Source organism: Jaculus jaculus, chromosome 5 (genome assembly GCF_020740685.1).
Source record: "Jaculus jaculus isolate mJacJac1 chromosome 5, mJacJac1.mat.Y.cur, whole genome shotgun sequence".
NCBI classification, from domain to species: domain Eukaryota; kingdom Metazoa; phylum Chordata; class Mammalia; order Rodentia; family Dipodidae; genus Jaculus; species Jaculus jaculus.
Window position 1 is genome coordinate 175572663 of NC_059106.1, and position 121896 is coordinate 175694558.

The following is a 121896-nucleotide window of genomic DNA, read 5'->3' on the forward strand; positions in this document are numbered from 1 at the left end:
GGGGTGGAGGGGGTTCAAGGTAGGGTCTTACTGTAGCCCAGACTGACCTGGAACTTATTCTGTAGTTCCAAGATGACCTCAAACTCACAGTGATCCTTCTACCTATGCCTCAGGAATGCTAGGGTTAAAGGCAAGTGCCACCACGCCAAGCTTATGCCAGTAACTTTAAACTTGCATTAATTTTTCCTGTGATAAATCATACATCTTTCAGTTGTATACCTTTTACCAAGTATACTATCCCATTACTTTTAAATTTAACCTTGACCAAACTCTCTGGGCATCAGCAGAATGCAACCAGTTTAAATTTTCTGCTGTGTTCCCTTCAAAAGTTCATAAGCCAATACAATTCTCTCTGCATTTAGCATTTTCAAACTCTCACAAGAATAGCCAGTAAAAATTGGCCTACTGTAATGTGAGGCTTCTGCAGTCCCAAGTACCAAGTCCATTCACATTTCTCCAACACACAAAATCCAAAAGACCAAAATTCACATAGTCAGATTCATCCACAGCAGCTCTCCACTATCAATTCCAAATTCTGTTGTAGTCAGCTCCACATTGTTGGAATTAACATCCAACCAGACACAGTTTATGGGAGGAAAGGGTTTATTTCAGCTTATAAATCCAGGGAAAACTCCATCAATGGCAGAAAAAGCTACTTACTTCCATAGAGCCAAGAGAGAAAACTGTAGCAAGCAAACACCAACACCAGCAACACCAGCAAACAAAAACCACCAGAGCTCAAGCTGCTTTCTCCACACCTTTGGGCTCAAATTCAGATCCACCCCCAAACATACCTTAGGGCTTGACTCTAGGATCTGCTCCTAATGACACCTCCTCCAGTCAAAGGGCAGGAGACCCAAGTTACAAGTTTGATTTTAGTAAAACACCCATCTATGGGCCCATGCATTTACAATATCACATTCAAACTACCACATTTACAAATACAAGATCACTCAATCAGTGAATCAAACTAGACTCAGATTCTAGATCTCTGGGTTACACATGAACATCTCTCTCCACTGAACAAAACTTCCTTTTAGCTTCTGAACTAGTGTATATTGTCCTACCCTGACAATAAGGCTGCTATACAGTGCATAGGGAAGGGGATAGCTATGGGAGAGTCCACCATGCATACTTCCCAGAAGAGATCATTTAAGAGAATACTATCCACCCTACCTGCTGAAGCAGTTACAAATACGAGTCATTGACATTTTGTCAACAGCAAACATGGAAGAGCCTATCTTCCCTCAACAGATCCTTGGGTCTCTGGGGTCAACAGAGTAGTGGGATTAATGGATAAGGGGTGTACTTAGCTGCATAATTGTTTCTATGGACCATTTTATTCCTTCTTTCCTTCCCTCCTTTCCTCTTATCTTCCCCCTCTTTCCCTTCTTCCCTTCTCCCTTTATTCCTTTGACTTCCTCCTAACTTTTTTTTTCCTAGATAGCTCTCCTCGGGCTATTGGAACCTACTTTGCTGCAAGTTCCAGAAATACCTGGAAATATCTACTTGTGGGTACATCTTAGCCAGTAACTGAGAGCATGGGAACAGCAATCTTGTAGTATCTTAGAGGATCTAGCTGAAGTCTTGCTCTGTAGGCTTATAAATGGATCCTTGCTTGGGTTTTTTGTTATCCCTTCCCAACTCCTCGGCCTCTTTCATACCTTCTGGGAGCATTTCTTTACATGTTTCTATCTCTGCAACTGTTCTTGGGGAGCACAGCCCAAAATACCTGCTTTACTATTTTTCATCCATCCACCACTACTTGGCATGGTGGTTAATTATATTCTCTATTCCCACTATAATAACAAACTCATAAGGGCAGATGTAGGGAGATGAATCTGGCCCATAGTATATACCCAGAAGGTATTTGGTTGGAGGAACTTTCTCAATTCATTCTCATAGTGACCCTGTGAAGAACTCCCATTTTACATATAAGTATGTACTTTCTTTTTAAAAAAAATTGTATGTGTCATTGTGTGTGTGTGTGCGTGTGTACCAGAGATGAGTGTAAGGGTCAGAGGCAACCTCTGGTGTTGGTACTCACCCTTTATCTCTTTTGAGGCTGGGTCTCTTTGTTTGCTACTATATATGCCAGGCTAGCTGGCCTAAGAGCTTCTCGGGAGTCTCCCATCTAGCTGTAGGAACATTGCAATTACAGATGCTTATTCTAGCATCCAGCTTTATGTGGGCTCTGGGGATCTGAACCCATATCCTCATGCTTGTGTGGCAAACACTTTATCTACTGAGCCACCACTATAACCCAAAGGGAACATTTTCAATGAAGTTTAATAACTTGTCCATGGTGACACAGACTACATTTAGAAGTATATCCATCTCTGAAAATCAAAGATCAGGCTTGAAAATTCAACCCCATATTTGTAATTTTCAGAACATTTCAGGCTTTTCCTTACTTATTCACTGTTGCTAAAGCTGCTTCTTTTGTGAAAAAAAAATCCTGCTCTATCATTATCCATAAATGAACACCACAATGCCTGCTGGTCTCCAGATTCCTGATGGTTTTCTCTCATGTTTGTTTTCTCTTTTTTTTTCCCTAAAATCCTTATGGGAAAGACTTTGTCTTATCCATCTTTTCTTCCCTAGCACCCAGTCTGGGCCTGGAAAAAGCTAACAATCTGTAAATGTTTGTTGAGTGAAAGAAAGAAAGGAAAGGAGGGAGGGAGAGAGGAGGTAAGGGAAGAGGGAAGAGGGGATGAAGAGGAAGACATTCTGTACTGGGGGACAGAGAAGGTAAACTCCCTTGTGCATGTGGAAGGCACTATGGGGGGGATACTGCTGAAGACAGAGGGTAAGCCATAGCATTAGGCCCTGTTGTCATGTGGTAGTACTGGGTCAGATCTGATCAATTGCCTCCTTAGCTCTGGACCATGTTCTGGGGCAGAAGCAGAATGTATCCTGGTGCCCAGAAGTCAGCCTTGTATCTAGTGACAGTTTGATAAAGGGTGAATAAATGAATGAATAAGTGAATGGCAATGAGGTCTGAAAAGCAAATGTTTTTTGGGGATTCTAGTTTTATTGACCTTTTGTCAGCCATTCCCTTGCTTTCCTTGGCAGCTATCTTGGTTCAAACATTACAGGTTTTCCCAAGCATCACCTGTCATGAAACTGACACTTGAATTATCCTCCTACTTCTACCTCCGAGGTCCTGGGATTATTAGGCATGTGTTACCATGCCCAGTTTATTCAGTACTAGGAATTGAACCTACTTCATGCATGCTAGGTAAGTATTCTACCAACTGAGATTCATCCCTAGGCCTTTTGAATGAGCTTCTGATAAAAAGAATCTCCATGTCTGTTCTCTCTGCTTTAATAAATCTTGTTTATAGGGTAAACTCAAGTGTCCATAGATTCTTATAGGAAGCCGAGAGTTCAGAGAGATAATAAGATGGATGGTTCCTGGGGCCCAGATTCCCTCTGCTTGAGATCTATCTATTTTACTCTTTAGCCATTTGGTTAAAAGTTCACTTAACCTCCCTTAACTGTGATATCTTACTTATAAAATAGGGGTCATCGTAATAGTGGTTACATTTTGGGGAGATTGTAAAGATTCAGTGAGTTAGTTCCTAGAACAGTCCTGGGTCCACAGATATTATCAATCAAATGAATACCCATGTAGATGAATCCATCAACATTTCTACAAACTCCCTCCCACTCATGACCTCTCATGCCTGTATACCTTTGTCCATGCTATCCCTTTCTTTTTCTTTTCTTTTTTTTTTTGTTTTTTCGAGGTAGGGTCTCATTCTAGCTCAGGCTGACCTGGAATTCACTATGGAGTCTCAGGGTGGCCTCAAACTCACGGTGATCCTCCAACCTCTGCCTCCCGAGTGCTGGGATTAAAGGCATGCGCCACTATGCCTGGCCATGCTATCCCTTTCTGAAATACACCGTCTCTGGCAAACTTTTAGTAATCCTTCAAGTTTCAGCTTGAATGCTGTTTCTTTCTCTGTGAAGACTGTTTGGGCTTTCTCAGGATATCCTGGGGTCTCTCTCCTGAAGCTTCTGTATTGAATATGGAGGCAATAATCTTCTTGGTTAGAATTGCCTGTGCCTTCAAGTTTCAGGCATCTTCCAAAGTCATTTAGCTAACCCCCAATACAGATGGGTCTTGGTAAAGATCCAATATTATAGAGACATAAATTTTTCTAAAATTAATTTATAAATTCAGTGAAATTCCAATAAAAATTTAACAAGAGTTCTAAAAATACAATTTTACAATCTAATTCTAAAAGTCATCTTGAAGAAAAAAATGGACAAGAATAGCCAAGTAAATTTTGACACAGAACAATGAGAAAGTAGCTCTTTTATAAACATTTCTAAAAAGTGATCAATACAGAGTGGTATTTGTATGCAAATAGATAATGTAATTAATGGAGTAGAGTTAAAATAAAAAGATCCAAGTAAATCCAGTGCATGTAAAGAGACATTTTTGTTTTGTCAATTTAAAAAAAAATTTCTTTTGTTTATTTTTTTCACTTATTTATTTGAGAGCAACAGAGAGAGAGAGAGAAAGAGGCAGAGAGACAGAGAGAGAGAATGGGCATGCCAGGGTTTCCAGCCACTGCAAATGAACTCCAGATGCATGTGCCCCCTTGTGCATCTGTCTAACGTGGGTCCTGGGGAATTGAGCCTCAAACTGGGGTCCTTAGGCTTCACAGGGAAGTGCTTAACCGTTAAACCATCTCTCCAGCCCCATTGTCAATTTTTTTTTTTTTTATTAAGTAGAAACTTTGTTTGGACACATCATATGTTGGTACCATCATTTCCCTCCTTCATGTCCCTATTCCACTGAGGGTCCTCCTTTGTGGGATTGCTGGTATTTGCCATGTAGTTATAGGTTATGAGTTGTGAGTGCAACAATCTTTCATTGTGGGAAGGGCTAACCCTTTTACATTCTTATGTTCTTTCTGGCCCCTTTTCCACAAACTTCCCTGAGCCTTGGTGGGTATGCTTTAGGTCTACTTTACTGTTGAGCTCTCAGCAGCTTCTGGATTTCTGCTTTTGTGCACTTTGAGAATCTGCAGTGTTTGTCTGTGTCGAGTCTTTTGGGTCACTTAATGTATAGGATCATGTCATATGTAAATAGGGCTAGTTTGACTTCTTCCTTTCCAAATTTGTATCCCTTTTATATCTTTCTCTTGTCTTATTGCTAAAGCTAGGACTTCTAGCACTATGTTGAAGAGCAGTGGTGAGAGTGAGCAGCCCTGTCTTGTTCCTGATCTCAATGGGAACTCCTTGAGTCTTTCCCCATTAAGTATGATTTGGGCTTTAGGTGCTTTGCATATAGCCTTTATTAAGTTGAAATATAAACCCTCCATGCCCAGTCTCTCTAGCATTTTAATCATGAAATGATGTCATCTTTTGTCAAAGGCCATCTCTACATCTACTGAAATGATCACATTCTTGTGCTTAAGATTATTTATTTGGTGTATGATGTTAATCAATTTCCATAGGTTGAACCATCCCTGCATCCCTGAGATGAAACCTGCTTGGTCAAGGTGGATGATGCTTTTGATATGTTGTTGCATTTGGTTTGTGAGTATTTTGCTCATGACTTTTGTGTCTAAGTTTATCAGGGATATAGGTCTGTAGTTTGCTTTTCTTGTTGTATCTCTGTCAAGTTTTGGTATTAGAGTGATGATAATTTCATACAAAGAGTTGGGGAGCATTCCTTGTTCTCCAATTATGTAAAAGTGCTTGAGGTGGTTTACATTCTCCAGTGAAGATTTGGTAGAATTCCCATCAGGTCCCAGACTTTTCCTTTTGGGAAGGTTTTTAAAAATTATTTATTTATTGAGCAGCAATAAACATGGTTGAGCACGTACTTCTAAGGAAATGAGATGATTCCTTCGGATATATGCCTAGGAGTGCTATAGCAGGGTCATATGGTAAATCAATCTCTAGTTGTTTTAGGAACCTCCACACTGATTTACACAATGGCTGGACCAGATTGCATTCCCACCAGCAGTGTAGAAGGGTTCCTCTTTTTCCACATCCCCACCAACATTTATGGTCATTTGTTTTCATGATGGTGGCCAATCTGACAGGAGTGAGATGGAATCTCAATGTAGTTTTAATCTGCATTTCCCTGATGGCTAGTGATGTAGAACATTTTTTTAGATGCTTATATGCCATTCATATTTCTTCCTTTGAGAATGCTCTATTTAGCTCCATAGCCCATTTTTTGATTGGCTTGTTTGATTCCTTATTATTTAACTTTTTGAGTTCTTTGTATATTCTAGATATTAATCCTCTATCAGATATATAGCTGGCGAAGATTTTTTCCCATTCTGTAGGTTGCCTCTTTGCTTTTTTCACTGTGTCCTTTGCGGTGCAAAATCTTTGTAATTTCATTAGGTCCCAGTGGTTAATCTGTGGTTTTATTGCCTGAGCAATTGGGGTTGTATTTAGAAAGTCTTTGCCAAGACCAATATGTTGGAGGGTTTCCCCTACTTTTTCCTCTAGCAGTTTCAAAGTTTCCGGTCTGATGTTAAGGTCTTTAATCCATTTGGACTTAATTCTTGTGCATGGCGAGAGAGAAGAATCTATTTTCATCCTTCTGCAGATATTTATCCAGTTTTCAAAACACCATTTGTTGAAGAGGCTGTCTCTTCTCCAATGAGTATTTTTGGCATTTTTATCGAATATCAGGTGGCTATAGCTACTTGGACTTACATCTGGGTCCTCTATTCTGTTCCACTGATCTACATGTCTGTTTTTGTGCCAGTACCATGCTGTTTTTGTTACTATGGCTCTGTAGTATAGGTTAAAATCAGGTCTTGTGATACCACCAGCCTTATTTTTCTAAGTATTGCTCAGTATTATTTTAGATATTTGAGGTTTTTTGTGATTTCAAATGAATTTTTGGGTTGTTTTTTTCTATTTCCATGAAGAATGCTTTTGGAATTTTGATAGGGATTGCATTAAATGTGTAGATTGCTTTTGGTAAGATTGCCCTTTTCACAATATTGATTCTTCCAATCCAGGAACAGGGGATGTTTCTCCACTTTCTAGTGTCTTCTTCAATTTCTCGCTTGAGTGTTTTAAAGTTCTCATTGTAGAGATTCTTTACTTCCTTGGTTAGGTTTATTCCAAGGCACTTTATTTTTTTTGATGCAATTGTGAATGGGAGTGATTCTGATTTCATCCTCTGTGTGTTGTTAGCATATATGAAGGCTACTGATTTCTGTGTATTTATTTTGTATCCTGCTACATGGCTGTAGGTTTTTATCAGCTCTAACAGTTTGCTAGTAGAGTTTATTGCTACTCAATTTATAATAGCTTGGAAATGGAACCAGCCTAGATGTCCCTCAACTGGTGAGTGGATAATGAAGATGTGGCACATTTATACAATGGAGTTCTACTCAGCAGCAAAGAAAAATGAAGTTATGAAATTTGCAGAAAAATGGATGGACCTGGAAAGGATTATACTAAGTGAGGTAACCCAGGCCTAGAAAGCCAAGTGCCACATGTTCTCTCTCATATGTGGACCCTAGCTACAGATGATTGGGCTTCTGCGTGAGAAGGAAAATACTTAGTAGCAGAGGCCAGTAAGTTAAAAAGGAGACATAAAGGGAAGAGAAAGGAAGGGAGGAGGGTACTTAATAGGTTGATATTGTATATATGTAAGTACAATGATTGTGATGGGGAGGTAATATGATGGAGAATGGAATTTCAAAGGGGAAAGTGTGGGGGGGGGGAGGGAGGGAATTACCATGGGATTTTTTTTATAATCATGGAAAATGCTAATAAAAATTTAAAAAGCTAAAAAAATTAAAAAGAAATTATTTATTTATGAGAGAGAGACAGAGAAAGAGAGACAAAGGGGGAGAGAAAGAGAGAGAGAGAGAGAATGGCCATGCCAGGGCCTCCAGCCACTGCAAAAAAAAAAAAAAATCCAGATGCACAGAACACCTTGTGCATCTGGCTTATGTGGGTACTGGGGAATTGAATCTGGATTCTTAAGTTTTTCAGGAAAGTGCCTCAACTACTAAGCCATCTCTCCAGCCCCTGGGGAGGTTTTTGATTGCATTTTAAATCTTGATGGATGTAATAGATTTGTTTAGGAGATTTATCTGTTCTGAATTTAGTTTTGGTAGGTGGTATTTATCTATTTCTTCCAGATTATCCAATTTTGTGAAGTAGAGTTTTTAGAAATATGTCCTGTTGATTCTTCCAATTTCACTGATGTCTTCCATGACTTCTCCCTTTTCATTTCTAATTTTTTTTTTTTTTTTTTTTTTTTTTTTTTAATTTTTATTAACATTTTCCATGATTATAAAATATATCCCATGGTAATTCCCTCCCTCCCCACCCCCACACTTTCCCGTTTGAAATTCCATTCTCAATCATATTACCTCCCCATTACAATCATTGTAATTACATATATACAATATCAACCTATTAAGTATCCTCCTCCCTTCCTTTCTCCACCCTTTATGTCTCCTTTTCAACTTACTGGCCTCTGCTACTAAGTATTTTCATTCTCACACAGAAGCCCAGTCATCTGTAGCTAGGATCCCCATATGAGGGAGAACATGTGGCGCTTGGCTTTCTGGGCCTGGGTTACCTGACTTAGTATAATACTTTCCAGGTCCATCCATTTTTCTGCAAATTTCATAACTTCATTTTTCTTTACCGCTGAGTAGAACTCCATTGTATAAATGTACCACATCTTCATTATCCACTCATCTGTTGAGGGACATCTAGGCTGGTTCCATTTCCCAGCTATTATAAATTGAGCAGCAATAAACATGGTTGAGCATGTACTTCTAAGGAAATGAGATGAGTCCTTTGGATATATGCCTAGGAGTGCTATAGCTGGGTCATATGGTAGATCAATCTCTAGCTGCTTTAGGAACCTCCACACTGTTTTCCACAATGGCTGGACCAGATTGCATTCCCACCAGCAGTGCAGAAGGGTTCCTTTTTTTCCACATCCCCGCCAACATTTATGATCATTTGTTTTCATGATGGTGGCCAATCTGACAGGAGTGAGATGGAATCTCAATGTAATTTTAATCTGCATTTCCCTGATGACTAGTGACGTAGAACATTTTTTTAGGTGCTTATATGCCATTCGTATTTCTTCCTTTGAGAACTCTCTATTTAGCTCCTTAGCCCATTTTTTGATTGGCCTGTTTGATTCCTTATTAGTTAACTTTTTGAGTTCTTTATATATCCTAGATATTAATCCTTTATCAGATATATAGCTGGCGAAGATTTTTTCCCATTCTGTAGGTTGCCTCTTTGCTTTTTTCACTGTGTCCTTTGCGGTGCAAAATCTTTGTAATTTCATTAGGTCCCAGTGGTTAATCTGTGGTTTTATTGCCTGAGCAATTGGGGTTGTATTTAGAAAGTCTTTGCCAAGACCAATATGTTGGAGGGTTTCCCCTACTTTTTCCTCTAGCAGTTTCAAAGTTTCCGGTCTGATGTTAAGGTCTTTAATCCATTTGGACTTAATTCTTGTGCATGGCGAGAGAGAAGAATCTATTTTCATCCTTCTGCAGATATTTATCCAGTTTTCAAAACACCATTTGTTGAAGAGGCTGTCTCTTCTCCAATGAGTATTTTTGGCATTTTTATCGAATATCAGGTGGCTATAGCTACTTGGACTTACATCTGGGTCCTCTATTCTGTTCCACTGATCTACATGTCTGTTTTTGTGCCAGTACCATGCTGTTTTTGTTACTATGGCTCTGTAGTATAGGTTAAAATCAGGTCTTGTGATACCACCAGCCTTATTTTTCTAAGTATTGCTCAGTATTATTTTAGATATTTGAGGTTTTTTGTGATTTCAAATGAATTTTTGGGTTGTTTTTTTCTATTTCCATGAAGAATGCTTTTGGAATTTTGATAGGGATTGCATTAAATGTGTAGATTGCTTTTGGTAAGATTGCCCTTTTCACAATATTGATTCTTCCAATCCAGGAACAGGGGATGTTTCTCCACTTTCTAGTGTCTTCTTCAATTTCTCGCTTGAGTGTTTTAAAGTTCTCATTGTAGAGATTCTTTACTTCCTTGGTTAGGTTTATTCCAAGGCACTTTATTTTTTTTGATGCAATTGTGAATGGGAGTGATTCTGATTTCATCCTCTGTGTGTTGTTAGCATATATGAAGGCTACTGATTTCTGTGTATTTATTTTGTATCCTGCTACATGGCTGTAGGTTTTTATCAGCTCTAACAGTTTGCTAGTAGAGTTTATTGCTACTCAATTTATAATAGCTTGGAAATGGAACCAGCCTAGATGTCCCTCAACTGGTGAGTGGATAATGAAGATGTGGCACATTTATACAATGGAGTTCTACTCAGCAGCAAAGAAAAATGAAGTTATGAAATTTGCAGAAAAATGGATGGACCTGGAAAGGATTATACTAAGTGAGGTAACCCAGGCCTAGAAAGCCAAGTGCCACATGTTCTCTCTCATATGTGGACCCTAGCTACAGATGATTGGGCTTCTGCGTGAGAAGGAAAATACTTAGTAGCAGAGGCCAGTAAGTTAAAAAGGAGACATAAAGGGAAGAGAAAGGAAGGGAGGAGGGTACTTAATAGGTTGATATTGTATATATGTAAGTACAATGATTGTGATGGGGAGGTAATATGATGGAGAATGGAATTTCAAAGGGGAAAGTGTGGGGGGGGGAGGGAGGGAATTACCATGGGATTTTTTTTATAATCATGGAAAATGCTAATAAAAATTTAAAAAGCTAAAAAAATTAAAAAGAAATTATTTATTTATGAGAGAGAGACAGAGAAAGAGAGACAAAGGGGGAGAGAAAGAGAGAGAGAGAGAGAATGGCCATGCCAGGGCCTCCAGCCACTGCAAAAAAAAAAAAAAATCCAGATGCACAGAACACCTTGTGCATCTGGCTTATGTGGGTACTGGGGAATTGAATCTGGATTCTTAAGTTTTTCAGGAAAGTGCCTCAACTACTAAGCCATCTCTCCAGCCCCTGGGGAGGTTTTTGATTGCATTTTAAATCTTGATGGATGTAATAGATTTGTTTAGGAGATTTATCTGTTCTGAATTTAGTTTTGGTAGGTGGTATTTATCTATTTCTTCCAGATTATCCAATTTTGTGAAGTAGAGTTTTTAGAAATATGTCCTGTTGATTCTTCCAATTTCACTGATGTCTTCCATGACTTCTCCCTTTTCATTTCTAATTTTATTAATTTGAGACATCTTATTTTCATTTGATCAAATTGACTAGGATTTATAAATATTGTTTAGTTTTTCAAAAAGGCAGGTCTTTGTTTCATCAATTTTCTTAATTGTTTTCTTAATTTCCAATTTATGAATTTCTGCTCTAATCTTAATTATTTCTTTCTGCCTGGGACTCTTATGGTTGGATTGTTTTTCCAGTACCTTTATGTGAATTGTTAGGTTATTAATTTGAGATCTCTCTGTCTTTGTTATAAAGGCATTTGGTGCTATGGATTTTTCCCTTAGGACTGCCTTCATTGTGTCTCATAAGTTTTGGTATGTTGTATTTTCATTGTCATTCACTTCTAGAAATTTTACAATTTAACTTTTAATTTCTTTCATGGCCCATTAATTATTTAAAGGTGTGTTATTCAGTCTCTAGGAGCAGGTATAATTTATGGTGTTTCTCTTGTTAATTTCTAGCTTTAACACATTGTGGTCCAATATGATGCAGGAAGTAACATTAATGTTGCTGAATTTATGGAGGCATGCTTTATACTCTAATATATGATATATTTTGGAGAAGGTTCTGTGACCTGTTGAGAAGAACATGTCTTGTGTAGAACTTGGATGGAATGTTTGGTAGATGTTTGTTAGGTCTAGTTGACCCATGATATTGTTAAGCTCCATTATTTTCCTATTGATTTTCTGCCTGGATGATCTGTCTATTGATAATAGCAGGGTATTGAAGTCCCCTACTATGATATATTGGGATTTATTCTGGTTTTCTGTTGAGTAGGTTTGTTTTATAAACTGTGGTACACCTGTGTTTAGTGCATATAAATTTATGAGTGTTAAGTTCTTTTGTTTGTTTGAAGTCTAATTTGTCAGATATTAATATAGCCATACCTGCTTGTTTCTTATTTCCAGTTGCTTGGAAAATAATTTTCCATCCTTTTATCCTGAGGAAGTGTCTATCCTTAGTGGTGAATTAGGTTTCTCGAAGACAGCAGACAGAAAGGTCCATTTTTCTGATCCACCCTGTTAACTTGTGTCTTTTGAAGGGTGGGTTAAAACCATTAATATTTAAGATTATAATTGTGAGGTTTGATTTAATCCCTGCCATGTTGGGGGTTGGGCTTTGTACATTTTCATGCCTGCTCTAGTTTTGGTTATTGTGTTCTTCTTGATGGCTCTTGAGGTTGATTGTATGACTCTTCTGTGTAGAGTATTCCCTGAAGTATTCTCTGTAGGTTTGGCTTTGTGTTCATATATTCATAGAGCTGCTGGCTTTTATCATGGAAGGTTTTATTTTCACTGTCTATTATGAGGGATACTTTCACTGAGTATGGTAGTTTGGGTTAGAAACCTTAGGTTTTTTGGACTCTGAAGTGTTCCATTCCAATCTTTTCTGGCTTTTAGGGTTTCTATTGAAAAGTCTAAGGTAATTTTGATGGGATTGTCTTTGTATGTGATAAGTTGTTTCTTTCATGCTACTTTTACCACTCTCTCTTTGTTTTCATTGTTTAGGGTTTTAACTATGATGTACTTCGGAGAGTTTCTTCTTTGTCCAGACTATTTCGCATGAGTTTTTTGTATCTGGATGGGTCTTTATTTTGAGAGAGTGGGAAAGTTTTCTTCAATAAGTTTGTGGAATATGTTCACCATGCCTTTAGCCTGAACTTCTTCCCCTTCTGGTATACCCATGATGTTTGGCTGTTTTAGGGTATCCCACATGCCCCTCATATTCTCTTCACATGATTTTTTGAACTTGTCAAAATTTTTGGGCTCCTGATCAATTTCATCCATCTTGTCTTTCAGATCAGAGGTTTTGCCCTCCAAATGTTTGACTCGTTTACTGAGGACTTCTATTGAGGGTTTTGAAATCTCTGTTTGACTTTTGTTATCTGTTGTGTTTTTCAGCACCATATCCATCTCTTTTATGAGGTCCAATTTCAGGTCAAGATTTGATTTTCTTAATGCTTTCTGGAGTTCATTCTTGCATTTGGTCACATCTTCATTCAGCTTTTGCAGCTGGTTATTGAACTCCTCTATTTTTTGGCTCACCTTCAATTCATTTATCTCTCTTTTGAGGTCTTTCTGGGTTTCCTCCATTAAGTTAAACCTAGTGATGAAAGCTGTGTGCATTTCATTTATGTGGTTGTTGGTTTTTCAATGGTTTGCTTGCAGTTCAGCAATTCGCTTGATCAGGGTCACATAGCTAATTGTGTTTTCACTTTGGGGTTCTATTTCGGTTGTCTCCTCTCTGTTTTCATTGGAGACTACCGTTATGGGACTAGGCAATCTTGGTGGAGATCTCTCAGTTTGTTGTTGTGCATTCTTTTTGCCTTGTGGTCTACCCATCTCTGTGGTAAAAGTCTTGTTTCTTTTTTATTTTTTTTTTGAGGAGGAAGTAAGAATTTGCCTTTGTAGGACCTTCAGTGAGTGTACTGTTTGGGGTTTGAAATGGCTTGGAGGGAGAATGGCATTGTATCCACAGATTTGCAGGCTCTGGAAGTTGCAAGTGCACCTGCAGCTCTGGACTGGTGGCTGATACAGGAGCTGTGGTTGGAAGTCTGGATTCTCTTCAGCATACTTTCCCAGCAGTGCCTTGCCTGTGGTGCTCAGGAACAGTAGAACTTGCTTCTGTTTTCCTACTGTGCCCCAGCTAAGCAGGTTGTGGAGGATGCACTGATACTTTCTGGAGAATAGTTGCCAGATATTCCTGTGTTCCCTGTCTGGGGTGCTGGTAGGTGGATGCTGGTGGCCAGAAAGTGGAAGGGGATGGGGAGGTGGGTGGGCCTCCAGGACCTAGGAAGTAGGCCTGTAGGTGGTCTGAGGACGTGGCTGTTGAGGGGGCTTATGTATGTGGATGTGGTCAGTGGTGTGGCATGCAGTGATCAGAGGAGGAGACAGAGGCAGAGAAAGATTTTCTGAGGCTGGCATTGTGGGATCACTCAAGGGTGAAAGGTCAGTGCCACTGGGAGGACTGGAAGCAATGTGGGTATGGTGGGGTGCCTAGCCTTGGCAGTGTAGGGACCCCAGAGACCAGTGGCACAGAGACCAGTGAAGCAGAGTCAGCTCAGCCCAGACTCACCATGGCATGCAGTGTGGTCCTGCTCCTAGCCTCTCTTGTGCTGACCTTTCCCTCCCAGGCAGTAGCTAAATGATGGCTCTACCCTTGGGGTGTAACCCCCAGCTCAGCCTAGGCTCACAATAGTGTGTGGTGCAGCCCTGCTCCTAGCTTATCTTTCTCTGACCCTGCCTTCTCAGGCAGAAACCCAGGGATGGATCTACCCTTGTTGTGTCACTCCCAGCTCAGCTTGGATTCCTGTTTTGTCATTTTTGAGATAAGTTCTCACTATATAGCCCTGGCTGACTTTGATCTAGTAGTGATTCTCCTGCCTGGTATTACAGGTGTGAACCACCATGCCTGGCCTAATGAGGTATTTTAAATCACTATGAAGAAAAAAAAAAAAAACCTAACTGAGCAAGAAACATTTGGAACAATGGTTTGGGTGCAATATAATTCTAACTTGGAAAAAATAAGTTATTTATATTGGTGATAGTTTTACTTCCTGAAAGGAGAATTCATTCTAGCTATTTTAATTAGAAAAACATTTATAGACGCTGTAATCTGTGGTTTGAATATGGTTTGCCATCCCTTCTTGAAACTTGTGCTAAAATTTAATTGCCAGTGTAGTAGAGTTGGGTGGTGAAGCTTTTGAAAGATGATGAGGTTGGGGCTGGGACAATGGCTCAGCAGGTTAAGAATGCTTGCTGTGTAAGCATAGTGGCTGGAGACAGCCTGAGATCCTGAAGTTTGATTGCCAGAACCCATGAAGCCACACCTCTAACCCCAGTCCTATGGGGAACAGAGACAGGAGAATCAATGGAGCTTGATAGTCAGCCATTTTGGCCAAAAATGGAAGATACAGGCTCAATGAAAAACTCAGTCTTGAAAAAACAAATGAAAGAGCAATACACAGAGGACAACATCTATTTTCCTCTGGCTTCCACAGTGTGGCACATCTGCACAAACATGTGCATATACTTACTACACATGCATGTACCATACCACAATATCACAAATACACACACACACCAAAACAAATGAGGATTAATGCTTTTCTTCCTATCTCAAGGGAGTAGGTTCTTATTCTTAAGGGACTGGCCAAGTCATCAAAAGAGAGGACTTTTACAAAGCAAAGCCTCCCCATGTGTTTTCTCTCCTCTGCATGTACTTGGTCCCTTTCAGACTTCTACTGTGGAGTGAAGCATGAAGTATTATGAGGATCTCACTTGGAACCAAGTAGACGCTGACACCATGTTCTGGGATTTTCCAGTCTCCAGAACTATGAACTGAAGAGTTATTATTTTAAAAATAAGTTACCATGTCAGGTATTCTGTTATAGCAACAGAAAATAGACTAAGGCATACATAGCAAGCAGAATTGCAGGAAGTGTTAAAAAGCAAGTATTTAGGTTGAGCTTACAGAACAACTTCCAAAGCCACAGTGCAGAGCTGAGTAGGACATGATGATGTATGTCTCTGTCACAGTCTGGAAGGTGCCAGATAGTAGGAAGTTCTACCATACATCCATGTTGTACAGTTGCATCCTCTCTGTCAGGATCTGTGCTAGGAAATGGATTTTGTACTGCTTTTGTCTTTGAACAACCTAAAGCCTCCTGTGAGTTCTATCTTCCTGAGTATTGCAGGAAGTGGGCATCCAAGTGGAGTCAGGAGAGCAAGATGTTTGTTGGACAATGTTTGTGAGAAACAAAGAGATGAGTAAGCAAGGAAAGCTTTTTGGTGTTGATGTAGTTCTGACACTGGAGAAAGGTAAAGGAGAAGGGAAGAGAATCCCTTAAAAAGAAGCCCCAGACTTTGGCACAGCTCAGAAAAGTCCTGGCCACTGCAAAGATTGCTCATAGAAGAATATCAGGGCAGGAAAAAATGGCCATACCCTAGTTCCCTGTCCTTCCATATTCAGGCATTGGCTTAAAGCTGTGATGGATCCTCAGACATTCAACTAAGAGAACCTTTGTTACAATTGGAACTCTAGCTTCAAGGGTATTTTTGCAATATAGGAAGAAACACTAGAAAGACACAGATATACATTTTGGGCCAGCCAACATATAGACTCTAATTGCCACAGATCCCCTATCTCATATCATATTCAAAAGGAACTTCAGATAGATTAAGAGAGATACAGGTTAAAATCATATGCAATTATTAAAGAAAATATAGGGATACATTTCTATAACACTGGAGAAGTGAAAACATTTTTAAGAAAGATAAAAATATCTTGAAAATTTAGACAGACTTTAATTAAGTTTTTTAAATTTCCATGTTTATTGACTTCCATGTTTGAGTTAAGTAATGCTAACATACTTAACTTTGAGAAATCAGATGTTTTCCCTTGCAAGATCAAGTACAAGACAAAGATGTCTCTTCCAAGTCCTGTAACAGCATTGTCTGGAAAGAATTGGTCATTGCAGTGGGTAAAAAATATCGATATTGAGTAAGAAAAAAAAACCCAAGCTGTTTTTGTTTGTAGATAATATAATTATTTATATAGAAAATATCAAAGAATAAACAAAACACCCAGAGGTAATAAATAATTATAGCAAGATGCATGTCATAAGGCTAATATATGAAATTCAATTTCTTTTTAAACACTAATAATAAATAATTGGAATTTGACATTAAAGAAAAGGAAGAAAGGAAGAAAGAAACAAAGGAAGGAAGGAAGGAAGGAAGGAAGGAAGGAAGGAAGGAAGGAAGGAAGGAAAGAAGGGACAGGAAGGCTGGCTTAGGTATAAATTTATAAAACAGGCATAGGATTTATGAAAAAAATTGTAACAGTCAATGAAGAAAACCTGATGAATAAAATAAAATATTCTATGATTGTGGATAAGGAAGACTTAATATAGTTAAGATGTCAGTTTTCATGCCAACTAGATGTATAGATTGAACACAATTCCAATCAAAATTCTAGGAAATTATTTTGTGGACTTCAACAAACTGACTTCAAATTTATGTGGAACAACAAAAGACTCAGAATAAGATGATATTAAAGACAAATGAAGTCAGGGGACTGACAGTACTTGTTTTCAAGACTTACTGTAAAGCTACTATAATAAAAACAATAGTGTGGCATTGGTGAAAAAATAGACAAATAGGTCAATAAATAGAATACAAAGCCTAGAAAGAGACCCTTAAAAACAAACTCAAGTAGTCTGACAAAAGAACCAAAGGTTCTTTACAATACTCAATAGAGGAAAGATCATTTTCAACAATTGTTGCTGGAACAATTGGACATATATATGTAAAATCAACAAATCTATACACAGATCTGATAATCTTCACAAAATTTATCTCAAAATGGATTATAGACTTAAATGTAAAATGTCTAAAAAAAAAAAAAAGGATGGAAGCCAGAAGTGGTGGTGCAAGCCTTTAATCCCAGCTCTTGGGAGGCAGAGGTTGGAGGATCGCTGTGAGTTAGAGGCCACCCTGAGACTTTGAGACTACATAGTGAATTCCAGGTCAGCCTGAGCTAGAGAGAACTTACCTTGAAAAATCACCCCCCCCCCCAAAAGATACAACAGTAAAAATATGGTCCATGAAAGAAAACATTGCTAACTTGAACTCCATTAAAATTAAACATTTCCCAGGCTGGGAAAATGTTAGTGGTTAAGGCATTTGCCTGCAAACCCTAAGGATCCCTGTTCGATTCCCCAGGACCCACGTAAGCCAGATGCATAAGGGGGCACATGTGTTTGGAGTCTGTGCAGTGACTGGAGGCCCTGGCACACCTGTTCTCTCTCCCTCTTTGCCTCTTCCTTTCTTTCTCAAATAAAAATAAATAAATAAATAAATAAATAAATAAATAAATAAATAAATAAAAATTTAAATTATTAAACATTTCTGGTCTGTGAGGGCACTATTATAAGAATGAAAAGGCAAAAACCATTGTGCTCATTACTAAATGAGACATCTCTCTCATGCCATCTAAAGCTCAGGGAGCATTATAAAAAATGAAGAAAGTGTAAGAGTCAGAGGAAGTGAAGTGCTTTGGAATGCTGTCTTCTGGACATGAAGTGGTCATTACATTCATGACTTCATAGTTGCAGCTGTTACCTGAACAATATTGGGCTTGTAACATTTCATCATAGGTGGTGGAGGAGGGAAAAAAGACAATCATAATAGAAAATTAACTAGCTTTAAAGAAGGTGTTCAATAGAAGGGGAATGGAGGAAAGGGGACAAAAAAAGGTAATGGGAAGTAATTATTATGAAAATACATTATGAACATGTATGAAAACTGCCAATAAAACAGTTAAAATGGGGCTGGAGAGATGGCTTAGCTGTTAAGGAGCTTGACTGTAAAGCCTAAGGACCCATGTTCGACTCTCTAGACCCCATGTAAGCCAGATGCACAAAGGTGAGGCAAGCACAAGGTCTCACATGCTCACTAGGTGGCACAAGCATCTGGTGTTCAATTGCAGTGACTGACACCCTGGTATGCAAGTTCTCTCTCTCTCTCTCTTTCTCTGTCTCTTTGTCCCTCTTTAAAATAATATTAATAAAAAAATTAAGTTGAAAAAGTAAAGGAAAAGTGGAGGGAGGGCTAATCAAAATCTGAGAAGATATAAATAAGTCATATGGAAACCTACCTTTTTGGACAATGGAATACACAGGAGCCATAGATTGTTACTAGAAAATTTTCAGTGCTAGGGATGGGATATCTTCCAGTGAGTTGTTGGCCAAGGAAGTCCCTGATGCCCCCAAAACATTACAGGCCATTGCTGAGGCCCTTGGTTTCCCACCAGGAAGAGATGGTAAGACCCTATTGCTAAAGTCTCCACATACTTGGTCTGCAAGATCACTGAGAAATCCTGCTGGAACTGAGCTGATAACCTCCTCCATGTAGACCAGCTGACAGAAAGCTGGAAAAAGCCATTCTGCATGTAGTTCAATGGTAGAGAGAGAAATCACCAGTGGAGATACTCAACAGTGGACACTGCAAGCCTTATATTTGGCCAGCCAGGCCAAATGAGCTAATGGGTGCAATAGTGACATGTCTGTTATGGGGGAAACCAGCCACTCTCTAATTTGACTGGAGGCCTGCTTCATGGGAGGGAATAATCTCTGACACTGAAAACCTACAACAGGTGAGTCATGAACCCTAGGGGTGTAACATCTGCTGGTATCTGGCTAAATGTATATACTATGCTCACCACACTGCCTAGTAAGCATTTATCTTAATGTTCATACCCATATATTAATGCTACTCTCACTTTTGGTTAGAGAAGCTTCTCTTTTCAGATGGCAGTGACCTTGGGATGACTCAGAAGGCACCATGATGCTGAGAACTGACAGAGGAGTGCCCAGCACTGAAATATCTCAATCACACCTTCCAAGACTCAGGGTCAATTGCAGAAGAAGTGATGGAAAGAATGTAAGAGCCAAAGGAAGGAGTCCTTACAATGTGCTCCTCCAGACACAAAATGGCCTGAATATCCATAACCTCACAGTGCCTGACATTACCTACACAAGAACATCATAATAGGAGGAAAAGATCATGACATCAAAATAAGAGACTGATTGAGAGGGGGAGGGGATATGATGGAGAGTGGAGTTTCAAAGGGGAATGTGGGGAAAGGGAGGGAATTATCATGGAATATTGTTTACAATTATGGAAGTTGTCAATAAAAAATAAAATGTGAAATACCAAACCATAACATTTCTAGAAGATGACATAGGAGAAAATCTAGGTGATCTTGAGTTTTGTGATGACTTCTTAAATACAACCGTCAAAACATGGTCTATAAAAGAGAATGTTGCTAACTTGAACTTCATTAAAATTAAACATTTTGGTCTGTGAAGGCACTATTTTAAGAATGAAAAGGCAAACCACATACTGGGAGGAAAGTCTTTGTAAAGGACATACCTGTTTTAAAACAAACAAACAAACAAACAAAAGCCCTTCCACATAAAATACACACTTGAGTATTAAAATACAATTTAACTACAGTCAAAGGATCTGAATAAACATGCAACCAAAGACAAAATGCAGGTGACAAAAAACACATAAGACAACACATGTGATATCACACTCATTAGCTAGTTGCAAATCAAAACAATGATGGGATAACATTACACACTTAAAATGGCTAAAATCCTAAGCACTGACAATACCACATGTTAGCTAGGATGTGGAACAAGAACTCTCATTCATTTCAGTGGGAATACAAATGGTACAGCTACTTTGCAAGACAGTTTGGCAGTCTCTTACAAAACTAAACATAGTCCTACCATATGATCCAACAATTATGCTTCTAGGTATTTGCCAAAATGAGCTGAAAACTGTCCACATAAAAACCTGCATGTAAATGTTTATGCAGCTTTGTTCATAATTACTAGCAGCTGAAAGTAACCACATTATTCTTCAGTAGGTGAATGGATCAATAAAATGGTACCTAAGACAATAGGATATTATTCATCAATAAAAAAATGAGCTATCAAACCCCATAAGATCATACAGGAAATTTAAGTGTATATTGTTAAATGAAAGAAGCCAGTTTGAAAGTCTGCATGTTATATGATTCCAACTATATGATATTGCAGAAAGGGCAAATTTACAGTGTTAGTAAAAATATTGGTGGCTGCTAGTGGTTCAGCTGACTAGATAAGAACAAGACATTTTTTGAAGCAAGTTCAACAGACTGTCCTTTTTTAATGAGAGAGAGCAAACGAGATAAACAGAGACAGATAGAGAGAGAATTGGTGCACCTAGGCCTCTGGCTGCTGTAATCAAATTCCAGACATGCATGCCACCTTGTGTGCATGTGAAACCTTGCACATGTGTCACCTTGTATATCTGGCTTACGTGGGATCTGGGGAGTAGAACATGGTTTCTTAGGCTTTTCAGGCAAGTACCTTAATCACTAAAACCATTTCTCCAGCTCAGGATAAGACACTTTTAAGGTGACAGAATGATTTTATAATGGAGGTTTTATATATTTGTCAACATCCATAGAATTGTACAACACAGATAATGAGCCCTAATGTAAACTATAGGTTTTACTTAATAATGTATCAATATTGGCTTATATTATAATGTAATAAATGGGGGCTGAAGAGATGGTTCAGCAGTTAAAGGTGCTTGCTTGCAAAGCCTGATTGTCTGGGTTTGATTCCCCAGTATCCATGTGAAACCAGATGTACAAGGTGGCACATGCATCTGGAGTTCGTTTGCAGTGTCAAGAAGCCCTGGTGCACCCATTCTCTCTCTCTCTCCTCTCCTCCCCTCCCTTTATCTCTATCTTTATCTCTCTCTGCTTGAAAATTAATAATAAGATACTTTTTAGGGCTGGAGAGATGGCTTAGTGGTTAAGGTGCTTGCCTGTGAAACCTAAGAACTCAGGTCTAAATCTCCAGGTCCTGTGTTGCCAGATGCACAGTGATGCAAGCATGCAACGTTGTGCATGTGCACAAGGGGTCACCTGTACCTGGAGTTCGTTTGTAGTGGCTGAAGGCCCTGGCACATCCATTCTCTCTCTCTCTCAAAAAAATTTTTTTGGGCTGGAGAGATGGCTTAGTGGTTAAGCGCTTGCCTGTCAAGCCTAAGGACCCCGGTTTGAGGCTCGATTCCCCAGGACCCACGTTAGCCAGATGCACAAGGGGCACATGCATCTGGAGGTCCTTTGCAGTGGCTAGAGGCCCTGGCATGCCCATTCTCTATCTATCTATCTATCTATCTATCTATCTATCTATCTATCTATCTATCTATCTATTTATCTATCTATCTATCTATCTATCTGCCTCTTTCTTTCTCTGTTTGTCACTCTCAAATAAATAAATAAATAATTTTTTAAATGTAACAAATGGGGTTAGGGAGATGGCTCAGTGGTTAAGGCACTTGCCTGCAAAGCCTAATGACCTAAGTTTGATTCCCTAGGACTCATGTAAAGCCAGATGCACCAGGTGGTGCATGTGTCTGGAGTTCATTTGCAGCAGCTGGAGGCCCTGGCATACCCATTCTCTCTCTCCTGGGCATGGTTACACATGCCTTTAAACCCCAGCACTTGGGAGGCAGAGGTAGGAGGATTGCTATGAGTTTGAGGCCAATCTGAGACTACATAGTGAATTCCAGGTCAGCCTGGGCTAAAGCAAGAACCTACCTCACCAAAAAAAAGCACAAAACAAGTAACAAATTTACTATACAAAAGGTAATAAATAGAGGAAAATGTTCAGGGTTGGGGGCTCAGGAGTTAGATGGAAACTCTACTTTCTGTTTTTTTTTTTTTTTTTTTGGAAATTAATGTTGTGCAAATAATGTGTATTAAAATTTTAAGTAATTAGTATACTTGGAAAAAACTTTGAAGCAAATAAAAGAGATAGTAATGCTATCACCTATGTCCTAGCTTTTTCAGGACATTTTTATTCTCTATTTATTTTTCTAACATGCCTTCTGGATTAGATTTGTCACTCTCAAAAGTATAATGAAAACCAGGCATGCTGGCACACACCTTTAATCTCAGCACTTTGGAGGCACCCTGAGACTACATAGTTAATTCCAGGTCAGCCTGGACCAGAGTGAGACCCTCCCTCAAAAAACAAAACAAAACAAAAAAAAGTGTAATGAGTTGGAATTATAACCTATATGGTTAACATTGACAAAGTTTATTATTGCTAAATTATTATTCCTAAAAACAATAGAAAAAAAATAACCCAGGACTAAAATAGGCCACATATAGGAATAAATTGCACTTTAAAATCAATTAATGAGTAGATTTAAAGTAAATTTCTTGTAGGAAGTGTTTAGCTGGACCATAGTTTAAGGACAAAACTCCAATCTGACAATCTATGCCTTTTAATTTAATTAGGGTGCTTAGATCATTTATATTTAATTTGGTTATAGTATTTTGAGTGCCTATGTTAACATATAAAGTAGATTTCAGTGTAAGGGATGTTTCTAAGGTAAAAAGGTCATTTCATAGAATCAATTCATCAAGAGGACATAGTAATACCAAATGTATACATCCTTAATAAGAAAGCTTCTTCTGGCTAGTTAGCTTAGTTGTTAGAGTGTGGTGCTGAGTAAAGTTCCAATTACATGAAAGAAAAAGAGAGGAATTGCTAAGAGAAATATTCAAACTGATGAGTATAGTTTCATATTGTAAATCATCATGTTCTTCTTTCACAACTACCTCATCTTGTTACATGGGAACTTCTTTGACCTCTTTAAATTACCAAACCAAAGGCTCTTTAAGGTTAGTTTCTAGTTTCTCTACTGTGAGTTATTCCATTTTGTTGAAACAGTAGAATGTCTATTTTGGTATTGGACTTCCCATCTATTTTATAATTTTTGTTTGTGAGCTCATCTTCAATGGGGTTATTTTTCATAGGATTCCTATTAAGTGTGCTGTGTTATTGAGGCCTCTTTGTGGAATTTTCCTATTGTTATCTTCTACTCTTTTTGTTTTGGTTTAGCCCCTTCTAAACTTCTATGGTTATTGGCTTTTTCATCAGTTTTTAGTATCTAGACACTTTCTGTTCCCTGCTTTTAAGTGTCACTATGTTTTAAAATAAAAAAAAATACTTATATAACATTTTGTTATTTGGAAGAGTTTTGAAAATTCCCATGTCTGATATGATTTTGGTTTTTATTATATGTCTTAGTAAGTATCCTGACCCCCTAAATCTTGACATCATCCTTTACATGAATTTTCTGCTTGTGGTATTTTATCCTGAAATTATAAAAGAATAGTAAGTTATTATTTTTTAATTGAGGGAAAAATGACATTTTAGTATTAGAAACTTTGTCTGCCTTTCTGGTGGAGACTAGAATTTACTTTGCAGAAGTTGTTTTGGTTTTTTTTTTTTTTTTTTTTTGCTGGGTTGGGTGAGTACGGGAAAGCACTGATGGAACCCAGAGATTTCTAAGATGTGAATCCCCTTTAGTAATAGACATTAGGTAAATTTGTTGAAGTACATACAGCTCTCAGAGTGTATTTATTTAGAACACTACCACCTCCTAATTTGGAGTGACACTAACCTATGCTGGCAATTGATGTGTGTTACTCCTGGACCAGTTGTTTGCACAAGATCAGGAGCTTAGGTTGAGAAGAATGTGGAGAGAAGCACTTCTTTCTGTTGAGGCACAAGCTGCCCAGGGCAGTCAAACCTAGACCTGGGAGTGTGCGTCCTACCCAAGATGCTATTTTAATCTGACCACCAGCTTCAGAGGAATGCCCTGAAGCTATCTTCATTGATATTCCTATTTATCAGGAATTCAGAGAAGAGGCCAGTTCTGGGTCAGGATAAGAGGGTTTGAGAAGCAGATATCGGAAGTGAAAGGAAAATATTTTCTTTTTTTTTTAAATTTATTTATTTATTTATTTATTTGAGAGCGACAGACACAGAGAGAAAGACAGATAGAGGGAGAGAGAGAGAATGGGTGCGCCAGGGCTTCCAGCCTCTGCAAACGAACTCCAGATACGTGCACCTCCTTGTGCATCTGGCTAACGTGGGACCTGGGGAACCGAGCCTCGAACTGGGGTCCTTAGGCTTCACAGGCAAGCGCTTAACCGCCAAGCCATCTCTCCAGCCCAGGAAAATATTTTCTAGGGTGGGATGGGTGTAGGACCACTTAGTTCTGAACTCCAAGGAGGGGGAGGTTGGAATAGCCCTGGTGGTGGAAGAAATTTCACCAGAAGGTGGGATGGGCTTGGGGAGAACTATAAGGTCAGCTCTGGGCCATGTACTTGCAATAGCCACCTCTGAGAACAGTGAATGGATACACAGTGGTGGGTACTTCCTCTGTTCCCTGAAGATTTCAGGAAACTACATTGTTTCTGGCTTGGCTGCAGAGAATTAGGAGAAAGACTGGCTCCTGTTTGAGAGAAGGAATTGAGACCTGAACAGCTCTGGTGGAAAGGAGCCAGCGGAAAGAGTGGGCTGGAATGTTGGTGGGTGAAGCAAGGAATAAGCCAGAGCACAGAGCACTTTGCAAGCCATTGTAAGGAACTTAATCATCTCATGGGCCATGGGGAGCTATGGAAGGATATCAGTAAAAACTGGTGTGGTCAAACTGGTGCTATGTAGAAAGAAAGAAATGGATTCTTTCAGGATTTGAAGATGGCTGCAGGGGATATCTGCTGGCTTCATCTGCCTGGGACCTTTCTCCTCTCCTGTGTTAACAGATTCTCCTTTTATGAGGAACCTAGTCCATGAGATTTGGGTAGAGATTATTAGGATCTTCTCTGAACAAGCAAGTATGCTCATTACCCGGGCCAGACCAACAGAAGCTCCTTTAGGGGAAGAACTGTGACTCCAGTTTAAGCCAACCAGTTTGACCAAAAGAGTGGATAGGCAATACCATCTAGTTTTGAAAGGGTCTCTAAATGGGTAGAACATGAGTCTAAGGTTACTGGTGACTAAGAAGGCTTCCTTCCAAGTGGGGAAAAAATATTTGAGAGACAGCATGAGTCAGAGCCCTAAGGATATAGTTGGAGGCACAAAATCCAGTTATAGGTCATCTAGTGGTGACAGGCTGTTGGAGGATAGAATCCCAGAGACATTGGGGAGCTACTGGATTGAACTACTCCTGAGGCTTACTCAAATCTTCCTTTACTTAATTTTCTCTTTTTCATTTCTATCACTTATGAGAGTCCTCACTAAAACTTGTGTGCTCTCCTTTGTCTTTTTTCCTAGACTCAAGATTCAGTTCATGTTACATGTGAAATGGTTTCTAGATTCCCTCCACTCAGGTCATCCTCCTCTGGATAGAGATACTCACATTAGTTCCCTAGTGAAACCTTCCTAAAGGTATATTACAAGTATAATACAATAAAGTACATGATGAAGAGGGTTGATATTGTGTGGTCTGGTGCTGGTGAGACCTTTGATCAGAACCCCTGTTATGTATGATTTGAAATAGCTACACTTTGGTTCAACCATGGGGAGACCTAAGGTCAGTACTTGGGGCAACTTGTTTCTAAGTGAGAGAGAAAGGAGTTTTTCCTCCTTTCTAGCCAAAAGAATCCCAGGGCTGCCCTGAAATATAGATGAAACCACTCAGTCATCTTTAGTGGCTGTTAATGAGACAATCCATAATTTAAAAGAGGCTTTAAGAAAGGGCAGGAGAAATGAGGCAGGGAAAACACAGATCAGGCCTACTTTTGTGTAAGAAGAGGCCGTGTGTGTGCGTGTGTGTGCATCTGGTGGGGGGGGGGGGATAGGGAATGGCATGCCCTCTTCCTTCATGATCCTGCAAGAAGTTCTATATCTTGGCTAACATGACCTGAGGGCCTTCCTTCAACAGAACAGATCTCATGCTTGTAACTCTAGTAACAAGGGGGAAGAAACAGGGGGACTCACTATTCAGTCAGTTTAACCAAAAACAGTGCAAGCTCCAGGTTCAATGAAAGACCCTGACTCAAGGAAATAAAAGTGGAAAAGCATAGAGAAGGACACCTGACCTTCTTCTCTGGATTCCACACACATGTGCATGAGGGCATGCACATGCCCATTTGAACACATGCATACTACAGAGAAAGAGAGAGAGAGAGAGAGAGAGAGAGAGAGAGAGATGCTTTTCCTTGATTTGTCCCAAGGTAGCTAAAGCAAAAGGCATATGTAACATGTTCCCCTATATATAATTGGGAGAGCCTAATTGCATCTTAGCACCAAAAAGCATGCCAAATACCAGCTATTCTTTTTATCATGGGTCATGTCCCCACCCTTCCGCTAGCCATCTCACCTATTTGAATCCCAGTGTCCTCTAGGTCTCTCTATTCCCTAGACTCCTCTCTGGGTCTCCAGTGGGGTAGCTTAGCCCAATTCCTACCCCAGGCTGCCTTTCAAACTTCTTTTGCCTTATGCAATCAAATTATTAGTCTTCTCTCCTTCTCCTACTAATTCTACAAGCATGTAAAGAGCCACCATTCCTTTAAGTGGAAGGAATAATCAGTCATGGCCTTGAACTATAGGAAGGATATCTTTTTTCCTCCTCCAGCAAGATCTCAGAGCTCTCTGTTCACATAGTCAGTCTCTCATACCACTCTTCTATGTGGCTAAGAGTCTCACAGTGTACAATTCAAACCCAAGGTTTGTAGCCTTAACAGGTCCCCAGCACCTGGTGGAGCACCAACACATGGAAAGCACTGAAGAAATGGTTTGGCTCACCCATAGCTTAATTACACCCTGGGCCCTCAAGGAGTCAGATTGGAGTTTGGTCCCCCTGATGGTGGAGGCATGGTTCCTCTGCTTCTTAGGCAGGTCCTTGACCAGGTAGCTAGGGAAGGGCCTGGAACCTTCACTGTCAGGCAAGAGACAGGTCTAGGCTGGCACTATTCTAAAGTCACTTCAGGTGATGGGTGACCCTTTCCACTATCAGGGTTTCTGTCCTTCATCTGAAGAGTGAGAGGTTGGAATATCTGAGAACTAGAGAGCTAAGCTCAGTTCTGAAAAAGGGATGACCGTAATTACCCTTGCAGGAGTTTAGGATGGTTCCTAAGCCAGACATCCTTTTTTTCTTTTCTTTTTTTTTTTTTTGGGGGGGGGGTTTCGATATAGGGTCTCACTGTAGCCCAGGCTGATCTGGAATTCATTATGTAATCTCAGGGTGGCCTCGAACTCATGGTGATTCTTCTAGTTCTGCCTCCCAAGTGCTGGGATTAAAGGCATGTGCCACCACTCCTGGCTGTAAAACAAATTTTTTGTTTACTTTTGTTATTGATTGATTTGAGAGCAAAAGACAGAGAGAAAGACAGAGAGAGAGAATGGGCACATGCCAGGGCCTCCAGCCGCTGCAAATGAACTCCAGATGCATGCACCACCTTGTGCATCTGGCTTACGTGGGTCCTGGGGAATCGAACGAGGGTCTTTATGCTTCACAAGCAAATGCCTTAGCCACTGAGCAATCCCTCCAGCCCCAGCCAGACATCTTGCAAGGGTAAGAGACTCACCTGCCCCTAACCCCAACTCCTCATAGTACCAGCAGGATTAAGTGCTGCTGGCACTAAAGGTTCAAGAAGTTGATTTCTAAGTAACTGGAGAGACCAGTGAGGCTGGGAAGCAGTGGATGCAGAAGGGTACTCAGGATGAGGTAGGAGAAGTAGGAAGACATCTTTTAAACTGTGGTGAGGCATCTGCATTCTAAGTACAATGGAACATGGAGGAGAGGTCCTTATAGCTGAGAACAGCTCTTCACTGGTCTACCAATCTGGTGTTTGGAACCTTTTCTTCTAGAGATGGTTTCCTTTTAGCATGGCCACTCCAACTCCCAGAGGCCTTTGGGCTGGCTTACTTTTATCAGGGCTCTACTGGCCAGGTCTGGCAGACAGGCAACTCAGTCAATTGCCTGTATGGTGATTAGTGCTCTTTGGAAAGGAGACAGAGATGGGCTCATGTGGGACAGAAAAGGAAAGAAATAGCAAGTAGTGACTTAGTGGAAGTGGGTAGGGGTCTATTTGCTAAATAAAATATGAATCTGTGCCCTGGTAGCTGCCAAGAAGGAAGAAATGGCTGATGAAAACCACATGCCCCTGAGTAAGTGAGATGAGGAGCCCTGCTACTGTGCACATGAAGGTTGAAGACTTCACTGCTGCTCTCCCATGCAGTGGAAAATCTCCTATTTTAAAGAATACAGTATTAAGAGTTATTCTAGGGCTGGAGAGATGGCTTAGCGGTTAAGCGCTTGCTTGTGAAGCCTAAGGACCCCGGTTCAAGGCTTGGTTCCCCAGGTCCCACGTTAGCCAGATGCACAAGGGGGCGCACGTGTCTGGAGTTCGTTTGCAGAGGCTGGAAGCCCTGGCGCGCCCATTCTCTCTCTCTCTCCTTCTAATCTGTCTTTCTCTCTGTGTCTGTCGCTCTCAAATAAATAAATAAAAAGTTAAAAAAAAAGAGTTATTCTAAGACAAACCACATTTCACAATTAAGTAGTTTACAAAATCAGTAAAGGAAGGGTAAAATAAGCGAGCTTAAAAGGGCTTGCCCAATAACAAATTTGTTTAAAAATTCATTGTTACAGACTGATTGAGATGGGGAGGGGATATGATAGACAATGGAGTTTCTAAGGGGAAAGTGGGAAGAGGGAGGAAGGGTATTACCATGGGATTTTATTTATTTATTTATTTATTGGTTTTTCGAGGTAGTGTCTCACTCTGGTCCAGGCTGACCTGGAATTAACTCTGTCATCTCAGGGTGGCCTTGAACTCATGGCAATCCTCCTACCTCTGCCTCCCGAGTGCTGGGATTAAAGGTGTGCGCCACCACGCCCGGCTTATTTATTTTTTTTTTAGGTAGGGTTTCACTCTAGCTCAGGCTGACCTGGAATTCACTATGGAGTCTCAGGGTGGCCTTGAACTCACGGTGATCCTCCTACCTCTACCTCCCGAGTGCTGGGATTAAAGGCGTGTGCCACCACGCCCGGCTGGGATATTTTTTTTTTTATAATCATGGAAGTTGTTAATAAAAATTTGAAAAATAAATAAATAAATAAATTCATTGTTACAGTCTCAAACTGTAACTTTAGCTCATTCTGTAATTTAGTTCTTCTTTTATAAAAAAGACCCCTCCAAATGAACCTCTGCAAGGGAGAAACAGTTAAAAGTATTTGAAGATGTCCCTACCTTATTTCCTGATATTTGAAAATAGAGTGTTTTTGAAAAAATTCACACTATTTTTATTTTCACTTATATGTGGTATATGCATGTGTTTGCATGTTAATCTCTGTGTGTAAGCCAAAGATCTACATTGGGTGTATGCCTCCATTGATTACTCTCCACTTTATTTTTTGAGATAGTTTCTCATTGAACCTAGAGCTTACCAACTGGGCTAGATGAGCTAACCAATAAGCCCCAGAGATGTCCTATTTCTGTCATCTCCCCAACACTGGAATGACAGATACATGCCACTCTCTCTCTCTCTCTCTCTCATCCATCTATCTATCTATCTATCTATCTATCTATCTATCTATCTATCTATCTATCATCTATCTATCTATAGTTTTTTGGTTTTTCAAGGTAGGGTTTCATTCTAGTCCAGACTGACCTGGAATTCACTATGTAGCCTCAGGGTGGCCTCAAACTCACAGTGATCCTCTTACCTCTGCCTCCCAAGTGCTGGGATTAAAGGCATGAGCCATCATGCCTGGCTTATATATATATATATATTTTTTAAATAAAATATTTATTTATTTGAGAGACAGAGAAATACAAAGAGGGAGGAGGAGGAGGATGAAGAAGAGGAGAGAATGAGAGGGAGAAGAGAGAGAGATTGAGAGAGAGAATGGGTGCACCAGAGCCTCCAGCCACTGCAGACAAACTACAGACACACGTGCCACCTTGTACATCTGGCTTACATGAGCACTGGGGAATCGAACCTCAGTCCTTTGGCTTCACGGGCAAGTCCCTCAACTGCCAAGCCATCTCTCCAGCTCCACCATGCCTAGACTTTTACATGGATACTAGGCATCTAACTAAGATCTTCATGAGTGTGCAGAAAGTGCATTACCTGCTGATCCACTCCTCAGCCTTCAAACTATTCTTTTCTTCACATTTTTTATGAATTGATCCTAAAGCAAGCTAAAACCAAACAGACAAACATCACTATTGCTTACTCTTAAGTCTGAAGAACAGAATTGTAATTTCTTCATCCACTACTTAAGCTCCTAGTTTCAACCTGAGTTCTCCTCCATTGAATACTGCTGTTGGTCCTGTTTTCCTTCCACCTTATCTTTTCTCTTTATAAGCTGGACCTGTTGGGCCTCATGCTTACCTACTTCCCTCTGGTATGTCCCTCCTTCTAATAAAAATGTTAGCTTTTTGGGGAAGGGGTGCTGGTGATCAAACCCAGGGCCTTGTGTATGCTGGACAAATGTTCTGCCACTGAGCTACATTCCCAGCCCCTTTAAAAGGATATAAATTTTCTTTAAAAAAATTTTTTTTGGGGGTTTATTTTTATTTATTTATTTGAGAGTGACAGACAGAGAAAGAGGCAGAGAGAGAGAGAGAGAGAGAGAGAGAGAATGGGTGCGCCAGGGCCTCCAGCCACTGCAGACAAATTCCAGACGCGTGTGCCCCCTTGTGCATCTGGCTAACGTGGGTCCTGGGGAATTGAGCCTCGAACCGGGGTCCTTAGGCTTCACAGGCAAGCGCTTAACTGCTAAACCATCTCTCCAGCCCAAGGATATAAATTTTCAAAACTACAATTGCACTCTAATTTCCAGCCACTTCTTTTGATTCCCGCTTTCTGTGAAATTCTCCACTTTGTCATATATTTTCTTTTCTTTTTTTGGTTTTTTGAGGTAGGGTCTCACTCTGGTCCAGGCTGACCTGGAATTAACTCTGTCATCTCAGGGTGGCCTTGAACTCATGGCAATCCTCCTACCTCTGCCTCCCGAGTGCTAGGATTAAAGGTGTGCGCCACCACGCCCCGCAATTTTCTTAACCATGTTAATCACAGCTATTTTGAAGTCTGGATCAGAAAAGTCCAGGATCTGGATCCCCTATGGGGTGTTTCTATTATGGAGATGCTCTGGGCTCTGACTGATGTTACTCTCATCATAGAAATTATTTTTGCTGTCCAGAAAGCAGTCAGAGAAGCAGAGGGTCATCCTAATCTAGCCTGGGATTGGGTTGGTATGATGTTTGTGGTCAGACTGTGAGGGCTGCTCTATTTCTGGCTCACTCTTCCCATTGCCTAACTTCTCTGGGGTTCTAGGTGCAAACTCTTTGTTTTCTAGGGCCTTTCGTCTTTGGTTGGCCTTTAAATCCAAGTTTATCTTCTAAGTCTCAAGAGGCCTAACTCTGCTCAGTTTCTATCACTCAGCCATGCTCCATCACTTGGATGGGTGCTAGAACAAAGGGGCTTCTGTTGTACTGACCAGACATGCTTCTCTCCACTCTCAGATATTCTGGACCTCCTTCTTGCTTAGTAGTTTGAACCCCACACCTATCTTCCAGCTCCAGAAGATGGCTAAAACCTCTCACTTCTTGTACCTCTCTTTCTGTCTAGTCTGTAGCCCTTTGGTCTGTACTTGTTCATGAATCAGCAGATAGTTTAAGGAGCAGAGCAGCATTAGATGCTACTTCCATATAGTTTTCTGGCTTGATCCTTCTAGTCCTGACTGCCTCAAATGGATGGTTTTGGATTCTGTCATATTCATTCCTGGGGAAAGACTGGACTCTGATGGGCTGTTCCACTATTAAAGGTAGTGGGAAACACAAGCTTCCCAATGGCAGGGACCTTGTTTCCTTCATCCTGAGATCCCTGGCTGATCTCACCTGTAGATTTAAATGTCATCTATGTCCAAACATTTCCTAATGTCTATCTATAGCCTGGAGCTCTGTCCTAAGTGTCTCTTGCCATCTCCACACATCTGTCACATAGACATCACATAGTCAGTATGCCCCAAATCTTTTATTTTCCACCCAGCTCTTCATCCCTCCTTCCCTACTGAAGTCCAAGTCAGAATCCTGGGGGTATCCTTCACATCTCATCTTCTAGAGTTGCTTCTTTAGGTGTTCTTTAGATGTCCTATGAAGTCATCTAGTTCTGTCCTCCTAATAGTCACAAACTTGTCTCAGTAGCTCCCATTCTCTTGAGGGTTGGTAGTCTCCTCACGGTTCTCCCCAGCTTCATGGCCTCCTTCCAGCACATTCACAAGCCATCCTATCAGCAGAGTGATCCCTTGGAAACATAAATCGGATTATGTCATTTCTCAGCATAGTGCCCTGCAAAAACTTCTAATTGCTTTGTATGGAAAGCTTTGAAGATAACCCTCAAGGAGCCACAGGCCTTGCCAGATCTGCCCCAGGCCCCTCTTGGCTGCCTCTCTCCTGGCTCTTGCCCTTCATCCATTGCCATCTTCACAGCCTTTCCTGTTCTGCCAACACCTTGTTTCTTTCAGGGGTCCTGTCCTACCAAGAAGCACTCTTTTCTCATATCTGCCTCTGCTTCCTGTCCTCTTAGGTCTAGTTCAGCATCCCCTCAGAGGAGCTTCTCTGACCCTTAGATGGGTCACATGACCCTGTTAGCTCACTGTTTTCTATTACCTGCACTTTGGCTATAGTATAGGTATAACTCCATAGCTAATTGAGTGATAATTGACTTAGTTCTCCCCTACCAAACTCTTTGATTTCCTTGAGGCCAACAATTATCTGTATTGGTCACCATTCTATTTCAAACATTAGACGAGTATCTGAGACACTTCAAAAGAGCAAAAGTAACTTTGTGAATAAACACATACTAGATAAGGACAGCAAATGGTCACTTCCAAGCCCAAACCATCCTATCAAACAGAACGAGGAACACTCAGCAGAGAGGGAGACTATGAAAGGACTTTGGTAGCAAGTGTCTGAGAGTATGACCAAAGAAATAAGAAGTTTTAAATTTTTGGATAAGGCAGTCTTTTGTATATGTATGTGTGTGCATATGTATACACATATTCATATGTGTGTAGGTATGCAGATGTGCATGTGGAGGACAGAGGTAGACTTTGAATGTTTTCCTCAATCACTCTCCATCTTAGTTTTGGGGCCAGGGTCTCTCATAGAACCTGGAGTTCACCGTTTTGGCTCGTCTCACTAGCCAGCAAGCCTCTGGGATGCTCCTGTCTTTGTTTCCCCAGTGCTTACACTGGGATCACAGGTGCGACCCACCATGCCCAGCTTTTGCATGGGTGATGGAGATCGGAACTCTGGTCCTCATGCTTGTGCACCAGGCACTATTCACTGAGCCATCTCCCTAGCAGTCTTCTCATTGCAGGATGTAAAGCACAGAACAGAAGCCCACAGCTCTGAGTTCTAGTTCCAGGCCTGGCACACATTGGGATAAGTAGCATTTTTATAGTGCTTTGTGGTTTATGAGGCATTTCACAGATAGAATCTCATTAGCCCAGTTCTGTGACCTCTAGCAAGCAACCTTTAGAGGTTGATGGAAGGGGGTTGACAGCAGAACTTTCAGAGCCAGCTGGGCTGTATTCTCCACTCTGTTCTCAGGCACATCTTGCCTTGAGCTTCAACAGGTTTGATTTCTAGGGTTTGTCCTTGAAATTTCAGAATTAAATTATAATTGTGCCAATGAAAAGACAGGCTTCTTGAATCCTCTTTCTTGTCAAATAGCTGCTTCCAATTAATTTTCTCAGCACAAGTGGCAAGCAGCATCACCAGTGCCTCCTAGCTATATCAGGACAACCTAGCATGATGTCACATGAAAGTAAACCCTGATATAGCCTTTGTATAGGTCATTTAGGCATTGATTCCAAGATTGGGAGATAGGCAGGAAAGAGAATACCACTGGGCAGCTGTCCAGAGGTGTACAGGTCCCCTCTCACTCAAGGTATTGACCTCCATCTGGACTTGCTGATACCACAAAACTTCTCCAGAACTGTCCCTCAGAAGTCCCACCAGCTCTTACTGGCTAAAGGTCCTTCAGGACTATCACTCTGAGTTTTCTGGCTGTTGCTTAGGAAAAGGCTGAGGAAGTTTCTTTTTAAAAAATATTTTATTTATTTCTTTGACAGAGAGAAAGAGGGAGGGAGAGAGGAAGAGAGAGAGAGAGAGAGAGAGAGAGAGAGAGAGAGAGAGAGAGAGAGAGAGCATGCCAGGGCCAGCAGCCACTGCAAACAAACTCCAAACGCATGCGCCACCTTATGCATCTGGCTAACGTGGGTCTTGGGGAATCGAATCTGAGTCCTTTGGCTTTGCAGGCAAATGCCTTAACAGCTAAGCCATCCCTCCAGCCCTGAGGACATTTCTTAATAGAGAAGATTCTGGGGCAAAATTTGGAGGCTCATGAATCATTGAGGAGTCTGGTCACTGGGAGACTGGGAGATAGATGAAACGCACATGTACCTGTTCACAGCAGTCTCTGAAACCAGGGTGTGACATAGAGCACTGGGGCATCTGATGCAAGTTGGAAAAGGGCAGAGTCACCTCTGTCCAGGGCCCAAGAACATTTTCTTCCACAACCTTCCCTTCAGCCATTCATGTTCTCTGAATGTCAAGGATACTCACCTTCTTTTCTGGGAAGATTTTTTGTATCCCTACATCATTTTTTTTCTGGGGGAGGGTGTCTATTACCAAAGTTTTGGGAAGCAAATAGCTGTCCCTGAGTAATAGTAGGCTGGGGGCTGGGATAGAGTGTCTATACTTCTGGGCTATGGGACACCCTCAAATAGCCTTCCTGATAGAATGATGTTTCCTCTCTGTGTGCATGTGTGTGTGGTGGCCAGAGGTCATCATAGGGTATCCTCAGTCACTTTCACTTAATTTTTTAAACACCTTTAAAAATATACAATTTATTTTATTTATTTGAGAGATAGAAAAGGGGGAAGAGATAATGGGTGTGTCAGAGCCTTTAGCCACTGCAAACAAGCTCCATACACATGTGCTACCTTGTGCATCTACCTTACATGGGTCCTGGGAATGAAATCTGGGTCCTTTGGCTTTTCAGGCAAGTGTCTTAATGGTTAAGCTATCTCTCCAGCCCCACTTTATTTTTGAGACAGTCTCCTACTGAACAACCTGGAGCTCACTAATTCAGCTAGAGGAGCTACCAGAAAGCTCCACATCCTTATCCTCCTTCTTCCATCTCCTCAGTGCTGGGATTACAGATGCACATCATCATACACAGATTTTTACATGGGCACTAGAAATCTAAATCCAGGTCCTCATGCTTGTGCAGAAAGCACTTTACTGACTGAACCATCTCACTAGACTTTATTTCTTCTTCATCCACCTGTTTTATAAACTCTGTGTTCTGCTTCCTTCAGCCTTTCCCTTCCGCTTCTCAAAAGTCTGATTTATTAATGTTAAGAAAAAGGAACATTGGCTGCTTTTTCTTAGCTCCCTTCCCCTAAGTGCAACATCCTACTTTCTACCTACCTTCAGGCAATATGAATGGGAGAGACTAAAGGAAAAAATAATGTCATATAGGAAAGTGAAGGAAAAAAACACTAAGATTTAAAATTTAGCATATAATTTGTCCACATTCTCCATACTTAGCCTTCTGAGTAATGTGTGCATGTATGCACTCTAAGAAATCACTATAGTGGGCTCTGCATTAGTCTATGCCATGGAGCTACTAGGCCCTCTGCATTATGCCCTTGGGGTTTGTGGGAACTTCTATATCCTTGCACAATGCCATTGGGCCAGGGAAGCGAAGATCCCTGCCTTAGCACCTGGGCTCTGCACTATGCTGAACCAGCTGGCAGGAGGAGGCAAGCATAAGTCCAGATTCTAGAGGTCCCTTTGACTTGGGGAATCTGAGCACCAGAGCCAGATTTCCAGTGCTTCTGGGATGTTTCCAAGCATCCTGCCTCATGTCTTTGGTACATCTGTCCCATGATTCAGAGAATAGCCTTACCATTTTTATTCTTCCTGCTTACCCAGGATGTCCTCAGAGAAATCAAGATCTGCTCCCCAAGGCCTGCCTATTTTTTTTTTTAAATTTATCTTTTTCCATCTTGACAGTTTCATATATTATCTAAGATATTTTGATCTTATTCCCCTAATTACCTTCTCTTATCCCTAGGGCTCCCCTTCCAACTAACACCCTTATTCTTCTCTGTTAATTCCCATCTTACTTTCATGCCTTTAAAATTTTCTTTTTAATTTTTTAATTTTTATTTATCAGAGGGAGAGAAAAAGAGAGAGAGACAGATAGAGAGAAAGAGAGAATGGGCACACCAGGACCTCTAGCCACTGCAAATGAACTCCAGACACATGTGCCATGTTGTGTATCTGGCTTTCTGTGGGTCCTGGGGGATTGAGCCTGGGTCCTTTGGCTTTGCAGGCAAGTGCCTTAACAGCTAAGCCATCTCTCTAGCCCTCATGCCTGTTTTTTCAATTTTTTTGTTTTGTTTTTTTCAAGGCAGGGTCTCACTCTAGCCCAGGCTGACCTGGAATTCACTATGTAGTCTCAGGGTGGTATGCTGGGATTAAAGGCGTGCTGGGATTAATGGCTTTGATCTGCTTCATTTTTTGAGGAATTTATCTGTGGCAGTAGGGAAGGTGACACAGCTCCATACTGTTGCCCTCAGCAGCCTCAGGAGTTCTTTAATCTTTTAAGGACTTCAATTCCAGTAAAACCAGGTCCTTGGCTTCATTCAACACAGGAAAGAATTTCAAGATAAGCCAGTATGAAGCAGAATTGGGGTTTGGTAGATTTTAAGCATGAGGGTTAAGAGAAAGAGAGGCATTCAGAAGGGAAGAAAAAATATATCCAAGTATGGGTATGGGCTTCTCAAGAAAGAACTCCAATTAAGTGCCTTAGCATTAGCCATATATACTATTTTGTTGACTCTCAAGTTATATCTCAAAAGGTTGCTAAGTGCTAAGAATTTTTTTGATTTGCTTGTTTAGTTCTTTTGTTTTTCAAGGTAAGGTCTCAATCTAGCCCAAGATGACCTAGAATTCACTATGTAAGTCTCAGGCTGGCCTGGAACTCAAAACAATCCTCCTAACCCTGCTTCCCAAGGGCTGGGATTAAAGGTGTGTGCCACCATAGCTTTTTTGTTTGTGGTGAGGAGGGGGTGGCTAAGAAACTTTGATCTCCTTTTCTCTCCCTTATTGATAAGTAAAATTATAGGGTGATTCCAGAACTTTGTTTTAGGTGGGCTTCTGGGCTTCTTCTTTCTTTTCTTTTCTTTTCTTTCTTTCTTTCTTTCTTTCTTTCTTTCTTTCTTTCTTTCTTTCTTTCTTTCTTTTTTTTTTTGAGGTATGGTCTCACTCTAGCTCAGGCTGACCTGAAATTCACTCTGTAGTCTCAGGGTGGTCTTGAACTCACAGCGATCCTCCTACCTCTGCCTCCCGAGTGCTGGGATTAAAGGTGTATGCCACCATGCCCGGCTCTAGGTGGGTTTCTAACCTGATAAAGTAAAACCAGGATCTACTAGAATTGCATAAGAAGTTTAGGACATTTCTTTTACTGTAAAGAAGGGATTAGTGATATTCTTAAAAGAACTGCAGGTTTACAGCTGAGAAGGGAGAAAGGCCTTAAGCAAATATTAATTGGATTGGAATTTTTGACTCTGAGCTGGTGAGAGGCTCCAACCAGACTCTGGGGTGAGGGAATTCTTTTCCTTTCTATGCCTCTATATTTTCCCTGTCTTCAAACTGACACTCTTACAAGTAGTTGCACCATTTAGCACTTCTGCCAGCAGTGCATGAAGGGTCTCATTTTCTATGCTCTTATCTACATCTGTTATTTTCCTTTTTTGAACTACCCATCCTAGTGGCTATGAAAAGGTTTCTCTGTGCAATTTGGATTTGCAATCTATCTCCCTTGATGGCTAGTGATGCTGAGCTTCTTTTAACATACTCCATAGCTGTTCACATATGTATCTTCTTTGGCAAAGCCTTTATTATGATCCTTGGCCCATTTTTGCGTTTTCTTATTTGTCTTTTTTTTGTTGAGCTGTGAGAGTTCTTTACATATCCTGGATACCAGTTCCTTCCCATTGCTTGCTGAATCTTACAAAACATCTAAATCCTGTCAGGGCCAGGGCTAGAGTTTTAAGAATCTATAGAGTTCACTGCAAGGTGACAGAGACCCATCTCACACAGACCGTACAGAGAAAGGATGTAAAACTGACCCTGGGGTCTACTCACTACTCAATGATAGAGAGAGAGAGAATAGCCACACCAGGGCCTCTAGCCACTGCAAACGAACTCCAGATGCACGTGCTACCTTTTGCATCGGGCTTACATGGGGCCTGAGGAGTTGAACCTGGGACCTTTGGCTTTGCAGGCTAGGTGCCTTAACTGCTAAGCCATCTCTCCAGCCCAACACCCCTTTTGAAAGCATTGTGGCAGAGAAGCCATAGTGGGCTGTGGGGAGGAATGCAGATTAGTTAGTGAGTTGAAGACAGAGTTACATGGAAGGAGTTTTCTTTCTTGCCCTCTCCCCATTAAAAAAAATTTTTTTTGCTTATTTTTATTTATTTGAAAGAGGCAGATAGAGAGAGAGACAGAATGGGTACGCCAGGGCCACCGGCCACTGCAAACGAACTCCAGACGCCTGCGCCCCCTTGTGCATCTGGCTAACATGGGTCCTGGAGAATTGTGCCTCAAACCGGGGTCCTTAGGCTTCACAGGCAAGCGCTTAACTGCTAAGCCATCTCTCCAGCCCTTCCCCCATTTTTTTTTAAAAGAGCAATCTTTTATTCTCTGGGCAAATGAGATGGTACATAAAAAGTATTTTGGAATTATAAAGAGATATACAAATGCAAGGTGACATTCTTATTGATACTGTTGTTATTAATGGGAACCAATGAAAACCCTACCTGGAATGACTCACAGAGCCTGTGGAGATGAGGCAGGGCATGAGCTGGGCATGGGTGACTAGGGAGATGAAAGAGGAAGGAAACAGAGAAGTAGCAGAACTGACAAACAGAGAGACAGAGAGATAGAAATAGAACATGCTTTGTGATTTATGGCACATTCCTCTACTGCCTATAAAATTATTTACTTAATATTTTTCTTTAAAGCTATACTTATACAAAGAACTTGATATCACAGTTGTAAATGATGAACCTGAATCATTTTCAGAAGAGAAGGTACCCTATAAAACATACATGACAACCAAACTGTGTTATTTGGTTCTCACTGGATGCCATTAGTTTCTGAGCCTGGAACACTGTCCCTATCTTCTCAGCATGGATCAATGCTGTCACTCAGGTTTTTGCTCTGGTGGTATCTCCCTTGGAGATCACTGAGGACATCCCACATGACCACCAGCCTGGTCTTTGCTCTCTGCCTCTTAAGGCACTTCGGCTTCTGGGGGGCTTATTTCCTAACATTCCTTGAGCTTCCCTGGCTACATGAGAGCAGGTATCCTCTGTCTTCCTCACTAGCCTCTGTCTAGCTCAGTAGGGGCTGAGTCAGTGGATAAAAGCTCTGAACTGAAGGGCAGTTCTCTCACTTGTTTTTGCTGTCCTTCTTGAAGCCAGTGTTAGTGGGGTGTTAAAAACACAACAGGCTGGTACCAAGATGCTATGCTGCCACTCATATAATTAGAAGGTCAGAGATAGATACGCTGGAGAAGGAGGAAGCCTGCCAGGGTGGCACCTTAAAGAGTTCCTGTTTTCCCTGAGTGTCCTGACCAATATTCTAGGACTCTCCATATCAGCAACTTGCTTTGCCCCAGAGCATGACTTAACCTCAGAAGCTCTGCCTTCTTTATAGAGGAGTAAAACTCCCAGAGGTGCTATGAGCAAACTTACCTGACTTTTGGCAGACACACTTGGTAGATAGAAACTGCTTTACAAATGACAGTTGAAGCTCAAGTGTTTAGTAGAATATAGAGTTTAGTGATAGATTTTGTCTATAAACGTCTCACCCTTCTTTCTAGACTCAACTTTTCTTTAAAAATTTTTTTGTTCATTCTTATTTATTTATTTGAGAGTGACAGAGAAAGAGGTAGAGAGAGAGAGTGAAACAGAGAGAATGGGCGCTCCAGGGCTTCCAGCCACTGTAAACGAACTCCAGACATGTGCGCCCCCTTGTGCATCTGGCTAACGTGGGTCCTGGAGAATCGAGCCTCGAACCGGGGTCCTTAGGCTTCACAGGCAAGTGCTTAACCGCTAGGCCATCTCTCCAGCCCTAGACTCAACTTTTAAAGTAGTATTATTTTCCCTTTATAGAGCACTCAGTATGTACCAGGCATTTTCATAAAAAAGCTTTACTTACATCATTTTATTTTATCCTCTCCACAATAGAAAAGTAGGAAATTATATATTAGTTTTCAATGCTGCAAATGAATACCAGATACATGTGCCACTTTGTGTATCTGGCTTTATGTGGATACTAGGAAATTGAACACTGGCCATCAGGCTTTGCAAGCAAGTTCCTTTAACCACTGAGAAATCTCACCAGCCTGAAAGTATGGATTTATTAGTTCCATTTTAGAGACAGGGAATTAAGGCTTAGAGTTTTCTGTGATTTGCTTAATGCAATGTAGTCAGCCATTTAATATTCTAAAGCCCATGTTTCTAACCACCACACATATAACAGCTCTGAAGTGTCACTAGCAGTGTCTCCTCCTCTAGTACTTATAACTGTACTGTTAACCTCTGATGACACTGAGTTCCAGCTTCTGGAGTTGTATACATGGTGTGTGTGTGTGTGTGTGTGTGTGTGTGTGTGTGTGTGTGTGTTAGGGGGTATATGCACGGAATGTGTATATTGAGGGCTTATACATGGTATGTGTATATGGGGGTGTTTGCATGATGTGGGTGTATGGGGATGTAAGCATGGTATGTATATGGAGGGTATATACATGGTCTGTATATGGGGTGTGCGTATGTATGTGTATGGAGTGTATACATGGTATGTATGTATGACATGTGTGCATGGGGGTGTGTGTATTCATTGGAGTAAGTGCATAGAGGTGTATGCATGGAGTAAGTTCATGGGGAATGTATATTAATGTATGTGTGAATGTGGCAAGAAGACATTTCTTGAGGGCCAAGTCCACACTCAGCTCTCAGTGTCTGTTGGGTAAGTAAAGGGACAAGTACTCAGGCTTTCTTCTGTCAGCCTCTGTGTCTGTGGAGGACAGATAGGAAACAGGGAACAGTTAAATTTTTAGAGAATTTACCACATCAAAGAGTCCCAGGCTCCTTTGCAGGATAAACTGTGACTGGTTATACTGTAGGCCAAAGAAAGTCAGTCAGAGTAGATAATCAGAACACCCTGGAGATGGGGGGTGGGGAGGGATTGACAACTTCTGGGGACTCCTCCAGAGCCATAAAGCTGATGGCTGTGTTATTTGTCTTCATTATCTTTTCAGATTCACTATTTGTCCTGTTCCACCTTACTCTCTGCTCCTTGGAGGATTTCAGAATGTGACCTGGACATGTTCATTCCATATGCCCTTTGCCAGGACAGCTCTCTGGTAAGGATACCTGAATTCTTCACTGTCTGGGTGGTTTCCTCACCTCATGTGAATAGCCCCTTTATTAGAAAGTGTGTCATCCTAATTTAAATATTCCTACCCTCTGTTCTTACAGAGATCCTGACTGATGCTGCAGAGTGCCCTTTTCTGGGCTTTTTTAAGGTCACCTCCTGTAGTCAGGGTCTACACTTATTCATCTGGTTCTAATACTGACTGAGCATGTACTATGTGTCAGGCATAATTACTTGCACCAACTCAATGAGTCTCTACTTAAGTCCCATGGCTATTATATCCACTGAGGACATTTAAGAGTCACAGAGGTTGAGTAGCTTGCCTTCAGGTCACATGGTCAACACACATAGCAGATCTGGGATTTGATCCCAAGCAATATGATTCCTGAGTCAACAATCTCAAGACTGCTTTTGGCCTGCCCTTCCTTTGCTGTTTTTGTGATGATGTTTCTTAGCCAGGGCACCAAAAGAACCTGATTTCCAACTCAGGGGCAGAAGGTGGAATGTAGGTCACCATGGCAACTGAATCAACAGGCTATATCAGTTGGTGAGCCCTTGAGACTGAGGTTCTACTGTTAACAAGAGGAGGCTGGGTTGGTATGGGGCAGTGTTTGAGGTACCAGATGCAGTGGGAGGACCTGGAAGAATACCAGGTGGGTAGCTAGGCCATAAATTTTAGGCAGAGCTAGGAGCTCTTCAGAGCAAGTAAGACAAAAGGGAAAACTCTTGCCCAAGGGCTTAAAGTTTACCAGGTAGGGCTGGGATAGTTCTTGCTTCTGCTTAACCCATACCCACATGATCCAGACTCTCCCATCCCTTTTCCCCACATCTATTACAGAACCTGGGCTTTGGCTCAGATAGGTTTTGTTTTCTTTCTTTTTGTTTTTGTTTATCAAGGTAAGGTTTCATTATAGCTCAGGCTGACCTGGAATTCACTATGTAGCTCTCTCAGGGTGGACTTGAACTCATGGTGATCCTCCTACCTCTGCCTTCCTCCCCCCACCCCAAGTGCTGGGGTTGAAGGCATGTGCCACCATGCTCTGCTTCAAATAGGCTTTCTTGATCTACGATGCTTTGCCTCTTTCCCATGATATGCAGGGAGGGCAGGTGCCCCCATTTCTCTAGATGGGAAATAAGCTTGTTCTTCCCTGCCTAGACGTCCCCCTTTCCTCCAGGGACTAGGGAAGAGATGAATTGAGTGACAGGTCATCTCTCCAATTTGTTGCAGGCCTTGACCTTCCTGACCAGAAATGAAATTCTGTGGTGAGTAGATGTCGATGTCCCCTTTCCCCTCTCTCTGAGAAGGATTTCTTCCTGGTGAGGCTTCACTCTGGTCCTTGCTCAGAGCCATACAACTCAAGGCAGCAGCTAGGATGGTCAGGCAGCCCTGGGGTCCCATGAGTTGAAGGAAATATAGGGGGCAATGCTGTTACTGCCACCTAAAGCAGAGATTCTACATAGAGATGGCAGGGCCTCTGGAACACTGAAGAAAACAAGGGAAGTTTGAGGAAGATAAAACCCATTTTGACCATTGACTGCTAATCTTGGAAGCATCACTCATGTTCAGTCTGCTGGCTGTCCCCTTCATGCTCCCTCTAGGGCCTGTTATGTGCCAGATACCATGAGAACAGAGGGTAAGTGGCCCCAGTCCCTGTTCTCAGATGGGTTCTTGTGGGAAAGATTCTGGGCAAAGACATTATCATCCAGTGTGGAGATGTGATAAATGACTCCACAGGGCTTGGGACAGGATGATGGGAGTAGACATGCTTGGCTGGATCCTGGTGCTCAACAAAACTTCTATATATGTAAATGAGTGCTTCAGGATATTTTGCAGGAAGTCTGGGGAGTGGGGAACCATTTAGATACTTTGGCCGGATCCTTCTTTCTCTCATTGACTTGTCTTGATCTGACCCTTTCCAAGCATCAACTCAGTGTAGAAGTTACAAATATGAAACTCTGCAGGCATAGATCCAGGAGGGCCAGGTGACAAGAAGCTATAGAGACCAGAGATAGTCATAGGGTTGTGTTGTTTTTCTTTTAAAAATACTATTTAAAGCCGGGCGTGGTGGCACACATGTTTAATCCCAGCACTTGGGAGGCAGAGGTAGGAGGATTGCTCTGAGTTCGAGGCCACCCTGAGAATTCAGAGTGAATTCCAGGTCAGCCTGGGCTACATTGAGACCCTACCTCAAAAAACCAAATAAAAATATAAAAATAAATAAATAAAAATACTATTTATTTCTCCCCCCACCATGCTGGGGCTTGAACTCAGGCTTTCATACATACTAGGCAAGTGCTTTACAACTAAGCCATATCCCCAGCTTACATTTCCAATATAGAAAAATGTGTTAAAACCCCAAATGAGGCCTGGAGAGATGGCTTAGTACTTAAGGTGCTTTCCTGCAAAGCCAAAGGACCCATGTTCGACTCCCCAGGTCCCATGTAAGCTAGACACATAAGGTTGCACATGCACACAAGATGGCATACATGTCTGGAGTTCAATTAGAGTGGGTGGAGGCCCTGGCATGACAATTATCTTGCTCTCATAAAAAAACCAAATGACCCATATCCTACTCCCTACCTAATATCTACTAATATTTTCCAAAAATTAATATGTGCATAAAATGAAATGAAATAGGTAAGCATGGCTAGAAAATCCAAATAGGATTCAAATTCTAAACAAAAAGCAAATGTCACCATTCTCTCCTGCTGGTCCTTCTCCCTGACTCAGTCTCTGTGGTAGTTTGAATGGACAGCCCCCCAGTATATTCAGGATTTTATTAAAGATTGTAATTTAAATCTGTAGCCACCTGGCTGGAGGAGGTGTCACTGTGGGTAGATCCTAGCATACAGCTAAGGTGTGGGGGTGGATTTGGAATTCCAGGCCAAAGATATACAAAGTGCTGGAGCTTTGCCTGGAGTTCCTGAAGTGTCCTATGTGGTATGGCTTTTGGCTTTTGGTGGTGGCCTTTTCTCTGTCAGCATGGACCTGTGAATGTGGGCCAGCTTCTTCTGCTATTATGGAACTTCCCCTGGATCTGTAAGCTTCAATAAATATCCCTTCCTCCATAACTGTGCCTGATTTGGAAATTCATCCTAGTGCTCTGTTCACTGTTTATCATCTAGGCCTCAGAAGAATTTCCTGTGCACAGACCTTCACATATCCTTTAGAAATTATACCCATGCATCCTGTGTCCTATGTCTTGTTCACATTGTCTTTGTCTTTTGTTTATGTTGTACTATTGGCCAATTTTACAATCCTTCTTTAATGGCTGTGGATCTTTCCCTCAGGTGGTTAAACCACAATTCATTACCATACCCTGTTACGGGTTTTTAAGTTGTTTATGGTTTTCACTTTTACAAATGATGCTATGTTAAACATTTATGTATAAAATGCTTAGTCAGCAGATGAGAGTAAATTCACTGGGGCAATTACTAACCGCTAAATTGCTGGGCACAGGGAAGGTACGTCGAAAAGGTTGATAGATGTGATGAGATTGTCTTTAAAGGGGTTGTAGCATCTTGTCCTCCTGGCAATGACATATGACCAGGCTGCTCTTCTTTTTTCAAGCCACAGACTCTTGAATTGTATTTTTGGATTCCAGGACTCCTCATATGTGCTGGGAACTAGCTGTGTGGGGTGGTAGTGATGGTGGTAGTAGTGGTGAGTAGCTGGAGAAGAGAGAAGAGGATATAAGGCAGGTGGGTTTTATCTCTTGAACATTGCCCTTCATTTTCTTTTGTTCTCTGTTGGTCTCCTGAGAATAATATACTTGGAATATCAAGCTATCCTTATGGAATCCTCCCATCTGAGCTAACTACAGAAGCCTTGAGGTGCTCCTTATGAAGGTCCTATTTCTAACCCATTTTTATGAGTTCTCCAGGACATTTTATGGGGAGTCAGGGGAGATGGGATTGAGGAGACCATTTAGATGCTCTGGCTTGGACCTTTTTTACCCTCCATGGTGCAGTGATACCGAAGAGGATTCTACTGTTTCACTGAAGGTGAGGTGCTAGCCCCAGAATACCATGGCAAAGACCATGAGGGACATCTGAGGATGAAGCACAGCTATCAGAGCTTGAGGAATAGACAGACAAAGACCCCAAAGTCTGGAGATACTCAAGTACTCAGATTCACAAGGGGGAAAGACTCTTTGATCTGCCAATTCCACTTGTATCAGGATAGCACTGGTGGCATAAGTCCTGATCCATCCATCCGTAGAATGCAGCACTTAGAGTCCACAGCATCTATGGAGGTCCTTAGAAGGAGCATGATGTCTAATATGGAGCCATCTCCAAGGTACATAATGGAATTAGGAAAGGAAAGTATATATGGGGCTCCCAGTTAATGTGCAAAATAGAACATCTTCTATGTTGGTTTTCTTTACTAAAAGGAGAGTAAAAATAAAGAATAAAGAAACCTGTAAGTACAAAAAGAACACACAAGAAAATAGCAGATGAGAAAGGCGAACAAAATGTAAGAAATACAGAGTAGACTGACACACAAGACAGATTTATCTAAAAAGAAAACTGTCTGCAAAGGTTGAAGTGCTAAAATAAAAATTAAAAATCCCCACCAAAATGCTCAGGCATCTCAGAATGCAAGGTGCAGAGTCATATGAAGACAGAAAGATCAAGAGTTTTAGTGATTTCTTCTCTACCTTATGATCCACTTGGCAGCCCTGTTCACCCCAGTGCAAGGCAGGAGCTCACCATCTGGAGAGTTACAGGCTGACCATCTGCTGACTCAGGGACACCAAGCACAATGAAGAGCAGAGGACCTTCCACTCAGCCTTCATAGCCTTACTGTAAGTCTGACTTGAAGGCTAAGGAATTCTACATATTGAGAAGGAATAAAAGAGTATACACATGCTGAGTCATATCATTTTATTTTACTTTTATTATTATTTTATATTGGGAGACTAGGAAAGAAGAATAATACAGAGAGAATAACTTCTCTCTTTTTTATAGGAATATGTCACAAGATGATGTCTACAATGAAAAAGTATTGCCAAATAGGAGCATTAGCACAGTATTTAGAAGTTACTAAGTAAATATTGAGTAAAAGGCCAAGAGAATAGCAAGCTGCCTCTAGAGAATGGGAATGAAGAAGGGGTGTGCAGTACAGGGCATTATTCATTTTAACTGTAAGATGTATGGTATTATTTGTGGAATTTCTGGTTTGTTTTTCAAGGCAGGGTCTCACTGTAGCTCAGGCTAACCTCAAATTCACTATGTATTCTCAGGGTGGCATCAAACTCGTGGCAATCCTTTTACCTCTGCCTCCTGAGTACTGGTATTAAAGGCATGTGCAACCACACTCAGCTTTATTTGTATTTTTAATCTATTTACATATATTGGTTTGGTAACCTAGACTGATAGATACAAGGTGCTTCTGGTGTTGTTAAATAAGAGATGCTTATACATGCACACACAGAAGGAGAATATCTGGAAAAGCACATACACAGGTTGAAAACAGGCCAGCTTCAGAGGCAACGTGGTTCCTGAGCATCTTAAGGTTAGTGTGGGTGTGGGTATTGTCTGTTAATGAAAGAAGCAGCTTTAATTCAGATGCCCAGATGCATAGTGTGAGTTCAGGAAGTACTTGGCACATGGTACTAAGGGAAGAAAAAGGCCATCGTGGACTGCCAAAGCCAAGATTGGCCAGACCAAGCCCTGATCACTTTTGAATAATTTTTCTATGTGGCTCTAATGACAGGTTGTGATTTTCCTATATTTGGCCTTTATTAACCTATATATGGCCTGTCAAGTCTAAATTGGATGACAAGTCTAGTTGGATGGATATAGCTCATTTTTTAAAAGTGACCAAGAGGCCAGTAGAAATAACCTTTGCAGGGGTGGAAGTGATTCTTTCTAATACTTTCCTATGGTCTTATCTATAACATAATTAAGCATATAAAGGCCAGGTCACCAATTCTGCAGATGCCCCTGCTGGAAGAGCAGAGCACATGTGACACAGCCTAGCCCACAAAAAAGATCTTTACACCCTACATTTCTGGCCTATAAAACTTTTCTTTGATGTCCTCTGATCCTTGAAGGGATAAGGTCCTTTTTAGCCTAAGTGTCAGAGAGGCCCCTTCTGACTTCCCCATAATCAGCTGTCCCAGAAGCTCTTGCCTCCTCATACTGCTTTGGGAGCAAGCCTTTCTAGCTGTGGCTACAGTTCTTTAGCCCCAAAGCAAGCACAGGAGATCATGTGGGCAGATACGGCTTTATTCAGTCCAGACCACTGTGGCTGGGGACCAAGTGTCTGAGCTCAGGCTGAGGCTTTGAACAACTTTGTCACTCTGGAATCTCTCCTGCCACCTTCTGGGTGGAGTGTGGGGGACTACTTGGTGGGAACTGGGGCTGAAACTTTGGTCAATCCAGCCACAGGTCCTTCCTTCCTTCTTTTCCTTTTTTCTTCTTTCTTTCTTCTTCTCCTCTTTCTTTTCTTCTATGCTAGCAACCAACACAGGACTTCATACATGCTAGGCAAGTGCTCTGCCACTGAACCATCCCCTCAGCCTGTTATAAGGCTCCCAAATCTTTCTAGTCTCCACTCCTTGTCCTGGCCATTAGTTCCTGGGTCCCCTAGAACTCCTGAAGGTCATTAGGTAGACTGTTAGAGGTTTTCTTTATGGAAGTAAAAAATCATGGGCTTGACGCTCAGCTTTTCCACTTTCTAACCTTGTGACTGATGAGTTTCTTATTATGTGGAGACTCAGTTTCCATAATTTAAAACAGTGTGAGGTAAGTAATAGCATCTAACCTCACAAAGTCATCATTGGGACAATGAGATGATTGAATCTGTGTTATCATATGAGCAATGCCTGGTACATGGTTCCACACTGTGTACATACTCATAGCTATTGTTATCATGCTATTATTACCCCTTTTTGCAAATGAACAAACTGTCTCTGAAAAAGACAATGACTTTCCCAAGGTCACACAGCTTGGAAGTAGCAGATCAGGAGACTTGCATGTTCAGGCTAAAGAAGAGCCATTTATAAAATATCTGTAGTCTGTACCATAGGGCAACAGACTGTTGGGTTGGGGAGAAGCCCAAACAGCTGAGCTTAAGGACCAAAGAGGTGGAACCTAGGATTTGTACTGGTCTTGCTGGTATAGGAGAAGCACTGGGAAGTTTGTAGAACCTGTAGGTGCATGGACCAGGTCTTGGGCTTGAAATGAGAACCTTGGGATTAGAGAGTACAGACTCTTTTACAATCACTATTATAATAGGAGTCTTATTTGAGAACCACTAAACTTGAGGGTCTCAGAGGCAAGGAGGTGAATAAGACTCCAGAGAGGGGTACAGAAACCTAGAGATGCAGATACCTAATTTGGAGGGAGCCAGGTGAGGATTGGTCACTGAGACTGGGAAGAGGTCACTCCAAGGTCATTTTGAGAGTTAGCTAGCAGTAGAGTGGCCTCTAAACCGCAGACAGCCCTTTACTGGTCTGGGAGCCAAGTGTGGAAGGAAGCCTGCTTGGCTGCTGGCAGACTGAACGTGTGAGTTTCTCAAATGACTTTGACTTCTGAGTCCATTAGTGATTAATTCAGAGTTCCATTTGGAGCAGGCTGATCCATATTTGGAGGACGAGAACATTCTGTGGCAGCCGAGATGCAGCTGTGATTCATCTATGGTCAGCCAACCCCCATGGTCACCTGGGAAGGTCCAGAGTCTGGGGTAGGGCCCCCATCTAGCACCCCCTCATCAAGTCTTTGTGGAAGAAGGCAAAGGTCTCTTACTTGGGAGGAGGGTGGACCCTTCAGGGTGGGAAGTATAGTTCAAAGGATGCATTTTAGGGCTCAGCCATTCCCTCTGCCTCTTTTCAGTTGTGTGAACTTGGGAACACTTCATAAATGTTCCATGCCTCAGTATACTTAACCATAGAAATGACCTCTATAAGTGTAGCAGACAGCTTCAGGTTCGCTGAGATGAACTTTCAGACCAGGCACACTTATGGAGGAAGGGATTTATTGAAGCTTACAGATCCAGGGGAAGTTCCATAATGGCAGAAGAAGCTGGCCTGCCTTCACAGGCCCAAGCAGACAGAGAGAAGCACAAGCCTAAAGGTCAAAAGCCACAGCACACTTCAGGAACTCCAGCTAGGCACACTTTACATATCTTTATGAAATTGGAAACCCACCACCAAACCTTAAGACCACCCAGTGACATTGCCTCCAGCCAGGTAGCCAGCAGATGCAAACTACAAACAATAAAGAACTGAATATATTGGGGGCCATCTATTCTATTCAAACCACCACAATAGGTCTCCCATGGACATGATTAAAACATTGTATAGTCAGAAGAAGTGGTGATAGCAGCAGTTTCCTTCTCTTTCTCTGGCTCCTTTCAGCCTCCCTTTCCTGGGCTTCTGGGAGACAGCTTTGGTGTCTGAGCCCTGGTTTTAAGAGCCAAACTATGTGATGTTGGGCAAGTCATTTACCTCCTATTTTCTCTTCTGTAAAAGAGAGTATATAGCAACAGGATGCAGACAACACCCTCAATCAGAGTCCTTTATGGTGATAGAGGGTAGAGGGACTCTTCAGAGGTTACAGTGGGGTGGGGAGGCATCCAAACCCCAGACATCCTGAATCAGGTCCCAAGGAACCCAGAGAGGGATGTAACAGCTGTCATCTTGGCTTTTGACAGAAGGATGTAGATGCAGCCAGAGTCATGCTGATGTTAAAGAGCAGGGCCAATCAACCATGACCACTTTCTCTCATGACCTCCATTTGCCTATTGAGACTTCCCTGGGGGCCAAGACCATATGGAAGTTTGAAGGCCAGAACTGGCTGTGGTGGTTGAGATAAGCCTCCCATGGAGCTGGGAACAGAAGCTCAGCTTTGTATTACTTCCAAGCTCTCATTGCTGTGACCTATAGGATGCTTTTCCAGTCCATGAGCTGTGACAAGATGAGTGGCTGGAAGGGGGACAGAAGAGGTGGCTTTGTGTTCTTTGCTGTTAGGCCCTGGCAAGGCCTCCTTCTCTACTCTTGAATCTCCAGTCATAAAAACATTTCCAAATTCTTCTCTTAGTTACATGATCCCAAATTTCACCCACCAAAGCTTCATCTGATTTATCTATGGATGTTAGTGAAAGGCTACTTTTTTACTCACTCTAGAGTGCAAATTAATTTGATGAGATTATTTACTCCTAGAACTCATCTGAGATAAGAGATTTGATGGGAGGGAAGAGCATAATAGGAAAGGAGTAGAAGAGAGAATTTTGGAGCATAAAGGGACTATAAAAGGAGGCCAGAGAGCAGGCCTAGGCCAGATAAGAGGGCTCCCTCTGTTACAGTCTAACTTTGGGTCACTCATAGCCAAGAGGCAATGGACACCATAATCACATATATAGGAGAGGAAGAGACAGGAGAAGGGGAATTAAGTCTGGTAGGCTATAGACAATGTTTTTTAAAAAATTAATTTATTTATTTGAGAAAAAGGTAGATAAAGAGGAGAGAAGAGAGATAGAGAGACAGAATATAGGTGAGCCAGGGCCTTCTGCTACAACAAACGAACTCAAGATGCATGTGCTACTTTGTGCATCTGGCTTTACATGGGTACTAGGGAATCAAATTCCAAGCTCTCAGACTTTGTAAGCAAGCACCTTTTAACCACCAAGCCATCTCTACAGTGTGAGAATGTGTTTTTAATCAGCTTTATGGCTACCTCCAAACACACACACACACACACACACACACACACACACACACACACCCCTTTTTTCCCTTTCCACTCAACTTGTACCATTGATTAATCAGAGGTATTGATCACCCTTCATTCAGTTGATGACAGAAAACTTCAGAAGTGTTAAGTAAGCTGCCCAAGATCACACAGCCCTGCCAGGCCAGTGCAAGGTCTGCAGTCCATTGTCTCTTCCACCAGTTGCTATTGGCATTGGCCCTACAGGCCTAAGAACCTGCTGGTGGACAGGGATTACTGTCTCGAATAGGATGATATGGACAGGGAGGATGAGGGGGTCATCTTTCCTTGGCCCTGAGCAGGCCTTTGCTCTTTCCTATCTTTTTTCTTTCAGCGATTGTGCAGCCATGTTAACCTCTGTGTATAACTTATAAGTAAAGTCCCCTGGACTGCTGTGGGGACCTACAGACAGAGAACTGGATGATAGGGATGAGAGGAATACTGTCTATCCTATACTGATGCTTCCCTTGCCTTTCTCTTCAGCATCCACGATACCTTTCTGAAGCTCTGCCCAACAGGCAAGTATGACAAGGAGACCACACTGACCATGGAACAGGTCAGCTCCCTGCCTGCCCTGAGGGTGAGTCCAGGAGGGCAGGTGGGGGTGAGACTGAAGATGTGTCAGGGACAGGCAAGGCAGACCCTCCTTGTATAGGGATTTCAGCTACTAGCCTCATTTTGAGGGTCTTAGGTGAGCTCCAGGCAGAGGGCCCAGCAGGACATGGTCCCCAAGTGCTTCTAACTCACTGCTATAAGCTTCCTATCCTTCATCAGATCAGGCAGGACTGGTGGGATGGTCATCAACCATCTCTTTGTCTTTGGTGAGACCAAGGAGTGTGTAAGACTTGCTCTAGGTTTAATTTGGAAGGCAGTGGCTCAGCTGGAGGCTCTCATTGGTTCTGATCATCAAGCTCTACCCTGCTGGTTACTTTTGAGCCGCAGATGTTATCACATCTCTTGCTGCTTGCCATTTACTTGACCCCTCACTTTCCCCAATGGTCTCTGTTCCAGCTTGTTCTTCTGCTATGCTTTGTGCCCCAAATTGGGATGAGTGGGAAGGTAGGGATCCCACACAGACAATCAGGGCACAGGAAAGCCACTGGCAGAGGGCACTTCAGACATTCCTCAACCCTTTTCCTTTTGTCTGCCTTAGTAGACTAGGACTGTTCTAGAGGGAATGAGAGGCTTTTTTGGGTTCTCCTGTGAGAAGCCAGAAGCATAAGACTTGGAGCTGGGGAGTAGTTAGGGACCTGTCCTCTCAACCTAGCTTCTTCCATCTCTAGATATGACTAGAGGGAAGAGGAACACTTGAATTTCAGCTTTTCCATTGTCTCCTCTTCATTCCCTCAATATAGTCAGCCCTCCTCAAGCCAATGGGGCTCTTTTGTTGTTGTTGTTTATTTTTATTTATTTATTTGAGAGTGACAGAAAGAGAGAGAAAGAGAAGCCAGGCGTGGTGGCGCACGCCTTTAATCCCAGCACTTGGGAGGCAGAGGTAGGAGGATTGCCATGAGTTCGAGGCCACCCTGAGACTACAGAGTGAATTCCAGGTCAGCCTGGGCTAGAGTGAGACCCTACTTTGAAAAACCAAAAAAAAAAAAAAAAAAAAAAAAACCAGAAAAAAAAGAAAGAGAAAGAGGCAGATAGATAGAGAATGGGCATGCCAGAGCCTCCAGCCATTGCAAATGAACTCCAGATGCATATGCCCCTTTGTGTATCTGGCTTATGTGGGTCCTGGGGAGCCTTGAACCAGGATCCTTAGGCTTCACAGGCAAGCACTTAACTGCTAAGCCATCTCTCTAGCCCAACCAATGGGTTTCTTTAGACAAAGGGGGTGAACCAGCTGTTCACTCTTCTGGCTTTCCCCACTGCCTCTGGGCAAAATCCTACATTCTATACACCTAGGACACACACACACACACACACTCAACCTGCCTTTACTATGGGTAAGTCCTTTGCAAACCACTTCCTTAGGTCCCCATTTTCTCCCTTGTAAAATGGGGAGGTGGTAGGAATGGTGGGCTCCTGGCATCCAATAGGTCCTTAAGGACAGTGGCTTGAGCCTTTGTCTCTGTTATGAAGAGACCCTGCCCTCCACCAGGACAGCTTGGCAGATCCCAGAGGTACACAATGAAAGGACTCCCCAGCCACTCCTGAGATTTTAATTAAAATTTGCACATCATTGGTGATGTCGGCTTAACAAATTATAGCACTGTCAGACTTCCTGATTTGTCATTGGCATCTTGGTGGAATAGTGATTTGCATTGTCATTGTGCAGTGACAGCCCACCTTCCTTCTGTCTGGAACAAGATAAACTCTAAAGGAAGGTGCCACAAGGATGAGGCACAGAAACTCACAAGGAGGAGATAACTCTTAGGAGGAAGCCTGGAGTGGGAACATAAGTAGTCATTCAACCTCTTAAATGACATACTGTCTCTGGAACAGAGACAGAGGGAAAAAAAATCCCTACAAATATGAGGTTTGAAATACAAGTAAAAATGGAAGTCTAAGAACAAAAGAAGATAGAAAGATGAGGGGAAGGGCAGTCTTGGAGCTGTCCTTGGACAAGGAAAGGCCTCACTCCATGTGGTCCAAGGCCTAACTCAAGGTCCAAAGACTGTGCAGTTTTTTTTTTTTAACAGTAAAAAGAGATACTTTCTAATCATCAAAACTTCACAGAGAGGGAATGAGCTCCCCACCACTAAAGGGAACAAAGCAGAGCCCACCAGACCCTTGGCAGGGGTGTTCTGGCTCCATAGTTGGTATCAAAGGGGGACTAGACTAGATGGCTCCTCTGAGTCTGTGGTTCTGGCCCTGGGGTGAGTCTTGTTCTCCTTGGGATCATCCACCACAGTGTGTCCCAGACTTTTTATTTCAAAACCAAAGTCTATTTTGAGCAGGGAGTAGATACTAACCTTTGATTTTTCCAAGTAAGGACATAAAAAAAAGTCACCCACAATCACCATCAATTCATATTTTAAAAAATGTTAATTTTAGCTGGGTGTGGTAATATATGACTGTAACCCCAGAACTTGGGAGGTGGAGGCTAGGAGGTCAGGAGTTTAAGGCCAACCTTGTCTCCAAAAAAAAAAGCAAAACAATAACAAAAGTTAATATGAAAACAAAAATATAAAAGAATCAAGAACAGCTTTTTTTTTCTTCTCCCAAACACATCACTGTTTGTCCTTATTGTTCTCTCCTTGGTAACCAGTTGTCAATAGCTTTGTCATTGGTTCATTACTGATCTCATATACTTTTAGGAAGAGCTAAACCTACAACTTAGTTCCTCTCTGTATCTTCCCAATCTTGAACAAAATAGAAATCTTGCTTCCCAAAAGGAGCAAGGACAGACTTCCTGGAAGAGGTAGGGTGCCAGTGAGCTCAGTGTCCTCTGCCACCAAGGGTCCTCTGTGGCCTGGAGACAGGGGGCCTTAACTCACACTAGAGAGAACAGGACCCCAAGGACCTCTGGGGACTAGTAGAATTTGTTAAGGGGCTTGAGTGCTCTGGGAAGAAAGTTGTTTTCATAATTTGGGTTCCCTCAGGGAAAAAATTGTCTTTTTTTTTTTTTTTCGAGATAGGGTTTCACTCTAGCTCAGTCTGACCTGGAATTTACTTTGTAATCTCAGGGTGGCCTCGAACTCACTGTGATTCTCTTACCTCTGCCTCCCAAGTACTGGAATTAAAGGTGAAAAGTTGTCTTTTGATATTGGGAAGGGTCTGACTTAAGAGAGAAAGGTTCTAGGTAGCAGAGATAGCAAAAAAGCCTATTGACAAAGATGCCTGCTAAGTTGGGACGCTGTGCCCCTTTTCCATATGGAGTTTCTGTGCTTGCTCTGTTTGTCCGCTGTATTTGATGTCTTTAAAAGGCAATTAGCTCAATGTCTCTGTTCCTGTAAATAATGATTTTGCTTTCTGTAAACAGAATGAGCGTGGAGTGGTGTGACTCAGGTTTCTAGTTTCCTGGCCCAGAGTGCCTTTGTGTCTACCTGGGAGGGCTGGTAGCAGGGAGATGAGGTAGTCTTAGAGTCTGTGAGGAAAAGGTCTGCATTCTAGCCTGACCACTTCATCCTCTTGCCCTTTACCCCAACCCCTCTGGGCAGATGGCCCTGGCATGGACTGGACCCCACTATGCATTACCCCAGACCTTGCACAGAGAAGGAAAGCTTAGGAAAGCTTCACAGGTATAAGGAGATAGGAACAGATTGAGCTCTTTCTCTCTCTCATTTTTAAATTTTATTGCATGCACATGTGTGTGTTATCTGTGTATAAACCATGCACACTTGTGTGTATATAGTTGCCTGTGATCCATGTCCTCAATCACTGTTTTGCATTGTTTTCTTGAAATGGAGCCTCTCACTGAAACTGGAGCTGCTATTTTCAGTCAGACTAGCTGAACAGCAAACTCTAGCAGTTCTCCTGTCTCCAACTCCACAGGAGTGGAGTTATAGGTATATGTATCCATGCCTGGCTTTTACTTGGGTGCTGGGATTAAATTTGGGGCCTTTCTGGCACTCATGCTAATGTGGTGAGAACCCTCTTAACTGCTGAGCCACCTCACTGGCCCTTTCTTTAACTTTTTGAGACAGGGCCTCATGTATTACAAACTAGCCTTGAACTTGATATGTACTGAGAATGACTTTGAAATATTATGAGTATTGGAATTTTAGATGTGCATTACCATGCCAGGATTATGTAGTACTGGGGATGATCCTCATACATGTTAGGCAAGCATTGTACTACCCTGAGCTCTTCCATGTCACTTTCTACTTCCCTCCAGTTTGCCTGGGTCTTTCTGAGCCCTACTTCTGGAATGGGCCTTATTTGTTTAGAATAGCTTCCCAAAGCTGAAACAGCAAAATGTCCTATTTATTCAGCCTTTTAAGAGATTGCCAAAGTAGGAGGTGTGGGATGATAGTAATTTTAGAATTAAAAATTTAATTTCTAAAAAGTTCTTCTTTCTTGGGTTGGAAAGATGGCTCAGCTGAGGGCCCAAGGGGGCCTGAGACCACTAGAGTTTGATTCTCAAGATGACATCTAAACAGCTGGGTATGACCATGTGTGTCTATAATCCCAGTACTACATAGAAGCAAAGACCATAGAATCATCAGAGCCCTGTAAGCTCTGGAACCAGCAGAGATGCTCTGGCTCAAAACAAAAACCAGGTGGAAGAGTGATGGAGCAGGGCACCCAATACTCCACTCTGGCTGTAGATGAGATATGTTGTACCACACCATACCACACACACCAACCAACCATACCACCACACCACACATGACATTACACATACACATGCCAATCCTCTTTTTTCTTTTCTCTGGCTTCAAAACTCCCAATTGTCTCTACCTCTCAAGTGTTGAGATTACAGGTATGCACTACCATGCCTGGGTTTTTTTTTTTTTTTAAAAAAAACTTTTATTGAAAATTTCTATACATATAGGCAATATATCATGATTATAGTCCTGTCCCACAATGCTCCCTTTCCCTACTCTCAAGTCCCCCCTTCACTGAATCCCTTCTTTCCAATATGTCTGTTTCCTATTTAGATGTCATTTTCTTCTCTCTTGTTATGCATGTCTTATGTAGGAGGCATTAGCCCCTATGAAGCCAGGAATATCATGGCCATTTTGTGTTAGAAGACAATATTATAAGCACTCTTCCCCTTCCTTTGGCTCTTACATTATTTATGTCAGCTCGTCAGCAATGGTCCCTGAGCCTTGGAGGGTGAAAAAGTAGCTTTTTAATCAAAATGATTCATGTATGCCAAGAGTTAAGTTGCCCTATGCTGGTTACTCCATTTCCCCCTCTCAAAGGCAACCATTCTGCTCTTACTGAGTCTTTTGGTGTTTATTTCCATATCTCTGAGGAGAGTCTGGACTGTTGTTCTGGAAAATTCAACCCTTGGCTTTTCCTGAGAGAAGGTGTTTTGCTCATTCTCCTTTCCCTGTGCCGATCTCATAAGTTACTCCCCATCCACATACCCTCCAATGTATTTGTGTGATAATTTTGAATAAAAAATATTTGGTGTTGAATTAGTTAGTTTTTTGTTAACTTTTCATATATGTATTCCTGGTATACATGTATGTGTGTGTATGTGAGTGCACATGTATATGGGACTCTGTTTGCATATGGAGGCCAGAGGCAGATAGTGAGTCCCTTGATTCTCTTTATTTACTGAGGTAAGATCTCTGAGTTGAACCCAGAGCTCCTAGATTCAGCTAGTCTCATGAGTCAGCTTGGCCCAGAGATCTCCTGTCTCTGCCTCCTGCATACTGGGGTTATAGGCAATCCCCATATCACAAGGCATTTTCATGGATGTTAGAGGTCTGCCTGAACTCCTGTCTTCACACTTGGCATGGCAAGTGCTTTATCCACTGAGCCTTTGTCCCAGCCCCTTTTGTTAGTTTTAATAAAATACTTGAAGGGGGCTACTTTGTAGGAAAAAAACGGGAGTTTATTTAGTTTAAATAACATGGTGTAGGCTCTAGCAAGGGCCCCTTCCTCAGCTGTACCCCATTACATCAGGCGTGCATAAGTACCTGCACCTGTGTAGTCTCTCTTTCCTTATGAGGCCACCAGGATTTAAGCCTGGGGCTCCACCCTCTTGATTTATCTGATCTAACCACTTTCTGAAAGCCCCATACTTTAACACTATAGTAGGATGACATTTCTATACTCTTAATACAATTAACATAAAACTTTGGGGATTAAACTCCTCCATGAGTGTATATATTGAGGGTATACTCACATTTAAACCATAGCAAGTGTCTCTACTATTATGATTTTACACCCTATTCAGAATTGTTCTGGGAAACAAACTGTGGTAAATTTGCCTATTTGCCTTTTTTGTTTTTTTGGTTTTTCAAGGTAGTCTCTCCCTCTAGCCCAAGCTGATTTGGACTTCAGTATGTAGTCTCAGGCTGGCCTCAAACTCATAGTAATTCTCTTACCTTGGCCTTTCCTAGTGCCGAGATTAAAGGTGAGCAACACCATACCCAGCTCCCTCCCCCACCAGGTATGGTCTCACTCTAGTGTAGGCTGACCTGAAACTCACTCAATAGTCTAAGGCTGGCCTCAAACTCACAGCAATTCTCCTACCTCACAAAGTTTTTTTGATATAAAAATTGTTTTTGCTTAGTTTTCTATCTATATCATTAACTCATCACCAAGCCTCTACCAATTATCTAATTCTCTTCCAAAAACATTCAGAAGTGAAAATTTTATATACATTTTATTTTCTTACAGAAAATTTTTTTGAAGCCTTGTAATTGTTCAAATCAGGATGAGGTTACACTTTGAACTTGCTCCACATTACCAACTTTTCTAATCCTTTCAGACTTTTCACATTCTCCTTTGGATAACACATTTCTCTCTTTACTCCCCTTGTTTTGGTAGGGCATATCCTTTAGTAGATTTCTGACAAAGGAAACAGGGAGGTAAATGTTTTGACCCCTTGCCATATGTGAAAGTGTCTTCATTTTTCCTTCACACTTGATTGAGAGTTTAGATAGAATTGAATTTTGGTTGGATATAATTTTTCTTCAGAGTTTGGAAAGTAGCCCTTTATTGCATTTTAGCTTTGCCCAATGTCAGTGAAAAGTCAAAATCTTATTTTCTTATTTCTCTTTGTGTGTGTGAACTTTTAAAACATTTGTTTGTTTATTTACTTTCTTTCAAGAAACTTGTAGGCTCTTCTCTTTGATTCCAGTATTCTAATTCCTAACAGTACTCTTTGTCATGAGCTTTTTTGCTGTGTACAAGAGAACCTTCCTGTCTGTTCTGGAATGCTTCCTTTAATTACTTACTTCTTTGATAATTTTTCCCCCTGTCTTTTTTTTCCCCTTTGGAACATTCTAATATGCTAATTTTGTACATCCCAAATTGGTTCTTTATTTTTTGTCTATTCTGTCCTATTTTTAAATTTAATAGCTTAAAAAATATTATTATTATTATTAACAACATATATGGATACATTATATGTTGGTACCCTCTTTTCCCTCGTCCCTGTCCCCATTCCGTTGGGGGTGCTCAGTGGGGTTGTAGGTATTCCCTTTGGGGTTGTGGTTTATGTGTTGTGGGAGCAGCAGCCAGTTATTTCTGGGGGGAGGGAATACCTCTGGGCATGATGTTTCAACCTGTGGCTCTTACACTCTTTCCATTCCATCTTCTGCAAAATTCCCTGAGCTGTGGTGGGTGAGTTTTAAGTCTACTTCAGTGATGAGCTCTTAGGAGTCTCTGGTTCTCTGCTTTCGTAGGTGTTGAGTATCCTCAGGGTCTGTCTCCTATACCATGGAACTGATTATCAGGTTCAGCACCGAAGCAGCAATCATGCTCATCTCCCCAATTCCTCCGTGGTTTCAGCTGTGGCTTGGCTGAAGTGCAAGGGGTAGTTTATCTCCTCTGGTCTCTGAAAAAGAAGAATAGATTCTCCAGTGGCAAGTGAACTCAGCACAGTTTAAGTGGGATAAGCATTATTAATTCAGGGAGAATTTGATGTATGTAACCCCTCTTTTAGCCAAGTACTAGTAAGAGCTTGACACTGGAGAGCATAATCATTGTCTCCATAGGATTCTAATCTGGTTCCCAATTCCAGATACTGGTTCCTTTACACTGAAGGATCTTGTAGCCAATCAGAAAGCTACTGGTTACCTATTGAGGCTGTGTGTCACTATTGCACTGGCATCATGGTACATGGTACATCATGTCAGGGTGTTTGCTTCTGAGTAGCTTAGATCTCTGGTTGCTTGGACTTTTGTTGGTCACTTCCCCCCAGTATCTCATGTAGTGCTTCCCAGCACTAGACAGGCTCTGTTTGTGGACTGGCTTTCTTCTAAATTCTAGCCAGGTCGTCCCATGCTCTGTGTTAGTAGTATATGGTATCTTCAGCAATAGGGTTCAATCCTACTTTTATTTTCTTTTCTTATGTCTTCTTCCTGGGAGATTTCCTCAACTTTATCTTTCAACCATAATGGATTTTTCACTCCTGCCATCTTGCATTTAATTTTTAAGGACTCATTTTTGTTCTCTGCCTTTTTTTTTTTTTAAATAGTGTCCTTTTGTTTTTCTTGGATGCAATATTGTCTTGGATATTTTCTTCAAGGCCCTTTTTGCCATTTACTAATTTGGGTTCTTGCCTTTCATGTTTTACTAATTTGGGTTCTTGCCTTTCATGTTAGAGACCATTCTTGGATATCTGGTAATATATCTGGTAATTGTCCATAATAAAGAGTAGGGGTGTTTGCCAAAAAAAAAAAAAAAAAAAAAAAAAACCTGCTCAAATATCAAGCCCATTGGTGGTATGCATCAACTGGAGTGTCACCAGAGAGTGAGCTGAGGGACCATTTCTTGAGAATTTCCTAGAAAAGTCAGGAGTATTCTGTGAGCCAGCATCCTAGAGCCAACGCAAGAAATGGGGCTGGATAACTCTAAATTCAGCAACCACATTTTAATTCAATTTCTAGCCTTCAGAAGTGTCTAATGCTCCCCAGTGAAGAAAGGCACTAATTGGGCTGTCCTTAAAAAAGCTCTCCCATCTTTGATAAGGGAGAGGGTAGTCCTCCAGCATGCAGTGGGGAGAGCTCCAGAATTCTAAGCACTCTGAAACCCTTCACCTCAGCCCACTTGTTAGCTGTGCTCTATTAGTAATACTATAGTGGTATGCAGTCCCAGAGCTATAGAAGATTACAAGATGTGCATCAGATTGATGTCACTTTTCCCCACTCTGGATTACTCAGGTCCTTATTCTCACCTCTGCTGGCCATTCAGTACCTGTTACCTGCTTCCCATGTGCGTCACTGTTGGCTACTGTTTGCCTCTCATGTTCTCTGTTTTTGTACATTAGATCTCTAAGAAATCTTTTTATTTTTATTTCAGTGGGTGCTACAGGGGAGTGAGATTAAGTGCAAGTGTTCATTGTTTCTGGTGTACAGTAAAACATCACAAACCCCTCTCCTTGCTGTTGCATACACTGCAGCTGTCCCAACAACTTTTCTCTTCTGCTCCCTGGTCCCCACCTTCCAAATGCTTCACTTGGGTAGTGTTCTTAAACCCTTGTGCTTATATGGACCTCATTCCCATCCGCATACTGGACATCCAGCAGCCAGGCTCCTGGTAGTCTCCCTTACCCCCAGGAAGGCCCTATTCAGTTTGCTGCTCTTGCCTTTGCTTTCATTCCCAGAGAGAAAGTACCATGAATGAGATGTTTTGTTGAGAAGGTCTGGTGCATAGAGGCATTTGCATCTCCCTCTCCTTTGCACACCTGAGTTATTATAATAACCTGAAGTTATTATTCTCAGTAATTGAATGGGAACTGCATTCAATATTGGGCCATATACAACTTCTTCTTGGGGATCTCTGGGCAAAAAGTAGGGTACTCTCTAACCATGAGCACTTTGCAGAGCTCAGATTCTGGGCCCTAGTGTCAAAAGCCAGTGTCTGGATAGTCTCATCAAGCTCCCTGGTAAGCATAGTTCCTCACAGACAGACCTAACAGGATATACCTTGGACATTATTATTCAGTGTCGTTTTCCCACTTCCTAGAAGGCGAGAGGCTTTCTGTAGGCCACACATCCCCCACCCTTCCCCCCTCTCTACAGGGTCAAGAGGACATCTTTGTATGTCCTGGGAGTGTCTTGGAGCATTGGCACATAGATTCCCAGTGCACACACCCAGCTGAATCTCCACTCCAAGACAAACCAAGATCTCTCTCTGGACCAGTGAAAACTGCTACCAGAAGTGACTTTCCTGCTTCATTCTGCTTCATTCTGGGCTGGAAGGGATTCCTGAGCCCCTTTTCCATGGGAGATACACATCTGGAAGTGGCTTCTCTTGTTCCTCTGGGAAGAGGTGGGTGGGAGAAAATGCCTAAACAGAAGGGTTCATCCCACATGTTTATGGATCAGCCTGGTCACAGCTATGTCCTGGCCACCACCTCATTGTCCTCCTAAGGTGGTCAGGCCTTCACAAAGAAAAAAAGCCAAAGCCAGCAAATGAAAGGGAACCTAGGGTGATTAGCAATCAGAGGCTGAGATTTGAACCTGGCCCCCTCCTTCTGAGCCAGGGATGTGTGTACGCTCCACCTTCAGAACTCCTCCATGTCCTGAGGAAACCTCATGTTAGCCGGTAACCTTAAGAGTAGCTGACAAGACTTCTGAACTCTCAAGACAGCCCTCCAGAGCACTACTGTTATCCAGAGAACCCAGCTTCAGCCAGCAGTCCAGGGAGGGACAGCTGGGCCTGGTGATAATCCTCAGGCTGTATTTAGGCCACTATCTGGAGTCCCCCTCACCCTCAGCTATTCTCTTTAGCATGCTTTTTTTTTAAAGCAGCAGATTGGATGGGCATAGCAATTCCAGTGCCCAGTCTCACATGCCCATTGTCCTAGATCACATGCTTCCTGGCTACAAGTTGTTTTGTATGCTACCTCTTTTGAGTTCAGTCTTTGAGGCACATGGGTGTCTTCCCATCCTTCAGATGAGGAGATTGAGGGTCTGAGAAGCACAACCCAAAGCCACCCAGTCCCTAAAATACACTTGAACCCAAGACTTTTATTTTTTTCCCATCTTCAGTATAAGATGGAATTAAAGTCACTAGGTAGGTAACATGTATGCTCATGTGTGTGGTGGAGGCAGAAGGGATAGAAGGAGATGTTGTCCTAGTGATTGGTCCTGTAGGGTACATCCTCAGGTAGAAGGTCACATACGGGTGTCACTATATTGGCTATTGGCATGGCCTCTGTGTAAGTCCAGCTTTGACTGCATAGTCCCTCTAGCTCCCAGCACCTAGCCTCTCTGGCTCCTGCTGTAGGCCTGGGAATTATCTGATTCTGAAGTCCCCAGGCTGGGCCCCACCCCTAGTGCTCAATCTCAGGAGTGGAATAAATGTTCCACTGAGAAAGAAAAGAGAGAAACAAAAAAAAGAGCCCAGGCTGGGTGCCCAGGCTCCCACCGGAGGCCCCACCTCCAGGGACCTGAGGTCACTCCTAGCCTTTTGCTCATCTGAGACAAGTAGCTGGATATCTCAGATAAATACTGGGGGTCAATTAGTGATCCAATACTTCTCCAAACAGAACCAACAACCTAGGCTCTCTGTTTCCCTAAGGGTTGCAAGGTGGTGGACTACTTAGTAGTTTCCATGCCAGCTGGCTGCCCCACAGTTCCCTGTTCCCAACATACCTGAAACCTACGCTATGCCTGGCACTGTGTAGCCTATACATCATCTCATTTCATCTTCATTAACTGAGAGGAGGATGAAGTTTTTACCCACATCTATAGTGGGGAAGCAGATCAAAGGGGCTAAGCAACTAATCAGTCTATAGTTGATAGACCTCTGTAGCCTCAGCCTCTGGTTCTCCCTCCCCAGCACCCAGCTTTGCTCCATGGGAGGGTCTCAGCTCCCTGATGCAGAGTCAGAGCTGGGAGGGCAATTTGGCAGCTGGCTTACTCCCTGTATTTTCAAGCATCATTAGATCTTTTTTCTGACAACTTCATCAGTTAGCAGGGTTCAGAATTGGCAAAAGTCCTTATTTAGACATTCAGCCAAAGAATTAACGGGTTTGTTTCAGATGATGTAGGAGTGGTCTCTGTTTTGGGCTGAGCAGAAGGGGTCTGGAATAATGGGGTCTGGCCTTTATTTTTGGCCTTGCTACTGGCACCTGGAGGTTTTTAGCTATATCATTATTCTTAGCCAGGCCTCAGTTTCATCATCTTTCAAGTGGATATGATAACACCTCTCACAAGATAGTTAGAAAAGCCTGGGGAGGTGCCCAAAGCTCTGGATTCTAGTTTCAGCTTTTCTGGTCTGAGTTTTAGCTCTAAACTGAGGATGGAGAGCCCATGGACATCATGCTGAGAATTCTGTACCCCATGGCCTCTTGAAGGGGGTGATGGGTAGAACTTCCCACTACTTACCTAGAGCTCAGTCCATCTTTTGTGGTTTTTTTTTTTTCTGAGGTAGGGTCTCACTCTAGCCCAGGCTGACCTGGAATTCACTATGGAGTCTCAGGGTGGCCTCGAACTCCCGGCAATCCTCGTACCTCTACCTCCCAAGTGCTGGGATTAAAGGTGTGCACCACCACGCCCGGCTATCAGTCCATCTTTTACCTTGTTGTCTTGGTGCAATAGTGGAGAAGCTTAACTATTCCCCTGTCTACTCACATGTCATATCTTATGGGACCATTTCATCCTTCCTTGGAATTAGTTGCTGTCTCCAGAGAGGGAAACATTTGGGCATGGGATCACTAAGGGATCTGAGCATGGTTACCCAGGTAGTATCCAGCATGGTTAGAGCTCAATCCAGGATGGATGGGCCAGGGCTTAGCCATCCTTACTTTCCTGGGAGGTTTTTCCACTCATGCCTTTAACTGCTACTTCAATGATTTATGATTGCTCTCAGCTCCCAAAAGCAGAACATATTTTCCCTGTTGTGAAACCCTAAGAGGCAGTTTGGTGTTGCAGAAGAAGCATACTTCTGAGCAAGTCACTGAACTTCTCAGAGCCTTGCTTTCCTTACCATTAAAGTAAGAGCATCATGTCTCCTCTGCAGGGTAATGAAAGGATCCTGTAGCCTGTTCTCTGGTCACACTGTTTGCATTGCTACTTCCTGTGACAGGTTCTGAAGTTAGGGCAGGATAGTTAGCTTCATCAAAAGAGAAAAGGAAGACCTTACAGAGTAAGGGGTCATCTCAGGCATCTAAAGTAACAAGGCCAGCCTATAACTCAGCTGGGACAGGATCTGCTTGTGCACTGGCTAAGAGTCGATAATTGAGTCCAAGCTCGGACCAGAGCAGAAGCCTCCTCCCTCAGGACAAATGACATACTGTTGGGATCCTCTTAACAGTACTGCTTGCGCCCAAATTCCACAGCTGCACAGAGGGAACAGACAGTTGAGGGCTTGGGGAGGTGGCCCATGGGCCTGGGGATATGTTTGTCAAGCACCCTGGTTCTAGTCCTGCACTCAGAGTGCAAGATAAACAAATCCCATCTTGGTTTTTCATGAGCCCTGGTCCCCAGGGCCTTTTCAGCATTCTGACTGGAGGCTCAATCCCACTCATGTCTTTGCTGATAACTTCATTTGTGCCCCCAGAGTCCTCAGACTGGTTTAAAAATAGAAAAATAAACAACATTGTTCCTAAAGCACCCCTTCCCCCTTCAGGCTGCTAACGAGGTGCTGGCTGGGCTGGCCAAGGCTCTGTTCCCAGGGTTTTTGACCCTTTGCTTGCCCCAGGCCTGCTGCTGTTTCTACATGGACTAGAGGCTTTGAAGGGCTTCCAAGGTGGCCTGAGTAGCTATGGGGAGGGGGATGTCACCTGCTGGTGTTGTTGGTCCATATTGCTTCACACAGGTGGGGGTGGGGACACAGCCATAAAGGTATAGGTCTTCTCCACTTTTTAGCTCTAGCCTCAGTCCCCTATAGGATCATAGACCTCTTCTGAGAGCCAGCTATTGGCTAAGACCCACCACAATCCAGCCCCTGAAGGTTCCTAGGCTTATCAGGCTTGTCATTGACCATCCTGCCCTTGAATAGACAGTCTTTATGAAACCTCAGTTTGTCCCATCTGAGAGATGGACCTACTTAGAACAGCTCTGCTCACCTCAGAGGAGTTCTGTCAATTGGATAAGGGGTGAAAGTGGATGCGACTTGGGGACAGAGGAATAGCAAGTGAGAATGGGCATGGATATGCCCTCTGAGTAGCAGGACCATGGTGGGAAGAAGAGTCTATATGTGAATCCCAAGCTCACATTAGAGGGCTGAACAGAAGGGGTGCCCTGGATAGCCAATAGGCTTATGGAGAGAGAAAAAGCCAAATTGAAGGAAAGGTGACAGAGAAACAATGGTATTCTATCTGAAGAAGGCCTTAGGGACATAACCCTTTTTATGTATTTGCTAGTGGGAAAAGAAGGAATTTGATTTGGCTCTAATGGTAACTAAGGTGAGTGGTATAAATGACACTGAGTTCATTTCAATTGGCCCTAAGGGAAAACCTTGAGATAGCAAGTGTCCAAGTGTCCCTCAGAAGACCAGGGACGTGTCCTTACCATTAGAGCAGATACTCAAAACAGGTGATCCCTGCCCTTCCATCTCTGACACTACTGTGTTCCAAGCCCAGCCTCCGAGAAAGAGGTCACCTTCCTTCTCTCTTGGCCTGAGGTGCATACTTTGCACTAGCCCCAGCCTCTATCTGCAGAGAGCCTGCCCTTGTCCTATGCTCTATGAGCACCACGTTTAGAAGGCAGTCAGAGGAACAGTTGGTAGGTTTCTTTGGGGCATGGGCTGAAAAACTTGTTCTTTTCCAGGCAAATGGCCTCTGGGACCAGAAAAATCACCTAGGTATAAGACCAGGGAGCTGGTGCTGGTTTATATTCCTCTCTTGAGTTCCCTCTTCCTTCAAGACACTATGAGTACCACAAAGCCATGGAGAAATGAGGGAGAACCACTTTTTTTTTTTTTTTTTTGGTAAGCAATGTGTGTGGGAAAACAGAACAACATTCAGTAAGGCTCCTAGTATTCTGTGGAAACAGTACCAGAATCTCTCATTGATTCAAATTATGAGAGATGGGTCATATTCCCTTGAATTTCCTTTCTCACTGAGCTCTCTACTTAATGGAACCCCAATTCCTTCCTCCTTTACAGGGTTACTGAAGGTTTTAGGATCAAAGCCTGGCAACCCTATCAAGCTAGGCTCAGCCATATGTCTTCAATATGCCAATTAAAAAGACAAATAACAGTGAAAAGTAGAGAAAGGAAAGTTCAATGTGAGCATATTGGGAAGAGGAACAAAAAAGAGGTCCAGTGACATCCAAATCCATCCTCAGGGACCTAACATGTGGTTTAGGTTTAAATAGAGAGCCAGATGTGTATATATAACTAAGTAGCCCTGGTCAAGGTGGGGTCCCCTTATCACTGACCCATCATTGTCTGGGCTCTAGTCTGTCCTGCAATGTAGTCTGATAAGAAAGTAGTAGGAACAATGTGATATATGTTTCTGGGAGACAAGTTTTTCCTCTGGATATCATTAGACTTCAGCTCTTTCCTTCTTATGAGGCTCCTAGAGAAATTCTAATTCCTTGGGGTCCATTGTTTCAATAGTCTGATGGCCAAAGGGAGAGGCGCAAGTGTCTCTCTTTAGAATATCTTTTTTCCTGCCAGGATGGTTACAAGAGAGTGAACACTAGCCTCTCAGTTGGTTCAGAAGCCAGTAGTCCAGCTTTGCATGGACTAATCCTGGGTGTTAAAGAGAGCAAAGCTGGAAAGAACAAGAAAGATTCCTGCTTCCCAGGCCCTGAGAAAAGAAAAGAAACTGGTTTTCTTGCTTAGTTCACTGCTTCCCTAGAACACTAGCTTTTTGTTTTGTTTTTTGAGGTAGGGTTTCATTCTAGCTCAGGCTGACCTAGAATTGACTATGTAATCTCAGGGTGGCCTTGAACTCATGGTGATCCTCCTACCTCTGTCTCCCAAGTGCTGGGATTAAAGGTGTGCACCACTATGCCTGGCAAAAGCTAGCTTTTTCTTAAAAAAAATTATATGTTTTAAGAGTGTGTGTGTGTGAGAGAGGCAAATAGAGAATGGGTGTGCAAGGGCCTCTAGCCATATGCACCACCTTGTGCATCTGGCTTACATAGGTACTGGGGAATTGAACTTAGGTCCTTCGGCTTCATAGGCGAGCACCTTAACCAGCCCATAGTTGGCTTTTTATTAAAAGTAGTATGTAGCTGGGCTTGGTGAAGCACACCTTTAATCCCAAAACTCGAGAAGCAGAGGTAAGAGGATTGCTGTGAGTTCGAGGCCACACTGAGACTCCATAGTGAATTCCAGGTCAGCCTGGGCTACAGTGAGACTCTACCTTTAAAAACAAACAAACAAAAAAGTAGTATGTTTTCAGAGAAATGCAATTTTAATAAAACAATTCCTTGGCACCCCACTACCCTAGCATTTATTTTGCTATCTTTTCCACTAGTCAAACTTTATTTTACAACACTGTAGGCACATATAGAAACAATTTTATTTTGTGCTTTTTTTCTCCATTAGGCATAGATGCTTTCCTCATGTTGCTACATAGCCTGTGTGATTATTATTTGATGACTGCATAATTGCATTGGCTTCTAATTGACCAAACACTGCCCTCATGGCTGGGCATTAAAACTGTTTCCAGGGGTTATTTTTCTGCTACTATAAATAATGTTGCAATCAAAATCCTCATGAATTTTTTTCAAAATTATTTTCTTAGTCTAGACATCAAGGTTCTCCTTGGAGATAGTGGGTGGACAGGGCTGTCCACTCCAGGAATTAGAATTTTGCAGCTATTAAGGTGATAATTATACTGAGTATGTAGCAACATGGAAAAACATTTATGCCTCATTGTGGGAGGGAATGCACAAAATGAAAAATTGGGGTGTTTAAATACTCTTAATGATAAAAGAGTCCTGTGACATCCCTACAGACCTTCCTCCAAGTTGACATCACTGCAAGGAAGGTCACATTGACACATGGGATTTTCAATCCATTTTCTCTACCATCCCTTGAAGATACTGGACAAGAACATCCCTAGTTGTGCTCCAGCATTGGGGTGGCATACGGGAGGAAGAGATGAACTTTATGTCGCTTCTGCAAATCTAGTCACCACACCCAATATAGAGGCCCACAGAACACTTCTTGGTCTCCCTCTGGTCCTCCATGAGCTCAACTTGACACCTTTCCATTTCTTCTCATTCTTCCTGAATGTACTCCAGAGAAATTCCTGCTTTTCCCCTTATCTTGTGAAGTTGTTTAACCTCTGTGCTCCTTGATTTTCATGCTCTATACATTGGCATTACACACAGCTATTGCTTTGGTTGTGATCAAGTCTTGTTGGGAACACAACTGGGAAAGTGGCTGGCCCAGTGGCACACTAAACTGTTAATGTTCTTTCTTCTTCCTCTCCTTCCTATTCCTATTGTACCAAGGGAACTGTGATGAAGTTGAGGTGCTGAGAAGTCTGATCCATCTAATGTCATGGGCTGAAGCAGTAAAGTGCTTTTGAGTTGTTGTTATACAGAATGGTGCTCAGAGAATCACACACCATGAGAGAGAAATTGGATGTAGTGGGACACCCCTGTAATCCTAGTGCTTGAGAGGTGGAGGCAGGAGAATTAGGAGTTCAAAGTCATCTTGTTCTACATAGTGAGTTAAAGACTAACCTGGGTTATAGGAGACCCTGTCTCCAAATCCAGAGAGAGAGAGAGAGAGAGAGAGAGAGAGAGAGAGAGAGAGAGAGGAGAGAGAGGCAGTTATTTTCCTACAGAGGCTAGGGTACGTGTCGGGCACACAGGTATGAGTTCATTTCCATATAAAAATAACTTTTAAATTTATTTGTGTGTGTGTGTTCATGCCCCCCACGAGCATGTAGGCATGCACACGTGAGTACACACACACACACACACACACACACACACACACACACACACAGGTACATACACATGGGCATACTACCTGGAGTGTGCCTCTTGCAGCTGCCAACAAATTCTAGTCACATGTACCACTTTTTGCACCTAGCTTTACATGGATACTCAGGAATTGAACACAGGCCAGCAAGTTTTGCAAGCAAGCCCCTTTAACAACTAGGCAATCTTTCTAGCCCCCCCTTTTTTTTTCTGTATTTTCATTTTTCTAGACTCTGTAATTCAGTCTGGCCTCAAACTTGAGACAATCCTACTGCCTTATCCTTCCTAATTGCTGGGATGACAGGTGTGAACCACCATGCCCTGGCTCATTTCCATTTTTATCAGCTGACTCAAAGTGAGGGTTAAACAGATCACTTGTCACTTCTTTGATGTACAAGTAAAAGGAAAATTGTTTTCCTGATGCAAAGATCTGTATCCTAGGAAGTTGACAGGAGACATGGTTCACAGGGAACCCTGGGGTAGCTGACCCCAAACAGCTACAAAGCAGTGTCACACCATGTAGAAGTCCTGACTTCATGAACACAGAAAAACTGCTTATAAATGAGGCAGCGATAGGAGGTTGGGGGGGGGGGGGACCTGCCTTCAGCAGTGGGCATGGATTCCTGGATAGTAGGGGGCCTACTTTAGTGGCTTTCTGAGGGTCCAGGGTGTGGACTGGCCTTGGGTGGCTGGTGTTATCAAGCTGGCTAGTCTCCTGCATTGCACCATCTGTAAACCACAGGTGCAAATTGTATCATAAAGGATTTTTTTATTGGTTGTCCAGGGTTTTGTTTGTATTTTCCACAGAAAACCTTAGAAACTGGAATTAAGCTCTTAGCCTGAGCCAAGAGAGCTGTCCCCACTTACTTCACTGTATAGCAGCATTAAAATAGAGAAAGGATCCTTGCTCCCAGTGTCACTTCTGGACTACCTGAGGCCACCTTCTCCAAAAGAGAACTAAAGAGAATTGGAGCCTAAATGGCTCTGAACTGCCTTCCTCCAAGCCAATTCTAAGGCCTAAGGGGGTGTGTACATGGCCTTCCTGACTGTCCTCTATCCCTTTCTCTAGACAGGATGCTAAGGGACAGATAACAGGGTCTTTTGCTTTTTATGTCCCATCTGCCTCCGTTTTACATTCACCCAAAGTCTCGGCCTCTTCACTGAAGTCCACAAGCATTCTCTCCAGCCAGGTACTGAAGGAACACCCTGGTCAGCACCACTTAAGAGAAAGGGAGAGGCTGAGTAGCTGGGAAGTGTCCCATGTTAGAGATTTGCATGCATCCAGCCCTTTCCTCCTCTCTCTCCTCCCAATCCTCCATTTAGCCTCCTCCCCTCTATTCCAGCAGAGCCCATGGGACCTTCCTTCCTCCCTTTTCTCTTGGGCAGCAGATGCTCTCTCCAGGCAAATCCTCCCTTCAGAGTCCTCCCACTCATAGTATCCACCCTCCTGTTGCCAGTGGCTTTAGGATGTCAATAGCAATTGTTTTCCCATTGTCATTGTAAGTAGATAAAATAGAAAAGCTATAGTATTGAACTAGAGACTCATTCCTAGAACCCTAGCACTTTATTGCATGTTCTAGCAGAAGCTGTTTTCATCAGAAGTTAGTCAGCAGAAACATATTTATTTATTTCCTAAACAAATCTGGCAGACATAGGAAGGAAGGGAAGGGGTTGACAGTCAAAGGGCATATTTGTAGGACAGACAGTTTGTTTCAGGTGGAATTATCGATAAGCAGACTGCACAAAAGAGGGAGAGATGGGAAGCAGTGCTTCTCTCTCTTTTACATGGGGCAAAATTAATGTTTTCAGGCTGGGTGTTGGTTGTATGTTTCACTCCTCTTCTCCCCATTTCCAAGCTTTACTCCTGGAGGGAAGATCTGTCCTGGCAGGGGCAGGAGCCACCTTCAGAGCTAGCCCGGGGATGTCCAATAGCTTACCTGATAGTTACTGGCACTATGAGAGTGCCAAAGCACCTTCAGTGTAGCCTGAGCACTGGAAACAGGAAGACTCCCTACCTTCAGGTTAAGATTCAGATTTGTGGCCAACCTTAGGCAGGCCAATTAAAGAATCTTAATTTTGATTGAAGCTCAGACACACTGCCAGAATGTGAGGTATTCTGTGATTCTCTACCCTGACTGAAGCATGAGAAAATGTACAGGCAGGCACAGAGTCCATGAGCTACTCTCCTGGAGAACCCTGGACACCTCATATTGAGGTGATGCCTACCTTAGCCTTCCACATCAGTAATGCCTCTGTCCAAGACCAGTTACTGATCCTGAGGAACCAGGACACACATTTCTGTTATCCCTCAGTAGCATAATGTCCTAGGTAATCTCTCTGCCTGGGAACTTAAAATGTATAACTCTGCCTGTGCCAGAGTGACAGTGACACAGATGGGAGCAAATGTTAGTAAACATTTACTGGAAGCCTGCTAGAACCAGGTGTATCACAGATACAGATGGGGAAATGGGGAAGCCCTGTGATTTATGTAAGGTCACACAGCTTGTTTTTTCTTTGCTGTTGTTGTTGCTGTTATTACCCAAGAATTTAAATACTGTTTAATGTGTTATAATATCTTGTAGAGTTGATCTGAAGCTGTTAAAAATGTCAATGTATGGGGTTAAGAAGATGGTTCAGTGGTTAAAATCATTTATTTGCAAAGCCTGCTGGCCAGGGCTAAATTCCCCAGCACTCACATAGAGCCAGATACAAAAAGTAGTATAAGCATCTGGTGTTCATTTACAGTGATGAGAGACCCTTATCTCTCTCTCTCTCTCTCTCTCTCTCTCTCTCTCTCTCTCTCTCTCTCTCTCTCTCTCACACACACACACACACACACACACATAAATTCCATAAATTCCACAAATAAATAAAATAAAAATGCAAATGTAAGCCAGATGTCATGGTACACAGCTATAATCCCAACATTCAGGAGACTAACCAAGTAGGATTGCAAGTTCCAGGCCAGTTTGGGCTACATAGCTAGACTTTGTCACAAAAAAAAAAAAAAAAAAAAAAAAAAGAAAGAAGAAAGAAAAAGATTGCAGGGGGCTGGAGATATGGCTTAGCCTTTAAGGCATTTGCCAGCAAAGCCAAAGACTCAGGTTCTATTCCCCAGTAGCCATGTAAAGCCAGACGCACAAGGTGGTGCATACGTCTGGAGTTCGTTTGCAGTGGCTGGAGGCCCTGGTGCACCCATTCTCTCTCCCTCCCTCTCTCATCTGTCAAATAAATAAATACATAAAATATTGAAAAAAGAGATTACATACCAATGTGAACAGACATTTACTGATATATATGGAACTTTATTTTGCCTATGCTAGATGTTGATAAACAGATAAGTAGACAATTGGTTTGTTGATTTTCTTTTTCTTTTAGTGTGAAGGTGGCATAAATAAACTATTGAGGGCTGGAGAGATGGCTTAGCAGTTAAAGCACCTGCCTGTGAAACCTAAGGACCCATGGTTCAACTCTCCAGGTCCCAAGTAAGACAGATGCACATGGTGGCACATAATCTGGAGCTCATTTGCAGTGTCTAAAGGCCCGGGTGCCTCCATTCTCTCTCTCTGTGTCTAAAAAGTAAATAAAAATAAAAACTTTAAAAATATTGAGACTGTATAAACCAGTAAAAAGTTATAGCATAGGCTGGAGAAATGGCTTAGCAATTCAGGCGCTTGCCTGCAAAGCCAAAGGACCCAGGTTTGATTCCCCAGGACACATGTAAGCCAGATGCACAAGGTGGTGCCTATGTCTGGAGTTCATTTTCAGTGGCTAAAGGCCCTGGCACCCTTTCTCTCTCTCTCTTTCTCTCTCAAATAAATGAAATATTTTTTTTAAAAAAAATGTGAGCCATCATGTCTGGTTTATAATATTTGTTCATTTTTTTTCTTTTCACAATTTTTATTAACATTTTCCATGACTATAAAAAATATCCCATGGTAATACCCTCCCTCCCCCCACACTTTCCCCTTTGAAATTCCATTCTCCATCATATCACCTCCCCATTTCAACCATTGTACTTACATATATACAATACTAGCCTATTAAGTACCCTCCTCCCTTCCGTTCTCTTCCCTTTATATCTCCTTTTTAACTTGCTGGCTGGTTTACAATATTTTTAAAAACTTGCAGCATAAAATCTTGTAAACAGCAAACTAAAAGTTATTATGTGAACTTATGCTAGGCATGGTGGCAGATGCCTACAATCTCAATACATGTGAGGTAGAGTCAGGAGAACAGGGAGTTTGAAGTTATCCTTAGCTATATAGAAGTTTGAGGCCAGCCTGGACTATGTGAAACTGTCAAGAAACAAAGAAAACAAAAAGTTATTACATTAATGCTTTAGAGCCAGTCTGCCTCTTGAGCTTCTGCTCACTTCACTCTATGCCTCAAGTGTCCCATACCATGCCAGGTCCTTGGACAGCACCTGAAGACTCGGGACTATAGTTTCCCGAATTCTATCTAGGAAATGGATAGGTCAGGTTGTTCTTCTGGAAAGTTCTTTGGGTAGGTGGAGGGGGTGCAGCAGCAGGTACCTGAAGGCCTGGAATCTAGTGAGAGATTAGTCTGATAGAATTGAGCCAGGTTCGGGCCATGTGTGTCTATGGCTGTTTAATAATATTTAACATTTTTATTGCCTTTCTCTCCTATTTGTTCCATTAGCGATCTGTCTCCAGCTGCCGGCAGGACACATCCCCAGCCTATCCCTGCCAGCCCATCTGTCACCAGGAGACAGCTCTCACAGAGGCCTTTCTGTGTTTCAGCCTTTAGGAAGGGTAGACTTCTAAGGCAAAGATTTCCAGGAAAGATGCCTACAGCCTGGTCACAGAGAAAGGTCCTTCACCCCTATAAATTCTTATCTCCCATGCTCCAAGTCCCACTCCCCTTAAATGAGCATCTCAGTTCTCCCTATCTGGTGAGGCTCATAGAGACCAATCAGGACCTTTGAGATGCTACAGGATCCAAGTTCAGCCCCACTGTTGTCCTCTCCTCCTTAAAAGTTTCATCCATCCTAGGGAAGCTAGGCATATGGAAGGAGAGGGAGACAATGAAAGAACATAAAACAGGAAGGAGAGCCTGGCATGGTGGTGCATGCCTTTAATCCCAGCACTTTGTGAAGCAGAGGTAGGAGGATCGCCATGAGTTCGAGGCCACCCTGAGACTACAGAGTGAATTCCAGGTCAGCTCTGAGATAGAGTGAGACCCTACCTCAGAAAATAAAACAACAACAACAAACAGGAAGGAGACTTCACTCCAAATCCTCTTCTGTTGCCTAAAGCTTCTGAGATCCTGCTGCATGACCTCTGTGAACTTGTCTGAGGCCCTGCTCTGTTTGCCTTTTTCCTCGTTTTCCCTTCTAGGCTATTCCACACACACACTGTCCTCTCCCAGCTCTACCTTTCTAGTACAGTAACCCTCCCCCAGTATTTACTATTTCATTTTCTACAGTTTCAGTTACACATGGTCAAGTGTGGCCTGGAACTTTTAAATTAATGGAGAAATTACAGAAGTAAATCCCTTTTATATGGTTCAAATTATGTGCCATTTCTGAATATACTAATGAAATTTCATGCTATTCAACTGGAGACATGAACCATCCCTTTGTCCAGAGTATCCACAATGTGTATGCTACCTGACCGTTACTTGCTTAGTAATCTCAGTTATCTGAGCAACTGTTGTGGTATAATGATGCTTGTGCATAGAGTTCAGTAATATCTGAAGTTTTAGGCAGACATTGTTGGAGAGGTCTTACAATGTGTCCCTTGAGGATAAAGGGGACTGTGACACTTGATTTGAACTCTTCTTTTATTTTGCCTGCTTCTAGAGAGGCTTCAAGAAAGAGCTAGGCTAAGGCTCAAGGAGGCAAAGGTGTCATCTCTATAATATTGAGGGCCTCAGGCCCTAGCTTGGTTATGACACACAATAACTCACACTTCTGCATTTGATACAAGGACTTGAGTTCATATTATGTTCTTTGTGTCTTCTTGCCCAACTGAGGAAGAACGTTTTAACCTCCACTGACTTGTCTTCAGAGCACCTGTCAGCTAGCAAGGGGATAGGACTCATTGATACTTTGAACCCCACATTCTCTGTGTGTAGGAATGTGATTCTGAGAAAAATCTCTTGGAGGAAAAAGTAAATATCCAATGGAGTTGAGAGTAGCTTTCCAGATAGAGCACTGGAGTAGTTGAGACATGACAAGGCTCTTCTGACAGTGGCAGATGGTCAAGAGCCTGGAATCTGGGGAGCCACTTTCCTTTTTGAATATGTTCTCTTATTGTCAAATGGAGTGATCATGTCTGTGTTTCCACCTGCCTGTGAAATGGCACAGTCTTGCCTGTAGCAGGTGCTCACTTGTGTTGGGTTTATGAATTGACTGAATGGCTCTGACCCAACACTGCCACCTTCTGGCAGAGCTGCTCCAGTGCTGAAGGAATGCTCTGGGTTCAGAACTGGGAATTCCTTCTGGGCCTGGGCAGAGATGGGAAGAGGAGCCATGCATGAAGGGCAGCCAACTTAACCATCCCTGGTGAACTCAGCAGCTCCATTCGCCTGTGACTTCCAAGCCACTGCTCCCAGTGACAAGCTCTTCCATTTCTTTTGGGAAAACTACTTCCCAAGTAGCTCAGGAGCATAGTATTGAAATGGATTTTATTATCCACTGGTTGATAGACCTGTCACCTAGTGACCCACTTTCCCAGCGTGTGAATAACTTTTTAAATGCTATTTATTTTTTTCTAGCACAAGCATATATATACTGCCTTCAATAAATAACACAAATTTGGATATGTTGTGATTTTGGTTTCAATTAGTTCAAATATTTTCTAATTTCTTGTAATTTTTTTTTGAGGGTTTCCAAAATATTTTTCCATTACTGATTTCTAATTTAATTTTATTATGGTGAAAGAACATATTTTGGATGTTTTATATCCTCTTAATCTCATTGAGACTTGCTTTATAACCCAAATCTAGTCTATTTTGATCAATATTCCAAATACACTAGGAAAAAATGTATATTCTGCTGGGATAGGTGGATCTTTCTATAAAATGTCAATTACATCCAGCCGGTTGATTGTTTAAGTCTTTTATATATTTATGATTTATTGGTCAGTCTACTTGTTCTATTTAGCTATTGGCAGAGAAACATTGACATTTCCAACTATAACTGTGGGATGTCTCTTTGAGAAAGATATTTTCTCTACATATTTATCATTTCTGGCATTTGTTGTTAGTTTGTGTAGATCCAAGTTCTTTCTGGTATTTCCTACTCTTTGAAGGACTTTCTTTAGTACTTTTTTAAAGCTCTGGTCTGCTGCTGTTGAGTTCTCAGTTTTGTCTGGAAGAAAAAAGTCTTGCACTTTCATGTCTGAAGGGCATTTTTTGCTGGGTATAGAATAAAAGGATGACAATCTTTTTTTTTTTTTTTTTAGATAGTTAAAAATATTATTTTATTGTCAACCTGTCCAAAGTTCTATTGTTTAGCTCCTGGCAAGGAATTTAGTATCAGGGTTAGGATCTTTGTTCCTGTCTAAGAATGTGTCCCTGTTTCACCACACACACACATACACACAAACACACACACACACACACACACACACACACACACACAGAGAGAGAGAGAGAGAGAGAGAGAGAGAGAGAGAGAGAGAGAGAGAGAAAGAGAAATACTATTTTCACCCTTATTATTGCTTTTATTGTTGATTATGCTGTTCCTTGCTGTCATTTTCTCCAAGTTTCTCCTGTGTGCTATCTATAGAACATCTTGAATGTGTGTGGTTACACTATTGAAGATCATTTCTCCTCTATACTTTTAAAAATATTTATTTTATTTTATTTATTTGAGAGAGAGAGGAAGAATCAGAGAGAGAGAGAAAAAGACAGAAAGACAGAGACAGAGGCAGATAGAGAGACAAAGAGAATGGGTGCACTGGGGCCTCCAGCCATTGCAAACAAACTCCAGGTGCATATGCCACCTTGTGCATCTGGCTCATATGGGTCCTGGGGAATTGAACCTGGGTCCTTTTGCTTTGTGGGCAAGCACTTTAACTGCTTAGCCATCCTTCCAGCCCCTATATGTATATATATTTTTTGAGATGAGTATTTAAGCCTTCTCAGTGGCTGAGACTGCAGTGACCACCTCTGTACTTGGCTTCCTCTACCTTCTTGAGAATAGGTAGTGAATTATAACAGATACTTTACTATTTGTGCTTCCTCTGCCATTTGGGTTATGGACTCTTTCCATTAGATGGTTTTCCTATTCATTATGGGTCTTATCTTTTTGCATTTTTCAATGAGCAATTTTTTGTTGGATGATATGTGTTGTAAATTTTCTATCTTTAGGTGCTTAAAGTTGTATTTATTTAGATATTTTTGGTTTTGTTTCTGAATGCAGTTTTATTACTGAAATCATTTGTAAGATTCTGTTTACCTTCAATTCCATTCTTCCCCAATGCCAGGAACTTACACAGTCATGATATACCTATCAAAACTAAGAAATTGAAATTGGAATGGATTTTATTATCCACTGGTTAATAGACCTGTCACCTAGTGACCCACTTTCCCAGTGTGTGAATAACTTTTTAAATGTTTTTTAAAATGCTATGAATTCAATTATAAACGTTAAACTTCACCAGTTTTTTCACTAATGACTTTATCTGTTCCAGGATCCCACCTTGCACTTAATCATCAAGTGTCTTTAATCCTCCTAATCTATGGTAGTTTCTCAGTCTTATCATTCTTATGATTTTTTGGAGAGAACTTGTCAAGTATTTTGTTCAGGACTTCTCTTAATTTGAGTCTATCATATCACAGAGGCAAATGCAGTTCTTGTCATATCAGGGGATTCATGATAACAGCATAGCCTATCACTGGTGATGTTAACCTTGTTCACATGGCTAGGTAGTGTTATAAGGTTTCTCACCATAAAATTACTACTTAGTTAACAGAGCTGGAAAATATAGACATGAATATGAACCAAAGCATGCTACCCAACAGTATTTCGTTTTTGTATCTATCCATCTATTCAAGGCATATCCAACCTGTAGCACATAGGTCCCATACATCCCAATATAGCTATCTACATTTGTAGATAACAATGACCTGTTACAATGTCAAAAGTTTGGACACCCCTAAATAATCTAATGTCCTGACTAACCTGGTATTATGCCCACCCCTCCCCAACTTGCTTATTGGAAGTTATCTGCATTTAACTTACTTACCTGTTATTTACTTATCTGTCTGTTGAACTACGACATACATACAATCTCAGAATTTCTAACTTACACCCCTGTGAGAAACTGACATTCCACGCAGAATATTGTTTTCTTGGTCAGGATCATCCTTTTTTTTTTTTTTTTTCCTCCAAGTTCTTTCAGCAAGGAAGGCTTGGACTTTAACAGTGTCCTGTTGTTACTGCTGTCAATTTGCACTGTGAAAGTACACTGTTGTGCTGTGTGGTTCAGAGTACAGGGACTGGATCTACCACCCCAAATTCACAATACAAAACACTCCCTTCACTAAGGCCCCTTTGAAGTCTGCTTCTTCCCCCTTTCATAACAAATGGCAACCTCCGATATATTTTCCATTTCTATCGTTTTTTTTTTCTCCCCAGAATGGACTCATTATTTCCCTTTCCTTCTTTTTCCTTTTGACTCCCTTCCTTTTCCTTCTTTTTCTTTCCTTTCTTCCTTCCTTCTTTCCTTTTTTCCTTCCTTTCTTCCTTCCTTTTTTCCCCTCCCTCCTTCTTTATTTCATTTTGTTTTCAGAGACAGAATCTTGCTCTGTCAGGCTGGCCTGATTGAACTCTTAATCTTCCTGCCTCCACCTTCTCAGTGCTGGAATTCCAGGCATGCACCATCATGCCTAGATCAATATGTAGCCTTTTGCAAAAGCCTTACTTCCGTCATGCAGCAAAACCCATTGAAGAATCTTTGGCATTGTTGCACACATCAATGGCTTTCCCCTTGTTGCTGAGTAACAATACATTGTGTGATTGAGTCTTGAGTTGTTTATCCATTCATCTCTTGATGCACATATTGATTGTTGTAGCCAGTCTTTTTATTCTCTTAATGATGTCTTTGGAACAATATAATTTTTCAATTTCAGTGTTCTCAAATTTATGAAGGTTTTCTCTGTGGTTAGTACTTTTGTACATTGTTAAACAATCTTTGCCTCAAAGTCATGAAATAGTCTATAGAATATTTTATGGAAGATATGGTATAGATTTTTTCCTATAAATTTTGCTATTATCCCTACATATTGATCCATGTAGAATTTTTTAGTTTATTGTGTGGGGGTAGGAATCAAGATTCATCTTTCTCCTATGTAGATCTGCCCTGAACCCAGCAGTAATTAATGTAGTGCTATCCCTACTGTAAATTAGGTGGGCATATTTCTGGAATCTCTCTTCTGGCATTGGTTTGTTTGTTCTTGCACCAATATTAGTGTCTTATGACTCTGGCCCAGATCTTGGTATTTAGTCACGTGTCTCTCAGCCTCAGAATTGCTTTTGCTATTCTTGACCCTTTGTACTTCCACATAGCAGAGAATTGGCTCATCATTTCCCACAAAAACAGCAGCTAGAAGGCTTTCACCAGAATTTCAATAACTCTATGCATCTATTTGGGAAGAATTTACATCTTATTATGGAGCCTTATAATGCATGGATAGAATATAGGTGGAAATTAAAAAAATATTTACTTTTAATACATTATACTTGGTTACATAAAGCCATTTTATGCAAGGATATAAATGAAGGGGGACTATTTTTCTAAGGACAATTAAGTATTAGAGGTTTGGGCACATCCTTCTTTTAAGGCACATGATCTTCCCATCCAACTTGTAAAACCATGAGGGACCTTATAAATTCTGAATGGTTATGCATCAACTCCTTTCCTGAACAGGGGCTTTATATCCCTTTAAAGTGTTTAAAAATATAGACATTCGCTGGCAGTTTAGATCTGGAATCCTAGCTAGCTACTCAGAAGGTTGAAGTGAGAGGAACTGCCTAGGCTACTGGAAATTTAAGGACAGCCTGGGTTGCTAAGTAAGAACCTGCTTTAATTTTTTTTTTTTTTCCTGAGGTAGGGTCTCACTCTAGCCCAGACTGACCTGGAATTCACTATGTAGTCACAGAGTAGCCTTGAATTCATGGAGATCCTCCTACCTCTGCCTCCTGAGTGCTGGAATTAAATGTGTGCACCACCACAGCTGGCTTAATTTTTTTTTTTAAGTAAAAAGAAGGGTAGACAGATAGCTCAGTTGGTAAAGTACTTTTTGTGTAAACATGAGTACCTGGATTTAATACCTAGCACCCACATAAAGTGCTGGGCATAGTGATAGGTGCCTATCATCCCAGGGCTGGAGAAGCAGAGATAGAAAAACCTCTGTGGTTCACTGGCCTAATCACTGAACTCTAAGCCAATTAGAGATCTTGTCTCAAAAAGTGAGAGTATTCCTGAGAATAACACCAAGGTTATCTGCTGATCTCTACACTCATGGACTACATACACACTAATACTCACATGCACTTTTAAAAAAAAATAAAAAGAGGGCTAAGGAGATTACTCAGTGGTTAAAGGTACTTGTTTATAAAGCCTGCCAACCAAAGTTCAATTCCTTACACCTTCAAAAGTCATATGTTAAAAATGGCACAAGCATCTAGATTTTGTTTTTGCTTCTGCCAACACATGTGCAACTAAATAAATTTTTAAAAAGTAAAAAGTGAGTTGGGGATATAGCTCAGCAGTAAAACACTTACATGAGGTTCTAGGTTTAATCCCTAGTACTGCAAAAAATATACAACAGGTACAGTGAACAAAAACAGAATATTCAACAATGTCAGACACTAAAAATTTTTTAAAAATTAGATAGCAATGAGGAATTTTTTTAAAACATTTATTTTTAAACTTTTAAAAAAAATTTTTATTTATTTATTTGAGAGCGACAGACACAGAGAGAAAGACAGATAGAGGGAGAGAGAGAGAATGGGCGCGCCAGGGCTTCCAGCCTCTGCAAACGAACTCCAGACGCATGCGCCCCCTTGTGCATCTGGCTAACGTGGGACCTGGGGAACTGAGCCTCGAACCGGGGTCCTTAGGCTTCACAGGCAAGCACTTAACCACTAAGCCATCTCTCCAGCCCGCAATGAGGAATTTTAAGTGAAATATTATTTGAGCTCATTCTTAAATAAAATGAGATCTTAAAAATCAAAGCACATTGGTGATGTCATTATTGAGTCACTGGCATATTTTCTGTGTGATTTTTTTCCAGCAATTGTCAAAAGCTCCTTTTCACTAGCCATTAGTTAGAGAAATTGTAAGGAGATATTTTTAAGCTAAGCCCAAACATTTCCTCTTTGACTTTCATCTTCAAATCAAATCTCTTGTTTAATAACTTTGGGAAAATCGTTAAAACAATATTTACTTATTTATTGACAGTGAATGCAATCTTTTTGTCAACAAACTATAGTTTCTGTTTCAAAAAAAAACCACACCTAACATTTGGGGTTTATTTTATCTTTTTTGATTTCATCATGTAAAGATGGAGACTACACTACTGATATACCTGTATGAATTTCTATGCTGACATGTTTATATTCCCCTTGTTCAAAATGCCTTTAAGCTAGGATACATATTATTCATTACTTTGTCAATTGTCACTTCCTTCCTTCTCTGGAGGATTGAAGACTTTTGAATGAGTGTGAAATTTAAAGCAGCTTATAATTCTCTGGATGCATTCCAAATTTATTGGTTCAGATTGTTAAAATTATCACACTAAAAATCTGGAATGTGTTAAATTGAGTCTGTGATGGTTAACGAGTCTTACACATTCTGCTGTTCCTTTTTGGCTCTTTCTGTCTGCCCCAGGGCCTGGTTTGGAGGGATCCCAAGGTAGAAGCTGAACCATCATTTAGTTCTGAATAGAGGCTATTAGAACCACAAGGCTGTGTCCCCCAGGTGCTTAAATACTCTCCTAGCAGCACCATCTCCATAAGAGTCCCTTCCCTGGGAGCTGTGTAGGTTCTAAGTAACACCTCATCACAGGGGCTTTCTATCTGGGGACCTCTCTGAGAAATGACAAGGCAGAGGATCTGGGAGGGAAGGAAAACTGCTCCTTGTTAAAACAGAGGCAGTGTTGGATGCTCTGCTGGCAGGTACTGCCAGATCTCACAGAGAACTAGACTGGAAGTCCTTGGCCTACAGGGCCCAGATGCTGTTCTAGTGACCCAGCTTTACCTCTGCAGCCTGGCATCTGCCTTGCTGTTCTTTTTGGAGCAGTGTCCTCTGCTTAGTGTCTTGTTTCCTCTCCAAATCCCAGCCTGATCAACCATGTCACTTCTTTTCCTGGCTTCTCCCTCCTCCAGCACAGTGACAGTCACCAAAGCCAGCCCCTCAGCACTCATGAGCTATTTCTCTGGTTTCAATCTGGCTTCTATTTTTGCACTTTGTTGACAAAAAGCTTTTATTGAAGTAAGAGGTTTTAGACTGAACCATTTCCAAGATTATCCATATTTCAAAGATCACATGCTCAGCCTCCCACATACATTTCTCTTCTGATGCTTATTTCATCTAAAGTGCCATAGTGACAACAGTATGGAGCAGGCTGAAGAGACCTGGGTCATTCACTTGCTATCCTACTTGCTGGGCAAGAGCTCTCTTCCCTAGGGATTTATTTTTATATCTGTTAACAAGTCAGAAGTCAGTCTGGATTAGCAATCTCAGGTGTTGCTCATGCATCTCTAACAACAACAAAACAATGTGCCATGTGCATATTCTATAAATAAGCTATTTATAAACTATATATGCTTATTACTATGCTACTATGATATAAACATGCAAGATTTTAAAATGTGAAAGAAAAGCTAAAAATCACAAAACATTTAAAAATAAATTTCACATTATTATGTATAACAAAATTTCTTCCTTAAACTATTTTTTAGTATGTGTGTGTAGAATGTGATATGAATGTGTGCATGGGCAGTGGGTGTATTTATAACTTGTTTAGATGTGTGCACACATGTGCAGAGGTTAGAAGAAAACAACAGGTGCCCATCTCTATCATTCTTCTGCATTACTTACTTGAAACAGTCTCTCCCTTAACCTAGAGCTCCAGTTTTTCCACTAGAGTGGTGGACTAGAAATCCCCAGTGATCCTTCTATTTCCATCCTCCTCAACACTGAGAATACAGACATATACAGCCATGCCTGGCTTTTTACGTGAGTGGTAGGGTTTGAATTCAAGTCTTCATGATTATGCAACAAGCACTTTTACCCACTAAGTCATCTCCCCAGTCCCATCGAACAATTTTATTATTTGCATATGACTAATAACAATAATGTAACAGAAAGGTTGTTCATTATTTTAAATCTTTTTGTTTTTAAACTTTTAATTTTTAAAATTTATTTATTTAGTTTGGTGTTTTAGGTAGGGTCTCACTCTGGCCAAGGCTGACCTAGAATTAATTATGTAGTCTTAGGGTGGCCTCGAACTCATGGCAATACTCCTACCTCTGCCTCCCGAGTGCTGGAATTAAAGGTGTGCATCACCATGCCAGGTAAATCTTTTTGTTTTTGAGACAGGGTCTTGCTATGTATCCCAGGTTGACCTAGAACTCACTGTGTAACACAGTCTGGCCGTAAACTGTCTCTCTTCCTATGTCAGCCGCCCTAGTACTTGAATTACAAAATGTAAGCACAATGTTTGGTTTCTGCTTTAAAATTTTGCTTTAATGTTTTGAAATAGAGCTGTGTAGAGGTCTAGGTCTCCCCCCTCCCTTCTCTTACTCAGTCTCTTCCACTGGTCTCACTTAGGCCATTCCACTCCCTGTAATCTGTTCTTCTGCTTACATATATACAATACCATCCCCTAAAGTCCTTCCTTCTCCTCCTTCCCTTATAGCCTTTTTCCAGCTTACTGGCCTCTGCTACCATTTTTTTTTTTTTTTTTTTTTGGTTCCAGCTCACACACAAGTCTAAACATTTGTAGCTAGGATCCACATATGAGAGAGAACATGCGATATTTGGCTTTCTGGGTCTGGGTTACCTCACTTAGTATAATCCTTTCCTGACCCATCCATTTCCCAGAAAGTTTCATAATTTCATTTTTCTTTGCTGCTGAATAGAACTCCATTGTGTACATGTACCACATCCTTATTAGCCATTCATCTGTTGAGGGACATCTAGGCTGGTTCCATTTCCTAGCTATTTGTGAATAGAGCAGCAACAAACATGGTTGTGCAAGTATCTCTAAGGTAGTGAGAAGAGTCATTAGGATGTATGCCTAGTAGTGCTATAGCTGGATCATATGGTAAATCTATTTTAGCTGTTTCAAGAGCCTCCACAATGATTTCCACAATGGCTGTATCAGATTACCTTCCCACCAACAGTGTAGAAGGGTTCCCCTTTTTCCTGCATTCTTGCCAACATTTATTGTCATTTGTTTTCTAGATGGTAGCCATTCTGACAGGGGTGGGATTGAATCTCAAAGTAGTTTTAATTTGCATTTCCCTGATGGCTAAGAATGTAGAACACATTTTAAGATGTTTATATGCCATCTGTATTTCTTCTAATGAGAACTCTCTATTTAGTTCCATAGCACATTTTTTTAACTGGTTGTTTTGTTTCTTATTATTGTGTTTTTTGAGTTCTTTATATATTCTGGATATTAATTCTCTGTCAGTTTGTATAGCTGGCAAAGATTTTTCTCCCATTCTGTAGGTTGTCTCTTTGTTCTGTTCACAGCATCCTTTTCTGTACAAAAGCTCTGTAATTTCATGAGATCACAGTAATTGATTAATGGTTTTATTTCCTGAGCAATTGGGGTTACATTCAGAAAGTCATTCCCTGTACCAATATGTTGAAGGATTTCCTCTAGCAAATTTCAGGGTTTCAGGCCTGATATTAAGGTCCTTGATCCATTTGGACTTGATTCTTGTACATGGAGAAAGACAAGGATCTATATTCATCTTTCTACATATAGATAACCAGTTTTCCCAGCACCACTTGTTGAAGAGGCTGTCTTTTCTCCATTAAATATTTTTGGCACTTTTGTCAAAAAACAGATGGCCTTAGCTGCCTGGATTAACATCTGGGTCCTCTCTGCTGTTCCATTGATCTATGTGTCTGCCTTTGTGCCAGTACCATGCTGGTTTTGTTACTATGGCTTTGTAATATAGCTTAAAATTAGGTATTGTGATACTACCAGCCTTATTTTTGTTGCTCAAAATTGTTTTGGCTATTCGAGATATTTTTGTACTTCCAAATTAACTTTAGTAATTTTTTTCTAATTCTGTGAAGAATGCCATTGGAATTTTAATGAGGATTGCATTAAATGGTAACACCACATGTTTTAGCAACAAAAATATAATTTTCAAAATATTCTTTCCAAATATGAGTTTCTATGAGAGCAGTATGTTAAAATGAGTCACCTAATCTATTTGAAAGAACCAAGTGAATGTGCATTCACCATTATTGAACCACAACTACATTTGTGTTACAAATAATACAAAATGCTAGCAAAATAATAGCTAGAAAACTGCCAACAACTACTACTTGTCACAAAATGATCAGCAAATTTGAAACACTTGGTTTGGTGCAAGAAAAATATTTAATTATGCTTTATATTTATGGCTCTTAGATCACCAGCAAACACCATGTGGTTGAAAAGATGTTCATAGTCATTTCCCTTTTTATTTCAAATCATTATATAGGCTTGGCTACATTTACTCATTTATTTACTTATTTTTGACAAATTCATACAAGCATATATAATGTATTTTTATCACATGCACTGCCCCCATTACCTTCTCTTACATCCCCAATCCCACTAAACCTCTTCTTAACTAATTCCCTTTGTACTTTCATGTCTTTGGTTTTGACACACTAAGTTAAATTAGGGCTGCTGACATGAACATGATAAATGGGGTATTTATTTGTGTATGGCAACTTACCCATGAAGAACATGACTCCCTCTCCCCCAGCAACTATTCAGTGTCGATGACTCTCTGGGAGGAGTGGAGTCTTGCACCATCCTCTCCCATTCATGATAGAATGTCAGTGGGTTCAATTTTGTGTAGGAAATCACAGCTTCTGTGAGTTCATCAGTGTATTGGCCATGTTGTGTCCAGAAGACAATGTTCCACAGAACTCCTTCTTTCTCACTTTACATTCTTTCCACCCTCTTTTTCACCTCCCATGATGTTTCCCTTGAGCTTTGGAGAGGGCAGTATAGATGCATCCTTTAAGGTCAAGCACACAAAAGTCACATTCTCAAACTTTGTTATAGTTTAAGCTATTAAAAAATAACTAATATGAGCTGGAGAGATGGCTTAGCGGTTAAGCGCTTGCCTGGGAAGCCTAAGGACCCCGGTTCGAGGCTCGGTTCCCCAGGTCCCACGTTAGACAGATGCACAAGGGGGCACACGCGTCTGGAGTTCGTTTGCAGTGGCTGGAGGCCCTGGCGCACCCATTCTCTCTCTCTCCCTATATCTGTCTTTCTCTCTGTCTGTCGCTCTCAAATAAATAAATAAAAAATGAACAAAATATATATATATAAAATAACTAATATGGGGCTGAGAAAATGGTTCAGCAATTAAAGGCACTTGCTTGCAAAACATGACAATGTGAGTTCCATCCTCCTCAGCATCCACATAGAGCCAGGACCAAAGTGAAGCATGTGTCTGTGATCTCAATGCACCTACAACAATGGGTGGTAAAACCAGGAGAATCTCAAGCTCATAGGCCAGCTAGTACTGTCTCAAAGAAGCTTAAGGGTACTGACAACTTGAGGTTGTCCTTTAACATCTCACTCATACACATGTGCATGCCCATGCGCATGAGCTCATGACCCCACATACATAATCAAAATATATCTTTTTGGTTTTTTGTTTAGAGCAAGGTAAGATCTCTCTCTAGCCTAGGCTGACCTGGAATTCACTCGGTAGCCTCAGGGTAGCCTTCAACTCACAGCAATCCTCCTACCTCTGCCTCCCAAGTGCTGGAATTAAAGGCATGTGCCACCCGTCTGGCTCAAAATAAATATATTTAAAAAAACTCTAACCATATCAATGCTTCCTGGGAATCAGCATCACCACATGCTGCCATGTCTCTTCATCATGGAGCAGTCTCTCCATCAGTGATTACACCTAACTTTCCCCATAAACAGTGGTAGGTTTTTGAAGCTTTTAAAAGACAGGTCTTGGGGCTGAAGAAATGGCTTAGCACCTGCCTGTGAAACCTAAGGACCCATGTTTGATTCACTAGGACCCATGTAAGCCAGAGGCACAAGGCAGCACATGCTTCCGGAGTTAGTTGCAGTGTCTGGAGGCCCTAGGGTACCCATTACCTCTCTCTTCACTCCCCTCTTGCCTTTTTACCTATCTCTCACAAATAAATTTTTTAAAAAGTAAAAATTATTATTTTTTTTTAAAAAGACAGGTCTTGCTGTGTAGTGCAGGTTGACCTTGAACTCATGATCCTCCTGCCTCCACTTCCCAAGTGCTGGAATTATAAGCATGTACCACCACACTCAACTATAAATGGTGTTTTATTAATGAAGTACTGGGCTCATCATTCCATATCACCCTTTTCCTTAGTGGCTCACAGAAATGTGGTTCTTTATGTATTCACTTATTGAAGCAAAATCTAGGCAGTCTGAATTAGTGATATCTGTGCTTTCACTTAAATACTTAGAAAAGCTTTGGTGGTATGAAACTTTGCCTAATGCTTACTACTTGACATTATCAGTATTTTTTTTCAGCAACTTCCATTGTTGTGGCATGTGTACTATTATTTTTGTTGTTTTATTTTCTTGAGGTAAGGTCTTAACTCTAGCCCAGGTTAATCTAGCCCAGTATGGCCTTGATCCTCTTATTTCAGCCTCCTGAGTGCTGGGATTATAAATTGTAAGCCATCACACCAGGCCAAATATATGCTATTCTTGCCAATTTCTTGGTTTTCAGTCTCTCTAAGACCATGGAATGTATGTGTGCAGTTAGAATTATGTGAGATGGGTCAAAGGGAGAGTGAGCTGGTCTCCAATAACCACCTCTTTCCTGTCACTACCAGCAAAGGCCAGAAGTGGAAAACACCCCAGAGAAAGGAAAATTGGGACCTCATTCACTGACTGTAAATGTGTGGAGACAGAGAGCTTGCTGACCTGCCTTGCACACCTATATGAGCTTAGGCACAGAGAACTGAGGCAGGGACTCCTTGTTATGTCTGATTGGATGCTCATGGTTTTGGTAATTTAGAGAACTGTGTTTCAAGGAGGCCTCAGCAGTGGCACTTCTTTTCTTTCATTTGCATTGCAAATATTATCTTTAATTGTGGTTTCCTTGCAGGAATCTTGTTAAGCCATGTATGCATTTGTGAGAGGAGTTAATGCAGTTAAATTTTGGTCAGGTAATGGATAAAAGCCACTTGCCTAGGTAATTGTAACCTGAGACACATCACAGTAGTCCAAGCTATCAGCATTAATTACAGGCAGCTAACCTAGGCATTTTTGGAGATGTTGAGATAAAAGAATGGAGGACCTTGCCCACGGGTGTCTGTCTGGAAGTTCTGGTGTCTCAACCTCAATTCTCCTACACTATGACAACTCCTAGAATACATACATACACACATACATACACACATACATACATACATACATACATACATACACACACACATACATATGATAAAAATACATATTATATATAGTAGTCTGATAAATATTTATATGCACAAATAATACATGTTATATAATTGTACACAGGTGTCATATGTATACAATTATATAACTGACCACTATGACAAAGCAGATTGCTTTGTGTGTTTGTTTACTAAGGAACACATACTATGGGGCTCAAAGAACAGAATTTCATTGTCTTATAACTCTGGAGGTTAGAACTTTAAGTTCAAGGTGTGGACAGGGTTTGTTCCTTCTGAAGACTGGAAAGAAGGGTCTGTTTCATTGCTTTCCCTGACTTCTGATTTTTTTGGGTAACTTTTGGTGTTCCTTGGATTGTTGAAGCATCACCTTAATATCTGCCTCCAGAGTGTATATCTATGTCCTAATTTTCCTTTTTGTAAGGACATAGTATTGTATCAGATTAGGGTTTAACTTCCTTGTGTGACTTCATTTTCAGCTAGTAAAATATGCTTACAACTCTATTTACAAACATTCTGAGTTATTGAAGTGGGCACAATTCAATCTATAATATTGGCTTGCATTCTAGACTTTTTAATACAGGATCTCTGAAGATAAATGCTGAGATCTTTCTCTCCTCTCTCTCTCTCATCTCTATATTGTATATATCATGCATGCACCACATTCTTCCTTTGAAATTTTATAATAATTATATTTTTTGGAGAGTCTTGCTATATAGCTCTAGTTGGTTTGGTACTTACTATGTAACCCAGACTATCCATGAGGTCATATAACCTTCCTACCTCTGCTTCCCAAGTGCTGGTGTTACAGGTGTTGCACTTGCTGCAAGTTTTGAGAACACTTATCCTGAGAACCCTCTTGAAATATTTTTCAGGTATACAATACAGATTTGGGAATTATATGCACAGTGTTATAAAGCATATATCTGGAACTTACTCTTCTTGCATGACTGAACTCCATCTGCTGACATAAATTCATGTTGTAAAGGACTATATGTAACTTTTATGCTAAGTAAAGTTTGAGAACAACATAGCCACCTGAAGTGATATCTAATGTTATATCTCACCTCAAATGTATAGAAATATTGAATACAATAAAATCATACATTTTAATATGGAGCTGAAATCTAGAGGAATGAAAGAAAATTCACATGCCACAATTGGAGAAATAAACTAGAAAGCTAAACATTGGTTGATTCCAGGTCAGACCAAAGGAGTGTTAGATGGGGTGTGAAAGCCTAAGGGATGGCTGGTGCCAAATGCCCATGCCAGGTAATGGGCCATTGTACACCTGAAGCATAGGAGTTGGGGCAACCCTTTTGCATGAAGCCTGGTGCCTTGAAAATATGCTTTGTTAGAGAAAAGGGGGCTAGAAAAGCCAACCAGAGGGTTGCTTCAAGTAATCAAAAATTTGGAAGGTGGAGAATTTTTGGCCATTCACATTTGCTGTGTGAATTCATAGGGTCAGATAAGAACAAAGGATTTAAGGATGTATTGGGGGTCACTTTGGAACATGAGAGCAGAATTGGGTGCTGATAAGATATATGGAAGGTTGTTCAACCTTAGAAGAAGTAAATGCTAGAACACTAGGCAACTAGAAGGTGGACATAGCAGGGGCACAGAGAATATGCCTAGGTGAGCCAAAGCTGAGCTTGCTACTTTTAAAGATTTCAAGCTCTCTTCCGTGTTATCCTTCTTAAACTCTGTTAATTCAGATTTTTGTTGCTATAACAAAATACTTAAGATAACCAAATTTAAAGGATGAAGGGATTTTTTTGAGGTCAGTTTTATAAGCTTCAGTCATTGTTCCATTGGTCCCGTTTTTTTCGTGTCTGTGGCAAGGCAGCATGTTATGGCAGGAGGGTGTGGCTGAGGAATCTGCTTATCTCAAGCTACCCAGGGAAGCAGAGAGTAATAGGAAGGGGCTGGTCTTCCACTACTTTTAATTTTTTTTTATTAATTAGTTTTGTATTCAGCAAATGCAGTCAGTTTGGTACCATTATTAGGCTCATCCATGACCTACCCTCTCCCCTTGGCCCCTCCTTGTTGAGGTATATGGGGCATGCATTGTAGAGTTAGCCCACAATTATGGGTAGGATAAATGTCTCTGCATATCATGCTTTTTTTTTTTAAAAAAGAAAGATTTTATTTATTTATTTGCAAGCAGAGAGAAATAGAGAGAAGAGGGATTGACAGAGACAATGGGCACACCAGGGTCTCCAGCCACTGCAAATGAACTCCAGATGCATGTACCACTTTGTACATCTGGCTTTATGTGGGTACTGTGGAATCAGGGTTGTTGGGTTTCACAGGCAAACACCTTAACCACTGAGCAATATCTTTAGACCCAAGCTTCTTAAGCCTTTTATTGACAACTTCCATAAATATAGATCTTAGTCCCCTCCCAAATCTCCTCTCCACCAAATCCCTTCTTTCCAGCTAGTCTCTTCTGTATTTTGATGCCATCATATTTTCCCTCCTGTTGTGCAAGTCTTGTGTCTTAATGACAGCATTGTGAGTAGTACTCACTTTCCTTTGGCTCTTACATTCTTTCTACCACCTCTCTTGTTATGATCCCTGAGCCTTGGAGGGTGTGATAGAGATGTCTCAGTACTGAACACTGCACTGTCACTTCTCAGCACTTTGGCCATTTTTTAGTCACCCTAGTGGTCATTGCCATCTGAAAAGAGAAGCTTCTCTAACAAAAAGTGAGAGTAGCATTAATATATGGGCATAAATATAACTGTTTATAGGATAGTTTTTCCACTAACTTCTTCGAGGACACACATCATCAATGACCTAAAATCTTTCAATGGACCTTCCCAGCAGAGCTTCTACCACTTCCCAAGCTGAAGACTGAATGTTCAGCACATAGGCTTTTGGGAAACATTTAAAGTCCAAATTACAGCATTCACATGGAATCTGTGTCCCCTACTCCAGTCCCGAAAGCCCATGCAACCAACCCATTCCTGAGGCTGGAGGGAGAGTAGCAAGTAACCCTATCAAACTGTCTGATCTGGTGTGAGGGGTAGAGGAGAAAGTGATGGTTGGATTGTCACGTGCCCAGGACAAAGAATGTCATCATAGAAGAGATCTCACATGGGACCCTGGCCAGGCTCAGTTTAAAGAAACTTGGTTTTTTGAGACTACATGACCATTACTCATTTTGGGAACTAAGGGTCTAGTTATGTGTATGAGATGATGGGGATCGAATGCAGGGACCTAAGGCCTTACATATGCTAAGCAAGTATTCTACTAACACGCTTCATCTCCATCCGGAAAATCTGATATGAGAAATAGTTTGGCTACTAATTATGGCATCTGTGGTAATTAGGTAACAACTAACAACTCTTGTAATTGTTATTTATCAGGCACTGTGCAACTATAATCCTAATGCTTGACCCTAATGACAATCTTACTAGGCAGATATAATTATTATCCCACTCTATTATGTAGGTGAGAAAGCTTAGACTCTGGGAGATATGTAATATGAAGATCATTCTCCAGTAAGTAGTGAAGCCAGAATTAAAACTCAGATCTGTCTGACTTTTACATCATTATGTTGACAGGAGCTAATTCTAGGAAGTTGGTTACAGATGACTCAAATGACTTGTTTCATTCCTTTTGTTGTTTTGTTTTTTGTTTTTGTGAGGTAGGGTCTCACTCTAGCCCAGGCTGACCTGGAATTCACTATGTAGTCTCAGGCTGGCCTCGAACTCATGTCAATCCTCCTACCTCTGTATCCTGAGTGCTGGGATTAAAGGTGTACACCACCACACCTGGATCATTCCTTTTTAAAAACAATTATTTATGAGTGTGTATGTGGTTACTCCAGGGTCTTCTGTTGCTGAAAATGAACTCTAGATGCATTCCTTTGCATTTGGCTTTACATGAGTAATTGAACCTGGGTCAGCATGTTTTGCAAGCAAGCACTTTTAACTGCTGAGCCATCTCCTAAGCCCATTTCATCCTTTATACCTCCCAAGGCTTCTACATAAAATGGAGGAAAATTTAGTAAAAACAATAACATGACTAAACGACAAGCCACTGGGATGTGTGTGCAGGAGGAGGTAGTAGTAAGCAGAGTGATATGAGGGAGGCTCCCTCGTTATAGGTACTTCCCATCAGGCCTGGAGTCCTGGCTTCTTGAGTCAGAAACTATTCCATTATTAAACTTGTGTTCTTCTTAAGCCCAGGACACTGTGGTAGTGATAGATGGGAAAGGCTCATAGAGACCCTGACCCTGAGAAACCTCCTCTCCTTCTTAACTGCAGGTCAACCCTTTCAGAGACCGCATCTGCAGAGTGTTTTCCCACAACAACGTGTTCTCTTTTGAGGATGTGCTGAGCATGGCATCTGTGTTTAGTGAGCAGGCCTGTCCTAGCCTGAAGATCGAGTATGCCTTTCGCATTTATGGTGAGTGTTGTGTGGGGAGGGGGAAGGACATAGAGCACTTATCACATATGGAATCCAGGACATCAGTCCACTGCTAGGATGGTGTTGACAGGGATTTACTTGGGTCATTATGGGTATATATCATGTTTCTCTATCTCTTCTATTTTTTTTTTTTTTGAGGTAGGGTCTTTCTCTAAACCAGGCTAACTTGGAATTCGCTCTGTAGTCTCAGGGTAGCCTTGAACTCAAGGTGATCCTCCTACCTCTGCCTCAAGTACAGTGGAATAACAAAATTGATTAAGGATCTCAATTCCAATAGATGGATACCCTCCCTTTCATGTTGTCTATATTAGTTACTTTTATCATCCCTGTGACTAAGCCTGACAAGAAGCAATTTAAGAGGAGAAAGATAATTTTGGCTTATGGTGTGAGTAGATATAGTCCATCATGGCAAGGAAGGTATGGCAGCAGGCAATCCATGATGGGAGATTCAGTTGGGACTCTCTGATTCCTCACAATTTGGTGAATCAGGAAGAAGAGAGAACAGGAAATGGGGTCTGGCTATAAATCTCAAGGCCTGCTCCTTTAGATACCTACTTCATGTACTAGCCCCATCCCAAAGGTTCCAGTCTCCCAAAACAGCATCATCAGCTGGGGATCAAATGTTCAAATATATGAGATGTGAGGGATATTTCACATTTAAACCATCATGACCACTGAGGCCACTGGGGACACTGTTGTGGATATTTTTAAAAAATATTTATTTATTTGAGAGAGAGAAGAAAAAGAAAGAGAGAGCAAATAGGCCTTCTACCATTGCAAATGATCTCCAGATGCATGCTCCGCTTTGTGAATTTGGCTTTACGTGGGTGCTGAGAAATTGAACCTGTGATGTCAGGCTTTACAAGCAAGTGCTTTTAACCACTAAGCAACCTTCTATTTCCTGATGTGGATATTTGGTGGTAGTATGTGGGGAGGTCAGAGGGATACATATAGCTGTGAAAGGCTCAGGCTTATTTGGCACGAGGAGGATTGGATAGGAACTTGAGAACTGTAAACACTGTAACTAGCTTAGACATGAAGTAACTGAGAAATCTTGACTAAGTCATTTCATTTTTCTGGGAATCAAATTTTCACTGGAAAAATGAAAGACTTGATAAAGATTATCTCTGATGTCTTGTGATCTTCTTTGGTTTCCAATTCTATCTGGGATAGTCATGAGGCTCTGCTCAAATTCTGCCCTTCACTAGGTAGTTTCCTTAGCATAGCTGGGACACCTGAACTTCTCAAAAGTAATCCAAATGAAAGAAATGTTACCAATTTTCTGTATCTAGTTGAACTCATTGTCTTATGATAGCAAAGAATTATATGAAAATGACAAAAGAAGGGCAGGAAGTTTTATTGAAGACAGAAAAATAAAAGAACAAATGCTCTCTACAATAGCAGAGAGGGGACCTAGATATGTTGCCTACTGAAAAGTGAAAGAAAAACAAGATTCTCCAAAGAGTAAGATCAGCATAGGTTAAAGGGGATAAGTATAGGTAATTAAGAGAGATTTTTTGTCTCAATTTTTATTAACATTATCCATGATTATAAAAAACATCCCATGATAATGCTCTCCCTCCCCCCACTTTTCCCTTTGAAATTCCATTCTCCATCATATCCCTTCCCATCTCAATCAGTTTCTTTTTTATTTTGATGTCATGATCTTTTCCTCCTCTTATGATGGTCTTGTGTAGGTAGTGTCAGACACTATGAGGTCATGGATATCCGGGCCATTTTATGTCTGCAGGGAGCATGTTGTGGGGAATCCTACCCTTCCTTCGGCTCTTACATTCTTTCCACTACCTGTTCCGCATTGGACCCTGAGCCTTGGATTGAGATGTTAGTCAGTACTCCAGTCACTTCTTTCCAGCACTATGATATGTTCTGAGTCATTCCAAGGTCACTGCCATCTGAGAAGAGAAGATTCTCTACCCATAGTGAGAGTAGTGTTAATATAAGGGTATAAATATTAAGAGAAGTGCTTACTGGGAAGTTTGATAAGCATAGTACATACATTTCTCAGACATCAGCAGATGTTACACCCCTAGGGCTCAAGACTACCCCTGTTTTAAGTTTTCAGTATCAGGGATGTGTTCCCTTCCATGGAGTGAGCCTCCATTCCAATTAGAGGGCAGTTGGTTTCTACCACTGTTGCACCCGTTGGCTCATTTGGCCTGGCTGGCCAACTATAAGGCTTGCAGTGTCCACTGTTGAGTATCTTCACCGGTGGTATCTCTCACTCCCATTGAACTGCATGCAGAATGGCTTCTTCCAGCTTTGTGTCAGCTGGTCTACATGAGGGAGGGTATCAGCTCAGTTCCAGCAGGATTTCTCAGTGGCCTTGCCAGCCAAGTATGTGGAGTCTTCAGCAATAGGGTCTTACCATCTATTCCTGGTGGGAAACCAAGGGCCCTGGTAATGGCCTAAAATGTTTTGGAGGCATCAACGACCTCTCTGGCCAACAACTCACTGGAAGGTATCTCATCCCTGGCACTGAAAATTTTCTAGCAATGATCTTCGGCTTCTGAGTATTCCATTGTTCAAAACCAGAGGATTCCATATGATTTATTTATATCCTCTTAGATTTTGATTAGCCCTTCCTCCACCTTTCCTTTACTCAATCTCTTCCCCTGACCTCACTTTGGGCCTTTTCACCCCCATTAATCTATTCTTCTACTTACATATATACAATACCAACCTATTAGGTACCCTCCTCCCTTCTTTTCTCTTCCCTTTATATCTCTTTTTGAGCTTACTGGCCTCTGCTACTGAATTTTTCCTTCTCACACAGAAGCCCAGTCATCTGTAGCTAGGATCCACATGTGAGGGAGAACATGCGGCGCTTGGCTTTCTGGGCCTGGGTTACCTCACTTAGTATAATCCTTTCCAGATCCATCCATTTTCCTACAAATTTCATAACTTCATTTTTCTTTACCGCTGAGTAGAACTCCATTGTATATATGTACCATATCTTCATTACCCACTCACCAGTTGAGGGACACCTAGGCTGGTTCCATTTCCCAGCTATTATGGATTGAGTGGCAATAAACATGGTTGAGCATGTACTTCTAAGGAAATGAGATGAGTCCTTGGGATAAATGCCTAGGAGTGCTATAACTGGGTCATATGGTAGATCAATTGTTAGCTGCTTTAGAAACCTCCACACTGATTTCCACAATGGCTGGACCAGATTGCATTCCCACCAACAGTGTAGAAGGGTTCCTCTTTATCCACATCCCTGCCAGCATTTATGATCATTTGTTTGCATGATGGTAGCCAATCTGACAGGAGTGAGATGGAATCTCAATATACTTTTAATCTGTATTTCCCTGATGACTAGGGATGTAGAACATTTTTTTAGATGCTTATATGTCATCCATATTTCTTCTTTTGAGAACTCTCTATTTAGCTCCATAGCCCAATTTTACATGGTTGTTTGATTTCTTATCATTTAACTTTTTGAGTTCTTTGTATATCCTAGATATTAATCCTCTATTAGATATATACCTCCAAAGATTTTTTTCCCATTCTGTAGGTTGCCTCTTTGCTGTATTCACAGTGTCCTTTGCAGTGCAAAATCTTTGTAATTACATGAGGTCCTAGTGGTTAATCTGTGGTTTTATTGGCTGAGCAATTGGAGATTTTTGATAACTGCTCGGATCTCCATGCTTGTTATCGGTCTATTTAAGTGATTAATCTCATCTTGATTTAATTTGGGTAGTTCATATAAATCAAGGAAATCATCCATTTCTTTCAGATTTTCATACTTTGTGGAGTATATGCTTTTATAGTATGTACCTATGATTGTTTGAATTTCTCTGGCATCTGTTGTGATGTTACCTTTTTCATCTCTGATTTTATTAATTTGTGTCTCTTCTCTCTTTCTTTTGGTCAGATTTGCTAAGGGTTTGCCAATCTTGTTTATCCTTCCAAAGAACCAACTCTTTGTTTCATTAATTCTTTGGATTTTTTTTTTTTTTTGGTTTCTATTTCATTAATTTCTGCCCTAGTCTTTATTATTTCTTCCCGTCTACTGATTTTTGGTTTTCCTTGTTCTTCTTTTTCGAAGACTTTAAGGTGAAGCATTAGGTCATTTACTTGGGACCTTTCTAATTTCTTAATATAGTCACTTAAAGCTACAAATTTACCTCTTAGGACTGCCTTCATTGTGTCCCAGAGATTTTGGTATGTTGTGTTCTCATTATCATTTGACTCTATTAATTTTTTAATTTCCTTCTTGATTTCTTCATTGACCCATTCATTATTTAGTAGTGTATTGTTTAATTTCCATGATTTTATGTATGCTCTATAGCCTTTCTTGCTATTGATTTGTAGTTTGATTCCATTGTGGTAAGATAGAATGTAAGGAATTATTTCAATTTTCCAGTATTTGTTAAGATATGCTTTGTGAGCTGGAGAGATGGCTTAGCGATTAAGCGCTTGCCTGTGAAGCCTAAGGACCCCGGTTTGAGGCTCGGTTCCCCAGGTCCCATGTTAGCCAGATGCACAAGGGGGCGCACATGTCTGGAGTTCGTTTGCAGAGGCTTGAAGCCCTGGCGCGCCCATTCTCTCTCTCTCCCTCTATCTGTCTTTCTCTCTGTGTCTGTCGCTCTCAAATAAATAAATAAATAAATAAATAAATTTTTTTAAAAAAGGTATGCTTTGTGTCCTAATATATGGTCTATTTTAGAAAATGTTCCATGTGCTGGTGAAAAGAATGTATATTCTGCAGTATTTGGATGAAATGTCATGTATATATCTGTTAGGAACATTCCTTCTATGACCTCATTTAGTCCAGATGTCTCTCTGTTTATTTTTTCCTGGGATGACCTGTCAATTGATGAAAGTGGGGTGTTAAAGTCACCCACTACCACTGTTTGGTATTTTCTGTGACCTTAGTTCTAATAGAATTTGTTTGATGAATTTGGGGGCTCCCATGTTAGGTGCGTATATGTTTAGGATTGTAATGCCCTCCTGTTGGAGGGTGCCTTTAATCAATAGAAAGTGACCTTCTTTATCTTTCTTAACTAATGTTGGACTGAAGTCTACCTTGTCAGATATTAGGATAGCAACCAACCCCTGCTTGTTTTCTAGGTCCATTTGCTTGAAACACCGTTTTCCAACCTTTCACCCTAAGATAGTGTCCATTCTTTGTAGAAAGGTGGGTTTCTTGGAGGCAACAAATTGAAGGATCCTGCTCTTTAACCCAGTCTGCAAACCTATGTCTTTTGGTTGGTGCATTGAGGCCGTTGATATTAAGAGATGTTATTGAAAGGTGTGTATTCATTTTGCCGTTTTTCTGTAGTTCTTCCAGTTTTACCTTCGCTCTAAGAGAGATTTTTTTTTATTTATTATTTTTATTTATTTATTTGAGAGTGACAGACAGAGAAACAGGCAGATAGAGAGAGAATGGGCACGCCAGGACCTCCAGCCACTGCAGACGAACTCCAGATGCATGCGCCGCCTTGTGCATCTGGCTAACGTGGGTTCTGGGGAATTGAGCCTTGAACCAGGGTCCTTAGGCTTCAAAGGCAAGTGCTTAACCAGTAAGCCATCTCTCCAGCCCTAAGAGAGATTTTTGATGGATATAGACTCTATTTTGGCCAAATACTAGTGGGAGCTTCTCATTGGAGTCCATGATCCTGGTCTCTGTAGGGTTCTAACTTGATTTCTAGTACCTTTCTACTGAGCTGATCTCTTAGTCAATCAGAGAACCTTTGGTTACTCACCTAGGTTGGGTGTCACTATTGCACAGATGTGTACATCTTGTTAGTCTAGTTGATTTCATATAGCAGTGTCTCCTTCACAACATTGCTGGTCATTTTCCCCCAGCAGCTCATGTAGTGCTTTTCAGCACTATACAGGCTAACCATCTGGGAACTGGCTTCCTTCCAGATTGCAACCAGACCTCTCAATGTTTTGTGTTGGCAGCAAAAGTAAAAAGCTCTTGGCAACAGAGAGGGTTCCCAGAAAATGGGTTGCCAAAATGGAGGCCTTATTTAGGATTTTTATATGTTGGAGAACAAAGAAGGTAGTTTGGTCTAAAGAAAGCCCACCACTATGGATAGGGCCCTCAGTTTGATCTGTTTTTCCCCCTTCTTTCTTTTAGACATTAAGTGGAATGGAAGGAAGTGGGTCAGCTTTGTTGCCTGTACTAATCTGTATTCCTGTGAATTTTCCTATTGGAGTTAGAAGTTGGTGCCCACAGGTTCTCCTTATCAGGATATTCCAGCTGGGGTTTCTGGGTTTACGTCTTGACTATAGTCTGTTCCAACAGTATGTTCTCTTGGCATGTCACTAGTTTTTGTCAGGGAATGTAGATATTTTTGCTCATTTAGGCCTGTGACCCCGACTATCTGCCGATAAAATAGGGGCTGCCTTCCTTCTAATTCCTATCATAAACAAAGAAATCTTGAAAAGCTATCAAATACACTATGAAAGGCTTGATGCATCATCACTACTTTGCTTGAACATATAGACATCTATATTTTCACATCACTCCTGTTTAATTTGGGCCACCCATCTTCTCATGTCCTCAGATCAATGAGTAGAATCATGCTACAACTAAACATTTATAATCCCAAAATGATCCAATATACAAAAAAGTTTTCTTTTAAAAATTGATACATTCTCAAGAAAAGTGGCTATCTCTGACATACCCCAGAGATTTATTCAAATGTTAAAATTAACTGACAAAGAGTTTTAAAGTGGCCATTATAACCATCTTAGATTCTTTGAGAAACAGAAGCAGTGGGAAAAGGAGGGTGGGAAGGTAGGGAGAGACAGACAGTCAGAAAGAGAAATTTTGACTATAAGAATTATTCTTACATGATTATAATGACCAAAAGTCTCATGATCTTCATTTAGTCTGTAAGCGGGATGAAGGGAAATCTGGTGACTTCATTCAGTCCAAAGGCTGGAAAGCCAAGAACACTGATGTCCAAGGACAGGAGAACAGAAAGAGTGTTTTCCTGTATTCTGTTCTATTGGGCCTCCCATGGACTAGATGATACCCACTCACATTAATGGGTATGATCTTTTTTAGTCAATTTACTAATTCAAATGCTAATCAGTTCTGGAAGTTTCCTCACAGACATACCCAGAAGCCCAGTCAAGTTGACATATAAAATTAAGCATCACAATAACCATGTCCAATAAGACAAAAGAAAATATGCACATAAAAACATTAAAAGAGGAGAGATGGCTTAGTGGTTAAGTGCTTGCCTGTGAAGCCTGAGGACCCTGGTTCGAGGCTTGATTCCCTAGGACCCATGTTAGCCAGATGCATAAGGGGGTGCATGCATCTGGTGTTCATTTGCAGTGGCTGGAGGCCCTGGCACACCCATTCTCACTCTCTCTCCTCTGTCTGTCTGCCTCTTTCTCTCTCTGTCTGTTGCACTCAAATAAATAAATAAAAATTTAAAAATTTTAAAAAACTTTAAAAGATACAACATCTCAGGAGAGAAATACGAACCAGAGAAGGAATTAAATAGACCTGGTGGTATAGGCCTATAAATCCCAGATGCACAGGAGAATGAGACAGGAAGTTAACAAGTTCATGGCTTGTCTGGACTCTAGAGTGAGTTCAAGACCAGCCTGGGTAGCTTAGCAAGACTGTGTTTCACAATAAAAAATAATTAAAAGGGCTAAGGTAGACTAAAAGGGCTTACTGGTAGAACACCTGTCTAACAAGCACAAAGCCCAACTTTCAATCCCCAGTACCAAACGAAAGAAAACATTCATACATACACACCCCTGAAATGCAAATTCACTAGATGGGCTTAACAGAATTAAGATGACAGAGAAGTCAGTAAACTTGATGAAAAACCAACAGAAATAACCCAAATAACAGAGAACAAATTTGAGAGAATTAAAGAACAAGGTCTTGGGAAGATGTAGAGATAGAAAGATCTAACATAAATTTAGTTGATCCAATTGGAGTCTCAGAAGGAAAGGGCAGAAAAAATATTTGAAGGAACGAGCAGCCCCAAATGTCCTAAATTTGGCAAGAGACACACATTTACAGTGAATTCCAAACAACAGAAGTAAATAAAATCACTGGCTCAGCAGTCCTTTTGTATTTGTGTGTTCCACTACAGCTTTTTCCTTCCTTGTTTCAAACAGACCAGAGCATCCTCAGGGAGTTCCCACTGTTTCCCAGGAGTTGTAGCCTGCTAGTTGCTACTGTTCAATGTGATAGTCCATCACATGTGGCAACTGTGCTGACTTAAGTCCCTGTCATGCTCTCTTGGACAAGACATCTCTTCTAGGAAGATGCCCAGCTCAGTGCCCATGACTCAGCTGACAGTGTTTAGTTGCAGGTCTGGAGAGATATTTCAATGGGTAAAGTTCTTGCCTTTTAAGCATGAGGGTCTGATTTCAGTTCCCCAGCAACCACATAAAATGCCAGGCATGGTGGCACACACTTGTAATGCTAATGTTGGGAAGACAAAGATAAGGAATACTTGGGGCTCACTGCCTAGCTAGCCCAGCTGAACTAGTGAGCTCTAAGTTCTATAAAAGACCTTGTCTAAAAATGGAAAGTAACTGTGGAAGACACCTGACATCAACCTCTGACTCACACGAACATGTACCCACACACACATCCTTCCACCCACATGAATAGGCATATACCACACACAGAGAATAAAAAGTGCTCAGGTTACATACCCCAGAAACTTCCCACTAGAAAAGCAACTAACAGGAGTAGCAGGACATTGGTCTTCCATTGTTGGGTAATAAGTTACCCAAAGCTCAAAGACTTTAGGTGCTATGTACTTGCAATCTCACAGTGTCTGTGATTTAAGAGACCAGGCATGGCTTAATTGGGTCCATCCACTTACTGTCATAAAGCTTCAAAGTTCTGTACAAGCTGCCTTCTTAGCTGGAGTATGCTTGACTGGGGAAGATTACTAACAGGCTCCTTTGGGCTATTGGTATAATGCAGTTTCTTGCGTCCATAAGACTTTTGGCACCTGGCTATGAACTGGAGACTACCTTCAATTTACACAGGCTGACCTCAGCTTCTTGCCATATGGGCCTCCAAACATGGGCAATTGCTTCTTCAAAGACAGTGAAGGAGATGTCCCTCACTCTGTGGTTAGAATGGAGTCTTACATGACATAATATAATCATGAAAGTTACGTCACATCATGTGCAAAATTCTGTTGGTTGAAAGCAAGTAACAGTCCCCATCTATACAAAAGAGCAGTGAATTATAAAAAAGCATGAATACCAGGAGGTGTGGATCATGAGGAACATAAGACAGGGTTCATATGTCCTAGGATGGCTGGTTTTCAATTTGATAGGTTGCGAGGGATGACCTTGAACTCCTGATCTTTCTGTATTTACCTCCCAAGTGCTAGAATTAATAGTATGAGCAACAACCCTGACTCCAGACATCTTTTTATTTATGTATTTATTATTTTTATTGACATCTTCCATACTTACAGACAATAAATGATGATAATTCCCTCTCCTCCTTCATGTTCCCCTTCACAAATCCACACTCCATCATATCCTCTGCCTCTCTCCATTTTATTTTTATGCCCTCATCTTTTCCTCCTATGATGAGGGTCTTGTGAAGGCAGTGCTAGGCACTGGGTGGTCATAGATATCAAGGCCAATTTCTATCTGGACGATTGCATTGTAAGCAGTCCTACCCTTCCTTTGGCTCTTACATTCTTTCCGCCACCTCTTCCACAATGGACATTGAGCCTTGAAAAGTGGGATATAGATGTTTCAGTGATGTACACTCCTCTGTCACTTCTAAGCACTATGGTGCTTTTTGGGTCATCCCAGAGGTCGCCACTATCTGAAAAAGAAGCTTCTGTAACTAAAAGGGAGCATATCATTAATATGGTATGAACATTAAGTGCTTACAGGGTAGTTTGGTGAGCATAATATATGCACTTAACCAGATAAGAATAGGTATTTCACTCCTAAGGCTCAAAACTTCCCCCACCATAGGCTTTTGATTAAGTTTCTAGTACCAGACATGTATTCCCTCCCATAGAGTGGGTTTGTAGTCCAATTAGAGAGCAGTTGGCTTCTCCCAATAACAGACATGCCACTATTGTGCCAGTTCAGACATTTGGCCTGGCTGGCCAAATTGTTTTCACCACTGATGACTTCTGTCTCCCATAGGGCTGCATACTGTGTAGCTTTTTTCAGTTTTCTGTCAGCTGGATTTCAGGGAGGAAGTTTTCAGCTCAGCCCCAGCTTGATTTCTAAGTGACCTTGCAGTCCAGGCAATTGGAGTCTTCAGCAATAGGATCTTACTATCTATTTCTGGTGAGAAACCAAGAGCATTGGTAATGGCCTATAATGTTTTGGGAGTATCAAGGAACTCATTGGCCAACAACTCACTGGAAGGTATCCCATCGCTGGCACTGAAATTTTTCAAGTAACAGTCTATGGCTTTTGGGTGTGCCATTATCCAAAAAAGTAGGTTTACATATGGTTCATTCACAGAATCCTGAATTTTGCTTAACCCTCGCCCATCCTTCCTTTACTCGATCTCTTCCCTTGACCTTGCTTAGACCATTTCACTCCCAGTAATCTGTTCATCTACTTACATGTATACAATACAATACTCTTGAGTCCTCCCCTCTTCTCCTTCCCTTGTAGCCCTTTTGTAACTTACTGGTCTCTGCTACTGACTTTTTACTTCAACTCACACACAAGCCTAAACATTTGTAACTAGTACCCACATAGGAGAGAGAACATACAATATTTGGCTTTCTGAGCCTGGGTTTCCTCACTTAGTATAATCCTTTCCAGAGCCATCAATTTCCCTGAAAATTTCATAATTTTATTTTTGTTTACTGCTGAATAAAACCCCATTGTATAAATGTGCCACATCTTTATTAACTATTCATCAGTTGAGGGGCATCTAGGATGTTTCCATTTCCCAGCTACTATGAATAGAGTGATGATAAACATGGTTGTGATAGTATCTCTAAGGTAGTGAGAAGGGTCCTTAGGATATATGCCAAGGAGTTGTATAGCTGGGTCATATGGTAAATCTATTTTTAGCTGTCTCAGGAATATCCACAATGGATGTGCCAGATTACATTCCCACCAACAGTATAGAAGGGTTCCTCTTTTTCCACATCCTTGCCAATATTTATTGTCATTTGTGTTCTTAATGATAGCTAGTCTGATAGGAGTGAGATGGAATCTCAAAGTAGCTTTAATTTGCATTTCCCTGGTGGCTAAGGATGTAAGAACTTTTTTTAAAATGCTTGTATGCCATCTGTATTTCTTCTTTTGAGGGCTCTCTATTTAATTCCATAGCTCATTTTTAATTAGGTTGTTTGATTTCTTATTATTTAGTTTTCTGAGTTCTTTGTACAGCCTAGATATTAATCCTCTGTCAGATATAGAGCTGGTAAAGATTTTCTCCTATCCTGTATGTCATCTCTTTGCTCTGTTCACAGTGTCCTTTGCTGTAGAAATGCTTTAATTTCATGAGGTCCCAATGGTTGATTAGTGGTTTTATTTCCTGAGCAACTAGGTTATATTTAAAAAGTCATTGCCTATGCCAATATATTGAAAGGTTTCCCCTATCTTTTCCTTCAGCAGTTTCAGGTTTGATGTTAAGGTCTTTGATCCATTTGGACTTGATTCTTGTGCCTGGAGAGATAAGGATCTATTTTCATCTGTCTACATATAGCTATCCAGTTTTCCCAGCACCATTTGTTAAAGAGGCCGTCTTTTCCCCAATGACTATTTTTGTTGAAAATCAGGTAGATGTAGCCTCCTGAATTTCAATCTGGGTCCTTTATTCTGTTCCATTGATCTATGTGTCTGTCTTTGTATCAGTACCATGCTGGTTTTGTTACTATGGCTTTGTAATATAGCTTAAAACCAGGTATGGTGATACCACTAGCTGCATTTTTGTTGTGTAAATTTTTGGCTATTTGTGGTTTTGTGCTTCCAAATGAATTTTAGGATTGTTTTTCATATTTCCATGAAGGATGCCTTTGGAATTTTGATGGGGATTGCATTAAAATGTGTAGATTGCTTTTGGTAAAATTGACATTTTCACAATATTCGGTCCTTCAATCCAAGATCATGGAATGTCTTTTCATTTTCTAGTGTCTTCTGCAATTTCTGTCTTGAGTATTTTAAAGTTTTCATTTTAGAGATCCTTCACTTCCTTGGTTAGGTTTGTTACAAGGTACTTTATTTATTTTGAGGCAATTGTGACTGGGAGTGATTCCCATATTTCATCCTCTACATGTTTGTTGTTAGTATATAGGAAAGATACTGATTTCTGTGTATTTATTTTGTATCTTGCTACATTGCTAAAAGTTTTTATCAGCTCTAACAGTTTGCTGGTAGTGTTTAGGGTCCTTTATATATAGAATCATATCATTTGCAAATAATGATAACTTGATTTCTTTTTTTCCAATTTCTATCCCTTTTATGAGTATCTCTTGTCTTATTGGGTAGTATATTAAATAAAACTGAGGACAGTGGACACCCTTGTCTTGTTCCTGATTTTAATGGAAAAGCCTTAAGTTTTTCCCCATTTAGTATTATGTTGGCTGTAGGTTTATCATAAATAGCCTTTATTATGTTGAGATATGTTTCTTCTATTCCCAGTCTCTATAGGATTTTTACCATCAAGGGATATTGGATTTTGTCAGATGCCTTTTCTGCATGTATTGAGATGATTATGTGATTTTTGTCCTTCAGTCCATTTATATAGTGTACTACATTTATCAGTTTGTATATGTTGAACCATCCCTTCATTTATGGGATAAAGCCTACTTGGTCAAGGTATGATCTTTATGATATATTCTTGTATTTTGTTTGCCAATATTTTGTTGAGAATTTTTGCATCTATGTTCTTGCAGGAGATTGTTCTGTAATTTTCATTGTTCTTTGCCTGGTTTTGATATCAGGGTGATACTGGTTTTGTAGAAGGAGATTGGTAGAATTCTTTTCCCCTTATGTTTTACAAAAAAGTTTGAGATGCATTGGTGTTAATTCTGCCATGCAAGTCTGATAAAATTTACCAGTAAATCCATCTGAGCCTGGACTTTTCTTAGTTAGGAGAGGTGATTAGTCAATATAAAGTGACCTTCTTTATTTTTCCACACTAATGTTGGTTTGAAGTCTATCCTGTCAGATATTATAATAGCAACACCTACTTGTGTCCTAGGCCCATTTGATTGAAATACCATTTTCCATTCTGTCACCCTAAGATAGTGTCTGTCTTTTATGGAGAGGTGAGTTTCTTGGAGGCAACAAACAGAAGGGTCCTGCCTTTTGATTCAATCTGAAAGCCTGTGTCTTTTGATTGGGGCATTGAGGCCATCAATTTAAAGAGTTATTATTGAGGCTATAAGGATGGCTTAGCAGTTAAAGTGATAGCCTGCTAGGCCAAAAAAAACCCCTAGGTTTGATTCTCCAGGACCCATGTAAGCCAGACAACATATTCAAAGCTGTGATTAAAATTTTAAAAAGAAATCCATACAAAAAAAGGAAACAAAACACCAGTCTTCAGGTTCAATGAAGAGAGCCCAGCTACACACAGGCTAATCAAGAGCAATGTGCTACTTGGCTCAGGAGGCTGGAGACATCCTAACAACTAGTATTTGGAACAATCCTTATAATGTTACAGTGTGTCAGGCACAACCTTTCATTTCTCTTTATAGCACTAGTCCTCTTTGCATACCTGGGCCTCCTCCTCTTCAGTAAAGTCACTTTTTATATTGAAGGATTTTTTTGTGACTCTCCTCAGGAGTCTTCCCCTTGATCATATTGGTAATAGTCTTGCATGTAACATCCAGCAAACCTTAGATGTCTAAGTAGTTTGCAGCCAGAATAAGTTCAAAAAGTGTTTGTTGCAGTCAGGTTCACATTGCTGGTAAAATTTATTTTGGCTTACAGGCTTGAGGAGACGCTCCATGATGGCAGGGGAAAATGATGGCATGAGCAGAGGGTAGACATCACCCCCTGGCCCACTTAATGTATACAACAGGAACAGGAGAGAGTGTGCCAAACACTAACAAGGAGGAGCTGGCTATAATGCCAATAACCCACCCCCAACAATACACTTCCTTCAGGAGGCATTAATTCCCAAATCTCCATCAGCTGGGAACCTAGCATTCAGAACACTTGAGTTATGGGGGACACCTGAATCAAACCACCATATTCTGCCCTGGCCCCCATAAACTGATAACCATATGTGGTGTAAAATGCAGTACAGTCATCCAACTTAAAAGTCCCCATAGGTTTTTTTTTTTTTTTATCAATTTCAATGATGTTTATACATCCCTGTAATCCAAGGTCTTTTAACTGAGCCATAATATCAAAACATAACCTCAAAAAAACCATAATGGCACAGAATAAACATTCACACTGCAAAACAGGGCATTGAGCATAGCAAAAAAAAAAAAAAAAAAAATTTAACCAATACAAGATTAAAACAGGGTAAACATCAAACTCTAGTTCCAAATCCAACAACTTCAGTCAGTGAAGTCTCCAAGTCTGATCATTTTAACCAGCAACAAGTCTCTGGAATTTCAATTCTGCCTCTCCAGTTAGGCTATTCACAGTCCTGGAAACCTTCATCTGGGGGTGGCAGCTTTCCTTAGCAGCCATCTTGTGGTCCTGGCATCTCCATGGGGTCTCCAGTGCAATCCACGGTTCATCCTCATGGCCTCATGGAATCTCCATGCAGGCATCCAGCAAACCTGCTTCATACTGCCCATGGCCATATCCAAAACACAAGACCATGTTGCAAACTCAGTGACCCTCTCTTTTCTGCATTTCTTATACTCCACAATACCAGTTATGGTGCTAATTTATTTATCCAGTGGGGAATAAAGCACATTTTGAAGAAGAGGACCCTCCTTGAGCACTCAGGCCCTTTCAAAAGAGTCTACATTCTTTTTGTTGCCCCAGTGCAGGTCAGCTGGCCCAATCTCAAAGATTGTAATCTCTCAATTGCAGCTGAACTGGCAGCAGTTCGCCCAAAGATTTTTTTTTTCCTGTGCCATATCCCTCTGCTCACACCAGTTCATTTCTACGCAAAGCAACTCTGTACAACTTCTCAGGACATTGGCACAACAGCAAGCTTCTCACACAAACTGCTAGCCTAGTCCAAGCAAAGCTCTTTCTCACCCTCATAAACCAAACCTCATAGTCTATAATTCTTACTGCATTCAGGTCTTTCAACTTTGACTAAAATAGTCCATCAAGCTGTACTTACAGCACTGCAAGGCATCTCTTAGGCCAACATTTAAAATCCTTCCACATTACTCTTGAAAATCAGCTCCAAAAGCCCAAAGCCACACAGTCAAGTGTCTAGAAGAAATCCTACTCCTTGGTACCACTTTACTGTTATAGTCAGGTTCACATTGCTGGTAGAAATCACCCAGACAAGAGTAACTTGTTAGAAAAAGAGGTTTATTTTGGCTTACAGGCTCAAGGGGAAGTTCCACAATGGCAGGGAAAAATAATGGCATGAGCAGAGGGTGAACATCACCCCCTGGTCCACATAAGGTGTACAACAGGAACAGGAGAATGTGCTAAACACTAGCAAGACAGAACTAGCTATAACACCTATAAGCCTTCCCTCAGCCATACACTGCCTTCAGAAGGTGTTAATTCCCAAATCTCCATCAGCTGAGAACCTAGCATTCAGAACACTTGAGTTTATGGGAGACACTTGAATCAAACCACCATGGTGCTCCTTGGTCAATTTTCAGGAATTCTTGGTCCCACACAGGGATGTCATCTGTCCACTTCTTTTTGTTCTCATCTGCCACGGACTGACTCTCGGGGAGATCAGGACTGAGGGAGAACAAGGGCGAAGGCTCAAGGAGAACTCGGGATTTGGCGAGGAAATGACAGACAGACACACTCTAAGTTGAATATGCTGCTGCAATTTACTGAAGGTTTCATGAAGGTTTTATACAGATTGAACAGGGAAACTTAGCAAGCCAACAAGTGATCTCAGAAATCATTAATCTAAACAATTTTAAGTATTGTTCTATTGTAAGCATACATGTAATATTTATCAGGTAGGAATGTTCCCATTTTTTAAGAAGGACGTCTTGTACCATTGACCACAGCTTTACATGAATAGAAGCTTGGGGTAAGGGATGTAAGGTGAACAATAGGTTATTTATTTTTTATAAACCGAGCAGAGAGCCATCTCTTTTCACTTATTAGATTATTTATATAATCCTCATATTCATTATAAAAGTGTTTCTATCCAAAAGACCACCAATATTTTAAGGCTGGTTTAATGCTTTTCAGGAATTCTTTTCTTTCTTATCTAGAGTATAAGCATCAAGGCTTACGTGTCCTTGTTAAGCGTTCCATAAATGGAAGAGAATGCCATAGCCTCCTCTTTTCTTTATAATTCACCCATCTATTACCGAATTCATCATATCCTCCCTCATAGGGGAGTGGATCTAAGTAGTTCCCAGCTCTGGGAGTCTACTAACAGCCCTTGATCAAGTACTGAACATACCCCCCAGGAAACGTTCTGGTGGGAATGCCCAACTTTTGTAACTTCTTTTCTGTAGAACTGTCATGCTTCTTATGAACACTACCGATCAACATTTTTACTTTTACTTTCTCAGGATCAGTATTGTCTTCAGTCATCATAAGCTGTTTCTACTCTACACCATCTAAAAACTGTCCTAGAGTTAATTTTTTATTCTTAGTAGAGTTATACATTTCCTCCATTGCCCTAATCATAGGAGGGGCACATTCAATACTCAAATTGTTCCTTGTACTTTGATTGTGTGCATGATTACCAGTAAGCGTAGCGTAGAACTAGCTGTTCTTTGACAAACAACCAGAAGAAAGCAGGAAAGAAACAGAACGCAGAAACAACTCATTGGCGCCAGCAATTAGGTCGTCGTGACTTGGGCAGCAGGAACCATTACAGTAACTGACTGCCAAGGGGTCACCGGGGGCATCCCTCCGAAGAGTGCTGGCCCTCTGTCCTCAGCTCTCTTCCAGTGCAGAAGCATCTCTGCTTGCTACACAGGCGAGGTCGCCGTGGACGTAGCACTCATCATCCTCAGGTGGAGGAGGGTCATCCTTATGGTGGGTGTACCACAGAAAGGCCTTCTTTAGTATTGCTGCATTAACATTTGGTAGGGGAACTGGGTCATCATCTCCTTCATCCATTTCCAAATCTTCCAACATGGTCTTGATGGTCATAGATTGTTTGGCAATTTTTACATCAACTTGAAATATCTCTCCATCATAACTCTGCAACTTAATTGAAGGTATGATATTCGGTCTTAGCACTGTGGGCCAGAGGCCAATGGGAATGATGAAGCGCCCCACGGAATAGAGAGACAGATGACAAGGCCACTCTTCTTCTATTTCTTTGAACATAGTTATAATCACTCTTTTGAAATCTTTCTCAGACATTTCATCTAAATCAGTCTCATTGGAGGTCATTTCTGATGGATTTATAATTTTTGGTGGCACTATATTGTCTTGATTATTTTGTGTTTCTTGTATTGTAATATAGAGATTTTTGCACCTTTGGTTAATTTGGTGCTTGGGTTTTCTAATTATCTGCAGTATTCTTAGGTGTATGAATCTGATGTTATATATCTTCCAGGTAAGATATTAAGGTGCCAGGTGTGGCTCTTAAATGACTCCCAGAGTAATAGCAAAAGTAACCTTAGGTGTTGGATTTGCCTGCTATGTGAGTATTCTAGTAGGCTAGGTGGAGCAAAATATAGGCAAATTCTAAAATCCAACTGAACAATATACACATTCAATCAAAACTAGCATGAGGTATTTATGGAAGAGTGGGTATTAAAACAAACAGATCATCTAACAAAGTCAAAGTTCCTAAGGATGTGTGTTACCCCCATACCCTAAATCTTGTGAACTGGGAGGCTGAGATTTTTGGTCTGTATTGGGTTCCATGTCAATCTGTGGCTAAGTGAGACCCTGCCTGCACAAATGACAAAAGAAGAGACAAGGGCACTATAAATTTGGAAGAAACAAAGGACAACTCCAAAATATAGCTTATTTAAAAATGGCAAATCTGACCATCCATCAGATTTAACCCATAACTTGCTCTGACATGGAAGGGGCAATTAGCACTTCAAATGCAGGCCTATATACCAGGCTTTTTTTTGGTGGATACTAACCTGGTATAAGTAGGCTCTGTTACCTTGTAGGATGGCTTTGTTCTCAGCTATTTAGCATTTATGCTTGGGTCCTTTACTGGAATGTGGGCTCATGTAGGCTGGCTGGGTCAGTGGCTGTTATGATTGCCTGTGCTGTGTGCTGTGTAGCAGAGTTCCCTTCCCCAGGTCTCCAGTGGTTGCCAATGCTGATGGTTGGGGGAGGGAAGGTTGTGGAGGGTGCCTGAAATTATACCAGATCTGTGTGGCTGGTTCTCATGATCCTCTTCCTCATGAGCCACTCAGCTGGTCCCTGCTGTCTTCCCCTTCAGGTTTCTTGAGTTTTCAAGAAAGCTGATATGAGGTCAAAAATCCCTTCACCTGGCTTTTCCTATGGTTCAGGTTGCCTCTGCCTGCTTCTGTGGTCTCTAGAAGCTCTGGGTCCCTCCCACTTCTCTGCTGTGGTTGATTGTTTTTTACGCACCTTCACCTTTTGGTAGAAGAGTGTATTTTGTTTTTTTTTTCTGTTACTCCCCCCCCCCCCCCCGACAAGGCTGCTTTGGTGTGGTTTCTATACCACCGCCATTTTACCCAGAAGTCACTCCAGACATTTTTATCTATGAGAACAGTCTCCATTCCTATGTGTGGAATATGTCTATCACCATATATGGAATATGTCGACCTCTTGGGAAAAGTAAAGCAGGTTTCCTAAGGGCCTAGAATATAGCTGGAAAGCCATCAGGAGGCAGGAGGTAACTTTTGGACCTCTGCTTCTCTCAGTGAATTTCCTGTTTCTCAGATATGATTCTAATCCTCTGTGTCCATGGGCTAACGATGTCTTCTATGGTCTCCATATGGCCCATGAATCCCACAGTGAGCACCTCACCACATATGATTCTTCCTTGCTTTTTTTTTTTTTTTTTTATTAAGTGCTAACTGGCTTAGCCAAGCTACCCTGTACTGGGTGACCAGTCTTGCACAGTCACCTAAAACCAATAAAAATAAATAAAGAGAAACATAGTCATGTAAACAAGCATGGCCCCAGAGATCACACAGTTAAGAATGGGCACACTTCTCAGAGATAGATGTCTGGAGCCAGATGTGATACATGCCAGTAATTACAGCACTTGGCAGGGGTAGAAGCAAGAGGATCATGAGTTCAAGGTCATCCTTAGGTATAGCAAGTTCAAGACCATCTTGGGCTACATGAAACACTGTCTCAGAAAACTGAAGGAAGAAGGAGAGAGAGAAAGAGAGAGAGGCTTGTTCTGCTGTCTTTTCATGGTTCTCCAAGCCAAACTGATAGAGTAACAGAAACCTCCAAACCATTCAGTCAGTAGAAGAGCGGCAGATGTATTATGGACACAAGAGCTAATCACATTCACATCAAAACAGAGAATATCCTCAGTCCTGAGAAGTCAGATTGCATGTGTGGGCCCAAGTTAGGGACCAGATACCACATTGCCCCCCAGTGTTCTCATGTCTTCCTCCATCATTCTCCAGACCCTTCAGTACATCTTTTTTCTCACCTTGCAACTCAAAAAAATAGAAGTTCAGTATTTCCATGTTAATCAGATATGAAAACAGATGTCTGGAGTCAAGTACAAGCTTCATTCTATGTACCTAGACAAATCTGAATTCTCTCAGGGTTCTCAAGATTTGTAACCTTACATAACTGTCAGCTTAATGAGAGATGGAGCATGGGCATCCCTGCACCTAGCATCTAACATATGAAGATGCTCAGTAAGTCCAAGGTAGTGACTCATAAAGAAGGAAGAAGAATAAAAAGAGAGGAAGCAGATAGAGGAGAAGGTGTTGATAATGATCATGGTAGTGATTCATAGCACAAGCTTAAAGACCCAAATCAACACTCTCACTGCTATGACCTCAAGATCTGTATAGGGACTAGTTATATCAGCACTTCCCAGAAGCCTATTACAGAGATGGACTCTCAGATCCTACCAATACCTTCTGAATCAGATCTTCCCCAAAAGAAAGTCTAGGAAGGAGTGCTTTAGCTTCTTGGCTCTAAAACTTGGTGGCATACTCAATCACCTGGGAATTAAAACAAAATAGGAGCAGAGATGCTTGGACCCCACTCCTGAGACTTAATATAATGATATTGGGTACATCCTGGGCATTGGTCTAGCTTACTACATTAGTTAGGATTGCATTTGGTAATGTGAAAAAAAGAGTTTGAAGTAAGGCAACTCAGAGCTGGACAATTGCTCCAGGAAGTAATCAAGGGTCCAAGTTCCTTTACACTCCCTAATTTGTGAACTCATCACATGGGACCATTATTCTCTTGATCACAAAATGACTTCTGTGCCTACATACATCTTATTTTCATTCTAGACAGAAAAAAAAAATGATGGGAGGAAGTATAAGGAAAAAGTGTATATCCAAAGACACAAATGAATCAACTCTCCTCTCACAAGTTTTCTTAGAACTCCACCAAGCAGCTTCAGTTTATATTTCACTAGCCAGAACAATGTCATATAGCCACTTATAGCTGCAAGTGAGACAGGAAGGTGGTCATATTTTCATAATAATATAATGTCATTCTAGACAAGAACTGTAGTGAGAATGACTATTGGTCAGCATGACTAGCACACCTCCATAAAACTTACCTCCTGGACTCGTTTCTGTTTTGAGGGGCTTTCTGGATTTTCTACTGATTAATGTCCCATCCTTCCACACCTGGAGAGATTTATCACCTGTTGGAGACCAGTGATCCTAGCCATACTTTCCTGTTCTCATCAGCACAGCCTTTACCAGCTATGAATACCCCAAGCAGAGAGCCAATGGTGGGCCTTATTGTACCTTCCTGAGACCTGACAATAGCCACAGGGATGCTAATGGCTTTGTGAGACAAGGGAGAAAGCCCAGTTCCCATGGGACTTACAGTGAATTTATGCCCTTCCTCTTCACCAGTGGGCTGATTTTTATAGCAGTACTTTGTAAATAGCAAGGCATGAGGAGGGTGATGGGAAGAGTGCCATAAAGGGCTAATGGCTAAGCCCTCTCTAACCTTCTATATTGTTGGGAAGCAGCAAGAAGAAGGCCCCATCTCTCCTCTAAGTAGTCAGCAAGCAGTTCAGACTGTCTGCTCCCAGTCTTTCCCAGGCTTCTCTGCCCTTGTACCTACCTCCCCCAACCTGCCCCAAAGAGGACTCTCCAGGACTACATTTACTCTAGCAAATTATTCTGTTTCCAGATGGTTTGGGACCAAAGCCATTCATTTACTGTAGTCTCTGCATGCAGGCTGTGGGCCAACAGGATGCCTGGGGACACTGCAGGGTCCCAGAAAGAGGCTACAGAGCTTCTTACCAGAAATGTTGAGTCTATGTATATCCAAAGACTACTATAGCTGTGTAGTGATCCTTAGTCCCTTCACCTCTTTCACATGTTCTGAGCCATTTCCCATGTGTTCAATGGTAAGTTGGGCAGGGAGAGAACCCATGAGAGGCTGAGACTATCTCTATCCCCCTCCACTGAAACATCTAGCCAACTGTAAGGTGCTACTTCAGGAGTATGGGATGAATTCCAGCCACATACACCTGTTACTTTGGGAAAAGAGATACTGCATGCTTCTGCCATTTAAAGACCCTGTGATATACACAAAATCTGTACATCAATTTCTGTAATAGCCTAATTCTAGCTCCCATTCTTCAAAGTGAGATACTACATGTTTCCTAAGGTTTCTTTCTTTCTTTCTTTGTATTTAACAATTAGAATGTGATGGAGAATCAACCCTGATTACATCTAACAAGTATCTTCTATGCTGAGTACCTTCTATATTCTACACTCCACTCCAGCGGATAGCCATGTATTTGCCACTGAAACTTCACTCTGTGGTGGTACTATTATTATTCTCATTTTACAGATATGAGAACTGAGGCTCGAATAATGGACTAGGATTAAATATGGTGGTTAAGGAACAATGTTTATATAAGATAGCTGGCAAGATTGCTAGAAGTTATGCATTTTCCTTTATTGTTACTATTCAATGACTCAGTGCTGTGGAATAAACTCAGGGCCTTAGACCTGCTAGGTAAGTTCTCTGTCAGTGAGCTTCATAACTCATCCACTTGTATGTTTATTTCTCTAATGTGTAAAAGCCAGATACTAGTTCTTTCTTTCTTTCTTTATCTGAGAGAGAGAGTGAAAGGGGGAGGGGGAGAGAATGGGCATGCCAGGGCCTTCAGCCACTGCAAACAAACTCCAGATGCGTATGTCCCCTTGTGTGCATATGTGACATTGCACATTTGTGTCACTATGCATATGGCTTATGTGGGACCTAGAGTACTGAACATGAGTTTTTAGGCTTTGCAGGCAAATTCCTTAACCACTAAGCCATCTCTCCAGCCCTCAGATACTAGTTCTAGACACCATGGCCTCAGGGACCCAGGTTCCTCTTACTTGTGGCTTTATGTTTCATTCCCAAGGTCACCTCATTGTCCCATTTAGATCTTTCCAGAAGTTGCCTATTCTCTTTAGATCATATCTAACTGGCCAGAACTTAGTCATGTGGCCACTAGCAGTAAAAGAAACTAGGAAATGTAGTGTTCATTTTGGATGATCTACTCCCTAGCTAAAATTTGACATCTTATTACAATTAAGTCAGTTATGAGTGGTGAAGAGCATTGATTTCCTGTAAAGTCTGATTGCTTGGGTTTAGTCACATCTCTTCACTTTCTAAGTGTGAGTCTGGATAGCCCATTCATTTATTATTCAGCAATTATTCATTGAGATTGCTTTGTAGTAGGCATTATTCTCAGAAATTGGAATATGAGACTAGAAGTATTGCTTCATACTCCTGTCTCGTTGAGGGCATAGCCAGAGTCCTCAAAGCCATCATACTAGTTGCACAAACAAGAATTACTGTCCCATATATCTGAGGAAGTGGGCACATGCTCAGGTCACTCAGGAAGCTACTTCACAGGAACAGGGCAGGACTGGCACTCAGGGATTCTGGTGCTAAATCCAGGCCACCTTTCACTCATCTACATTGTTCATCCCCTGCTACCAAAACACAATCTGGCTTTTGAGTTCTGAGATGGAGATTTCCTTAGCACAGAGTTTGACAGGTCAGATTACCTGGGTTTGAATCCTTACTTTTCTGCTTTCTGACCATGTAGAAAAACCATGCAACAACCCCTAACCTCAATTTTTTTCTTAGTAAAGTAAGACCAAGAAGAGATGGTAAGGATTCAATGACTTAAAATAGGCAAAGCTCTCAGGACACATTTGAGCATAGTAAGCACTCAACCAGTGCTTATGATTATTGTTATTTTTGTCATGTTGCTTAGTGCTACATCTGTCTGCAGACACCCTGCTGCCATATGCCCTGCCCTACAAGCCTGCCCAGACCTCCATGTCCCAGATTCTAGACTTATCTGTAGGCAGCTGGGCCCTGTTCAGCCTCCCCAAAACTGATGGAATCTACACCATGGGCTAGGGACTCTTCAAGGCTACTTCCTATTCAGCATCCAGGTCCTTCACCAGGGACTCTTCCTCCTCTTTGCAGATTTTAATGAGAATGGTTTCATCGATGAGGAGGACCTGCAAAAGATTGTGCTACGATTGCTGAACAGTGATGATGTGTCTGAGGACCTGCTCATGGACCTCACACATCACGTGTGTACATAGAAGTAGAAGGTGGGGCCTGGAGACTAGTGGTAACCCAAAATGCTATCTTGGGAGAAGGTCCAAGGTCAGGCCTGAAGCAGCTGCCAAGGCACACACAGAACCCTGAGAAGTGGGCACACAACTGGAGGAAACTACCCCTCAGCTGTTTTTTTCTCAATTTTTATTAACATTTTCCATGATTATAAAAAATATCCCATGGTAATACCCTCCCTCTCCCCACACCGACTTTACAACAAGAACCTTCCAGGGTTCCCACAACAGTATGTCCCACCCACTCACTTTGGAGCCTCCCCCCACATGGTCACTGAGAACAACTGGCTCTACAGGAGCTTAGCATCAAGTAGACATTTCACAATTTTCCCTACCATGTTATCTTGTAGCAACACAATGCCTCACATCTTGGAGTGATGTGGCATGGATATAGGCCCCAAAGCCCAAATGGGCCATGCATCCACATATTCTCACATTATGAAAATCTTTAAATGTGTCTTTCTGGATGGGAAGTAGAAGGAACTAGAAAGCCAGAAGTATTGACAACTTAATACCTCCTTCCTGACCGGGTATAGCAGTTATTTTCTCATTGTTGTAAAAAATTACCTGACCAGAAGCAACTTAAGGAAGGAAGGGGTTGATTTCTACATATAGTTGGAGAGGGTAGGGCCAATTATGATGGAGAAGGCATGGAAGGTCCCTATCTTGTCACATAGGCAGGAAAAAAGCAGAGAACAAACAGGAAGTGGGGCTGGGCTATAAAACTTCAAGGCTTAGCTCTAGTGACCCAGTTCATCCAGAAAGAGTCTACCTCTAAATGGTTCTACAACCTTCCCAAACATTGTCATCTTCTGGGAAGAAAGTGCCTATGGGGGACATTTTTTATTTAAGCCACCGTCCAACAGAAGGCTTCTTACAATGTATGACTCTTTCCTGTGATTGGCTGATGGGACAAGTGGAGGCACACTATACCTCACTGCATGTCAGTGATGGAGGCCCGAAGGAGAAATTTCCCAGGGGTTAGAATCAGCCATTAGGCCCCTCAACTTAGTTCATACACCCTCACAGTCCTGTGAGGCAGGGCTCTGTGAGACAGTGGCATATGGTAGCCCCCTATATAAGGTATGTCTCTCTTTCTTCCTGTGTTGTATTTCATCATCTGACACAAGGCTCCTCTTAATTTCCTTCTGCCACACCAGGTTTTGAGTGAGTCAGATCTGGACAATGACAATATGCTGTCCTTCTCAGAGTTTGAACATGCAATGGCCAAATCTCCAGATTTCATGAAGTAAGTTTTTCTGGAAGGGATGGGCTTCCCAGCATAGTAGGAGGCAAGAAAAGTACCCCCTCCAGTTTCCTTGACCAATGGAACATCTCAGTCTTTCCAGTAAAGTCATGTGTTTGAGGGTACTTTACTAATTCTTTTGGAATCAGCAAAATTGTAGCTTCTGGGCTGGGAAGATGGTTCAGTCATAGAATGCTTGTCTCACAGCATAAGAACTTGAGTTCAATACTCAGAATCCATGGAAAAATGCCAGATGTGGTGGTGCACGTTTATACTCTCAGAACTGGGGAAGAGGAGACAGGAGGACCCCTGGAGCTCCCTGCCAAGCTAGCCTACCTTAATTAGTGAGCTTCAGGCCACTGTGAGAATGTGTGTCTAAAAAGATAAACAGTGTTCCTGAAGATGACACCCAAGGTTGCACTATGGCCTATACATACATGCATGCACGCATGCACGCATGCACACATGCACCTGCACAGAAAACTGCAACTTTTGAGAAACGAGATAACCCTGGGGAACTAAAATGGGGAATATGCTATTCTAAGCTTTGTAAGCCACGTGAGGGGTTGGTATGACCTCAGGGACATGCCCCCCACTCCCTAATGGCCCAAGGCCTACCAGTCTTCAGGTCTGACCTGGGCATTGCCTTGCCACTCTTCCAGAGGTCACTGGGAGCTGGGATTTTGCTCAGGAATGCAAGGATACTGGCAGAGGAACTCAGAAGAAAATTGACAATAACCAGAGCAGTAAACAGTTCTACTCTGAGACTGGAAGGGGCCTCAGTGATCTTTGGTCCAGACTTCTTTGAAATGATTGGTCCTCTATATTTCCCCAGACATGTTTACCAGTCTTTTCTGGATCATTCTAATCACATCAATGAATTCCCTATAGAGGTGACCCATACCATTACTAAAGAGCCGTGTAAGAGGAGCCTTCCTCATGCCATTGACAATTGACATATGTATTCTACACCATCCCTATTTCTGCCTCATGGTCTCATAGGTAGGGTGATTTTGATAGCAAGCAAGACTACCCACTCAGGATAGTTTAACAAACCAACCTAAAAAGAGCAGAGAGCAGGGCTCCATGATCACTGGACTAGATGGCAGATAGATGAAGGCTAAAGGTTCTCTCTCCTTCCCTCACCCATTCTCTCTCTCTCTTTCCTTCTCTCTCTCTCTGTTCCTCCCTCTTTCCCTTCTTCCTTACCTTTGTCTCTTATCTGTATATACTTAGTTTTATGCTGCAAGTCAGAAATCTCTGTTTTGACAGATGTGGGACCTTAATGGCCTCCCTACAGTGGATAAGTTTATATTTACTTCATTTTGAATGACTTTTAGTGACTCCTAAGTAATGTCTTAGCTCAAACTGAATGCCTAGCCAAAAAGAAAGAGTCTGGGTCAGGTATCCACTCCTCTTCCTACCATCCAGATAGAGATGACTCTTCCCTGGTCCAACATAGCTGCCAGAGCTATGGCTTGGGCATCCTAGAGGGTTCACACTTGGGATCACCCTTATCCAAAATAATCTCTCTTCCTCCACAATAGCCCCACAAATAACTGAAGGTAGAATTCTGTCAGCCTTATAGTTATATCTAAATCACTCCCATTTCTTTCCATTGGTTCTAGCACTATATTTGGAAATTCTTTGTATTCTGGTAGTGATACAAGCTTAATGAAGGTTTGAGCTAGTTTTGGGCCATTACCCTAGAGAAAGGGATGTGATAGACCAAGGTGAGGGCCTTAGAATTGTAGATTTCAGGTAGCTCTGGGATTCTTTCTTTCAGCTCATTTCGGATTCACTTCTGGGGATGCTGAAGTGGCTGTAAATGCCTGAACCAGTTGCCTCAAGGGAGATGGAACACTGGAGTCCACCCATCTCCAATCATTGGGGAAATCTGATTTTAAGTGTGACTTGTATCTGTCCCTCCCTCACCTGTAGAATATTGTTTACTGAATAAAGCAAAAGGAAAGTATTTTCCTAAGCCCACCCACCTACGTACCACTTTTTGAAAGCAGGATGTTATGTAGGGACTTTTTATTAAGAACTACTCATTTTAGGGTTTATGCTTAAGAGTTCAAATCTTAATTCATATCAGCACACAGGGGACAAGGCCAAATGGGCAAGGTTCACTAGGGAAGTACTTGCTCTTTTCTCCTTCTCTGGAATATCTCCTCTCACCAAGCATCTCCCAGAGCAGAGAAACAGAGATGTGCACATAGCTGTCATTCCAGCTGGCGCCTGTCTCCCCTGTCCTTCTCCCATGGAGAAGATATTTTGGCCCTACTTGGCACCCTTAGGCCCTTGGGATGAGACCTATGTAACCAGCAATCAGGGCTTATTTGCTTTGCTATTCAGCCAAGCCCTGGAATGAATTTGGCCACTCTAGTTATACTTTGGGACTCAGCTGGCTGGGGACTCTTTTAACGTAGGAGTAACCCATCATGGGAACTTGTGAGAGATTCCAGATGCCCACTTGATGGACACATTTTTTTTTTTTATTTGCACTGTCCTGGAGAAATGGT

General features: G+C 41.4%; 1 protein-coding gene across 1 annotated transcript; it reads left to right on the forward strand.

Annotated features, from left to right (window-relative positions):
* The first annotated feature begins 42692 nt into the window (after positions 1 to 42692).
* Cib4 (calcium and integrin binding family member 4) lies at positions 42693 to 121188 on the forward strand. Its single transcript, XM_004669355.2, has 7 exons — positions 42693 to 42746; positions 43322 to 43356; positions 52294 to 52390; positions 94150 to 94291; positions 117974 to 118083; positions 119286 to 119374; positions 121158 to 121188. Exons 1-7 carry the CDS (start codon positions 42693 to 42695, stop codon positions 121186 to 121188), a joined length of 558 nt encoding a protein of 185 aa, XP_004669412.1.
* Positions 121189 to 121896: the final 708 nt, after the last annotated feature.

Coding starts and splice junctions, on each gene's coding strand:
- Cib4 (XM_004669355.2), top strand. CDS start 42,693: ATGGGGCAGTGTTTGAGGTACCAGATGCAGTGGGAGGACCTGGAAGAA. Junction 42,747..43,321: donor AGGACCTGGAAGAATACCAG/GTGGGTAGCTAG, acceptor AATTTGTTGCAG/GCCTTGACCTTCCTGACCAG. Junction 52,391..94,149: donor GCTCCCTGCCTGCCCTGAGG/GTGAGTCCAGGA, acceptor TCTTAACTGCAG/GTCAACCCTTTCAGAGACCG.